General features: G+C 40.0%; 4 protein-coding genes and 1 long non-coding RNA gene across 27 annotated transcripts; 4 read left to right on the top strand and 1 right to left on the bottom strand.

The window, feature by feature from the left end:
* Window positions 1-21,067: 21,067 nt before the first annotated feature.
* grhl3 (grainyhead-like transcription factor 3) lies at window positions 21,068-31,174 on the top strand. Its single transcript, XM_039787090.1, has 15 exons — window positions 21,068-21,235; window positions 22,836-23,010; window positions 23,121-23,179; window positions 23,905-24,178; window positions 24,302-24,541; window positions 25,153-25,264; window positions 25,458-25,552; window positions 26,142-26,300; window positions 26,421-26,490; window positions 26,597-26,721; window positions 27,511-27,536; window positions 27,657-27,742; window positions 27,864-27,949; window positions 28,163-28,227; window positions 30,107-31,174. Exons 1-15 carry the CDS (start codon window positions 21,219-21,221, stop codon window positions 30,222-30,224), a joined length of 1,707 nt encoding a protein of 568 aa, XP_039643024.1. The 5' UTR covers window positions 21,068-21,218; the 3' UTR covers window positions 30,225-31,174.
* Window positions 31,175-31,557: 383 nt separating this feature from the next.
* cldn23l (claudin 23-like) lies at window positions 31,558-36,213 on the top strand. Of its 6 annotated transcripts, none has more exons than XM_039785158.1 (4): window positions 31,558-31,902; window positions 32,082-32,138; window positions 33,981-34,029; window positions 34,169-36,213. In XM_039785158.1, exon 4 carries the CDS (start codon window positions 34,488-34,490, stop codon window positions 35,244-35,246), a length of 759 nt encoding a protein of 252 aa, XP_039641092.1. In that variant the 5' UTR covers window positions 31,558-31,902; window positions 32,082-32,138; window positions 33,981-34,029; window positions 34,169-34,487; the 3' UTR covers window positions 35,247-36,213. The 6 variants fall into 6 exon arrangements, with proteins under 6 accessions (XP_039641092.1, XP_039641091.1, XP_039641088.1 ...); XM_039785157.1 differs by having other exon boundaries at window positions 33,977-34,029; XM_039785154.1 differs by having other exon boundaries at window positions 32,082-32,361.
* A 1,000-nt stretch (window positions 36,214-37,213) lies between these two features.
* cnksr1 (connector enhancer of kinase suppressor of Ras 1) lies at window positions 37,214-67,090 on the bottom strand. Of its 11 annotated transcripts, none has more exons than XM_039785135.1 (21): window positions 66,954-67,090; window positions 65,473-65,630; window positions 62,278-62,513; window positions 61,804-61,888; window positions 53,212-53,253; window positions 52,987-53,106; window positions 49,066-49,125; window positions 46,063-46,131; window positions 45,738-45,863; window positions 44,411-44,526; window positions 42,775-42,920; window positions 42,176-42,351; window positions 42,045-42,078; window positions 41,575-41,750; window positions 41,286-41,359; window positions 40,778-40,849; window positions 40,034-40,104; window positions 39,307-39,383; window positions 39,134-39,221; window positions 38,663-38,847; window positions 37,214-38,372 (listed from the first exon to the last, which is right to left on the bottom strand). In XM_039785135.1, exons 1-21 carry the CDS (start codon window positions 67,003-67,005, stop codon window positions 37,938-37,940), a joined length of 2,598 nt encoding a protein of 865 aa, XP_039641069.1. In that variant the 5' UTR covers window positions 67,006-67,090; the 3' UTR covers window positions 37,214-37,937. The 11 variants fall into 11 exon arrangements, with proteins under 11 accessions (XP_039641069.1, XP_039641070.1, XP_039641071.1 ...); XM_039785136.1 differs by having other exon boundaries at window positions 38,663-38,844; XM_039785137.1 differs by having other exon boundaries at window positions 39,313-39,383.
* Window positions 50,065-51,220, top strand: LOC120548726. The gene is made up of 2 exons (XR_005637265.1): window positions 50,065-50,167; window positions 51,098-51,220. It is a non-coding gene; the product is annotated as an uncharacterized LOC120548726 (long non-coding RNA).
* Window positions 66,972-120,463, top strand: rps6ka1 (ribosomal protein S6 kinase a, polypeptide 1). 8 transcript variants are annotated; one of them, XM_039785147.1, is made up of 23 exons: window positions 66,972-67,141; window positions 80,087-80,131; window positions 107,288-107,341; window positions 110,651-110,767; window positions 110,884-110,965; window positions 112,023-112,103; window positions 112,424-112,503; window positions 112,666-112,772; window positions 114,349-114,386; window positions 114,930-115,072; window positions 115,219-115,289; window positions 115,422-115,510; window positions 115,620-115,684; window positions 115,833-115,935; window positions 116,275-116,405; window positions 116,793-116,918; window positions 117,064-117,153; window positions 117,250-117,408; window positions 117,703-117,864; window positions 117,953-118,029; window positions 118,119-118,236; window positions 118,340-118,477; window positions 118,580-120,463. In XM_039785147.1, exons 1-23 carry the CDS (start codon window positions 67,004-67,006, stop codon window positions 118,700-118,702), a joined length of 2,337 nt encoding a protein of 778 aa, XP_039641081.1. In that variant the 5' UTR covers window positions 66,972-67,003; the 3' UTR covers window positions 118,703-120,463. The 8 variants fall into 8 exon arrangements, with proteins under 8 accessions (XP_039641081.1, XP_039641080.1, XP_039641083.1 ...); XM_039785146.1 differs by having other exon boundaries at window positions 66,972-67,147; XM_039785151.1 differs by lacking the exon at window positions 66,972-67,141 and adding an exon at window positions 72,842-73,481.
* The last annotated feature ends 7,907 nt before the right edge of the window (window positions 120,464-128,370 follow it).

Raw genomic sequence — 128,370 nt, 5'->3', positions numbered from 1 at the left:
ACAGCACACTGCAGTACGTCAGCAACAGTGTTTCTATAACAGGAGCTGTGGATAAAACAAAGGTAGGTCAATAAAGGGTGTTAGCTACTTAGAGTGCAGAGTTGTTTTTTTTCTTCATATTTTTAAAGCAGATTTTTTTTATGTATCACTGCTTTATAATAGGCAAGATTTAACTTAAACTGGCTGAAGCTTGCATCAAAAAAATGTGTTACATGTGTATTGCTGTATTTCAGTCTCAAATGTTAACTTGATAACGTGAACTTGATATAAGGCAAAATTATCTCCTGATTTTTAACACAAACTCTGAAATAACATTCACTCGTCACATTTCATTTGCTAACCAGCAGAGGGAGTTAAACACCACAGCTGGGAGGATACCATCAGCTTGTCCCATTGTGCTCAAATCAAAGCCAAAATTCTAATTCTCCGTTGTCATTTGATGTTTGTTTGGCATTTAAATTCCACTCTTTGCCTGCAATGATCTGACACTGTGAATACCTGAATGCTTCACATAAAAGTGATATGAGAAATAAATTATGTATTTTTGGCAAACTGTCCTGTTTTGCATGTTCTTCAAAATAATTGCTGTTAGATCTTGCTTGTAAAATATACAGTATACAAATGTGTAATTCATAAATGCCTTAGGGAGCTGGCTTAATTATATAAAAGCATACGTTTGTAGATTAAGGCAAGGCAGGGCAAGTTTATTTGTATAGCATCTTTAAAAACAAGGCAATCCAAAGTGCTTTCCAAGACATTAAATACATTACATTACAAGATATACAAAAATAAAAAAGACACACGTAAATGGTATTTTAAAAGAGTTAAATAAAGATAAGATACAAATAAAGTAAGATAGAGTAAGATAGATTACGGTATAATACAAATGACAGTGCAGCTATAGTGCAGTGCAAGATATGAATAAACAAATAAAAATGTATTTCATGAAAGGCAGTGGAAAACCAAAAAGTCTTAAACTCTGGTCTTAACGTTTGTTCAAGGTACGTGTTGCATAACAACTGAATGCTGCTTCTCCGTGTCTAGTTTTGACGGGGCCGTGAACAGGTGCTTCTTCCTCAGGGTGTTAACAGGTACGTGGAGGTATGCATGTGAATGTCTTATTCCACTGCATTAACTTATATGGAGTACAATCATGCTATTCAACACATCTCTTGTTGCTTTGACACAAAATGCATACAGTTAACACAAATTGTAAATGCTTGAACTTCTTTTACACACAAGCTCAACCAAGACCAAAACAATGGATTTTTACTGCCAAATTTACAAATGCTTTCACACTGTATGTCAGAACAGATAACAGCATGTTCTAAACCTAACTTATAGGCTAACGTCACAGAGAGCAGCTGTTCATATTCTAAATTGAAACACAAATGTATCCCCATGCATTTTATTCCATTGCTACTGAGAAACAGCTGATTGAAGTTATGCAAATAGATCAATCACAGCTGATTGACATCTAGGAAACTCACTCAGGTGTTGAGGTTCATTCAATCGCATGACCATATGGTACATACAGGTTTTTCCAATTGCTAAAACACAATTTTGCAAACTAGGCTGGTTTTATCAAAATACTTAGCACAATTCACAAAACCACATCCCCAAACTGCAAAATACCTCATATATCCTGCAAAATGAAGCACTGCAACTAAAACTACATATAGCATTAAATTATTAAAATCAAACTGTTGCACCAAATGACACACACTTCATTCATATTACCAGATGTTTGTCTAACCAACTACACACTGTTGGGCATAATGAAAAGCACTCTCATCTTTAGTATGCGTTGCCCTAATACTATAATAGTTTAAATTGTTGAAAATTCATCAAATTGTTCACATGCACAGAAATATTTGCAGATATTTTTTTATTTTATTTATTTATTTTTTTCACTAAACAAGTCAGTGTAGCATATGCACAGCAGATATAGTTACATTGGAATGGAACAAAAATATGCTCACAAAAAACAGTAAACTGAAAAAGAAAATTGCAGAAATGTTGGAAAAAGAAAAAGGTGCTCACCTGTGGTCTTTTCATTCTTTTCTTCCTGATTGAAGTGGTAACAATTAACCATTGAGGTGTTTGGCCAGGTGGCACATATGTTGGCCAATTGCCGTAGCTCATGTAGTGTCATTTAGAATGGCAGTGTTTTGAAATGGCAAACATGACTTTAAGTCAGATTGTTGTGTCTTATGCAGAGAACCGTGTTCAGTGCATTAAAAAAAAAGTGCCATTTTGAATTGCAAAATGTGTGTAAAGCAGAAAATGTGTTTAGACTTTTGGAGACTTGAGAAGAGGTTTTGCTCTCTGTGTGTCAGTTTAAATAATTGTGCTAGGCATGTCATTTTAGTGTGTTAGCACTTGGAAAAAACTGTAAAAGAGGACCTATTTGAACAATATAGATGAACACAAAATGCCTGCACGAGGGAGAGGAAGATGAGTAGCAGGACACTTCTGTCTCTGTCTTCTTTTTTCATAAACTCTACATTCTATAAAGCTACTCTGAGATGGGTCATTCATTTTTTTGTATTGAATTTCTGCAGCAAAAGAAACAAAATGCATGTATTTACTAAAACGAAAATGTAGAGAGGCTTCAAGAGAAACTGCAGTGCAAAACACAATCTATGATAATCTATACAATAACTATTGTCTATTGTATAAGGGCAGACCTGACACATGTAAAATAATGCAATTTTTGTAATTCCATCTGATGTTAGTGTTTTGTATGACATTGTGCTATGATTGACTAAATGCTCCTGTTGGACGAGAACATCTGTTAGTGTTCTGGAAGAATTATTTGATTTTGAGACATGTTTGCATTGTTTTGGTAGACAAAGTGTATTGTGTTAGTGGATTATTGTATTTTGGTGTTTAGTTTACAATGTGAGATTTTGAACATGAAATTAACTGTTTTGCCAAATGTGTGTTGTAGGCGTGTTGGTGTGTTAAGAGTTTAGGAAATTTTTATGAAATTGTCATTGCAAAAAGAAACTGGAAGCTGAGGCAAAGCAAATGAAATGTAGCGAAAAATCTAAATACAAGATGTTGAATGTGGAAAAAACAAAACAACAGAACTGCAGTCAGGCTAAATGTGCGCATGTACAACTCATCATTAACAACGCATCATCAGCATACTGATGCGTTGTAATTCCAATGTCACTTTCGTATCATTATTATTGTTTATTACCAATAAAAACATGTTTATGATGGATTCAATGTAATGTAATGCAATGCAATGATTCATTACTTTAGATTACAATTACAAACATCAAAAGCCCATTAGAAAGCTTCTTATATGTTTTTTCTAATACAACTGACAGACAAACATCATCAGAGAAACATCAATTTGCAACATTTAATTTGCTTTTATGTCATTAAATATGCAAATGCTCCACAAATAATCTATTTTTAATCACACTGCATGATACAAACAGTTGAATGTTGGTAGATTTTTAATCATAAGTTGCAGGAGTCTTGTTATTGTCTTGAGTTCCTGCTGGGTCTGAAGTCTTGGCAAGTAAAGGTGTGTCCCTTCTTTAGTGCATAATGTCCTCCTGCATAGTGGACAGACCTGTTCACTGCCACCTGTGTTTGTGTGTGTGTGTGTGTGTGTGTGTGTGTGTGTGTGTGTGTGTGTGTGTGTGTGTGTGTGTGTGTGTGTCCTGTAAGACAGTTTTGACGGCCCTGAGGAGGATGAATGAATGGATTAAGTAGGCTGGTGTGTGGATGGATGTGTAGATAAAAGAGTGGAAGGACCAAACACAGCAATCAAAATATGCCCTCTTGTATGCCTCAATGGTAGATGATATGACATGATAAGTGCTCGCTCAATGTAAAAGAAAATGTGATAAAGTGCCTTCCAAGTTGCACTTCCAATGGAGAAAAGGTGATGGAATGCACTCATGGGTGCACTTCCAGTGGAGAAAATGATTCATGCCTTACATGCTAGAAAACATTCTGTGTACTTGTGCCCTTTTTTTCCACCCCTCTCCCAGATAATCTTAGTCCACAACATTCTTTAAATGTTGTGTCCATCATGTACAATTTTACAATTGTATAGAAATAACTAATTGGCTTTCAGAATAGTAACTGATTATTCCATACCTTCCTCCCCCAGAAAACGACCGTATAGGTCGATTGTGCAAGCACCACTTGTGGCTGGAGTAATTATCGCGGGAGCAAACGAGGAAGTGAGGTGATAATGTATAAGAGCACCAAAATCCGCGTGAGGAGGCAGGTTGAGGTGGTTGACGAACACAGGACTTTCACTCAGGAGACCGGGGTTTGTGTCCCATGTGATACCAAAGGTCAAAGGTCAATTTTTAAAATAGGCTAACTGACTTTTACGGATCTAATTCCGATATAGCAGTTTTACGTGACCCACTTTAAGCCAATCCCTGATGTTTTCCTAAACCTAACTAAGTATTCTTGTTGCCTAAATTTAGCTAGTTTAGTTTCACAACGTTAACTACGTGTTTAAAACTTTGCCTGTTACCTTAATTAGAACAGTCATGTGATTAAAACTGCCACTGCGGTCTCGTGTTACAGTCACGTTACGGTCATGTCCAGTTTTACGGTGTTGGAGGGCTTGTTGCACTATTCTTTTGTCAATCAACTGAATGATTAATTAACTAATTGTTTCACCCTGCTAATGTTTTTGTTATTATTATCAATTAATCCACCTATTATTATCTTGACTAATCAATTTATCATTTAGTCTACAAAATGTCAGCTAACGTCCATCACAGTTTCCCAGAGCCCATGATATAATCTTTATGTTTTGTTTTATTTTAAAGTGACTATATGTAACTTTTTAATGTTTCTAAAGCTCTGTCATTTTTCATACAATGATCGTAAATGACCTGTAACAGCAAACGAGACTAACAGTGAAAAAAATGCTATTTTTATATAGTTTTTATTAAGGCCTCTGCCCGGGTCCGATTTTTCCCGCACAGTCACAGAATGATTTGCGGCAGGTAGACTACGATCTATTTCATTCATAAAATGACCATCTACTACATCAGGAGCCAACATTAAATTACGTCCTCCTTCTATTTAGCACAGAAGTTTTGTTCCTTTTAGTGCTTGTTTGTGTTGGCCTACTATTTTCTTTGCCCTTGTCCCCCTGTAACGTAAAGTACTTGTGTATTTTTTTTTTTTTTTTAAGTTGTTTGTCAATGTGCTAAATTTAAACTCTTAATGCTTTGGCTCGTGACACAGTGACAGTGATACCCAGTTTAGCTCACGATACATCCAGAGCAGGCTAAGTTACCGTATGCAACACTTGAAATGCAGCGATGCATCTGTAACTTATTCTCTTATTGTAAATTAATGATTTTCTGGTTGAGCAAAACATTAATTGCGACTGTATGACCTCCCGTTAATGCTAACTCAGTAATTCAGTGGGCAATACAGTACCGTAATGAAAAGACCTTTACAATAGCAGGTGTGGTAAAAACAGAACTGTTTTTGTCCAAAGCGGCCACTAGAATCAACACGAACTGAATGTTACATATAGCCATTTTAAGTAACATAATTGACATATTAATAATTAAACAAAATTGAGAACTTGTTGAACTTTTACACTTCTGGCACCAAGTTGCCAAGTGCTTCTGTATTCTTTAATTTACAAGAGACAAGGAGCTTATTCAGCTAAAGCTTCCTATCATTTACATTTCTCACCTTCAACTCCTTTTGTCGACCCACCAAAAGGAAAATTATTCTCGACACCCTACTGTAAAAGAAGATATATTTTATAATCTGTTTAATATCAACAATCTATCGATCTATCTTGGTTTCTGTCTCCAGTTACTTGTGATGCGTGGGCGCCGTCCACCATCTCTAGAGGAATGCATGAACGTTAGTGACAAGCATTGGAGTGTGTGTTTTATAACTGCCAGGCCTGTTTTAAAAACCAAACAGACCAGCACCTATTTGTAATGACTAAAGAATGCATGCTTGTTAGATAGGAACAGGGATTGAAAGGGGATGTATTTATTACTATACCGCACCATGCAACAAGAAGTGATTTCTCTGTGAGGATATAACTTGTGGAATGTTAACACGTTATAAAGTTCAGTGGAAGAGCAGGCTTTTCCTAAGTCCTCTGCAAGTCTGAACTAGTCAGGAACATATCTAGTAATGACTCCTAAGTGACAATGACACCATAATAAATAAAGGCTGGAGTAAATATGTGAGTATAATTGAGCACAGCTTGTGACTGTTGGTGTAATACTGATTGCGTTAAACTCTGGTTTCGATGACATTGTGCGCTATTACCCATCAGCCAAATAGGATGAAGAAACGTGTAACAATAGACATATTTTAGTCACAATAATAACACGGATATCATGGACAGGTGACAATAGATATCCAACAATGAGAAAAGGTTCCTTTGATGAGTATTTTGAGTTTCTATTGGGCCAAATGCTGGAAAGCAAATTGGATTCATGTAAAATTTCTCCAGAGGACTCACACTTTCTATGCCAAACTGTTCATGTTGGTGACACAGTAATTCCTGAAACACATTTTCTAATGTCAGATTTTATTTACGTGTTAAAATATTTTCATACTACTGAACTATTATCCGCTTTCACACCTTTTTATACATGATCATATAACTATCTATTCCCAGCACTGTTAAACTACAGTGTCCCTTTTAGCTAACTGAATCACACCAAACTGTTTCGATTGTACAAACCCATTGAACAGAATCACAAGAAAGCATGAGTCAAAACATGTGACTATTGAGATAAAAATCAAAACTGCGTCCATCTTACTTCCTGATGGCCCTGTGCATGCCCAGCTTTGTCATTTGTTGTTCTGAGTCATAACTTGCAATTATGTGTGAGAGGAGGATTACAGTGTGCTGATGTCTGTAATTAGGGATTTCTTTTGCATGCACACAGATAAAAGGTCACAAAGGCTGGTCTGCCTTGACCCCATTAAAGAGCATTGCACATGGAGTGTAATTCATGAATAATTATGAAAGAGTATATTGTAGATCATATAATGTCCTTAGATCAGAGGTTCTCAATTTCTTTTCAGCCAAGGACCCCTTACAAGAATATACCGGTGACCCACTTATTCATCTAATTCCTTTGGAATAATTTGACAAAGCCTATTTTTTTACACTTCTATAGTCTCAGATATGAGAAAGAAGTGAACTATATTAGAAAGATATTAGACATGTATTAAACATGTTTGCAGATTGTAGGAGTTATAGATTTGTTAGACTAGAATGTAATCTTTGAGCTATTATAGATATAAAAAAAAATATTATTCATAAAAAAAAAATATAATTATTGTGAATTAATCTTCAAACTTTTCACGGACCCTCTGGAAAAGACCCCGACCCATCTTTGAGAATCCCAGCTTTAGATTGTGGTCACATTATTCAGCCATTCATGTTATCTGTCTGTCAGATGCTATGATAAAGCCCTATTTCAAAATGGAAAGAAAAGAAAATACAACATTGATTAACACACACACACACACAAACACACACACACACACACACACACACACACACACACACACACACACACACACACACACACACACATACACAAAACAGGAAATAGGTCATTATAGCCCCACAATGAATTTATCAGCATTTTAGAAATGAATTCTTCCCATTGACACACACGTTACCAGTATTTGACAGCACTTGGTATTTCCTTGACATCTTCTCTGATTCCATACTTTTCCTAACTATTTTTATATTACATGTATAATTGTAATTCTTTTTCTCCATAGTAGTATTTGTTATTTCTGTCTATCGTGGTTGTGCTTATCCCTCTTAACAGTAAAGCCCTCTGAAGCAAATTTGTGAATCGTGATTTGGGGCTATATAAATAAAATTGACTTACACAATATACTTTTTGCTTACAATAATAGTCACATCATCAATTACACCATCTTGTAATAAATAAAATAAAACAAAATGATAAGTTGTTTAACTAATTTGTAATTTGCGTTTAAAAATAAGTAAATTAATGACTGAATAAACACATGTATTAAGTATTTCTGACAAAGTAAGAATTGACAACATATTTGTGTCATGACACATCCTTGACTCAGGACTTCAGTAGTAGATTCATAATGTATTATGGCAATGCCATTGTGCTTTTTATTTCTGATGGCCCTGCAGACACATATCATTGAGTAACATCTAAACTGACATAATAAACACATAATGATCACAAATGGAAAATTACCGTACTATTATTATAGATTTAATAGTTTTTACTGTAGTTAAACAGTGTGACTTTTCATGGAATTGATCCAAACCCTGAATACCAAGCTTTAGCACATTGACATATAGACAATGTTGTGAGAACCCACATTCAACAGTGCTGATGGTTTGCAGTTTTTTTCTTTTCTCACCCGCAGTTATGAGAAGAGTAATACAACACTTTGTCTCAACTGTTGACCCCGACGCACTGTATAGGTTACACATCTCAGAGTGTCGCAGTGAATTACTGTGTGTGTGCGCGTGGGTGTGTAAAAGATGAGGTGATGATTTCTTTTATTTCCTCTTTGGTTCTCAGCTGTACACTTGTTTGTATTATTATGAGAAATTAGTTTAATTGTTCTCTGATTTAATGCAATTATAATTTTAGTTTTAGTTTTTCTGTTTTTCTGGCATATTTGGCATTATTAGACAGTTAACAGCAGATAAACAACATTAGTGTGTGTGTGTGTGTGTGTGTGTGTGTGTGTGTGTGTGTGTGTGTGTGTGTGTATAGGATTGCTCATTAAGATTGACCTTACAGATGCTGTCTGCATGCTTCCTGAAAGCATTGCAGTGTGACATGAGACACGGGCGACTGCACACAACTTGATCCTTATATCTAAAAAAACCTGCCTTTTTTGGGAGTGAGGGTTTGTGTGTGTGTGTGTGTGTGTGTGTGTGTGTGTGTGTGTGTTTGTTTGTGTCAAAGAGAGAGAGAGAGTGTTCTCGTCTGTCTGAAACCTGAGGAGAGGAGAGGAGAGTAGAGTGAACAAAAGCCTGTGTTTAATTTTCTTTTTTTTCTGTCTGTTGTCTTTGGTTGTTCCTTCATATTTTCAGCGCCCTGCAATCACGGCATCTTGTTAGCTTTGGATTCAGGTTAAACTAGTTGCAGGAGTTGACACCCCCCCCCCCCTCTGCTTTTTGTCTCCTTCTCCTCCTCCTCCTCCCATGTTCTTCAGTCTTCCATTTACACATCTGCCTTGATTTGCGTTTTGTTTTTACGGGGTGACAAACTGCATTTGTCTTGATGGCATGACTTTCTCTCCTGGCCTCCTCTATTCATTCTGTCCTTCCCTTTCTCCTTCCTACCCTCCTCTCATCCCCTCCTTTGCAACGGCAGGTGAATTCTCTTTCAGAAGAGACTAAAGTCATACAATAGCAGGTGCGTGTCTGCCGGATATGACTAAAAAAGATGAACTGAAATACCCTAGTGTAATTAAAACAGTATTTCATTAAAGCTGTTTATCCCTGCACACCTATTCCCATTTACATGTTGTTGATGACTGAACTTTAAGTCAAAAACGTTCACTGATGACTTAAAAATCCATTGCCTTAGACTGAAAGAAATGTAGCTTTTTTGAGTCTGGTAATTCATTCAGTGTTCGGGAACTCACTGTGCACACAACTATACCTTTCTACATCTAAACTTAACATTTTTCACTTTCCATTAAATATTCTACCTATTTTGCTTTTTGACTGGACTTAAGGTATTCAAAGAATGTTGTTTATGTGGCAATTTCATATTTCATATTCTGTTTAAACATAGTCAGAAGTCGGTATAATAACTTCAGTTTACTTGTGCCCTAAACTTTTTCTGACAGATCTCAATTGTTGAGAGTATTTCACCTTTATTCAGTCATTCTGTTGTTGGCACAGTTCTGGCACTAGTTGACGCATCACTCATATAAACATTAATTTCCTTGACACTTTCCAAGAAAGTATATATCCAGTTTGCAGCAATAATTGCTCTACAATTTAAAGGCATAAATAACATGCAAATGTTCCATTAATATGAAATGCTGCTCTGTATCCGATTAAATTTGGTCTATATCCACGACGTTCCACTTCCAGCGTTACTTCGTTGCCGCTGGAAATTCTGCCAGATGTCCCTCTTTTCAGACGGCTTTCCGCTACCTTCCGCTTTCTTTGAGTCGGAATTCTAAACTCCGGTCGATTTATGAAGACTATGGTTAACTGCTCCTCAGATCTCTGCAGGGTAAATCCAGAATGTCGAATGTAGAAATGTAGAATTTATCTCCGATGATCCCATTCGTTTGTTTGCTGCTTTCATGGCTGTACTAACGTTACAGCTGTAGCGCGCTGGGTTTACGTTTTTACAGGTAACCCAGAACTGGCTGTCAAATTTCTGTTTGTGTTTTGGCCTGTGTGTTGTTATCAACTGCCCAGAGTTGATAACAACACACAGGCCAAAACACAAACAGAAATTCCGTCACGGAACGGAAATTTCAAAAGGAGAAAATACTGGCATTAGCATTGTTGTCAGAAAAGATATTATTTCTTTCTTTGTTCCCTTATAATATATTACATATTGGACCTTTAAATCTTTAGCAGCAATATTTTTTGGAGTTAGGGTTTTATATTAATTAAAGATTAAAACAAATAACATTTTAGACTCAAAGATGTGAACTTTTGACTTAAGAATGAACTTCCTGTAATAAGCCCCTATGAGATTAAATAACAGAGAAGCAGGTAATTTATTACAGTGAAAAACAAATTAATTTATCTCTATGGCAACAGACTTGTGGACCAAGTCACCAGTGCGTCAATCTTCCTTGTTCCCTGTTCCACGATGGGGCGCACCCTGCTGCTGCCCTTGAGCAGGGCACGCTGTGATTGTTCCAGAGGATTGAGGAGAAAAAGGAGTGCGTGGTTCCTCTAAAACTCCGACAAGCCGAGACATGTAGACTGAAACTGGGCGCGAGACGAAGAAAGGAAAAGGGAGGGAGAGATAGAGAAATAGATTATGGGGAAGTATCACAGGTGAACATGGACTTTTTTTCTTCCCTCTAGGACTTGCTGAGTGAAAGTCAATGTAAAAATGTATTAAGTTCTTTATTTACTACTTGTTCTCTTTTTGGAAATAATGAAATACGTGGACCAACACTTATAAGCAATATAGATGAAAAGTTGATATTAACAACCACATATTTAGTTTGTCTTGCAAATTACAGCGTTAACAGATTGCACAATAAGTGGAAGGACAGAATCAATAAAAGGCACATAAAAGATGGCTGATGGAATACAGTAATAATACCAGGGCAGTGAACAAGTGTAAAAAGGCATCATAAAAAAAGAGGGAATGTGTGTACAAGGAGGGCATGACTGCAAAAAAATGAGTTTCTGTCTAAGGGTTTCATCCAGGGTGAGGTGGTCTGAACATGTTCCCTGCTTTATTTGGGATGATGAAGCAACAGGCCCTGGAAAGCTCTCCTCCTCCACTATCCCACGGGAATATCACCACTCATCCATAGAGGAAGAGGGACAGAGAAGGACGATGGGTGGATGAGGAAAAGAAGGAGGAGGAGGGAAGGAAAGGGGTGATGGGAGGGTGGAAGAGCGAGAGAGATGTTTATCGTTAGGGAAAGGAAAGGATATGTAGTGAAGTATTTCCTGCTTCAGTTAGGACTAATAATTGATCAAACCTGCACACATGCCTGATTGAGTGACATTTCCCAGAAACACATTCTCACTGCTGCCCTCATCTTCTACGGTTTCCACTTGACTTTGACCCGCAAGCATCCTAACATGTAACAGATTGTATGTACACACACAACTACAGGCACACACCCAAAAAAATCATGCACCCACATTTGACTCGGACAAACAATTGAAACACTAATGAACATTTTGTCTTTTAAGTGCAACAGCGTCCCATTTTGTGGAAAATAAAGAGCAGATTGTTGTGACGCCAGCCGGCAATAACATGTCTCTTTGTGGAGAATATGAGCTGTACTGTATCTGCTGTGAACCCACAGCGCCTGCGTGTAGTATTACTGCCTGCAGGACATTTTTTACCAAAATATCTGGCTCTGCTTTTCTCCAGGGTGTCGATGGCCTGAGGCTATGGGGACAGAGTGAGCTCCCCTGCAGAAATTCATTTAGCATTAAAATTAGTCCGTTTTCACTCACAGTGTTGCTCGAGATGGCAGAGATACAGCTAAAGAATACTTGAGCAGTTTTTTTTTTAGACTTTGAGTTACGGTGAGATGGATGTGTTTTATAGTATGCCTTTCTGTATACAATAATAAACAGTTGTTTCAAATGTTTAGCCCATTGGGGAATGGTCAGCTGTACATTTAAATATGTTTTGATATTTTGTGAAATATGTTTATTTCTTGCCAGGAGTTAGATGAGAAGATTGATACCGCTCTCATATCTTTATGGTAAATATGAAGCTACAGCAAGCAGCTGTTTAACTTAGCTTAGCATAAAGACTGGAAACAGGTTGAGCTGCCCTACATTTTGTACACAACTACTAGACTACTAGACAGTATGGTTATATGTGTCTTCTTTAAAGCATGCTATTAATTGGGAATGTTACATCAATCCAGCCAGAGTGCAGTTATGCACAAGTCTTTGTAGTTGTTTGTTACTGCAAATAAGAATGTCATCCAGAAGTAAAGTTCTATCTACCTCTGGCCTAAGGGGTTCAGAATGAAACCTGATATGCTGATGAGCCCAATATACGCTCTCTGGGTGGGACCACAATCTGTGGACTAAACACCATAAGTGTGTGTGTGTGTGTGTGTGTGTGTGTGTGCGTGCGTGTGTGTGTGTGTGTGTGTGTGTGTGTTTGTAACATATGCATTTAGTTTCACTTTTTTATCTTGATATTGGAACTTCACCACATCCTTTACCTAATTTCAGTAGTTTGGTTCATATGTGTGTGTGTGTGTGTGTGTGTGTGTGTGTGTGCAGTGTGTGTGCGTGTGTGCGTGCGTGTGTGTGTGTGTGTGTGTGTGTGTGTGTTTGTAACATCTTGCCTCTGAATCCTGATCATGGGAGTTGGATCTCACATGCCAACCTGCTGCGGTCTTTATTAAAAATGCAAACACACTCACACAGCTCTCAGATTTCCATTTACCTATTCAAGTATCAAACATCAGATGTTGCCAGTTTAAATGACTAGTTCAATATCAGAGATTATGTTTCTTTAAATATCAGCTCTCCCAGAGTTTTTTGGCAGATGTTTCCTTCTTATCGTTGTTACTTCATTAATTTGTCTGTTAGTTTATATGGCAGAATGGAGAGAGTGTGGCTTGTGTGACAGACAAGACTATCACCACTTTGTGATAGTGATGGTTTGTTTATGCATGTATGATTGGATACTTCTTGTAAGAGAAAGCAAATGTTTGCATACTTGCTTAATAGTAATCATAATTGTAGTCTGTGAGTGCTGCCTACAGCCTACATGTGTCATTCCACAGTGGTTGTTATCTTACTGGCCCTTTTAGTTGTGTTCAGACCAATCCTCTAAAAACAAAAGCACAGTCTGAGACAAAAATAAAAGAGGAATGACAGACTATGTCAACAGACTTTCCACTCTCTTAAACAAACGGTTCTCCACGTTGTGTTTGGATTGGGCCTACATACCAAACTCACTGCAGAAAAAAGGGAGGAATGGACAGCCGGTATTGATGCAGAAGTAATAGAGAATTAATGAAAGTACCCTTTTCAAAGAGGAAATCGTCAAAAGACTCTATACATGTGAACTTTACTTTTATTCCACCTGAGTCTCTCACAGAGTCCTTGGTGAGCATTCAAATAATTTCTCAGAGGCTTGTCATTGCACAGGCATTTCAGACAGAAGCTCCAAAGCTCAAGCTTCATTCATGTTCTGCAGACAAAATGCCATAAGGTATCTTAACAAACATAGAGGCATAACTCAAAGTTAAAATTGTTCTGACATTCTTAGAGTTAATACCTTGATAATCAGTTGATGGCAAATTTATCATCATGCCGTTATAATAAGTGCTACTTTATTTCTATGTCGGACACATACAGTAATTGTTTGTATTCATTTTTCCTTCATGCCGTACTTTTATGTTTGGAAATTTTTTTTTTCACTTTTCATGCACAAGGCACGCATTTGTGTTGAAGACATTGATGAAATTGCACCAACTACGCTCATTATTTTGTTGCCTGAAAAATCCCATTGTAGCTACTCTGTCAACACATTTGCCCTCGAGCAGAGCTCAGAGATATGCATTCATATTGAGCAACGCAACCATTCTCCTCTGCAGCTTCCCCTTGCCCCAGGTGTTTAGTGTCCTCATAGCCGACATGCAAATGCCAAAGTGTTGAAACTTTGAAGTGGCTGTAGAGCTCCAAAACTCTGCCGATAATCCTTCCTGTCCTAATTTTATCTCCTATCCCATCCTTTCCAACATTACCATCAGTCTTCTGCTTATTCATATTCTTGCTGACACCTCCTTACCTCCCAATTCTACCATCTTTCCTCATTCTTACACCCTCCAGCCCTGATCCCTCACTCGGGGCAATGTGGAGTTTCTGGGAGTGGCTGCTGCTGGCTGGTGGGTGGAATATTAAAAAGGAGTGGGGCTGATGAGGTGGGGGGGTGAGAGAGTCTGTCCAGACTCTTGGAGCCTCTCTAGTCCAGGCCAAACAAAGTGACAGCAGGATTCTGCTAAAGAGGTCTCACCATTCACACAGTCACAGCTCTGAGGAGCTCAGAGCTCCTGGCATAGGTCAACATATCATGCAAACACTCAAATCGGTGAACGAGCTGCACACAGAGCTCAGCAGAACACACAGTGTTCTCAAAACAGTGAGCTGATTTAAGGGTCATAAGCATCCTTTGATTTAGCAAACCATAAAGCACTATCTGCACTATCTGCATGGACACCATGCCTTGGCATCAAAACTTGACTGAATAAAAATGATACCAAGTAACATCACAGCAATGAGAACCAAGTGATTAAAGCAGTTGACAGTGATGAAAGAAGTATTTAGATCATTGTACTTCAGTGGCAATATAACAATGTAAAAATGCTCTGTTACAAGCTAAGACCCTGCATCCAAAATCGTACTTACGTAAAATACACAAGTATTATCAGCAAAATGTACTTTAAGTATCAAAAATTAAGTACTCATTATAGAGAATGATGTAAATGATGATGTAATGTTTTAGAACCTTACTATATTTTTTGTATGATGAATTATCTGTATAATAGTCTCGGTTTCAAAGGGGTGAGTTTCAAGGCTTTGAAAGGAAGTCGTTTGAACATCTTGTGACACCTATCCGTCCGTCTTCCATTTCCCCATCGTTTGTTCCGTGTTGCATTGGGCCAGAGATCTCTATGGGACAGTTACACTTTTACACAATTGAAACATGCATTAGCACTTTCTAAACTCTGTTTTTAAAGGTGCTATATAAATAAAGTTATTATTATTATTATTATTATTATTAGCAACATGGGAACGCCTACAGACACCCAACAGAAACTTGACTTGACTTCCCCTGTACAGATATATTTCAGGAAACCAATGTTCTCATATTGTAAGCATGGATTTGTGTTCAGCAAGCTTAGTCACCAAATTACAGTTTCATAACTTCCTTATAGTTTCCTTGTAAGTTTCCTGGAAATAACTATGTGATTTAGAAGTAATTATATAATAATAATAATTAATACAATAAAAATGATTACCTTCATTGAAGGAACTGTGTGTGACTTGTTTCAGCCTTTGCTTTGCCGACAAAAAACATACTGAAAATGTTCAGATACACTGTAGATTTATATTCAGTGTAACCTACAAGACTGCAATAGTTTGACTGTCCTGAGAGCTGCTCAGACCTCTTGGATCCTCAATACGGAAATTCAATTAAGATTTTTGACAGACACGTTAAATTCTTTTAACTACATCGGTTATAACACACATTTGTTTACTAATCTCAATTAAACTTAATATCTGCAGACAGTCCATCCTTACCCAGAATATGAATGTCTTTGTCGATTATAAAAGCAGCTCATAACGACCCATAATAGAACCTTTTCACGACAGACATGTTGACATGTCATAGCAGGAAAAGCACAGGTGTATTCAAAACCATTAATGATGGCTGCATTCCACTTAGGAGAGGTCCTGGTATTGTGCATGCTGACTCACTGATGCTACGTTTACACGTGGCCAGCTATTTTCATAAACGGACATTTCAACCTCTCCGTTTTCAAAAATAACATTGTGCACAGCTGTTAGTTTTCAGAAAAGTGTTTGTTTACACGTACCCGCGTATATATATATATGCCGTCAATGCAGCCAAGAGCGTGCCAAACCTGTAGGTGGCAGTGTAACGAGAAGCTCAAGCCCACGATAGCCAATCAGAATCCCGACAATAGCAACAACAGCAACGAATCACTTCCTCTTTCTCTCTCTCGGCTGCCTAAACTTCCGTTTGTCTCAGTTTACATGCAAACGTGCAAACGAAGATTTCAAAAATCTCCACTCTGGCCGGAGTTTTTAGAAAGACTCGGTTTCAGAGGCGAATTCTCCGTTTGTGTGTAAACGATGGGTACAAACGAAGGGAAATGTCTCCGTTTGTAAAAATAACCATGTACGTGTAAACAGGGTCTGAAACAGCTTACTGGGACACTTGATGGAATTGAGCCATCGTTAAGGTTATCAATTTCAGCTGTGCTTTTCCTACTATGATAAGTCAAAATGTCTGCTGTGAAAAAGGTCCATTAAGTTTCTTGCAAGGCTGCGACCACATGTGACTGTAGTAATTATCGTGAGAGCAAACGAGGAAGTGAGGTGACAAGGTATAAGCCTGGAATTGGAATAAGAAGGTAGGTTGGGGTGGTGCATTAGTCAAACATACAGAATTTTCACTCAAAGACCTGGGTTTGTGTCCCGTGTGAAACCAAAAGTCAACTTTCATTTTTAAATATATCCGACTTTTACAGGACCCATTTTAAGCCAATCCCTGAGGTTTTACTTAGCTTAGTATTTGTGTTGCCTAAACTTAACTATGTCCGGTTTACAGCGTTTACTAGGCGTTTAAAACTGCGTCAGTTATTAAATCATTAAATTAATTTTTATATATAATAATTCATTAACTGTTCTATTTAGTCATTAAATAGAACAGTCACGTGACTACAGTCACATGAAACCGCCACCGTGTGGCAGTAAATAGAATGGTCTTATGTGTTGTTTTAGGTGTCTTTGGAAATCAACCTATAATGTTGTTTAGGTATGAGGATGTGTTGTCGCAGAACGTAGTTGCAGTTATAGTAAACATGTCAGGGCTTTACGGTAACAGGTGCACCACTCACTGGTTTCCCAATGTGAGGAACAGATAGAGAGTGACATGCCCTGGGCTCCTCATATCTCTGTCAACCCTCAGCACACATTCCTCCATGACAATCCAGGCATTAGAGCAGATGGAGAGGTAGAGAAAGAGATGAAGAGATATGTGTAGGAGTTGACGAGAAGAATCAGCTGCAAAAAGATAGAAAATAATCATTTTTTTTCATTAGTTTTTGACTCATTATTTAAGATTTTAAATTTGCATGATCTTTATGTTTAGGGTTTAAGTCATGATAACAATGTTCTCAAGCTGTAAGAGTGGGATAAGATTTAGTGGTCGACGGGGGAAGAAGGAGCAGGAAAAGTAGGTGAAAGGAAGAGTCAACGGAAGACAGTAAAAAGAGAAAGAGAAGTATAGTGGGAGGAGAGAGGTGACGAAAGAGCTTCTTCTCAGCAGCAGTCGTGCGTAGAGCCAGCGCTGGTCTCTGTTAGTATGCGACCATGCATGGATGCGTGCTCACACGCAGACATGCACACACAGACACACACACGCACACACGCACACACACACACACACACACACACACACACACACACACACACACACACACACACACACACACACACACACACACACACACACACCACACACACACACACACACACACACACACAAAGTCAACAGACCAAAGAACCAAGACACTTGTGTCTCGGTTTGCAAGGGGTGAGTTTCAAGGCTTAGAAAGGAAGTCGTTTGAACATCTTGTGACACCATCTTCCGTTTCCCCATCATTCGTTCCGTGTTGGATTGGGCCAGAGATCTCACTTTTATTTGATGAATTGAAACATGAAAAGTTCAACACTGAAAAGAAAATGTTTAGATATATTTGATATTTGACGTACAAGTGCATTAGCACTTTGTAAACTCTGTTTTTAAAGGTGCTATATAAATAAAGTTATTATTATTATTATTATTATTATTATTATTATTATTAGCAACATGGGAATGCCTACAGACACCCAACAGAAACTTGACTTGACTTCCCCTGTACAGATATATTTCAGGAAACCAATGTTCTCATATTGTAGGCATGGGTTTGTGTAATTACAGTTTCATTACTTCCTTATAGTTTCCTTGTAAGTTTCCTGGAAATAACTATGTGATTTAGAAGTAATTATATAATAATTATTATAATAATATTAATAATTAATACAATAAAAATGATTACCTTCATTGAAAGAACTGTTCCATTTAAAACCCAATTTCCATTTATTGTTCAGTTATCATTGGAGACTTTATTTATTTATTTAGATTTTTTTGCATGTTCAGTTGACTGGCTGTGCTCTAGCTAAATATTTTCTATTTCCAACTAACAATACATTTACATTAATTAATTAATTGGAAGTTGACTGAGCGAATAGTGTCTCTGCTTTCCTTATAGATAGTACCAAATTACAGAGTTAATTTTAGAATTTTTTCTTTGGAAATTTTCCAGTGATTATTTTTTTAATTCCCAACTAGATCATAAAATGTCCCATTCATGATTAAATTGATTCTTATGGTTTTAGGGTTATCGTTTGACTAAACATACATTTTAGAACTTGCTGCCCATGTTAACAGTTGAGTATTTAGCAGTTGCTGCTTGTACTTCATTGCAAATTTTAGAGCAGTGTATTTTGTTTCTAAGAACATAGTAACATACAACATCTGGTTGGTTGGTTGGTTGTGTGTATGAGGGCCTTCTGGGATATTTCCTGTGGCTGAAGTGCAGAGATAGAAACAAAGAGACTGAAGTGAGAATAAAAGTGTTTAACATTTAACATGTGTTAATCTCTCAGCACTAATGAGGGACAGATAGAGAACATATAAGAAAGATGGTGTGAGAGAGAAAGAAACCACAGGCAAACTGTTCACACCCTCAACGAGTGGGTGAAAAGTGAAAGAGAGGTTCACTCAGGTTGATGTTAATACATCCATTCTCTTTCACCTCTTTTCTTTTTACTTATTCTCCTTCAGTTTTTACACTTATATTTGGTAAAGCATATATGTACAAAATGAGGTAGGTAAATAAGTACATTCAAGTCAACCACATTTGGAAAGTGCAGTAGACAATGATGGAGCTTGAATTACTTTAATTAATTTGAATTGTGTAGATGCACTTTAAGGACATATACTGTGGAGTAATGAATGTGTGCCATATACAGAAAGTATTGCTTCTTTCTCTTACTCTTCCTATTTGATGGCAACGTGCCCTTGTGCTTTGTGTTTATGTGTGTGTTATATTTATGAGGGTGTGTGTGAGTGTGTGGGCAGGCTGCACAGCACGCACCTTTGTGTGTTACCATGCCAGATTCCCTCAGGTGCCAGCCGCATGAAGTGCTCACACACACACACACATACACACACAAATGAACAGCGACATGCAAATATACAAACGCACATTACTATGTGTGTGTGTGTGTGTGTGTGTGTTTGTGTAAGTGTGCATGTGTGGGTGGAAGATAATATCCATGACTGACATGAAGACCTTACAAGCGTCGCTGCTTTTGGATTCTGTGATAGCAGGAGTTGTGAGCTTTGGCTTTACCTCCTGGTGGTGGTGGAGGTGTGTGTGTGTATGTGTGTGTGTGTGTGTGTGTGTGTTTGAGTGTGTGCATGCATGCATGCGTGCGTGCCTGTGTGCGTAACGTGCGTGCATGTGTTTACTGTGAAGTCATTGTGAAAGTGAACATTTCATCGTATAGTCATGTAGACTTAAAATCTCTCTCCACTCATTTCCAAAGCTTGTTTTGTGAATTAAACATGGTATATTAAATACATAATGTACTTTCAACTCCACTACTTTTTTACACCAAAACATCATCATTATATAAAATTACTGTTATAGAACCATATAAACACCATATTAAGTAGTTAAAATTTGCTCCAGCTGGACCAATTGCAAGATTAAATTGCTACTTACTGTACATATACATGCATCAATAACAATAACAACCCAATAATATAGTATACATGATAATAAATAAATCTCTGATCATACCTCTACTTTTGTGAATGCAGGATTTTAAATTGTGATATTGCTTTTGCTTTTACTCAAGCATATGTTTCAGCATCAGTAAATTAGAAGTAAAACACAGTTAAAGGGGTTTTAATTAGACTGGGTAATTATTTGCATAATTCTACATTTAAGAAATAACTCAATACAATAGGTGTTCATTTTTTTTTCTCCGTTTGAATTCTAAATGCACAGCATCTTGATTTCTTGTAACTTTTCCACCTTAATTTGGTTGGAAAACATTTAAACATATATTAAACAGGCTTCCCTTAAGCCCACCTCTCTAAACTATCCATTTTTGTATCTTTGATCCCCAGAAAAGAAAGAAACCAAAACCTGTGTATGACATGGAAATAAAGGGGGGCAGAGAGTGAAAAATGATACTGAAAAAGTATTAACATGTTAAAGCTTAGTGCTAGGTCATTACCAAAGTTTTCACACCTCTGGGATCCCCAATCTCACTCTTTTATTGGGTATGATAATGAGATTCGAAACACTCCTGCCTTTGATTGTCTTGCAAAGTGCTCTCTTGGCTGCACACACTCATGCACATGTATAGCCAGTTTCTCTCCAGCCAGGGAAGAGTTAATGATCCTACACCTGTCCTATCAGACACCTGTTTCACTCCTCTCAGCCAATCAGAGAGGAGAGGGAAACTCTCTGCTTGGATGAAATAAATCTTGAGTTCAGAGGGAATCACAACACTTGACTCATCTGTGTGTCACTGCTCTTCTCTGCTACACTGATAGACTTACCGACTCAGAGAGAGAGGAGCTTCACAAACAGCAAAGAGTTGAAATTAAAGGAACCTATTCCGGCTGACTTGGACTGAAGACATGACCAAAGAGACTGAGTAAGTTTTGTGAGGATATCATTTTCACATTGTTGCTTAATATGTGGGCTTTATTGGGATTTTCATTTTCCAAAGATAAAACATTTTCATATAGACTTTGTGTAATGCAGAAAAACAGGGGTTTCTGTCCCCCCCCCCTTATTCATATTTGCAATGAGACCCCCATGTGAAAGATCCCTGTTTTAAGAAACGGGTATTTTGCAGTAGAAATTGATATGGATAGTTTGAACACACACACACACACAAACGCGCACACACACACAGTTGGGTCTGTGGTTGTAGTGGGTCTGTTTCGGCTTGTGTTGTCACTAACCAAGGGACCACAGAGCACAAAAGGAGAACGGGAAATAAGAATCTCCTCTTGAGGTGTTGGACACAGACAGAGGGCAATGACAACATGTAATGCATTGAATTACATAATGGCGAAACTCTAGACATGAGCCCCCCCAACCCCTCCTCTGTGTCTGTGTAAAAATATCTGCACTCGGCTGGTTTTAGGGGGAAATGAAGAGTAACTAATGGAGTTTACTGAGGCTGCTGGGTGTGAGAGGGAGAGACTGGTGCATCTTAGAGCAGGTGTATGAGGTCACTTTTAGTATTTGTAATGTACAGTTGCTGAAATATCAAGGATAGAGACCTAAATTAAAGTTATAATCTGGCGTCAAAACAAAATGTACAGCATTCCATGCTCCAATACAATATTTCTAGTTTTCCAGGTGCGGTGTAAAAATGCTATATTGAGCACTCTTCCGTTAATCCTTGTGAGAAATAACTGGATTTCTCTTTAAGCTATGGTTGTGTTGTGGTGTTGAACACCTGTGGTCTTTCCCTCCTGTCAGCACATTTAATTAGCTGTTTATCTAGAGTAAACTGCAGCTATTTGTTCATTAGCTACTTCAGACAAACTCCAAAGGGGGATTATCCTGGTAGGCAGGATATTTACAATCCAATGTTACTGCGAGTCTTTACAAACAAATCCAATCCTCTGAATCCCCCCTCACCCCCTTTTTATTTTTTGTGATATGGAAAGCCAGAGCTCACCCGTTGTGGGTGTAAGAAAACAGTGTCATCATTTTTTAGGTCTATGTAAATAAGAGAGTTCATACAGGATTCAAGAATGTATTTTTTTTGTCTTTTCACAAATCCAGAAACCACAAAACACTATAGGTGTGTGTGTGTGTGTCTGTGTGTGTGTGTGTGTGTGTGTGTGTGTGTGTGTGTGTGTGTGTGTGTGTGTGTGTGTTGGGGAAGTGGTGCAGGGGGTGTTTGTGGGTGGCCCTTGGCTTATTAAACCTTTATGACACCACTGCTTTTTAGGGATGTTACTCAGCTCCGTGGTTTTGCAATCGAAACCCTCAATGCTCAGGGGCAAGTATGTGCAGTGCCCCGAGGCTGCTGCTGTTAAACTCCAGCTTACTCTCACTCTGTCAAACCCTATGTGTCAAATAAGCATTTCAATTACTTGAATGCATTTTTTTCCCTTTGGACCAATAGGTAATTCCACATTTTTACAGTTTTTTTCTGTGTACAGTATATTTTGATTTGTCAGTCAAGCAGTCAATCTAATCAATTACTCTTAACTCCTTTCATCTCTGTGCAGGACTCTGGGACTGGTCTTTCAAAGCGAGAACTTCAACTATAACCGTAACAATAACTACGTCATGGACTCCTGGCCTTACCTGGAGAGCCCTGCCCCCGAGCAGAACCACTCCAAAACCAGACTCCATCCAGGAGACGACCTGGCAGCCTTAACCATGCTTTATGAACAGTGCAAGGTAAATAATGTAGAATCGAGAAAACTTAACTCTATGTTAACCCCAAGATTAATTCTAACGTTCTCACTTTGACCACTTTTTAAATATTTAATTTATTTTTATTTTTCCAGAGCCAGAAAGAGCAGAAGAGTACCTGCAACCGCACTGGCAACATCTGCAAAACAGAGAGGTAAGACAAAAGTTCACCAAACAGTTGCTGTAAAATCAGTCTTTAGCATATGTTTCATGATTAAATGAACGCTCATTTCGAGGAGTAGCTGCATGATTACTCTATCATTTCCATCCTCTGTAACTGAATAAAACGCATTAGAGAGAGTGTTAAAACAGAAAGAGAAAGGCAGGGCTTTGGGAGACCATAAACAGGTGAGTGAGTAATCCCCAAGTCAAACATAGTCAGGGGGATTATTGTCTACCTCTCCAGTCCTTCCATCCATCTATCCTCTCTCTATCATCATCTCTGCCTCGCTTAAAGAATTTCACAACAGGCAGACAGACGGTTGTTACACCCCCTGTCCTCACTGAGCTCTCCATTCCCTCCTTGTTAGGAGGGTGAGAAATGGCCATTGTTGGGGCGCAGTGTTGTCCCCTCAAACATTTTGAACAGAGAAACTCAAACACAAGATGGATTAACAGACAAATAGTACCCACCCAGACTCAAACCGTGTCTTTCTGCGAGTTCACCTTGCAGTAGCTCTGTGTGTGTTGAGTGAATTTGGACACAAGATGTGTTATACGTTTGCAAAGGCTGCCTGCAAGCGTCTGTAATGCATAATACAGTCAATCACTTTAAAGTTGTTTGTTTCCTTGCTCTCGTGGTACTTGGGTGGAATTTTATAGTCATGCTTTCATGTTTGTAATTAATTGTCTACTTCCTCTTTTTCCCAACCCTGCCAGGACTCCAACCAGCACCAATGAGCTTGTTTCATTGGAGGCATCCAACGTCATGAAGATCCTTTCTGATAGTGTTCCCTTAAGCCACCCCCAAGATGTCTTGGGATCCAAGCAGCTTGCCTCCATGCCCGGCTCTGTTCCCACCACCTCAGACACTTACGCCACCCTGACCAGTGTTGTGGCGGACACTTACGACAAGCAGGAGCTCAATATCATCTTTGATTCCCTGCTGCAGAAGTGGCCAGAGACTGGTGCTTTCCCCGACCACAGCCCTGAGGTAGGTTTAGCGTCAATATTGAAAAAGTTGACCCCTGTTTCCTGTGTCTTCTATTTGTCATTTCCCTCTCCAGGCCTCTCCCTCGTTCCTTTTTATTAACAAATGTCCTTTTGTGAATTTCAGACTCTTCCCTACAGTAGTGCCTTCCCTGAAAACCAGTCCAGCCCGATCTACTCGGGCTCCTACACCGGCTCCCCATCAGAGAGATTCAGGAGTGAGTTCCAGTTTTCCCTTGGAGCTCCTCTGGCTTCTTCTTACAAGTCCAGTGAGCTGCCCATGGTCTACCTGAACAAGGGCCAGTTTTACCCCATCACTCTCCAGGGAGTGGACAGCAGTGCTTGCCTCACTGCCACTAAAGTCAAGGTTAGTCATGGTTAAGTTGTTTTGTTTGGTTTTTAACATAAAAAAAATGGTGACTATTGTTCTTAGTGGCATCCGTCCCTTCAGGCTTTTTTCATGGGGCCCATGATTACATAAATTCTTTGCGTGCCACCAAGCCAACCCTTCCTAAATATCTGTCCCTCCCTTGGAGGCAGCTCCTCTGTGACTAATTCCCTGCTGACACCCTGTGCACTAGGGTGGTACCATTAAAAACAACAGTGTCCTGCCCTGTATAATTTATTCCTACGGTGGTGTGATGAGGCCAGAGTGCAACGGAGCTCAGCTCAGCTCCCAAGCGGAGTGTAAAAAAGAGGAGTGGAGGGGAGAGGGGGAGGTGTTGTGTGGTTTTAAAACATAGGCGACAAACCTTTTCTTTGTCAAGCGAATTAGAGGATAAGAATATACACAAATGCACACCCGCTCACTGCAAATAACTTTTGACAATGTGGGGAGAAAAGGGGGATTTGGAGTGATAAATGAAACATGAAGGCTTTTAAAGTATCTTGTAAATGTAGGCAGTTGATAGAATTACATAGCTTGACAAACTTACCTAATTACCTGTTGTTTTTGTCACCCTTCTTTCTCCTATTCAGACAGTTGTGATGGCTGTGTTTGAGAATGACAAAAGCCCAGAAATGCAGCTCCGCTTTTGGAATCACTGGCACGCACGTCAGCCAACCGCCAAGCAGAGGGTCATTGACATTGGTATGTTCATCACACTTGAAAATACAAAGTCACTGTACACCTGTAAACACACATACACCATGTGAAAGATTTCCTCACTTGTTACATAAAAAAATCACCCCACCAATTTTTACTTAATGAGACACCTGAAAAGGTTTTATTTATTTTTAGAAAAGAAGATTAAAAATGTTTTTATATGTTTTGTCTTTTATAGCGGACTACAAAGAAGTGTTCAGCGGCATTAGCAACATAGAGGAGGTGGCCTTCAATGCTCTCTCCTTTGTTTGGAACCCCAATGAAGAGGCCAAGGTAAACACACGTACACAGAAACATGCATACATGCTTTTATATAACCTGTCTCCGTTAGGCCAGTTCTTTGGAAGAGTGAAGGAACAGAACAGGTGGAAGATTTAGAAGAAAAGAGAGGAAAGGTAGTAAAGGGTGGCAGAGAAGAGAAGGAGTGGCTGAGGAGGGAGGGGAGGAATCCCAGAAATGTGTTTGGCCCTGAGGCTCCTGTCACCACAGCAGGCGAGAGCCACGACAGCTTATTGGAGCTTCTCTGTGGCCCAAAGTAGCTTGGGCGGGGCCACCAAACCTGTTACAGGTGGAGAGAAGCAGTAAGAAGGGAAATTATCAAAAGAATGTGTGGATAGAGAGGTAAAAAAACAAAACAAAAAAAACCTTTGCTTTAATAATTAAAAACAAGGAAAAATAGAAAAACAGTTAAATATATTAGGGGTCTCGTTTTCATGATGGAAAAGACCCTAGATTCTCCCTTTTTTTCCCCCTTGGTATACATCATGTCTCACACACATGCAATTAAGGGTTGACATGGAGAAGGATGGAAGTGGTCAGAAAACATGACACCAACTTAAAATACCTACTCCTATTCCCACAGGTGTACATTGGCATCAACTCCCTGAGCACAGACTTCTCCGCTCAGAAGGGAGTGAAAGGCCTGCCTCTCAACCTCCAGATCGACACTTACGACTTCAGCTCAGGAACCAACCAGCTCCTACACAGAGCCGCTTGCCAGGTCAAGATTTTCTGCGATAAGGTACGTCGCCTGTGTCATTTCACTTCATTTGCCTTTTCTTACGCAAAAAAACAAACAAAACAGATCTGGGATTTGTGGAGTCAAAGTCATTATTGTAATCATGTGATTGTGTGTCCTCAGGGTGCAGAGAGGAAGATGCGTGATGAGGAGAGGAAGAAAAGCAAAAGGAGGGAAAAGACCAATGCTAACAGTGAGTGTCGCAGACAGCCCATCTTAAAGATAATGTCATTCTCCATATACACACATATATACATGTCTTAGAGAGTGTATTCTAACTTCCTGCTTTTGTTTTTCAGCCAACAAGTCTTTAGTGAGCAGCTCAATGGGCAGTGAATGTACCTTCTTCCAAACCCTGGATGACCACATCACCCAGCCAGTTCTCTTCATTCCAGAAACACACCTCTCAAGCTTACAGCGCATGGTAGGTCCCCCTTTAACTTTTTCCTGTCCTCTCCTTGTTTCCTGTCTTCAGTGACTCATGTTCCCGACCCCTGTATCCCTGCAGGCAGTCGCACAGGCACGCGAGATACAGGAACAAACTGTGGGAAAGTATTTAGTGGGAAAAGTGGGCTGAGAAGGGGAGGGCATGGTGTCAGTGAAAGTGAGGCGAAACACAGACTTGAGATTGGATGAGCTTATTGGAGTCGAAACCGGGCACAAGTACAAACCGCTACAGCTGCTGACACTGAGATTAAGCTACGGGTGTTTACACACAAAAACACACACACACACACACACACACACACTTGCAAAAACAGTGAGGCGGGAGTGCTGTTCAGACAGGCCAGTTTTCCCACACTGTGAGACTGTATATACTACACTATAGGGATATGTATTAGAGTGTGTGTGTAGAGGGAAACCTATAGATTTAATTTAGATACAACTTCGCTGATTTACAGTGAGTAAATCTGAAGAAAAATATAAACCAGCTTTTACAAAATAACGTAATGATGCAATGCCCCGCAGTCTGTTTTGAATGGCTATGGCATCTTTGATTGGCCAGTACGATAAAGCGTGCAGTAGGATGGTCCTATCTCTGTCTCTCCATCAGTGTCCACGCTTATGTGGTTCTGTTTGAGGTTATGGGAAATGCAGTCTTAAATAATGATAACATTCACACAGACAATGATGGGAAAGGTGACTTTAAGCAATGCTTTTATCATTGCAGTGGTGTCTAATCAGATCTGTGGTCTCCTCTTTGTCTCTCTAGGCCACTCCCATGGACGAGATCGAAAGGTAAGCATAGTAAACACAAGGCGACGTCAACAGTTGTCCATCACAACCATTTTTTTCTCTCTCGAATAAACACATAGTAGCTTTTTAAGTCTAATGTGAATGTCTGTTCTGTTTTTCTAGGAGTTCTAGGAAGAGATTATATCCAGAGAGAGACCAGATTAGCTCTCCTACCAACAAAAAAGCCTGCAGAGAAGACCCACAAAGAGGTACATAGAAAACTAAAAGTCTAATATAAAGAATATAAAAAAGATGACATAAATAATGAGCCAATGAGCTTTCCTTGTCTTTTATGCTAAATGTTTTATTCCTTTTCTCGCTTTCCAATAGTTCTGCTGTACGTAAGGACATGCGCCGAAGAGGTGTTTGATGCGCTCATGCTCAGCACGCCAACGCTGTCAGGCCTACGGGAAGCTGTAAGTAACAAACTCTGACTTCAAACACATTCCAAAATGATCTGACCTGATTTCTGAGGTGGCGATAAACCTCCACCTTGTTTTTGTTGTTGCCTTCCAACAAACACACGTCATGCTCACATCGTACTCACTTTACCGTACGCTATCTCAAGTATCTTTTTTTCCAGCGTGAGATCATGCTAACTGTCGTCTCATATTCCTTTCCTTCCTCAGGTGTCAGAAAAGTACGGTATTCAAAAAGACAGTATTGGAAAAATCTACAAAAAATGCAAGAGAGGGTGAGTATCTTGTTGTTTCTTTGTTATGTTTTAGATGGATTAAAGAATTTAATTTGACACGGATGATGTGCATAAATCCAGGGCTTAGTTTGTGGTTTTAATCTCCTCTTCCTATAAGGAAGCTCACGTCGACAGACTGGGTAGGTAAGTTAGTTGGCTCGGCCTCCTGGAATGTGTTAATTGCAGCTTCTCCAAAAGAGAGACAGATGACTAGGGGAGGCTGAAAAGATTTCAAAAGTCCCGCAGATGAGTCATGGGCGGGTGATTGTTGTACTTTGTATATATGTTTTTCATAACCTCATCGGAACATCAGGAAGTTTTTCGGTGTTGAAAGAAATATCTGGTTTGATCAAGTTGAGGGCTTCCAAAGGTTGTCCATCAAGTTGTGATCTTATTTAGTTTTTTTTTTACACGTGTCACATTTCTATCAGCTAAACATTGAGATGGATGGAAGAGTTTGTAAGAGCTGCACTTCTCCTGCTCAGAATTTGGGCACTTTGGATTAATTCGAAAAAAGGACTTCAATGTTTTAAATTTCCTCAAAAGTTATGAGGAAAAAAGGTGGCACTCCAGTGGTAATGAAAAGGACACCCCCTTTCTTGATGACTGATGATTCACAAAGATCTACTTAAAATCATTATCATCGCTAGGGCACGTCTCATTAGCGGAATTCCCGAATAATGCATTGACTGTATCTCACGTAGTCAGTAGCTGTCAAACTGATAATAGTATGGGTCACCTCCTGTAAAATAACAGAGGAGATCAGAAGGCAGTTCTTAGAACAGAGACTGAAGCACCTTTGGGTGATTTTCCTGCTGATTCCTGCTTGCTGCTGGCAACTATCACTTCAGGGGGAGCAGCTAAGCTAACAGGTTGGGTTACATTCTGCCCACAATTCCCTCCCTCCTCTTTTGCTCTTGTCTTCAATCAACCCTGTCCCTGCAGGCAGAATGCATGAGCCACTGTTTAGTTCAGGCATTAAAGCCTTACAGACTTAAAGGATAGTGTTAGTGTTGGGGAGAATGCAGAGAGTGACCTGATTTAATACCCCTACTGGTACAGGAGATATAGCGCCACTGTGTTTTTCGCCCAAGAAGCTTCCTCCCAACAAATGACATGATGCGTTCAACCAACACAAGAATGCTGGCGACCTGCTGCTTATGTCACACTTGAGATAAGAGTAGGGTTAGGGTTAGATGACACATTTTTGAGCCAGCTTGCACGTCCTAGTTTTAAAGAAGAATATGTTTTTATTTACAGTACAGGCCAAAAGTTTGGACACACCTTCTCATTCAATGCGTTTCCTTTTTATTTTCATGACTATTTACATTGTAGATTCTCACTAAAGGCATCAAAACTATGAATGAACACATATGGAATTATGTACTTAACAAAAAAGTGTGAAATAACTGAAAATATGTCTTATATTTTAGATTCTTCAAAGTAGCCACCCTTTGCTTTTTTATTAATAAGGGAAAAAATTCCACTAATTAACCCTGACAAAGCACACCTGTGAAGTGAAAACCATTTCAGGTGAATACCTCATGAAGCTCATTGAGAGAACATCAAGGGTTTGCAGCGCTATCAAAAAAAGCAAAGGGTGGCTACTTTGAGGAATCTAAAATATAAGACATGTTTTCAGTTATTTCACACTTTTTTGTTAAGGACATAATTCCATATGTGTTCATTCATAGTTTTGATGCCTTCAGTGAGAATCTACAATGTAAACAGTCATGAAAATAAAGAAAAACATTGAATGAGAAGGTGTGTCCAAACTTTTGGCCTGTACTATATATATATGATTTGGCCCACTTTCTGTGCACCACTGATAGATTTTCCTCAAGATCGCTGACCTTTTTTTTTTAAATCTTTTCTTCAGGATCTTCGTCAACATGGATGACAACATCATCGAACACTACACCAACCAGTTGGCCTTCCTCATTGAGATGTCCGAGGTCGTCGGCGGTCAGTTCCAGGTCACCCTCATTGAAGTATGAGAGCCAGCATCCAGTCAGCCTGCTCCATTGAAGGATGTAACAAATTACAGCTGCCAGTTGAAACCATCTCTAATAGCACTGCTCAGTCAAAGACTATGTAAGCTGTGGACTGCCGAAACCAATAAGAGAACTGGCCTGAAGAGACCTCAATTTTTTTCTCCAATTTCAGTTGAAAATGAAAACTGTTTCTCTGTGTTGTAAATACCACTCGCCCCATGATTTTGTTATTTGAATTTAATATTGTAACGTAAGAGCAATTATGATGAACATCCTGTACATATATAATGTAAATAGATTTTAATACAACAGTGTTTTATAAACTAGCCATGTGCATGTCGCAATCCATTTTCCGCAAATTGCTATGTATTTCAATGCGTTTTTTTGGAACGCTGTACATAATTTGTGTACAGTGTATTTTCAGCATTTTCAGAGGTTGCTATTCTTGCTGCTTTTAATGGAACCATCATTTCTTCTACAAAAGCGAATGGTGTGTTTTTTTTTCACCCACAACCTACTACTGATATTTTATACCTACCATAAGTATCGTCCTTAGGTTCCTGTAACTTTCACGAGTAAAATGGCCCGATGCCGGGTTAAATTCAGAACCTAAAGTCAGACATTTCCACCCATAAAACCACACAATAGTTGGTATTGGCCATTATTTAGTCCAAAGTTGTGGACATTTCCTGCCTGTATGGAGTAACCACAGAATTTTCCTGGAAACAGTTCAACCCCCCCCCCAAACCCTGAGGACTGCCAGAGGACTTTCATAGTATGCGTGTGTATGTGTGTATGTAAAAGGTTGTAGGATCTCCCCCCCCTTCAGTACGTTATGCGTCATTTCAAAACAAGCATGTATCCCTGTAATATTTCATTATTATACCATGGTAATTCTGGTTGTATTAATCACGTCTTGCCTTTTTGTAAGAAAATAAAGTAAATGCATAATAGGTCTTGTGGCTGTCTCATTATTACACATACAGATCTGATTGAAAAGCTAGCCATTCGCAGCAAGGATCAATTATCACTGGAACAAACAAACTATAAAGATTAGAGATGCTTCCTGTGCGCATTCAAAATTACAATAGTCTTTTAATGTGGAGTTTGGAAATATAGAAACAGTCAACAACAAACTATCAGATCAAACAAAAGTATGAATCCCGTCTGTGTGAGAGAGGCTTGGTCTCATTTTGTTTTATGTATGGCTAAGTGTGTGCTAAGGAAGGGGGTCATATGAACACACAAACAGAAAACAAATTGCGTTCTCGGGTTTTTTTCGCAGCTCTGTGTGCTCCAAAAATAGGCAGCACACAAGTGTTGGCATATTCAGAAACGCTTTCCCTATTTGGTGACACCGGCAGGGAAAAGCAGGGAGGCACTCCTGTCCTCAATATAATACAGACATCCTTCAGCAAGTGAGAGACACACAGAAGAAGAGACAGAGAGACAGACAGCCAGGGAGGCAGCAAAGCAAGCAGACAAAATCAGGTACAGACACAAGGACAAACAGAGGCAGAGACGGGTGGGGAGACTGCTGAAGCAAGGATAAATGAGAAGGAAGAGAGAGCACGAATAATGAAGAGGTGGTTGCACCATCTGCTGCCTGAGAGAGAAACATGTTAGCCATTCAGATTGGAGCAGCGATCTGCAGTGAGATATCAACAGCCCCTCTTGAATGGTAAGTAACTGTGTATGTGGACTGCGCCTCTGTGTGTGTGTGTGTGTGTGTGTGTGTGTGTTTGCATTTGCTCAAAATGTGCCTGCATTAAAGAAAGTGTTTGGGTTATTAATAACCCGACAGTATGTTCATCATTTTCCATTCATGACAAGCCTGTTCAATGTTGTGCCTCTCTGCAGATGTTTTCATACCGTCCCTCTACGTGCCATCTCTGCAATCAAAACAAATCAAATCTGGTGAAGTCACTGCATTTCAATGACCATTTAGGAAAATAATTATTCTACGTAGTGATAACAGAGAAGCTGTATGTCCTGGCAGCTGGGTCAGGTGTTCCATCCTTATCTTTGTCATCTTCTCTCTCTCCCGTCAAGTCAATAAAATCAAGTAGCAGAACAGGAAATAATATTTGAATTACATTGCTGTCATATAACTCTAGACACAGATGACAGTTGACGACAGGTGTGTGTTTCTTTTCTTTTCTATTCTATTTAATTCTTTGTGTCTATTCCGATATACTGTATTCTGTTATTGTGTATCCCGGTATAGTTCAGTAAATCTTTCCTGTCTAGATTAATACTTGCTGGATTGTATTTGATCTTTTCAAAATTAGATTTCCCCTTGATTACCTTCAAGGGGATTGGTCAGTCTAAATGTCATCAACCCTCCAGTGGCATTTGCCATTTGTAATTAGATTGAATTAACAAATATAATTCATGTAGGCTGAACATCCTTACCATGGTGCAGCAAAACAAAAACAAGCTGATATTTGGCTTACACCTTTTCCACCCCTATCCATACACAGAACCTATGTTCTGTTAACAACATAGGTTTGTAAATTTGTTACTTATTTATTGTATGCCTTGCCAATATGTTACAGATATGCTTTTAGAGAACTTTAAGGAGTTCATACATTAAATCCAGCACAGGTTTTGTGCCAATACTGTTTTTACAAATGTGTTACTCCTACTTACTGTTTTTTGGTTACAAAGAAGTGACTTTAGTTGCCTTTTTTATGTAGAGATGACACAATCCTTCAGTGTCAAATATCCTAGTCATTACAACTCAGCAGTTTGTAAATCTGCCCTTCAGTGGGTAAAAGGTAATACACATTACATTATCCAAGGCAGAACTTCATATATATTAGACAGGGGTAATTCTACCATGTGAAGCTATTTAATTTGAGTTTTTAGTTTTAACTTCTTCATTTTAATGTAATGCAAGTAGTACATTTTATGTTTTAGAGAAACTCAGACACAGTTCATTATTGGTCTTAAATGTCATCATCATATTTATTATTTATTCAAGAAGAAAGTTGGCTAAAAAAAAAAATCTGAAATGTCTGATATACCTGCTGAGGAAAATGAAAAAAGGTTGGTTTAATTACTGTTGTGTGGCTGCTTGTGTTTGTGAGTTGTGTGTGTGTGTGTGTGTGTGTGTGTGTGTGTGTGTGTGTGTGTGTGTGCGTGCGTGTGTGTGCGTGTGTGTGTGCGTGCATGTGTGTGCGTGTGTGTTTGTCTGCATTAGTCACACACGCCTTCAAGTTGTTTTGTGGGCATTGTTTGTTTGTTTGTTTCTTTCTTTCTTTCCTATCTGACTGAGACACTGTAGATGTACTCACCCTGCGTTCAGACACTGGCCTGACATAATTACTAACCCGAATGAATTCTTCCAAGGTCACAGCTGACCATCAATTGTCAGGCTTTGAGAAAACAACACCACACACACACACACACACACACACACGCACACACCTTTGTGTACTCAAGGCAATCAGGTCTAACTAGGTCTTGTGATGAATAAATCCACACACATACACACTGTCATGTTGAGATTGGCCAGGTTATCGTATCCTAGCAACAGAGACAGACGGGCTGGCCGTTCAGTCTTTTCCTGTCCAGCGCTGGAGCAGTGAAGCCAAATCCCCTTCTGTTTTCTCCGGCTGCTGGAGCGCTCGTCTCTGCACCACTTCATACCTCTGTTATTTCTCATATCTCTATCTACGTTTATCTCCTCCATCACTTTGACCTGACGTGCACTACGCCACTCTGTGACTGAATCTTTCTCTTTCATTAAGACAGTCACAATAAAGACTCTGCAGCTGAAAGAGGGGAGATTTCCGACGAATAGGTAATGGATGAACTTTCATTTTATTACGGCAGTTGAACTTGTATTGTTCTGATCATTGTACTGACTCTCTTTGCATTTTGCTAAAGCTGAATTATACCTTGATGTGAAGGAAAGTTTTACATTCTCTGTTTGTTTACAGACTATCGGCAGTGTCTGGTCAGAGAAGACATTTGTGACTTGATTTCATTCTATGTGAACACTGAGAAACAACAGAAGAGATTGTATCTTCATCATCATCACAATGGAGTTGTCTTATCCTTTTTGAACAGAGCCACACTGTTCTGAGTCCCACGACACTGACATTTGACATTTACAAGCAGCTATCTTTCTTTTGGAAAATACTCTCAGTTACTGTAAAAGCACATTGAGGACAGGTACTGTGCAGCTGGTATGTTTTATTTGGACTAATTAGTTATAGATCTTAAGAGTTTCCGTAAATAGCCAGGGTTGCACCTCTTATGATGCACACTCCATCCTCCATGGTGATGGGGATCGTCTTTGCCCCTTTGGGATTGGTCCTTGTCTTCACTGCCGCCATCACTCCTCAGTGGAGAGAGGGACAGACACGTCTGGGGATGGCGGGCTCGGGGTCACTTCTTCGGTTAGGAGTGAAAGGTCAAGGGATGGGGGTCAAGTCCGGGTCAGTGGAGGCGCTGCTCCTTCTACGCTCTGATGGACTATGGGAGAGCTGCCTGCAGGTGGAGCACTCGGAGCTGAAGCAGTGCTGGCCTGTGGCAGGTCCATATCAGAGAGACCCGAGGGTTCGCCTGGCACAAGGTTTGATCCTGACCTCGTTGTTCCTGTGCAGCACCGGCATTGTTCTGGCGTGTATCGGGGTCCGGTGTTGGACAGACATCCCTCTGAGAGGTGTAGCAGCTACAGGTGGACTCCTGGTGGTGATGGCCGGGCTGCTAAGCCTGACTGCACTCGGGGTGTATACCCACAACCTTGCAAGACTGGGGATGGCAGATCCAAGTCAGGGGATCAATAACCCCAGATTCCCCCAACTCAGCCTGCGTCCAGCCGGCTCGCTCTACTTTGGGTGGCTGGGTGCATGTTTACAGGTGCTGGGAGGCAGTGCTCTGCTGTTCAGCTTCAAACGACCAAGATACCCGACCTGCCCGTCCTGCCCAGGGCTACCTGTCTGCCCTGCCTGCCGTTCATGTCCTGAGATCAGCAACAAGTCAGACACGGATGTATATGAAGTCAGCTGTTAGAATGTAAACCTAACACTTAAAATACTTAGACAACATGGGTAAAGACAAACAAATCTGGACCCTTAAGGACATATTAAAGTCACTTCCAACTCATCAGCTAATTAATCTGCCAACTAATAAAAATAAGTCAATTCATAAATGACTTTGAACCACAGGACATTACCACTACCTGATTAATTGACTCAAATGTCAGGTATGAACATGATGGATGTAACTACCTCTTGACGTAGACAGAAACATAATTTTGGGGTGTAGAATACAAAGTGATGAATCAAACGACGAGAGTACGATTGCTACAGAAGTTCATCATGTTTGAAAAGAGCTCAAGTTCCTGCTGCCTTTAACTGCAACATGTAGTGAAACATGGCTGAAGTATCTCTTTGTGCTGCCTTTTACATTGTAGCCACGCCTTTGTACTGTTAGCAAGAAATGTGACACTGTTTTGTGTCAGAACAAAACTGTGAAATTTAAAATATTTGTGATAAATTATAAGTTGCTTAGATAATGGTAAGGCTTTGAATATAAGAACAATTTGTTCTTACATGAAAAAAAAACAGGAAAATCATGTTTTCTTAGCAAATACGTTCTTTGGAATGGAGACAACAATCTTGACTAATTTCTCCGAAAGTAATTGCAATCTGCTTTTAATATTTCTCGATTCAGTCATTGCAAGCAAGTGAAAGACCAATTTTTGATGTAAGATTACTGTAAACACATTATAAATAAGCTGCCAATTTTTTAGCCTGCCAGGGTAAATCTTTGTATAATACCTTTACTAAGGAGCCTTCATCTAATGAATGTGATTTTACTGACTTGATAACAATGAGGAGACAAAAAGGTTTAAGTGAGGAGGCTGTACCACAGGGTGTTGTTTGTTCTTCGTAAATTATTTGTTGGTGTTAACTTGTTACAGTGTGTTCATACTTGGTGGTGCATTCTGCATTTAATAAAACATTTCAACAGTGTATCACTGTGTGCTGCATCCTAGTACTACTGTTTTACGTGCCATTGGGAGTAAAAGCAGGCTTACATTTCAATAGAAAAAGCTTTTTTTTAAAGATCCTGTCTCCCCACAAGACTGAGAAGCAATGAGATCATCTCAGCCAACACACAGCAGACTATGTCACTTCATTGAATTATCAGAAAGTGCCCTGTTGTGACCAGATCATGACCTGATGAGGATGGCATTCAGTGAGCGACTAACAGTAAATCACATATCTAATTAAGCCCAGGAGGTCAATATAGTGAAGTTGGCACCAATCTGAGTCACTAATGTACCATGGTTGACAAAACAAAGAACAGTAAATCTAGGCAATTAGTGGAGTCTTGCATCACTTGAAATTCTGTGTTTTTTTGTGCGTGATTCTCCTCATACCTGCACTGATAAATATACTCTGTGCTGTAAAACTATACATTTTATTCAGAAAGTATTTTGGCACTTTTTCACATTTTGTTTTGATGAAGCCTTATGCTAAGATCTTTTAAAGTCATCAATATTCTATAATGACAAAGCAAAAACAGGATTTATATTTTTATTTTTTTGCAAATGTATTTAAAAGACACTTGACATTTAGCTTAGGTGCCTCCTGTTTCTCTTGACCATCTTTGGGTGTTTCTATCCCTTGTTTGGAGTCCACCTGTGGTAAATGCAATTGATTGGACATGATTTGGAAGGGCACACACACCTGTCTGTATAAGGTCTCACAGTTGGCAATGCATGTCAGAGCAAATAACCAAGCCACACGAAGAGCAAGATGCAAAGAAAAGCTTGTGTGGACATTTTATAATCTTGAGTCTAAAGCGCATGTATAGAAAAACACACAAATAAAATAAAAAAACAACAATAAAAAAACAATTAAAAAAAACAAATAATTTGATATCTGTTTTCAAGGTTTCCCTATTCCCTATTAGTCATTTCCCAATTCAGTCATCCTGACCTTTAACCACAACAGGAACTTCACAACACATTTCAGTGATCATCACGCTCCCTTTTTATTAAGCTGATCAATGTTACAGTACAGTGAAAGGGTCTCAGCATTTGAGAGGTCTTCACTTGTCTTGCTGCATTCATGGCAGCCTTGGGAAATAAAGGGACACAGAGCCAGAACTGTCATACAGCTCTATATGTGGTTAATTACGCAGTGTTCTCCACAGGGGCAAGAAGGATAAAACATGTACAAATAAAGGACATCACCTTGACAAACAAGGGGCTACAACAATGTTTCTGAAGCACATTTTCAGTGCAAAATATTTCAAATGTATACCTTGTATTAAGGTAATGTCAATAAACAAATACATACAGTATTTATAGTAAACTGTATTTACATATCACATTACAAGAGGCATGACTTATATTACAAATTCTCAGTGAATTCTAAGAAAAGTTCTACTTTCTATTATTAGAAGAACGAGACAACCTTAGAATCGCATAAATGCAGACTGAACTGTGATAGACACTTGGCAAATTGTTCGTTTCTCTGTTGTAAACTTGTCATATTTGTTTGTTGTGACCAAATCTAGGTCTAAATCTGCACTGATGCCTTTCACTGACATATTTGATTAAAGTGCTGATTATATGGCAGTTTGATCTAATCCTTTCTGTTGAATGTCAGCAGAGGACATGGTGAAATGCACCACCGACGCCTCCATTTGCATGATCCTAGTAAACAGAGCAACTGTTTCACCGTTCTCTTAAATGTAGAAGTAGTTCTCGACGGCTTCTCCGGTCTCCGCCATTTCACTCAGCTGTTTATTTATTGAATCCTGGAGCGACCCCAGAGAGAGTTCTAACAATGGACTGTTGCCCGGAGAACCCGGTGGGATCTCCAGGAGAACATCAGACGGCTCCGCGTCCACTAACTGCTCCCCGTCGCTAAGGCTCAGTCTGTATGCGCCTTCTGTCTCTGAGGTGGCTGTTTTCTTGGCGACAGTTTCCAAGGCAACCTCCTTAGCGGGCTTGTCCTGCACCGCCACGTCGTCCACTCCTTTAGATGTCTTGAGTGTCGCCAGTTTCTCTATTTCTTGAACTAGCTCCTCGTTTTGCTTCTTCCACTGACGATACTTTGAAGCTGACAGATCGGAGTCCTCTAAGATCTTGTTGATCTGCAGCAGCTCCAACTCTTTGGCCTGTAGAGAGAAAAGGGTTTCAATGACCATGCAGATATACTCAAATATGAAACTCCCTGATTCTGACTGTCTGAGAAGAACAAACGTGCTGTACAAGACAGTTATTTAATATTAGTTAATACTTATTTCCTTGTCCTCAAAAGAAAGAAAATCACAAGTCACACACTCACCGTGATTTCCGTGATGAGTCACACACTGGCCAGTGCTGAATTAATAGTACCTGTATGGTAACTACTTGATGTTTAGGTGGTTGACCTGTGTCAGTGTGTCATCAGGACTTTTCTGCTTACCTTAAGGGTGCTCTGCAGGGCCCGGAGCGTGTGCGCCTTCTCATTGATGATGGGGTTCTTGTTGCGTCGAATGAACGATTTCCTGAAGTGGTCGTGTGTAAACGGCTGATCGTGGCCAATCAGAGAGACCCCTCCTTCCTTTATGTTGTTTAACATCATGCCCATCTCATCCACCGGTCCTCCTTCTCACAGGGATGCAGACACAGACAGGGAAGAGCAAATGAAGATGGAGGGAGATATGTGAAAAAAAGATAGAATTAAATGCATAAAAAGAGCAGTGGGGGTTTGGCTGACAACATCATTTGTTAAAACATCCATAGGGTGCACTCAAGAAAACAACATGTCACGATGAAAATGAATTCCACACTATCAGAGGGACGCCGTCTTCACAGCTTAAAGAGATAACTCATTCAGAGAGAGAAAATAAGAAAGCAGCAAAGAGCTGAGACAGTTAGCCTATACAGTACATACCTGTTGCTTTGCTGCCCCCTGTCACAGTATTCGATATTGGCACCCTTGTCTTCCCCTTGGGGCGAGGCAGAGTGTGGGACTGCACTTTCTGAGGCACACAATGAGACACATAATAATCTGAATGGTACTCCAAATGGTGTGTGTCGTGTGTTTATGCACGTGTAAACTCTTACTCTTACTGTGGCAACCTTATTTCTTCTGCGGGGTGAAGGTGATCTCTCGCTTTCTGACTCAGTCTCACTGTAACATTCTGTTCACAAATAAACACAGGTGTTAAATTAATGATATCACCATTATACATCATATAAACAGGTGCTAAATTAATGATATCACCATTATACATCATATAAATGCAGGTGTTAAATTAATGATATCACCATTATACATCATATCACAGTATACTAAAAGATCAGGTATACAGATACCATTTCTGATCCTTTTTAATTGGCTGGCTGGACTAAAATCACATAATAAACGGCAGGTAACCATAGCAACAGTAATTATGCTTTGTTCTATGTTGCCAGTTAACTCTGCCTGGTGTAATTATCATAACCATGAATTAATAAGACTGCAATGTTTAAAAAGATGACTTTGATATATATTTTCCTCGCTTATAAATGGCCATGGTATGAGTGATGTTGAACTTAACGGACTCGGAGGAGGAAACACTACAATCTTTATCCATCATTTTGGCGCCAGCACCAGGACACCTCATGATGCATCAGTTTTATTTATGAAACCTAAAATCGCAAGTCAAATAAAATAGAATATATATGCACCAAAAATATTGCAAGACATTTGGGGTGAGTGAAACCACTAAATGCATTTTTAATCGCATAACTTTTAATGGGTAAATTACAAAAATACAAGTTAAACAATAGAAGGAGAATGTTTGCCCACCTTCTTCGTTATCTGGGCCTGTGTGGAACTTCTTGTGCTTCTGTATGGCTGGGATCAGACAGTTAATCCACCTGGAGAAAAGAGACATGATGTATCAACACAGACAAAGCAAATGCAATTTCTGTTTCAGTAATGTTTAAGATTATGCTACCACAGCTTTAAATTTTAACAAAAGTGATCATTACTTCAAACAGTACTAAAACAGGATCAGTGGTGTAGTCTACGTGATATATATGCAGGTATATGCAGTATACCCACTAAGAAAGCTCCTGGATTTCCATATACCCACTTAAAAATGCTCAATGACACGCAACGACATACTTTCCATTATATTTTTGACATATTTAGAATTGTCATCTGTGTTGTTGTTTTTTTTTGCATAGGCTAAATAATTTCCCTGGTGGAGGGCCATTCTGGCCCATATATATATATATACACAGTACAGTATACCCACTGCAATACATTAGACGACACCACTGAACAGGATCCTGGAAAAGCCAACTGTAGGGGGCAGTGCAGACCAGCACGTGTTAAAGTATGTAACACCTCTCACTCTGTTTGCAAATTATGAATGAATCTACTGTTATGCAGATGCATTTTAGAGCTGAACATTTATGAAAGAAATGTGGGACAGGAGGCTAAACTTGCATTATCAAACAGACTTGGCTCATCTGCTCATCTGGAAAAAGAAAGAAAGAGAAGAGAGACAGCCTGAACACGGCCTTAGATTGTAATCAAACTTACTTGCTCATGTCACTGACATTTTCTGCCGCAAAGAAGAAGTTGTGAAATCGCGGGTGGCACATTTTAAACACGCTTGTAGGGAGAGAACAAAGAGAGAGGGAGGCATAAACATGAGAGGAATTAAAATAAAAGTCAAGACGACGTGAACAAATTTGTGAACAAATTCTCATTCCTCATCTCTTTTGAGATTCTATGAATTCAGATTCAGATACAACAGGCGCTTTTTCTTTCAGTTGATTTTGAAAATAGAGAAAATAGGTTTTTTATTTCTCTGCATCACGTACGTGACCACAGATTGTTGCATAAAGCCAAAACAGATCATCCACTGTGCACGGGGACAATAAAGTTTATTGTTTCAAACTACCCAGCGGCGTCTAAAAGATTAAAATACTTTTTGATTACTGCATCGTATCTTTCATAATATCAACAAACTACAGATCCTCACATATTCCTGTATAAACTGTTAAAAAACCTGTGAATATGATCAATTTATTGAGTTCATACTTACTATTTTCTCTTGTGCTCTCCAGCGCTCTCTATGTTGTAGCTGGCTATATTGACGAAACCCTCTGCCTTCTCATCCTGCAGAAAGAAATCACATACAAACACACAATTCAATTATGTTATAAGACTGGCTCAAGGAAAATAAGCTAAATCAATTTTAAAATAGTCATTACTATTGACTAAACCATAATACAATGAAAGAACAGCATTAACATTATCTTTGTGTGTTTCAACGGTACTTGTCATTTATTTGGTTCTGGAGAGAGTAACTATTGCCGTAGTGTTATTCCCACCTGTGGGCTGGTGTACCAATAAAGGGAAGGCCCCTTTAGGACGAACCAGAAGCGCTGCCACTTCTGGGCAAGGAAGACACTGCTCTCCTTTCTCTTCTTCCACAGCCAACCGTCGAAGTCGGGTCGACCCAGCTCGCGGCAGGACACACGGCGCCGACTCATAGCTGTCGACATTCCTGAGAGGAAGAAAGGATGGGAAGGAGAAGAAGAAGAGCAAGAAACGATGGAGATCAACAAACACATTTTCTACTAACATTGGACATGCGATCCCCCTATTCTTCTCTTAAACTAGGGCTTCATTTGCTTTTGTTTTAATATTGATTTGGTCCGAACCCCTATGGACCCTATCGTCAATTTTATACGACCTGGTTTTGGTACTGAGTTTGACTTGACGAAGATGCTCTTGACTACAAGCTTTGCAGTGGAGTGTTTTGCTTGTATTCATGTAGTATTACAGTATAAGCGTTTACCTTTTGTAGAGCTCTTCTGTGTCTCCTTATTGCCCTGAAAAGAGAAGCCAATAAAGTTTATTCTGTGTTAAATTCAAATGGAGTTTGAATGTGTTCAAAATGTTTAATATGTCTGGCAGTTTCTCTCTCACCCTGTGTCCCACCATTTCAGGGCAGGAAGTTATGCTAGCTGTGTCCTGGTCCACTCCCTGAGGTGAAGGACTTCTGAATGACCCAAATCCAAAGGGAGAAAGACTTCTGGGTGACGGAGACAGGTCGTGTCTTAGTCCGGGGGAGAGTCTTGAACTTTCCAAACTCTCAAACTCCCCTGAGAAACACACATGAATCTGATTACCCGCATAAACCAGAAGTGAAAATTCTAGTATTTGTTTTGACAGTTAAGTGACAGTACAACTATTCAACACACCATCATAATTCACATTAATTTGAGTCACCAGTCAATGATCTACATGTAATACTCTTTTATACAGTCTACACTGCTTACAGTAAGATCTCAGGGTGATAGGTCTATTTCAAATTGCCTTATTGTAGCCAATGTATTTAAGGCTTTTTCTCCCTGCAGATGGTGTATGATGGATTTCCTTCTTTACATTATATATCTCTTTAACAAAGAACACCTGTCTCTGCAAAACCCTCTCTGCATTATGTTTCGTCCAATATCCTGCTTCAACAACTGAAAAAAGATGCTCTCTTGGTGCCGAAGGCCCGAGCTCCCACCTGTGTTTCTTACCTGAGGCTGACAGTAGTGATAGCCCCCCCCGTTGGCTTTGATATGAAGTGAGAGATGGACTCCCTTCCAGCTCCCTATCAGAGGACAACTCTGATTCCTCTTGTCCCATAGGCTGCTGATGTACCTCTTCACTGTGAATGGCTTTCCTGCAGTGGGAAACACATAGAAACAGATCAAAACAACTCACTGATGGTGCATTCGGGTGCTTCTGAGAGGCTGTAATGTCTGAGATTTGAGATTCAGCTGTACTGGTGAGTTAAAACAGTATAAATTACCTTTATTGTCTTTTAAAAAGCTGAAATATGACTATATGCTGCTTGCCAGTGGTCTAAAGTGTGTACTTGTTTTTCTTTCCTTTAGACTGGAGTTAGTAATGTGTCACAATGTGACAGGATTATTTACAACCTTAATGCACCATCCCCGCCTACTCCCTCCATTTGTCTGAGTTCGCCTGCTCTCCATCAGCTCTCACTGACTCTTTTTGCCTCTCCATCACTCTTTTTCCTCCCTTCTCCCAATTTTTTTCTTTTTTTCCCTTCCCTTGATTGTATCTTTCTTCATCTCTCCAAAACTCCCTCATCTATACATTTTTTTGCTCATCTCTTCCAATTCTCTCATTTCCAGTCAGCTGTAGGTTGTGGGGTCGTGGTGGAATTTATGACATTTGCAGTGTGTCCTCATCGCAAACCTACCGGGTCCTGGCAGATTAAAAAGGTTAAAAGGGTTTGTGGAAGGTTCAGCTCTATTGAGTAAATCCTTAGTAGTTTAGTGAAACAAACTTATGGCCAAACTGCTATGAGATGTAGAGTCATAACACTTCTAAAAAAGATTGCTTTGCATTGGTTATACTACAAATTAAAACACTGTATTTGAGAAGAGAGACTCAGGTACGGTGAGATGATTTGCTTCAAAGGAATTCTTTCATTCACTTTTCATTTAGCACATTCTGATCATGTATGGTTTTTACAATTAAAAGGTACCCTTTGGAGTTTTCTTCTAAACACATACAATTCTGTTTACATTCAACACTTCTCAAACAAAAGGTTTTGTATGTATCCCTGAAGCCTATCAAAAATGCTGAGTGCATTTCCTTCCTCATAAAACATTTGACATTTTATTGTTTGCTAGCAGTCTTCTTTCCTCCATTTTGCTGGTGCATTGCTACATTTCTTGGCACATTACTGCCACCTGTTGGTCACTAGAATAGAGTGAAACCATTGGAAGGAATGTGTATCGTCTCACCCGTATGCGTGTGCACAAAATATAAAGCATTGCTCCATAATGCTACTACGTGATAAATTCCTCAAGGTACCTTTACTTGACACACATTTCATATTTTAAGTATGGTGCATTAATGTATTTTGGTCGCTTGAATCATTCAGCTCTATGCAATGGCTTTCTTTGGCTGAGCACCTAAAAAGACAACTAATGACAGCTCATTTCAAATAGAGCTAATTTAGAATAAGAGATAATTAATGCTCTCACCTAATAGACAGGGAAGAGGAGATTATCATAAAGGGAAGGTTCAGGTTTGTAAAAAACAAATTAAAATCCAATACCCACAAGGACCTGTGCTCCTAGAATGATTTAAAGGGATAGCTAATTAATAGAGGGGAAAGCTTAAGCATGCTCTCACCTAAAAGACAGGGACCTGACAGAGGCTGCTACCCTCTCAAATATGGAGTGTCTCGGATTCCCCTCCTCGTCCTCTTCCTCCTCCTCGGACCTCTCTTCTTTCTCCTCTTCCTCCTTCTGAAAAGAAATCAACTATGTGAATGTGCATACTAAACTGTGTGTGTATTTAGGGGTTAGGGGAGCTTCATATGCTCTTTCTGTGGCTTAGGAGATGAGACAACAACACACAAACACACACATACACACACAGTCTGTGAAGCTCTTGCTAAAAGCAATGCAGAGCTGATTAACATCATTTTATGTGCATTTTCTCACCCTACGGCTGCAGCTAGATCTGAGATTAACATGGTAATAGTCACAAGGGGGTGTGAAATGTGAAATGTGTGTGCGCTCGTCTCAGATTCAGTATGTAATTCAGTGTGTAGTTCAAAGACAAACAACAGTCGCCATAGTGACTACTGAGACTAAGTGTTTATGGAAACGGATCCCAGGAGATGTTAAAAGGAAATTGAAAAGGGGATTCTCATGACAGGGAAGCTTAGGGTTCCTCTGACATAAACTATGCAAATAATCCAGTTTCTGAAGCATGATTTGACGTTTCAGCCCCGGGTGTAACTATGCTAAATGTGAACTAAGTGGTAGAACATTTTAATTGTATGCAACAATAACACAGTTGACTTGGTGTTTCTTCTAATGGCTTCACAAACAATTACACATTTTCCAAACACATTTTTCAAGCCCACATGCTTCTAAAGCATAGTATGAGTAACAAGAATAATATTATTCCTAAGACATGTTGAAGCCCCTGTGTGGTAATTGTGAGTAATTGTGCATGCTGGAATACTGTGATGATATGCAGTTTTTCCTAATGTCCTGTCAAAATGGGGGTTGGAGGTGAAGATAATGTGTGTGACACATGGATGAGACAGCAAATGATGTAATGATGCACACAAATGTTCATTACATTTCATGAGATTATAAAGTGATGGATAGAGCAAACACATACTGAAAATTCAGCTATTCTTCCAATCAATCTTTTTAGATTATTTTTGTGCAAAATATTTTGTTTTTGCTAGAATCTCCTTTTGAAAATCTAGTTTTGAAGATCATGGACTAAAGTGTTGGTAAAGGGGAAATGTATGACTATCATTATGGTCATTATCCATTCATATATCCATACCACATTTGCTGGTTTGCAACTGAGCACAGTTTCCTTTGTAAACCAGAAAGGTATACAGCGTGTCCAGACTTTTCATTTTCTACTTGAGAAGTTGGTATAGTTGATGGAGTGATGAGGTGAGTGGAAGAGGACTTTAGAGATCCCTGACCTGTGTGGAGGAGAGCTGGACTGGGTTTCTGCGTCGCACTGACTCAGGAATCTTCTTCAGGACCAAAGTCACTCCGCTGGGATTCTCCTGCAGCTTTTTTACAAGGTTAGCTCTGCTCCAGCCCACCTGATGCAGCCAAACAGATGATTATTTCTCATTGAAGGTTATTGTTTCAGACACGGAAACACTTTGCAGGAACAGTAACTGTACGGAGGTTTATCTCAGTTACTTTGGAGCTAAGACATAAAGCCTAAGACTGAGAGGAGCCCACATATACAGTGCTATGGAGCAGTGCAACACATACTGTATATTTTGTAACACTCACCACTATCTGGTCGTTGACTTGAATCACTTCATCACCAGCCAATATCTTTACATAGGCATCATTTGAAGGCTGCAAAAAAAGAAGAGACAACACAAATAAGAACTCCTAAAAACAACTTTTGGTCATTTTTGCTTTACTTTACTTTTTTGTGCTCTTATCCACTGTGACATGCAATAAATGACCTGGTAGAGATTTAGTGGTTTTTGCAGTACTGTACATTTTGACATGTTTTGTGTTTTTATTTTTTTAGCTATATGGGCTTGTTTATCAACTCCTGTTAAATACAGTATATTATGGCAATTTTGACAAATATAATTTTTTGTCATATCACATAACATATTTGTGACTACTGACAACATACTGTAGAGCTATATAGCACATTTCCAAAAATGAACAATAACTGTAATAGTTCTGTCAGGTCCATTAAGTCAAGAACACACATGACAATAAAAATAATTTAGGAAATTTTTATTGACTTAATTTTAATTGCATTTCAGTTAATAAATTCTGAATTAAATTTTTGGCGGTATGGCTCTGTTCAGGGAGTCCTCTGACCTTTCATAAACACCATGAAATAGCAGAGAGTCAGAGGACAGCAGCAGCATTAGGGAATGCTCACACAGTTTAGGACTGTGTGAGCTGAAATACTCCCCCACATGAACAGAGCAGCAACGACGACATAGAAGCAAATGCCACGTTATACACGACAAGGAGGAGCAGGGGAGGTGGCGGGCGGCAGAGAAGCGAGCAGCAAGCAGGTAGGAGCAAAGTGAATCTGTTTTAAATAGGGCGCCCTGTTTGAGTGTAGCCATTAAGCAGCGAGGGGTGTTGACCAGCTGATGCGCTAATCCAGATCAGCTGATGCAGCTCCGCTGGAGCAGATCAGCTGATGAGACCGTGTTGTTGGCCAATAGCGTTAGCAGCGACTTGACTACCTGGCCTGCCAGAACTGACGCTGACGCTCAATTTATTCTTGTGATCTGGCAGTTAATCACAACTTGCAAACTTTTGAAGCTAGAAATAATTTAAGACCCTGAAATAAAATCCTCTATCACTGTATGTAACTTTATATCAACATCAATGTATATATATACTGTACATATTATGGCATGCCATTTAGGAAATTATTATATATATATACATATGTGAAGTTTGAATATATGGAATGAACCTTGAATATATTGAATGATATATATATATATATATATATGTATGTATGTATATATATATATATAATCATAAAGTAAATGTTCTGGAAATTTGATTAATTGTTTAAGAGATTTGATGGTAAGAGAATAAAATAAGTGGGAATAACAGACAAATGTCTTTTCAAAAATGTCGAAAATCTTGCAATTATCTAATACAACTACAAGTATTAAAAGGAATAGCTAACTTGGTATGGCAAATAATGAATAAAACGTAAATTGTCTTGCGGTATCATCATATCACCCACGCCTAATGTTGTCCTGAGGAAATCCAAAGAGGAACCAGTGAAATGGAACATTGACTTTGTGGACACCTTGCAGTAATAGTACCCCAGGGTGATTTTATAATTGTATGGGTACTTTCTCTGTGAGCCTGTGAGGCTGAGGCGGAACAAATATCATGCACACAGGCTGTACTGTGTGTGTGTGTGTGTGTGTGTGTGTGTGTGTGTGTGTGTGTGTGTGTGTGTGTGTGTTTTGTGGCCAGTGGTCACGTCTCTTCTTAGCAGTTAGTGATGTAACTGCAGTAGCAGGGGAGTCAAGAGTACTTTGCTGTTGACATAATGGAACAAAAACATCTCCATCTATCTGTCCCACAGGACAGCTGCCCTTGCTCTAATTTCACAAGCCCTCCTTACCCTGGCTGACACTCCTCCATCTTTCCATCGCTCAGAGCTTATTTTACAAGCCCACTTTTATCCAACAGATCTTCGGCTTTCTCATAAAATCATGTATCTCTCTTCCTCCTATGGGATTATTTTACTGCGTTCATCCAGTATAACAATCAGTTACTATAAGTGCGACTATCAAATCACTCAGAAGTAACTAGTCTGATAGTCCCATCAAATTATCTCCAATTTAAAGGTGAAGCTGTAACCTTATTAAGAGTAAAATCGACGAATAACTCGTAAATTATAAATATAACACATGGGACAACTAATTGTGACTAATGCACGTACATAAATATTGTAAGCCATGATGGGTCATCTACTGTAAGATGTTTCTTTGTTTACATTCAGTTTGCAGTCAGCAGCATTTGGCCCAAGTAGCCTCAAGAATATATTTTTAAATACAGTGTATTTGCAGCACAAGAGCTCAGATTGGTTTCCATTTCAAAGCAGTAAAAAGATAAGCCAACAGCTAAAAATAATGTGTCACACAAAAGTACTTCAAAGGGGATTTCTGCCTTTTCCAGAGCTCATGCTTCCTTAATAAATTAATCCAAATCAAACTTTTATACTTCATACTACGTGTGCAGAGCAGAATTCATAGTTGAAAAAAACATGATTGTAATAAAATGTTATTGTCACAAACATAGAAGACAGTTGATGTAAAACTGATCATTCTTCTATTTTAGTTTGAAAATATATTTCCAGTTCCTTCTAGAGGAGAAATCCTGACAGACAAGTGCAATAGCAGATCCAAACGTTTCAATAGAAGACGTGGAAACGAGTGTTTAAGTGTTATCTCCTGCAGAAATATGTGACAGACCTGAACCACAGAGTCACAGCGTGTTACCTCTTACACTCGTCAGCGCACTTTTTAACAAGACAAAGCCGGTTCAGAAATGAAACAATGTGAGACTCTTTTGGATGTAACCCCACCAGCTTTTTTTTCACGGGGCTCTTGCAAAGAGACAAACTGTAGTTGAAGTTAACCTCATGGTCTGGAGTTCAAAAGGAGTAAAGGTTTGAGTCACGTTGCTCCTAAGAGGATTGGTTAAGAGCACAGAGATGGTTAACCCTGTGTGGATTTGTGGGCTGAGTCATCAGTGATCAAATAAACAAGAGAGTCTGACCTCAGCAGCAGTTCCCGTCACATAGTGGTTAATGGAGCCGGTGGACGTTATCTCAATCCCCTAAGAGAAAAAGAAAGAAGAAGAAAGAGATACATTTCAGACTGATAACCTACAAATTTGCAATATACAGAAAGCTAATTTTACACATCATCAAAATGATTCACCATAATGGACATGTAAACATTGCTCTATCATGTCACTGTCATCGATGGAGTCTGCGGGGAGATATTGATGTCTGTCTCCAGATGTATTGATGGTTCAGCCTGTAATTACCGCTCAGCCGGCCTTGATAGATTATTTTGAGTCATAATGGACGTGGGGAGAGCCAACTAATCACACCCCAGAAAGCCCAGATCACATAATCAATACGTATTACATGGCAAAAGAAACATGAATGGATTCAAACTTTGAACTGAAAAGAGCACAGCAAAAAGAGCCTGATAAGAAACCATTTCCTCCCATTACTCATAATTACAACATATTATATTTAATTATTATATATATAATATATCAACTTATTTGTTAAAAATATCCAGGTCCTTTCAGCTGTAGCTATACAATTCAACACAATACAATGAAGAAGTATATAATACAATTCTACATATACAATTCAAATGTAAACCTCAAAATGTTATGAAGTTATAACATCTTACACAAAGCTGACCCTGTGGTTCAGCATACCCCCCCCCCCATTTAGCATTCATAGGAGTATCTAAACATGTATAAATAGTTTAAAGCAGATATAATGTGAGCAGGTCAAGGGAGGACATTTTGTGTTTGCATGTTTTTAATTGTGTTTTGCAGTGCTCTTATTTTTACTAGTCTTTTGCATGGTTTGTTTTATTGTGTTGCTGTTGCATGCTTTTATTTTGTAGTGTTGATTGTGTACAGAGATGCTGACTTAACCTTGCCCCACACCCAGTGCCAATTAGCACTGATGCGACTCACCTGGGAATGAAGGAAACAGACAATAAAAAAAAATTAAAAAAAAGAGGCGTGTGATTGAGCAACACAGAAGAGAGACAGAAGACAGGAGTAAATGGCAACATATGGTGGTATAAGAGAACGACAGGACTGGGGAGCAAAGCCTCCTGCGGTTTAGGTGAGTGTGATAGAAGACAATAGCCGCTTTTTCCGACCGGAGAGATTTTTGCAGTTCCTAGAACATAACGTTCCTACAACCCTTTTTTTCTCGTGTTCCGACTGGACCAATTTGAGGATTTTTAAGTTCCTCTGACCGCAGTTCCTGTAACTCTTTCAGCTCCTACTTCAGGGCAGGGTCTTTTCGCTGTTCCCTTTTCAGCATAGGAACCTAGGTCAACGAGGGTCGGGTTTCCGATACAGACAGACCAACAACGGGACAATTTTTGCCATCTTATTCATCACTAAATTCAGTTCTGAGAACGTTTTAGGCGAGAAATGAACTATTTATATTTCAAATATAGGTGTTCTTGCAAAAATTTATGCAGAATTGACAATTTGCTTCAAAGTTTTCAGAGTTGAGAAGCGCCATGAAGTGAGGCGACAGCCAGCAGGCGCCTGCCCTGGCCGCTAGGTCGTCGCTGCTCAGAGACCCCGCTGTAAGCTGGAGGTCTCTCAGACCGCTCTCGTTAATAAGAGGCTTGTATTTCGCCGTTGACTGTTCGTTTGTTTAAATATCACAACACATCCATCATAAGATCAACAGGAACCTGTGGTCTTTTCGCTGGCACAGACAGACAGACAGACAGACAGACAGACAGACAGACAGACAGACAGACAGACAGACAGAGGCTATATACATTAGATTTAGTATTTAGTTCATACTTTTTTGGGTGTATTTGTTTTCTGATTTTAACGCTATAAAGACCGTTGCCGTGCTTGCATCACTCCCTTACCCCTCCTATAGTCCCTATGGCCACTTGGCCAGTGTGAATGCAAATAGAAAAACGGTTTTGGGGTAGAGTAATTAGTAGATCTGCTTAGAAGTGGACTTTTCCTATAACTATGTTCCTATAACTACTTGTGTCTAATGTGTGATCCTACCTCCCAGGGCATACCTCTGGGCGCACTGACGGATTCCATGGGGAAATTCCAGTTCCCGCTACCACAACCGTCCCCTCTCAGGCCTTGGGTTTTTATTATTTTTATCTAAATAAATGTCTAAAGTTTTAAACCTTGGGTTAGTGTGTTTTTGCTCTGCTCACCTCTGATTTTAAGAACTTTGCTTTTGTTTTAATTTAGAAATAATTTTAAAGAGGTCCTAGGCCTCATCAAAATCCTAGGTGGCATTGTCGGCCCTACATTTTTTTTTTTTTAATGAGCAATTTTGGCAGAGCGCCACCTACTGTACCGGACGTAGAGTTACTCCCCTTTCAATCTTCCCATTCTTCCCGGCTCATGTATATGGGAAGAACTGGCATAACCCGGTAATTCACTTAATACCCGGTTACTGCTGTGCATGTAAACACACAACAGACCTCGTTTTTTCAATCAATTTCTCTGTCAGTTGAGGTTAATTAGGTTTTGTTGCTAGTTCTTAAGCACATTTGTTGAAATAATCCTGTTCTACTGTGGAAAAATTGGGAAATTACTCCCAACTGTTTAGCTAAAACCAACTCCTTTTACACACCTGCAGCCACCTAGAGACGCACAATTATGCGTCAATGGACTTCAGTGTCAGGGTGACGGAAGTGAAACTAGAAAATCCGCTTCTAAGAAAATACAGAGATTAGGATGGCCGAGTGAGCGAGCACAAAAACAATTGGACTGCTACTATCTAACACAAGACACTTTTACCTAATGGGCTGAGTACACAAGGAGGGAAGGGAATTGGACAAATGTATACTTTAGAAATAAACGAAAAGGACAATTTATTATGTGGATAACAAGCAAAGAAGATAGCTATAATTGTTGTACTGAATGTATCGACTGAAGGATAATGGATTAAGAGAAGAAAAGAGGCAGAAACAAAGTTATGTATAAACAACTAGACATTGTAGAAGCTTTTGGAGGAGTAAAAAGAATAGAACAGGGTACAGGAATAACCTTGAGTTAGATGAAGGAAGTGATGAGTGGAACCAAATGATGGAAAACTGCAGGCAGTGATGAAAGCAGAAAATGAATACTGAAAATGAAAGAGTGAGAGAAAATAAGAGGCAATAGAATGGTGAGAGAGGTTTTATAATGATGGTAATAATGAAATGGTAAGATGCTGCACAGAGGAGACAAACAGAAAAAAATCGATCCAGGGGTGACCAGGAAAGTAAAGAAAAAGCAGAACTCTTACTGGAAGAAGAGTTTAAAAATGAGCTGATGGAATAAAAGTAATGTAATTAACACTAAATCTTAGTGTTGGTTTACGGTTTCTAAAACATTTTTATGTTAATCTTAGTGGCAGATCAGCAGCCAGTGGCCCAGAATTGTACACGGATGGAGATAATAGTGAGCCAACGATTTATTATAATTTTCATTATCGAATAATCTCATTAATATTTTCTTGCTTAATGAAAAAAGTAAAAAATAAATTGCCCAAATTGTTTTAATTTCCCTAAGGTAATGTCTGACTAACAGTCCAAAACATATTAACATAAACATTCACTGTCAGATAAGAGTCTTTCCAGTTGAAAGGTTGAGACTAGGTAATATTCAACAATGTTTCTTGAGCAATAAATCAATTGATTACCCAAATAGTTCGGTTGGACAACTGGTCCCCAGACCGTATTTGGAAAACCTCAGATTTTAAATTCTGTAGGATTTGTGTCAAACAGTTAAATCTACATATAGCATGGTAACTTTCTTATATTTGGTGCAGTTAATGTATGCTAAATGTGCTAGCATTTAATATAGAAATAGAATTTGCATCTAGCATAAACACATACTTTTCTTTGGTTCTACATTTGATAAAGACAAAGGGAGTTATTAAGAACAAGAAGGCTTTACCAGCTGATCACCAGGTGACACAGGCACTAGGTCGAAACTCTCAAGCTGAGCAGTGTGGCTAAGAAGCACATCAGGGCTGGAATTTAGGATCTCATCACACACAGACACCAAGTGACGGCACTAGAGAATGAAACAAACCACCATTTACTATCAAGAATATCTCAATCAATCCTTAAAAAATAAAATGACTTGTAATAAAGTAGGCAACAATATACAAATACTTACGACCGATATGATGTCCTTTTCCTTTTCATAGACAGTGGTATCCTGTTGGATGAGTGAAACAACATAACATGAGTTCCATCTAAGCAGTGTACCACAATGACACCATAGCAGCCTTTATAATGCTATAATTGATTTGTGGAAATGGGACAATCTGACTCAAAACGCCTGTCCTATTTCCTCTTCACAGCATGAGTCGGGAAGTGAAAGACCAAAGGTATCCAGAGACAAGAGAGGCATCACTCCAGAGCTTTTACTGGTATTTTATCCCAGCAGAATATACTCTTGTATAAATGGGGGGAAAGAAACAAAAAACAAACATAAAACATAACACTTATTCAATGAAATTTGCAGTTCAGCAAGTGGGCAATCGATTTTGGTGGTGTGTAATGTCCACTTAACCCGAGGGCTCACACTAATCCCCCACAAGCACACGTGCGTGTACACCACAGGAAGTCAGTGGTCAATGTCACAACTGCTTAATCTCTGGTAGGGAGGAAGGTGTTGATAATGCTCCAACAGGCATTACTCTGACTTTGCCCGGGAGCTGGAAAAATGAAGGGCAGTCTTTGAATTGAGGGGATAAAGAGATGTTAAAATAGAAGAGGGTAGATGTTTACACGGCGTATGTGGTAGAATTTCCAGTTTACAAAATCATGCGGTGTAAATTGAGACAGTTGTACCCCAGGCCTCATTCGGGTTAAAGCCCAACATGTTCTTTAGAGTTGAGGGAGACTGAGCAGCTGTATGATGGCAAAAGGCTTGGACCTGTGTGTCTATGTCTCCCAAGTCCCCAAAATTAACGTCCACACACACAGGGAAGACATAGTTAAATAAACACACACACCTAAGGATAGGCTCTACTGCAGTATGGTCAGGCTGGCACTGTTTTCAGTCTGTGCTGAGGTGTTTGGGTTCATGATTTAGGTAAGCATATGTGTTTACGACGCCCACAATATCTTTTTTTACATTGAAGGTTCAGCTAAACTTAACACAGCATGAGTTTTAAATACTCCTTCAGGAAGATCCAGATTTCATTAAAGGCTTCTGTGTAAATTATCTTTTTCAGTTATCCAGAGTCAAGCTGCTCCTGAGTTTTAACAACGAGAATATTCATTGACGATAGGCCGATGCCGATACCATTACTCCCTAAGCTAATTTGCAACGCCATGACGATGTGATGAGTTACATAAAGTACTGTTAGGGGAAACTAATCTCTGTGAAATGTAACAAGGGATCAACAGTGAACAGGGTTGGATTTCTGGGCTGATTAAGGCTGTGACAGGGGAGGGGTACGACAGGGAGAGATTGTGGATGGGGTTGTGGGGGTGTGTGTGGTTATTCCCTTGGGTATTTACATGTGGATACTTTAGAGATGCAGAACTTGCAATATATTGATTTACACCACAACAAACCACTAAAGGTTGTGTAAACACCTAAAGATGTTCAGATCTTTCTCTCAATCTCCATTTGAGCAAAGTAGTCTTGTCATGGGACGCTAGCTATATGCAACAGTGACTTAGTTAGTTAGTTAGTTAGTTAGTTAGTTAGTTAGATAGCTATAGTAGTTAGGGCTTCATTCACAGCATAAACAGAAATACAAATTAATTAAGGACAGCTATTAAAAAACAGAACATCATTGTTACAGTACAACATTCTAAATTACGGAGGAGCTGGAAATGTAACCTTACTCAGAGCCAGCTGCTAATGTTACCAACAACATATTATGGATGCAAACATACAATGCATCTGGAAAAGGATTTAGGGTTAATTTTAGCCTCTAAGAGGAGTTTATGCCACATAATACCATAAGAAACAAAGTGCAACAAGGCAGTCACAAGAAAGGGTTTGAAATGGTGTGCAGCCATGCTAGCAGCTCTGTGAGGCTGCAGCGTTGAGCTAAATGCTAACATTAGCATCCTAACATGCTCACTATGACTATGCTAAATGTAAACATTGTGGTGGCACTAAAGTCAGAGGATCATCAATGTCAGAGGAATTATTTCTCTGGGGACTGTGAAGGTCCATAGAAAATCTCATGGCAATCCTTCCAATAGTTGGTGAGATATTTCATATTTAATTTTCATGCATTCACTGTTAATGGTGTTACAAATGCTGAAACTGTGGTTTAAACTCAGGACAGAAACATATGACTTGATCCACCTGTAGCCTAATTGTGATCCAGGGTATTAGTGGTAGTAATGGTAATAGCAACTCAGGTTTAAATCTGGTTGCCACCTCCTACCACACACCATCACTTCTGCTTTCGCTTTATTAGTAACACCTCTTTCTTTCCAGCATCTCAACGTTGCTTTTTAGACAAAAGGTTAAAATACAGCAATATCCAAGTAGTACTTGGAGCCATGCCACTAGAGGCTTTCCCACAACATTAGCTTACAACCTGTTTCTGCATTTCCTTGTAACAGGAAATGACACAATGTGTGTGAGGTGGGTGTCAGGTACACTTCTGCCCTGAAACATATGCTTACAACCACAAATACATGCAAATCACTTTCTGATTTAATTGATGTTACTTAACAAAAGTCAAGAGTGCCCAAAAACATCTAAAAGTATTTAAAAATATTTATTGTCTATCCATCAATTTTAAAGTGCATATACAGTTACAATTTATTTGCACACATATGGATAAAAAGCATATAAGACCTATGACATATGAGGCCTTTGCATTTAGGTCACATTGTGTTATATTGCTGAGGCAGAGACCCAAGAGGAGAGGAGATGAAGACATGAAAAGAGGAGCTCCCAGCATGTTTATCACGCTCCCTTCTATTAATTTCTCCTCTCAGTAAGGGACCGTTCGGTATTTATGGAATGTACCACTGGAGGAAAATAGGGGAAGGTCATGTCTTTTTATTCTTTGTTGAGGGGAGGATCACCCAACATTTTTTAGTCTAGGGGGTCACCCAACTTTTGTATTCATGAAAACGGAAAAATTTCAAAGTGGCTTGTTTGGTGCATATTTTTCCATGTAGCTCTCAGTCTCGGCCCCCCATCGCCAGCAGATTGGTCTGACTCATACGCGGAGTTTGCTTGGGGGAAGGGGGTAAGCCTCTCCCCGGAACACGTAGCTCCTTTGGCGCCATTTTGATGCTACCAAGCCATCACCTCCCGTTAGCATAAAATAGCAAAAATAGGCTAACGATTGTGTCATAACCACGCAACTTTCTGTCGGCTAGTAGAGGAATTACCGTATAGTACAGGAGAAGCTCGCAGGCAGTTTTGACTTACCTTTGCTGTTTAAGTTTAATTACTAATGTTAACTAGCATTTTAGTTAGCAATAATTAGCCTGTGCCTATGTTAACTCCTTACATATACCTACGCTCTCCGTCTCTGCAAGATTGGGAATGATTGAGATTTCTCTTGGCACAGCTACCAGAAGACTTACAACTTTCAGACAGGTTGCTCACGTCACATCTACGTCTTGAGGAAGCCTAGTGACGAGTCCATAGCAACCAGTTCATGTGTTGTTTGTTATTACCCAGAGTGCTTTGTTGAATGGTCTCAATGTTTTATTTTTATTTCATGTGAATACTATTTTACTAGAGTAACTTTAGTATTTGAAATAATGCAGTAATCAGGAAGTGTGCATTTAGTTTCCATGCTTATTGTCTTACCACAACAATGTTAGTGAGAAAATCTACTGAAATGGCCACCATAATAGTGGAGTGTGATGTGTAAGATGAGAATGCAGAGGTTAAGTCACGTCATCTCATGGCTGTAAAAAAACAAAGGGCATCTGTACATCTTTACCTAAGCGCAAACCAGTACAGAAGGCATCAATAAATTGTTGGGGAGGGTCATGCCTCTTATCCCAATCGTTTTGGAGGGTCATAGACAATCTACTGCTGGTGAAGGGAGGGTCAAGTCTATTTTGACTAAAGATCCCCAAATTCCTCCCGTGGCCCCTTAAATAAATAATGAACAGTCCCTAAGATATTACCTAAAATAAATCGCTTGAAAAAAATTTAAAAGCTATGGTTTTAAAATGGACCCCTCAGGTTTTGCAACACAAGATGTAAAAAACCGTCCCATCAGACAGTACAGTTTCTGTAGAGATAAACCATTTTCAGTTATCCATCAACTAAAGCAGAACAAATGGTCCAAGATCATATAATATTCAAACCAATGCATTTTTGGCCTTTTAGTGACCCAAACAAGACCATGAAAATATGCCACCTATAACTGCCAATTCCTACAGTATCATACAGTGGAAAAAAATTATAATTTCATTATATGGACCTTTTTGAGCAGCTCTGTGCCCAAACAACAGCTCAAACAAAGACTGACATTCAAGATTGACCTTTTAATCCACTTCATTGTAGCAACGGTAGTTACATATTAGCCACAATTTTACTGCTGACTGTCAATAAATGGCAGATAATCCCAAGCAGAATGTGCTGCAATAAGATTCCAGTTATCATAATAGAAATACTGAGGAGAAAAAGATAGCTGCATTGTCATAAAAGGTGAAAACATTTAATTTCTTTGCCTTCTGCTGCACTGTAACATGCATCTACTTCACTTAATAAGAAAGGTCTCGTGTTGTGTTGTGTTGTGTTGTGAAATGTGGCTTGATCAGGCGGTAAACTAACTTTACAGCAGTGTTCTGTGCCTGAAAGCTGTTATATCTCTCTATAGTTGTCCAGGAAACAAAGACAAGCTATTATGTGGGTGTAACACTCTGAAAAAAAGCGGAAAACAAGAATGCATGCAAATGCAAAACACAGGCATGCATGTACACACATGTACCAAAAGGCTGAAACTATCTACACAAAGGTGCAATAACAGACGGATGATTCGACACAATTGAACAGATTCAAGTCTTTTTTTGTTATAAATCAAAAGCCGTGTCAAGTCAAGCCCCAGCATGTTGTGTTTACATAGTTGGACTTGCACCAGTGGATATTTAATATGTGCCAACAGGTCACATACTTGCTATAAAAAGACTGGCAGACATCACTAGGTTAAATCTCTTTTACACCTGCTCCTTATCTTTCCATCAAAATCTTACAACCCTGTCCATGTTCTTTTCTTTGCCTTTTACCACTCCTCAACATTGGAGTTCTCTTAAGATAAAGTCAATATCACTTACTTCTGACAGGTCACATAGGTGAGGCCTCTTTTAATTTGCACGGTTCATTTTTTAGTACAGTCCCCTTGAAATTCTCTGCCTTCTATATTCATGCCTCTCATTATTTCCTCCATCTTAAGCTTTAAACAAGTCCTCCAACAGCAGAGAGGTTGATTATTGCTTATAAAGCAACAATAGATCATTTTGTTATTATATTATGATATCTTTCTGATCAAAGAAAATCATTAAATCAGTGGTTCCCAACCTTTTTGGTCTAAGGTACCCCCATAGCCCTGTTGGATGAACTTGCATACCCTGTCTTCGATTCTCAATTGTATGTTCCAATTGCATAACACTTTATTTTGTATAAAATTGTATAAAAGTGGACATTGTTCATTTTACAATGGAACTGTCAATGTTAAGGTCGGTTTTGGTCAGCAATCATACTGATACTAGCCTATTAGGCTACTACTACTCAGTGTTGGAACCATTTATTCATTAACGTTACTTTTAGCTAATTATTATAACCGTTTCGTCATTATGTTTAGCTAATCAATGAACTGTTAAGTCATTATGTTTGGCTACCTGTTTAAACTACTGTGCTCGCTTGCTGACTAGTTTTCACACTCTCTTACATAATTGCAACATGTAGCGTTCAGCTGACTTAATGTTAATATGTGGATATATTCTTTTAACCAAATCATAATTTCTGTTTTCTCAAATTAGTTGAGCTACTCTCATATCTTTTCACGTACCCCCTGGCAACTGCAGAAAAGTACCCCTGACTGAGAATCACTGCAATACAAAACCAAAATGTCACCTTTTAAACTAAGAAACAGTCACAGATTTGTCTCAGTAGCTCCCAGTCCTTCAAATGTAAGTTTAACAAAATCACTTGTAGTATTGTATATTTTCAGGTAAAGGTTCTTATGTCAAAGACACTTTCAAAAGTTAGATTTTGCAACACAAATGTTCTCCTTTTCTTTTCATAGAATCACCATTAAACTCACATACCTTCATGTAATGCTTCGAAATTCTTTTTTTTTGCTCTCATATCCAAGTTCACGGAGCCTTCTTTTTTTCTCCCTGTCTCTCTCTCCTGGACTTTGCTTGCTGCTCGGCTGGTTCAAAGCAGACTGAGGGTGTGTTCTGCGAAACTCTGACTTGACAACTCCACTGTTGGATCCAAAAAACACCAGCTGACTACTGACCTTGATCAGCCTCAGGGTGCGAGAACACACACAGACACACAGCAAATAAGAGTCCTTTCTTTGGTGTGAAAGATGTGGTGTAGCTTCTATGGAAGCAGTTCCCCAGAAAAGGACGTCATAATGTAGCCACGGCCTCCTGACAAAACGTCAAAAACCGTTAACAAGTGGGGCATGACACCAGCCTCCATTTGCCAGGAGCACATTTTAAGAAGCCGTGACCATGCTAGTTTGTAAATGATGTGTACACTGCTGATAGATTAAGGACCCACACATGATACAGTTGTATAGTACACGCTTCTGCAAAGCCTGTAGCTGCAGGTTTATAATGCTTTGATGACAGCAGAACTGACATGATATGATATGTCATTTTCTCTTGTCTGTTAAACAAGTGTGAGGGCTTCTCAGCTTTCCAAAATTGACCTTTTACTGTAGCTCACCTGCCACGGTAAGTACACAGCACCTGCCAAAACAGGTAATACACATGTTTTATATTTTAGATATGAAATTACCCAATCTGTTTCCAGTGTGATTTTTGAATGTAACTAGCTACTGTCAGGTCATTTAAAACTTGTATGAATTTACATGACCCTGAAGTCAGTGGACAGAATGTTCTCGGTACAATACTTCTTTGTGGACAATCATTTTTACCTTTTTAAAACAACTGCACACAACTGCACACACGTGTGCACCAAAGTTCAAAAACAGGAATTGAGCAAACAATAGCCAGACATTACCAAACGATGATCAGCCTCTGAGAGGGACCGACGACAAAAGCAACGGAGGGTTTCAACTTATTAATCACTCTCTAAGTGCTAAGCCGACAATTGATGAATGAAAACAACAATCGGTAGGCCCAAATCTGATTCACTCAGTAGTGACAAAAACATCCGATCAGGGTCAACAAGCTCCATAACTCTCTAAATTCATACTTCCTTCCTTCTCCTGTATAATAATAAAGGGGCTGTAACTGTACACCAACACAAAGACTGCAACTCTTATTTATCACATGCTAAATCTAGTTCAGACCAACCTTGTATGGTGAGTCTACTGTAGATCTCAAATGATCTCTCACATTACAGTATTATCAATCCCTTAAAGTCTACACAATGATTTTCAACTTTAAATTATAACCAACAAGCAAAAAAATACACTTAACAGTGTGTATACATGTAGGCTTGTGCCATTTTAAGCAGTCTAGCAAAGTGCAAAAGCGGCAAAGGAAGCATCACCTTGTGGGGAATTATCCAATCAAAGAGGTGAGAACTGTACCTGTCGTGCTGGGCAGGCGTCCAAAGCTGGCTATAGAGGGCTATATATAAACTCCTCTAAATACCCACAGCTTCTCTGCCCCTTTGACTGCCTCCTTTAACTCTTTCTAATTATCTCTCATTCTGTTGCTATCTCTTCAGCTCCCTCTTCTTTTTGTCTTCTTCTCTGCTTTACTTCTGTCTTCTGCCCTTTATCTCTAATGTCGCTACAGCGTTCTTCCGAGTTAATAGTCTCTCTCTGCCTGTCGCTCTCTGCTGTTCATTCAGCGACGGGCACTCCACTAGGAGTCAGAAGTCAATTAACAGTCGGTGCAATCCCTCTTTCAGTCTCCTCCTTCTTTCTCTGCCTTCTCCTTTACCCTGACCCTCGCTCCCTCCCTCCACTCCTCCCTCCCCTAGGCACTCCAACAAATCCAGGCCTGTCCCTTCTACTACCTGTAAACACTTTTTACCCTTATCCAGTTATGAATATTCCTTCTCTTCCCATTTCTTTCACACATGTCATACTACCCTGAAGGAGTAAACACAAACAGAATCCAGCCCTCCTCTTTGGTACTCATTTTACCCTAAGCTTCTTCAAGGTACAGCTGCCTCCAAATATGCCAGGAATGTAAAGATAAAGAATTCATTACTCAAGCTAAGCCGAGGAGCAGGGAGTCAGTTTGTGCTTCTGTTTTTCTTGCTGCTTTTTAGGGGTTGATTTTAAAAAGAAATCACACAACAGGTTGCAGTTCCTCTTTGGAAGTTTAGTGTGCTTGACAATACCATTAGAAACACGGTTATGTATGTGTTGTTCCTCATAAGATAAAACACCTCATGTTTTAATGAACAGTAAAGTATAATAAACCAGCCATTCAGTTTGCATAAAGAGAGACACATTTTTTAAATGTTGCTGCAAAAATCAGCCATTTGATGGACAAATGGACAAATATAACACATACATGTTTTATAAGTATACAATATAATTATGAGTAACACATGATGTGTATGCACTTAACTGCTTAAAACCATAAATGGACCAACCTTGTGGACAATGTCTCCTAGCTCTCTGCAGTAGGTGAATATGTTCTTGCTGGCAGTGTATCCACTGAGCTGGGAAAACTGATACCTGGCAAAAAAGGGATTATATTTCAAATAAGTCTGGTTAGAGACTGGACAAGTGCAATGATTTAATTTCACACTGGTAATTAAAAGGAACAAAGACAAATTAAGGATCTTAGAAAGTCACACAAAGAGAGAAAGCAAACACAGAGGGATACACATTTAAGGAATAGATATCAGGTTTCTTAACAGGGGACAACAGGTAAACAGCCCGTTAATGCATACACCAAAAAATATCATCCTTTTTACATAAAACCTACAGCAACAAAATCTGCAGCCACTACTATTTGTATAAGAGATAGCAGAGAACATTTTCTGAGTAAAAAATAACTGCAGAATAAAATAGAATTTCGAGTACTGTATATATAACGGTTAGATAACTTCCTCTTTACAGACCTGTTGAGCAAAGAGAAGAGTCCTTTGGCAGAGGCGATGAGCTCCACTACAGTCTGCAGAACGCCAGCAGGCAGCTTGCTGGCGCTGTGTCCATCGTAGCTGTTGAGGCGCCAGCGGCCCTGGATGCCCATCTGGAGGGTGTGGGCAACGGCACGCAGCTTCTCTGTCAAACTGCGCAGGTTCTCACCACCTATACCATAAGTCTGGAAAACCCACACACACACACCAAACACACACTAAAGTGATGGGTTAAAGGGCTATTCGACTCCTGAAAAACTCCACAATGTTATACATAATCTGTGATGTTTAATGCATTACTTCCCCTCTTCCAACACTTCACAGAATGCAGGGGTCCAGTGTTTAGGATTCATTTCATATACTGTGATTGCAACATACCCGGTTTGTTCTGGTTGGGGACCTATATTGTGTCGTGTCAATCCCCCTCTCTCTCTCTCTCCCCTCATTTCCTATCACATCTCTACTGTCCATTTAATAAAGTCATAGAATGTCCCAAAACTGCTTAAAAAACACTTCACAGAATGTGATTTCGACATAACTGTGGGTTCTGCAACCGGGTAGGGACTGAAATGTATATTAAATTAAAAGCAAGAGAGCACTTTTTTCTTGTTACTACAGCGTGGAAACTGAATGAAATACTGTGTTTCACGATGTAAAGCATTCTGGACCACTGTTGGTGCTGTTTCCTCTTCTGTGATGATTTTATTCTTTTTTGAGGAATTTAAAAATTGTGCGTGTTGAAATAAGTAATTGCTGGTCTGATCAAAGTTCAAAGTTCGACATTTACTACCAGTGCTGATAGGTGAAAAAGTTTCTGCTATCGAGCTATATTACAAGTGACATGGAGGTAGACATTCGGCTAAAATCCTCTATCACAGTATATGTAATTTTATATCAGCATGTCATATATGTATGTATGTATATACATATATATACATATATACATACATACATACAGTACCAGTCAAAAGTTTGGGGTCACTTAGAAATTTCCATTCCACTCCATTCCAGACAGAATACCAGCTGAGATCAGTTGCATTGTTTTTTTTAATCAGCAGTTTTCAGATTACATTATGTGCTTACATAATTGCAAAAGGGTTCTTGACTGTCAGATGTGTTTACAGCAGTGTATTCTAATCATTTTACAGATGTATGACTGAGACGGAAATAAAAAACCTCCATTCTAGCCTCTGTAACTGTCAGTAAGGGCTAGAATCACCCTGACACTTGTAACAAAAACTTGAGAGCGTTACCTTTCCAATGATATCAGGCACACCCCAGAGTGTCAAAGTATATGGGAGCTGTACCACTTTTAATTTGGGTATGACGTTTAGACCAAAAAGCATGGATTTCAACCCTTTTGCAATCATGTAAGAAACTAAGCAGAAAACACACAGTAATGTCTGTTCAGCCAAAATCTGATAAATCAAGGTAAGACAAATACAACATTGCCACAAAACAATTCATATGCAACACTGCCCACAGCAGCCTAATACACCCAGAGATATTAGGAGGAAATATACCACATTATAAACAGTAGGTATATACCCTATAATGTTATCATGAAGTGGATTCTTTGGCTCAATTTTCAAAAAACGGCTACAGTTTTGTCGCGTTATAGTGAGAGGGGGTTCTAATATTTTGTCCACCACATTTATATTGATGAGGGTAGGCACAATCTCAGTATAATATACAGTATAATACAATATGAATTAACCAAAGCTATAATATCACATTACATATAATGTAAATAGAAAAACACTGAGCTTCTCTCTCATACTGAACGCCTGTCATCACAGTTTTCTGCCTAGCGGTGGGAGACGTGACTCTTCACAACCTCTGCAGAAGAAGCAGGTTATTGGTGTGACCCACTCAACATTGATCAAGAGGTTTGGACCTGTCAGGCTTTATTGTTCCACATCAACCAGCCGGAACAATCGACCGTCATCGAGTGCCTATGAATGTTTCATGGCCTCGCCAACATTATTAATGTAGTTGTTAATTATGTAACTGTGAACTTGAATGTGTTCGGTCTGTTCCATGTGAGCGTCTGATGGTTGTTATTATGAATGAGCACACTGTTAGCACTTCACAGAGCATCAACACAGAGAGGAGGCTGAGAGGCATACGCACACAAGCTTTAAACAGTAGCCTACATCTGTCTATATGGGTTTTTAATCTTGTCTTAAGTTAAATAATTTCACACAAGTGCACTTATGTGAAGCTTTTGCTACGGGGAGACTTTATTCACACACTCATTCATACAGACTTTAGGTTAAATCGTTAATGACCATCAGTATTAGAGTTACATCAACAATTCGACAACAAGCAGTTTGAGCAGCCTACAGCTTTAGCCTCGGCCTAAGTTCACAGGGTGTTACAGCACCAGAGCTGTAACCTTGCCTGATACTTTCCTGCTCAATTAGTCCTTCCAATGCAACAAAACAAAAACCAAGCTGGAAACCCCATCCAACCACACACACACACACACACACACACACACACATACCAACATGACTATTTAAGTGTCCTTAAACTCCCTCTCAAAACTGGACAGGGAGGAAAATTAATTAGGCAGCAGAAGAAGAAAAAAGATAGAGAATCAAAGAGGAGGCGGAGGTGTCTTTTTAGCCGACTACAAACTTTCCCAAAAATTTGCATGTAAAGTATTCAGCGCAAGCTTTTTTAATTCTAAATCTGCTTTGGTTGCAGTTGAAGTATGAGAAGTCCTTTGATGTTAGCTAGAACAATAAAGTAACAATTTTACTATGATATGCTCGACTAGGGGGATTTGTGGGGGGAAAGTCAAGCACTGAACTCAAACTTGCTGCATGTTGCTAAAGGCGCTGAGTGCACGAAACAGGACTTTTATGGCAATAAGACCAGTTGTGTATTCTGGCTGGATTTGCAAAAGATTATCCAACCACTCCTGGTTCCACTGTGCAAACAAGAGCATGATCTAAAAACAGTGTGATGGTAAAAAAAAACACACACATATGTGCTCTAATATCAGAACATACACGACACCAAAGCAAGACAAGAAGAGCACTGCTCAGTAAATATCCAGAGGAACAGCTCTCCTCGCGCACAACACACAAGGCACACAGCCTTGGATACACAGAGCACTGCTATGGACACATACTGTACACAAACACATGATTCCGCTTTGTCCCTTACCAGAGAGCAGAGTTTCTCCACAGCCTCCAGTATGAGCTCCTGGTGTCCAATCTTATTTACTCCCAACTTTTCCAGGTCCTGAGAGGTCAGCTGGAGCAGATCGAGACCCGATAAATGCCACTCTGAGACCGGGTACTGATGCAGGGGGGCATCCAGGCCTGGAAACAGGACACAAAAGCACATACACTTAGGGGTTTACAACATGCAGTGGCACAAGTATAAATGGAAACCCCATAGTCATAAAGTCACATGTGTGTACAGGCAGAGACATGCAGAGGGAGCATGGACTAACAGAGGCAGAAGATCAGTAGCTGCTGGTATCCTGAGTTAAAATGTGTCTGTGAAACAAGTCATTTATAGAATTTACTTGCAAAATAGTTAATAAATGATATGATGATATTATGATATGAATGTATTTTCTCTTAACTGTGTAAGTTTTTGATATGATGGCAACTTCAAAATAAAAGCCCAAGTGTGCTTTATACAATGTCATAAAAGTGTTATTACATGAATAGCTAGTGGTGGAGGGAGTATTCAAATAATTTACTTAATTAAAAAAAAGCAATACTACACTATACAGATACAGACCATTTTACTTAAGTACAAGTATTAGCAACATAATGTACTTAGTAGTAAAGTAAAGTATCAGAAATAAAACTTATTATGCAGAATGCCCCCTGTCAGTTTATTATTATATTACTGGATCATTATTATTGATGTAGAAATATGTAAGTGTTGCTTCAATGTTGTAGTTGGTCCAAGGGGTATGGTCTACTGTTATTTGATACTACTACTGATATTTTATTCTGTAACAATGGATCTTATATTATACACTGATCATGTGTTTTGCATGTAAAATCTTAATCTGCAATTATGTAAAAACTGAATCTGTAATTATAGCTGTTGAATAAATGTAACGGATAAAAAGTACAATATTTATGCAAAGTGTAGCATAAAATTAAAACCTAAAAAACGGTACTTTAATTAAATAAATGTAGGCCTATTTACTTTCTAGTAGCCTACTGGTAATTGCTCACCTTTACTGTAGGCCGATATTTTTGTACCAGTAATAATTATGCATTAATTTCACCCTGTAAAACAAAATAACTGAGCATTACTTCATGCGCTTTACAGTGGAGTGTGGGGTATACTCTCTGAATATGAATATGGGCTACAGAAGAACTCATTCAGCCCACAGAAGAACTCATTCAGCCCAGTGAACGCACCATGCCCTAGAAGAAAACAGACAACCATGTACACTGTTTCTGATAAAAACCACCTGAGTTGTTGACAGCGGTCAGAACAACACTGTTGTGGCTTCTCTCTCTCAGCAGAGGCCACTTCCTCATTCCACCTCCACCTTTCACTTCCAAGAGGATTTGCGTGAGGATTCTATTTCTGACTTTACCGTGCGAGCCAAAGTACCAGTGAGGCGATCAAGGAGTGAAAAAAATAGAAACAATCCGCAATATGTTCCTCACCTTTGAGCCACTCGCCGACTCTCTCCTCGCTCCACGACGTTATAGGCTCCATGCTCGGAGTCCTGCTACAGTCGCTCGTTCAGATTCAAGCCGTCCTGGCTGACTTCTACCTCTATGGGTTGCCTGAAGAAGGAAAAGTTGATCCTGATTCGGAGTCGGACGATGACGAATGGCACTCCCCCTCACAGGTACAGGTAAGAGTCCCCCTGCTGTTAGCCAATAGTGCGGAACTGTCAGGCTCAAAGGAGAAAAGACCCCTCCCTCCCAATCCCCAACCCCTCCTTACCTGGAGGAATAGTGCGTGTGTGAAATGTGCTGCAGCTTTAAGGCTTCATAACTTCCCTCATAGTTTTACTTTCATGCACAATCGCGTCATGCGCACGGAAAAGGCGTATAGGGCCTATGGTAATTTCACAGCAGTGTGTGGACTGTGGAGGCAAGTGGTGGACATAATAACAGCAACACCTATACCTGTATAGTGTAGTGCAGTACAATAACCCTGTAATAATGCTACTTGTGTAGGACCTTTCATTAACCCTGTGGTCATTCTTAAGTGTGAGGCTGCATTTGATTGCATTATAATGCAACTTATTTATAGGACAAAAAAAGATATTATATGTAAAGATATTAAAACATAGGACACAATTATGATCCCCTACAAGAAAAATACACACAATTTCTGATGCAACTTTTTAGTTCCCCTTCAATTGCATGATTGTCACAAGACTTAAGGGGATAAATAACTTGTTTTCCAGACCATAATCCTCTTTTCCTAGTCCACTGGCTAGGCTGTTCTCCTGGGAATTGTCCGGAAATGTTTCCTATTTTATCCTTTGAACTGTGTTGACATCTGGGCTCTAATATTTAAAAAAACACTAGTGCCTGAACCTATCAATATTTTATTAATGTCGAATGTTTTGCCAACATGAGAACATTTCTGCTTGCTGAATTATATAAAGTATCAATGATTATATCAAAAGCATATTACTGAAGGAATTTATTCATGAATAATTTACCCATAAAACACACACACACACACACACACACACACACACACACACACACACACACACACACACACACACACACACACACACACACACACACACACACACACACACACAGAATAAGCCAAGCAATCACTGGCTTTGTGGTTCAAAGTTGTTATTATGTTGAATGATCACTTCCATAAAATTTTATATTATGCTTTTAATCTTTTAACAACAGTGTCCACCTAATGTGTGTAGTTAATCAAAATGCTACTTTTCAACACTTTTGAAGCAGTGTTTTCTCCATTCATGCTTATCACATCAAGTCTAGCATCCTTAAGGATTTCTGTAAATGTCAGCTACACTGGGAAATGATTGTTAGTTCCTCATAGAATAAATCATACAACATCCCAAAAAATCTGCAGTTGAATGTTTCCATTCAAGTAAAGGGCAACGCCTGATGAAAAGGCTGTAGTCACGAAAGAGCTGCCCTCCGATATCTGGCACCCCCTGCTGTTATTCTCTTTGAACCAAGAGAACGGGACAGAGGAAGGGGAAAAGTCACATTTATATTTGAGCCAGAAAAAAAGGCACACATTCTGTTTGATACTGTATATGCTTTACATCATTCACCAACAGTCATGGATAAGTGTATTTCAATGTAAAAATCTAAACAGAAAAGAAATGTATACTGAATTGTGGAAAAGGGTTTTGGTCATTTTGATTGATTTTCTGTTGAGTCAAGATGCACTCTGCTGAAAGGAAAATAACTGAGCTTGAATGTAAGACATCGGTCCACTAGTCTGACAAATAAAGGCTGGTCTTTTAATGAAAAACCAACAGTTTTTCTAAATTTCTAGCCCATTCTACCCCATCACTACAGCGTGCTCGTGTCCAGTTTACTACAGTGGTTTTATTCCAGTGATAGCAGCACATTTGTGGACATTATTTATATAAGTTTAGGCTGCTCTTTTTCTCTCTTATTTTCCAGCCTGAACAACAACAAAAAACAGTCTGCTCATGTACATATTAATTTTGAATGTTCCAAAACATTTACAATGGCTTGTTCCATCTCTCATCTGAAATTCAATAAGACAATTATGTGTTACTGTAGCTTGTTTGTGCTGAACTTGGTCTTAGAGCTGGTTCTCTTTTTAGACCTTGGCCCACCTTTTTGCCAAGCCCAAATACCAGAGATACAAATTCAAGTCTCAACTTGCTGTTTTTGCGTGACAGCACACCCACAGTCATAAGATGTAGTCAGCATGCTCTGTTATGCATCGGGAGCTGTTACTAGAAGAACAGCGTGTTGACAACAAAAGGAAACAAGATTGTAATTAACAACCAACAATGGAGAATTGTGTAGAACTAGCCTCTCTCCCTTTCTCTTTGTTTCCATTACCGGTCAATATTCCCCTCCCAGTCCATCTGCAACCACACAGCCATTTATGGCACAAATGATATTTCCACTGATGTTTGAAGCACAATAACGCTATCTCTTCATCATCTCTGTATAGCACAGAGACAACTTTGAACCATTATAATGCCACCTACTACTATCAGCAGAGAATGGATAATTACCCTTGCTCCACCATTGAGCAGCTAATTAAATTGTTCTATGCTGCAGCCGTTGATTCTTGCACTGCAGACATGAGCTAGGCTAAGAAGGACTTATTATAAAAGGTCTAAAAGCACTGGTGCAGAAACCTGACACACCCAGAGTATTACATTTATACTGAAATGAAGTGCAGTAAGATTACATTTACTGTATTGAGTATTATTGTAACTAAAATACCATTCCCATCAGTCTTTAAATGCTGTATTTAGATGGGGTATATTTAGTGTTGTGCTTCAATGCTGGGACGCATTTGTCTTTAAGTGGAGTCAATTGCCTAAGTAGCATCAACAAATGAACCCCTTGGATTAACTAAACATTTTGCTTGGTGCATGAACTCTATTTTAATCTCTTTTATGCAATTCAGCCTTACTCATCATTATAATGGAGGATAGGAAAGGGAAAGTAATACAGAATATAAACAGAAATAATTGTGAAAAACTTATTTCATAATTCAAGGTAATTCCAACATACACACAAATACAAATACAGATACACTGTGATCTCTCTTTAAAATCGGTGCGTACTTCAAAGTCATTACCATAAAGATGGTCCCACAGGTGACAGACATTCAAGGAGTATACCTTTTATGTAAATTAACTTTCTTTCACCCAATTAAGTAAGTGCAGTGAGTAAGGAAACCCTACTATTACTAGCGTGTATCACAGTTGAAAAGCAGAAAACAAATAGTGGAATAAAATCAGAAGAAGAAATAAAGGAAATACAGACAAAGCAAACACAAAATTTACAGAACATAAATAAAGAAACAAAGCTGCACATTAGATCAAAAATATATACACGTATATGGCAGTGTGACAAAGGCTAAATAAAGTAAAAGAAAAAAAATGAATCAGAGAAAAGCAGCAGTAATAAATGAACAGATGAACTTCGAGATGCTGGCTCAGAACTAGCTGCCACTTCACAACAGGAATATGCATGTATTTCCATTTTAATTGCACTGTGTAGTGCTACATACACACACATTGTATGATGCACTGTTTCTCCTTCTGCGTACTACACATCGCTCTCCGTCTCCTCCACATCTGTGATTTCATCTCAAACTGAAAATGAGGTTAAACAGCAGTGTCAAATTTCTGCATCAGTGTGCAGTCTAGTTTGGGCACCAAATCTGCCATCTATTCAGTCACAGCTCCGAACGCTTCGCTTCTGCGTCAATAGACCAACAATTCAGGGTGGAGTTTTGCTCCTTGCACATGAATGGCAAGCTGGACTGAATCATATTACCCATGATGCTTCTTGTCTAGCTGAAGGTGGGGGGTAGGGTATCCCTGGAGTCTCTGATTCTGGACAGGAGACACCTCTGAGTCATCGCTGTCACCTGTGATGTCACAAGACAAGAGATTCCCTGCAGTCAGAATAGCAATGTACTTCACATCGACCAACAGACACAACATGTCAATCAAGATCAATGGACTTTCTGATAGGTTGTCTGTTTCTGTCTGGCCACTAAACCCTCACCTTACAATGTATTGATTTTGGGAAAGCATCATTGTTAAAAAGAGCTCACCCTCCCCACTCCCAGGCCTCTTGGGAAGACTTTTCACCCTTCTGGATCATCTTCTTTTGTCCATTCCCATGAATTGTCTTTAATACACCCTTCACTTTCACCAAAGGATCAAACTGTACATGTGAAATACTTGATATCATACAGGAGGAGCTGTAAATAGTAAGTAATGTGAGTGGCAGAGGAAAGAGGATGATATGATATAAAAAACAGCAATGGTCGCACTGCGGCACTAAATACCATCAATATAGCATTATTAGGTGTCATGAGCGTGCCCTTAGCAGCTGCTTATCCATCATCAAGATAAATTGGTTAATGTAAGCTTTGGGAGGGCAGTGACTTTGAATATTACATACAATGTGAGTGTGATTGATAACCCTTCTCCTCTGTGTTGTAATCTTACCTTCAGACCCCCTTTGGTGGTATGGATTTGTCAGAAAATAAATTAGCTCTCTATTGACTCCCTTCTGCTTCCCTGGTGTGTGGAAATGTGGTGGAAAAGGTGCCAACAAACAGGTTTTAATATATTAATATCTGTTGCATCACTTCAGAATAATGGATCATGTAAGCATGCTATATGTGCAGAAATATTAGCAAATCATCTACAGAAACTAATGTATGAATAGATTAAGACTGCAGTAAACCTTCAGGCATGAATGAATGAATGTGACAGTTTTTTTCTGTAGTGAAAAGACAAGGTGTTGCATGTTAACAGCTTGGAAGTCCAAAAGCCGCAGATGTGTCAAGAACATTATATGCAATTACATAAGATAGGACATGTTTAGATCTAACCTGTCACAAAGCTCAGACTGGTATATGCAGGTTGACATGATTTAAATGGCTTCATAAATGTTGCAGCCGCATTTTTGCATATTTGTAAACTACATACCCATCAAAAGACCACTTCATACCAATTCATTTTTTTTCCCCCATGAAATGCCATGCCTTCATGATCTTAAATTTGAATAAAAAATGTGTCCGATCCATCCACAGCGAGGCTGTTTGATGCTCTTCAGTTGCCAATAGTAACCAAAGCTAGCCAAGAGCAAAATCCACTCGGCAGTGAATGAAGCATAAATGTTTTGCAGGGGGGATGTGATGTATTATATCACTGAAGATTTCAAGGACCATTACAAGAGTTGTTGTCAATGAAAAGCGTGCTTCATCAATGTAATGTCCGGACAGAATCAAACAGCAATAGTCACGACCCAAATTCCAGCCTCTTCGAGTCTTTACATTGCATTCATTGTGTAATCTATGTTATGTAACTCTTTGCAACATACTGGTGTGTTGTTTTTAGACCTAGAGGAAGTTGTGATGTGGGACTAAAGGCAATGTGCACTAAAATATTCTCATAGAATTCAAAACATATTGTAGTTTAGTAAAAAAGCTGACATGAAAAGTCAGTTGCACACTCTGCTTTGCCCTGCAAATCCATCTTTTGTCAGTTCACAGTAGACCTACACATTCAGCCACATAGCTCTCTTTGGCTGCCATTCATTTCCATTCATTAACTGATTGAGAGGTTTTCCTTTGAACGCAGAGGATCTCCATTACTCCTATGATGCACCTGCTGCACCACAAGCATCAAAGAAAGCATGCCGTTCATAAATAGCAGGCTCTAGTCTGCATTACGTATTTGCAGTTCATCTCTCCGCCAGATGATGGCACGGTCAGCCCTGGGCGGAACAAGTAAAAAAGGGGGCTGGATAAAATCCTGCAGGAGTCCTCCAATAACAGCTCGAGCTGGAGCCTGCTCAGTACTACAGAGCCACAGTGAGGTGTCTCCGCGCGTCGCACACGGTTGGGAACCGGGAGAAATCACAAGTAGGCTACACAGGGAGGAAGCCGATGAGATCTGATACGGCGTCGATTGCAAAGACAGCACGGACTCAGGCTTATTCTTTCAGGTGGCATTAACTCCCAGCCCTGTAAAAGGATCCCACTGTTGGGCTCTCCTCAGCTCTCCCGCTTGCCAAACCCAAATCACGACAAGACACTGTGCGTACCTAAAAGGACAAGAGGGTTTGTTTGGTGTTTATGGGAGTTTCAGCTGGATTATCACTTTCAACAAATACACACAAGTGGACAGCCGCCGCCGCCGGAGTCAAATCAGGGGATTACAATTGTTTGTAAAAGCTCTTGGTTGTGCTTGCAGCGTCTTCTTCCCTGAGCAGCAGAGAGCAAAGTGCTGATAAATCTACTCCACCTGGACTTTTGGACCTGAGTAAGGAGCTTCTCGGTAAAGTGCACTTGACACAAGCGGCACCGACAAGATCTAGGGAGACCGAATTCGTACTTGAGCAGCTGAGAGGGAAACTAAAAATCCTGAGAACATGCCTCTTGCTCAGATCGCGGAGCCATGGCCCACTATGGAACTATTGCAGCTGGAAACGGAGGTAATGAGAGGTGAAATATGTCGACGCTATTTTGCATGCATTGTTTGACCAGACTTTGTTTGGTTAAGGTAAAATGGCGCACAAGGTGTGAACACACATTAGACCTCAATTTAAAGTTATGTTAAACTATAGCCTACATGCAAAGCTGGCGGCGAGTAGACCTAATACATAATTCATAATGTAGGTCCAGTGTAAATAAAGTGTGCATTTTTAATCGTGGCAAGTCAACATTTGATGGATAGATTCTAGACCGCTCTTTGGAGACAATCATGCAGGGCTATGTTATGATTGGCAGTCTTAACCAATAGGGACGTGTTTCATTATGACCTGTTCATGTGAGAGTTTTTAATTCGTCCCAAAGGTAGCTTTCAGAGCTCAATTTAGAATTAATTCACTTTCTCGTATTCCTGAAGCTCAGCACCAGAGAGAAGACTGGTCTGTAATCTGAAGGAAATGTACTGTCTCATCCTCACTGTCTGTCACTGCTCTCACAAGTGGTTTCCAGGGAATTCTCTAGTGTAAAGTCTACTCACAAATCACATGGTATCACATAAAAGGTAGAGACAAACTCTTCTTGGCTCATGTATAACATTCAAGTAAGTAGTACATTTATAATTCCATAATGTACAATTTAAAGTTTGAGTTCTGTAATGTATGCTGCCGAATTAGTCTATTATTTCCTTTTTCTTATTCTTGCTAATGTTTTACAGTTTAATCTACACCCACACTTGTGCCGCCAGTGTCATGCTATACAGTATCAGTGTGTGTTTTCTCTGCAGTTTTAATTGAAGTGTCTTGTTGGAAGTGTCTGAATACTAGCAGGTCGAGGATGAAACTGTTGAGCATGCACTCTTATAAAGATTTTATGTTTTACAATTAGAGAGAGAGAGAGAGAATCCAGACCCCCATTATTCTGATGTAGCATCATTATTCATGTACTCTTCAATTGCCTCTTGAACAGACTGTTTGCTTACTGAATATGCAACTATCACATTATGGTAATGATGAGTAGACATGGGGTGCGTGGAAGCAACCGGTGTCACATTAGGCTACACTGGTTTTAAAAAAAATCACTTTCTGTTTTCCCTGTTTGCAATATGATATCTGTAGTCATCTAGCTAAAATCGTTTTTAAAATTAGTCAGACAATTAATAGCTCTGTACACCATATTACACCGTGTCCTCAATCAGCTTTACGAATGATCAGTATGATTATTATTTGCCAGAAATTTTGTCAAAAATTATTCTCACGAACTGATTTTGCTAATTAAACTTGAGGCCTAACTCATGAAAGACAAGGTAATGAGTCTTGACTAATTAAGCTATGCAATTAATTAGAAAAGTACTACCACTATTGAGGAAGTAGACATTATTTATTGTGCACTTGCAGATACAGTTAATTGTAGAGCAGACAAATGTTAACGGTGCAGCGGTGCTTATGATGAATGGAAGACCATTTCCAACCATCTGCTAATATTGCAGAAAGAAGCACTTTTTTTTTAAACAGTGACTTAGTTTGTCCCGCAGACTCCACTATTTACAGAATTCTGCAGCACATGAGTTGGCTGAGTAGCATATCATCACAGCTGAACAGATGGTGGTGCTGAGCCTGTGAAGAGTGCTAAGTTTAATACTGTAAAAAAAATACCCTGCTTTTCTTGCGTGTAATACGGTAGTCACAAGTCGCTCATAACCAGATTTGTGAGAACATTGCTAAAAATACAGTATATATATATATATATATATATATATATATATATATATATATATATATATATATATATATATATATATATATATATATATATATATATATATATATATATATATATATATATATATATAGTAAGGAGAAATTATTTTTGTTCTCTCATGTCTGCATCGGTCCCCTGAAATCCAGTATCTGTAATTGATTTGATCGCACCAGTCACTCCGGGCCAGTCAGAGTGGGATCTGTGCCATTTATCTCTGTCACCACCAACCTACCAGCCAGCTGCACACTTTGGTTCCTGATGGCAGAGTGAGACCGCTCAGGGTTCAGATTGATTGATTGAGCAGAAAGAGCGAGTGAAACTGGAGGCCATGCCAGTGAACATGTTGGAAGAGTCAAACAGGAGGCATGGCAAAGGGTCTGCTTGTCATAGACAGATGGGACCGACACAGAGAGACACATTTTTTGGCTAATTTGGAAAATAAACGATGGAAGGATATCATAAAGACACAATTCTCATCTGCGCAAATCACACAAAGTGACTTGCTATGATATGGCAGCAGATGAGAAGTCTGCTCCCATCCCTCATTATGTGTGAGTGAGTGTTTGTGTTTGGAAGGTGTCATGAATGGAAATCAGATTTACTGGCTTTTCTGCTGACAGACCAACAAACAGACAGACAAACCGAGCCGAAAACATGACCTCCTTGGCGGAGGTAACAATAGCGCAGCTATATCATTATGCTTACTATAGCTTAAAGTGGGGGAACTCTAATATAAGTCGAAGAGGTCTAATTTCCACAGTGTCAGAGGGCCAGGAGCGGTGGATTAAAGAATGTAAAATTTAGGTTCTTAAAACTCAAGAATTATGTTTACTTAAAGCACAAACATGTCTGTATTTATGGAAGAAGTGACTTTTTTGTTTTGTAACTAAGCCCTTAGTTCCTTGCTGCTTTTTTTTGCTTTTAGTTAAAAATGTTGATTTATTTTTATTATGAAGACACATTTAGCTGGTTTAGTTTTGTGGTTCCAACCTGTGTTTTGTTCAAAATGGTTTGTTTTGTGGCCACTCTTCACAATGGCTATTGTTTCATTTCAGTTTTCTTTTCTCAATCTTTGTACTCATTCTTAAATGCATTATTTTCACCGCCAGCCTCACTTTTCTTTGCTTCAAACTGAACTGGCCATTTACTTTAACATCCTAAACTCCTATCTGAGAGAGAGAGAGAGAGAGAGAGAGAGAGAGAGAGAGAGAGAGAGAGAGAGAGAGAAAAAAAAAAAAAAAAAAAAAAAAAAAAAAAAAAAAAAAAAAAAAAAAAAAAAAAAAAAAAAAAAAAAAAAAAAAAAAAAAAAAAAAAAAAAAAAAAAAAAAAAAAAAAAAAAAAAAAAAAAAAAAAAAGAGAGAGAGAGAGAGAGAGAGATCTCCAATTCTTACGTAACGGGCCATGTAGAGGAGAAAGTAGGGTTAACGTACGGAATGTGTGCCCTGTTTGCAAGCCAGGTGTGGTCAGCAGAGGCACACTTGAGTATGTTGAGTAAGTGTGTGCATGCTGAAGTTAAGTTCACATTCTTGCTTTGCCTAGTGTGTGCATTTATGTGCTTATGCTTATCTGCAGCTAATCTGGGTGTGACCTGTTGAACACCTGAGCAGGGCTGGGTGGGCATGTGATAACAAACTCTTTTGCTTGATAGGTGTTCTGAGAAAGTGAGTCCTTATTTCTTTTGACTTTCAGAGTTGAAAAGTTAACCTGTCAGTGTAGCTAAGACTGTATGGTGGCCTATGTTAGAGAGAAGCCTTTTAGCAAACATTAAGAAGAGGCTGGAAATAGCTATTTCCATTGTCTGGCATTGACCAAAAGAGGACATTAGTAATGTGACCTGCTGTCAATACTCACTGACAGGTGAGATTACAAGAAATTTAGTCAGATAGGATTACAGGAACAGACAAAAGAATGGTTACTGTATTTCTTAGTTGCCTAGTTACAGGGCAGTGCTGCACTAATTGCGATGTTAAAGTGCAGATTTATCTATCAAACACACACAGCATGAGTGCTCTGAGCTTGTTTACTTTGCCTTATCATATAGGAGTCCTGTGAGAAATTAAAAGTTCTGGCTCTGGCAGGCTTAATAGGTTAGTCGGCTACATGCGGCCTGTAAATATCTTCAGTGAACTTGTGTGCATCTTGTATCGTTTTACCTATATGTTTACTTGCACAGTATAATTCATGCACTGCCTTGCAATTTTTTCTAAATCTTGTTTGTTTATTAAAGTTTTTGTGAGTGCGCTCTCATTGAGGAAGCCCAGGGGAGGGAAAGCACCATTAACTGGGCCACTTGGATCAGCCATGCAAAGCTAATGAGGTTGAAATGTGTTGAGCAGCAACGTGCAACATTAGGGGAGGCATTGTTGAACACACACACACACACACACACACACACACACACACACACACACACACACACACACACACACACACACACACACACACACACACACACACACACACACACACACACACACACACACACAGAGACAGACAGTTTCACTCACTCACTTAGGATTCCCACCACTGGTCTTCACCATACGGCTTAAACAAAGCCCACCACACACATCTAACTGATGGCATATGGGATAAAAGGAAGGAAAAGTGAGAAGATTTCACTTTGAGATTAGATTTGTCTACAAAGCCCATCTTAACAAATAACACACACTGCACTTCCTCTTGGTTTCCTTTTTGAGATTACGACTCCTAAAACACATCTGTGTTTGACTTCGAACTGCACTTGGCCGCTTAATGGTTTCCATTTCTCCTGCCACCACACATTACAGCTTTTATGACTGGCACAATTAAATTGCCTCCCTTGAGATGATGATTAAAGTCCAACCAGATGAACTTTTGGTCTGTAAAAAGTCCCGGGTTGTAGCACCAATCCATCTTATAACTGTTGGTTGTTGCTAGAAAGCAGGAAATAAGGAAGTATATCCAGTTGCCAAACGCATCCAATTTCTCAGCACAGAATGTATTGTGAGGCTTTACAGCGACGTAAATTAATTCCAGAGTCTGTGTTCTTTCTGTTCAGAAGTTGTTGTTTTTTCTTCAGTATCCAAGAGCTTAGCAAAGCTTTCTTGTCCCTGCCTGTGCTTCCTTTTACGTCTCGCACTGTATACCCTTTCTGTTTAGTGTTTCATTGTTAAGGCCACTGCTTGTCATTGTTATTGTATTTTGTGCAGTATAAAGGAAGAGGGAAGAGTTTTTTTTTTCATGCAGAAAGTTTCTACAACTCAGTAAAAAAAAAAAAAAAAAAAAAAAAAAAAGGGGGGGGGTGGGGAAGGTTTTTTCGTTGGAAGGGGTCATTTATTATCATAGATTTATTTTCAGATGTGTCAGAGGGATACCACATCATTAAAAGCCCAATCCACCCATTTAACATGTTATGGTCAATGTACTGTCCACAGGGAGTAGTCAGCCTGTGAAAACAATTGTATTGTAGGTTTCTGTGGCTCTGGAGGAACTTTGTCAAGTCTGAGAAAATTACACTCTTTTGTAACCTTGGCTTCGGCTTGATTACTACATATTTTTACCAGAAAATGTTTGCATTACATACTGGAGGATTGACGTTTGAAAGGCATGGGCATTTAGAACAGGAAGGGACTGATGAAAGACTCTACTAAGTTGCATTATGGGAAGTGTAGGATCCTGTGTTTTTGGAGCTTGACCCACACCAGGGACTAAAGGTTGATTTGATTTTGACATTTCTCTATTGTTTCTAAAGTTCTAGAAAACATATATTTTGTAAGAATGAAAGATATGAGACACTTATTATTGTATTACTAGTCCCACTAACGGCAGACAGTGATAAACTGTTTCCTTGCAACAGGTTACGTTGTTCATCATCTTGAAAGTGAGCCCTCTGAATTTGGGTTTCAATTTTTTAAATAAAAACTGGGGGGGAAAATATTAGGACCCATCAAATTATATGCAAATCATCTAATTTAACACCATGTCTGATAATATATATTATTTTATTACTCATAATTTGACACACTCAACCAATAACTGCATTCGACTTCCAATATCTGGACAGATGGATCTAGGACTTGCTTCTCTGCACCTCACCTGAGTTAGAAAGTCAAAAATAAAACTTTCCGATTGTCCAAAATATGATGATCTGGGATCCTGAATGTATAAATGCTACGAGTCAGTTAGACAACCTATCTTACTGAGGTTGTATTTTTTGTTCCTGTGTAGACTTTACAAGGGCAATGACAAGTGATCCTAATGGCCCCTGCTTTTTAAAAATTATATCATGTGTCTCATATAATAACCTCTAACCTCCTTCTTATCATTCTCCTTTCTACCTTTGTGTGCAACAGAATGATACACACATCTAATCCTATAATCTGACTGAAATTATAGATAGATGTTCAAAGTTAGCCACCCACTTCTGCTGTATGTTGATTTTCCAAATAGCCTTCAGCGAGCCATTGTTTTGCAAATAACAATGATTACCCTTTTCTGCCAGACTTACCTACTGGGGAACGGATGAAGGATGTGCATTTGTGTGTCAGCCCTAGATTGTTAGGTTTGCCGGCTGAGGAGCAAAGTGCTGGATACAGTGGACTGTTGCCACCCACACAGTCTTGCAAATATTCTCTCTCTCTCCCTCTCTTACTGTGTCTGGTTTTACACACACACACACTCACTCACTCACTCACACACACACACACACACACACACACACACACACACACACACACACACACACACACACACACACACACACACACACACACACACACACACACACACACACACACACACACACAGACACTCACAGTATAATATATGCACTCACTATCACACTAACTGTTTCTCACATCTGCTTTCTTGACAGAATGGGCAGAGCATTGCTGAGGATGGAGTCACGCCTGCTGTCAAGGTACATGGCATCTCTGGAACACACACTCACAAATATAGAGACACAAATGTGACTCACTATTCATGCAACCTAACATCCAATACATTAGAGTGAGTATTTGGACACAGCATAAAATTCTTTGGCTTTTGTTTGTGCTTTTTGTTTCTGTAAAGGCGAGCAGCAGAAGGCAAAATTCCATCAAAGGGCAAATTCTTGTGTAAAGCTTAAGTTGAGCCATTTCCATCTCTATTAAAGGAGAAAAAGAAAGCTGCCATGCTCTCACTCCGTGTCTGCGCAAATGTGTGACTCTGCATTGATGTATTCATTTAGCAATTGCATTGACAGCCCTCACAGGGCATTAGCTAGCCAGAGTTTAATGTGTTGAATACTGTCTGCGTGGGGCTGATTGAGCGACAGTCAAGCTACTTTGTGTATAGAGATGTGTCTGGGTTAATATAATAGGGCCATAGTGTTAAACATTCTGCATGTCCTCATGTGTTCTGTTAGCATATTATACAGAGGCAAATACACGCAAGCTTTTACGTACAGAAACACACACACACACACTGAGAAGCATCGAGTCAGCCCTTTCCTGCCTCCTGGCTGGCCTCTACGCTTTATTGTCCCGCTCTGAAACGTGATCCTGTTTCCTCCTGTAGACTATTACTCTCCAGCCATGTAGCAGAGGACAGAGAAATGTTCCTTCTCGCTTAGCCTCTTTCTTTTTTTCTGTCCTTGCTCTCGAGGGGTATAGAGTCTGAAGAGCAATTTCGTCTTTTCTTTCAGTTCAGAACAATGTGCTGTGACTAAGGGAGAGCTGAGTGTGCTGGATGAGAGTGGGGTTTCAATCAAAGGAGCCAGCACACAGGTCAAAGCCATTGATGTCTGATGGCAAGGGAAAAAAGACACAGGCTTCTTAGGAAATTGGGCAATATCATTATCATGATATCAATATGGATATATATTTTTTTAATATCGATACATACATGATATGCCAAATGTATGCAAAATCGCATATCAAATAATCAAAACCAAAATCTTCTATAACTTATTTTAGTTTTTATTACAACTTGCTCCGAATCATTAACACAACCACTGATCTTATCTAACTGATACAGTTCAGTAATTCCCATTGAGATCTCATTTTCGAGAGAGACCTGAGTACATAGGAACAATTCTAAATGTACAGTATCAATTGTGATTGTTACAAAAATATGATAAAATAATAAGTCAATTAAAACAATTTTAGAAAGTCACAGCTAAATCCAATCAGGATTTTGACTAGATTTCTGATATGACCCATTGTAACCAGATTATTAAACTCCGAAGTACACTGCATTTATTCCAAATGTATGGTGCATAGTCTTTTCCAGATCAGTGATAGTTCTAGGAACCTGCAGCACTAACCAATCCTGTGAGCGGATGTGATGTGTTCCAACTCTTCAGCCAAAGAGTGATGTAAAATATAAGGGCAGTTTTTGGAAAAAACCTTTTTATAAATCCTCAAAAAAAAAATACTGGTTTCTTCTAATAGGAAGAGACGGCCCGGGCTTCAACATGATGCCAGAGATGTCTGTGTCACTACAGTTAGCTGCTTGTCATGGCACAATAAATGTGACTGAAAAATTATGCTGAAAAAACAAACTGGATTGGTCACATCATGGCAGATACCCGATCCACATAATAAGGTCAGTATAGGTGCTGATACAAGCGTATTGGATTGGTACATCCCTAATCATATCATCAGAATGTGACTCTGCTGAAAGTCTATTTATATTTAATTATTGCTCAGGCCTGGGTAGTGCTGTAATTATGTGCATAACATGTTGTGCTAATTGATTGGGGAGTATTTCAGTAATCTGATCAGTTATGTAATCTTGTTAATTAGGACGACCTCCAAATGGGTTTAGGGATTGTCTGCCTGTGATTTTACAGGAGAGGTAGCTCATTGATCTCAAACAAAAGGATCGATGGTGTGAGATGGCATAATATGATGTTGGATTTTGATGTGCATATGGTGAAAATAAGTCCGTATAAAAAAAAATATGTCACACTGAGGCATCAGATCATGGCTGTTGTGGATGGGGGTAGACCTTGTCCCTAGACCATTCTGGCACCGATGCGGGCAAGGCAGTTGTAACCAGGCGCTACGGCGATCGATGCCGAGCTGCTGTTTAAATGCTGGGAATTTGATAATGGCTGCTGTTATCTACTCCAGCCATGGGAGTTACCTGGCTCCAGCAGACCTAATGGGGAGGACGGAGGGTGAGAGAGGGGGAGGGGATAAAGGTAACGATTGAGACTGAGGAGGGGGACAGTGTCTGCCCTTGCTGGCTGAACTAAAGTTTAAACCTGAAATACGCTTTAATACAGTAAAGGGATTGTCCCTAGAATATGGTAGGACTTTGTTTGTGTGTATGTGTGTACGTGTGTGGTATTGAGGGCGGTAAAGTTGAGTCAGTCCTCTGCCCCTGGAGAAGACCTCGACACCACTAATGAGCAATCTTCTCTGTCCTGACACCTCTCTGGCTTTCACATGCTGTAAAAATGGGTGAATACACAAGAGCATATTACTCTGCTAATAGCGGCGCTTTTGTCTCTCTCATGCTTTTTCTGAGCCATTAACCTGAAGCAGAAGGTAAGGTACCTTGGCAGGCTACTGTTCAGTGTTTTAAAGGAACACGCCGACTTATTGGGAATTTAGCTTATTCACCGTAACCCCCAGAGTAAGAAAAGTCGATACATACCCTTCTCATCTCCGTGCGTGCTGTAACGCTGTCTGACGGCTCCAGCATTAGCTTAGCCCAGCACAGATCCTGCAGGTAACTGGTTCCAACTAGCCTACTGCTCCGAATTGTGACAAAATTATGACAACATGTTCCTATTTACATGTTGTGATTTGTAGAGTCACAGCGTGTACAAAAAACAACGTAACATGAGACACAGCCATCTTCTAACCGTAAACAAACCGGGAACTATATTCTCAGACAGGTTTGCTGCGAGCAGATCACCCCGCCAAAGTACTATATTCTTCCGCCTGTTTTTGTACACGCCGTGACTCTACAAATCACAACATGTAAATAGGAACATGTTGGTGTTATTTTGTCACTTATTCGGAGCAGTAGGATTACCGGAACCATTCACCTGCCTGTTCTGTGATGGGCTGATGCCGCTGGAGCCGTCCGACTGCTTTACAGCACGTACGGAGATGAGAAGGGTATGTATCGTCTAACTCTGGGGGTTACGGTGAATAAGCTAAATTCCCAATAAGTCGGTGTGTTCCTTTAACCCAGTGACTGTCTTTTTTTTTATTTTATTTATTTATTTATTTATTTTTTTCTTCCTATAACCTTTATTGTTGTCTGTTTTAGGACAGGGGAAGTGAGGTAAGTTATATTGTGTTGAGTAGGGCTGTAACTGATTAGTCTGTCATTTTTTTTCATCAATTAATTTAGTCCAATGTTTTCTATCCTGAGGGTTTTTACCCCTACAAGAGATTGTCAATTCAATCTAACATCTTTTTAAACTTTTCTCTCATCTTTGCTTCTTCCTTGTGAAATACTGTATAGTTTCACACCTTGAAACTTATAAAAATGATTCGGATAAAACAATCTGAGAGGGGAAAGTAACTCTTGGGTTGCAAGGACATATTGCTTCATAAGAAGGGATCACAAAACAAAAAGTTTGGAAACCAAAGTTTCAGAGAGCATGTTTTCTCTGAACTGCTTGTTTTGTCAAAACCCAAAGAAATTCAATTTACAATGAAATAGAACGAATAAAACTAGTACACTCTCAGCACTGGAAGTGAAAAGACTATAACAGCCATCTCTGGTTTTATTGCACATTTCTTTGGCTTTTTTTTTGCAGCTCTCATCCTTTTTAGTGCAGTTTTAAAAGACCTAAAAAAAACTTTAAAAAGAACTTAGATTCTGGTGTGACAGAACAGTAGCTGTTAACAGCAAATGACCTTTGGTGTATTGATGGGACGATCAGACAGCAGAGCACAGTCACCTGAGAGGGTACTCATCTGGTCTGTCTCGTCGCAGGGGGATGATATTACCCAGCAATTTACTCCCTGGCAATAAGCCAGGCTTACGGTGATCTGCTCCCCCAAGTGTGGAAATGGACCTATTTCTAGCAACAAATCGCATCAACCTCATCGCCCTGGAGAATACCTGGGAGAATTATTTGTTCAAAAAGCTGAAACAATGGATATGACAGCCCCAGTTTTCAAGTAAGAAGTGCTACAGGAAGTAAAAAGAGTGTGAGATTTCAGCTGTTGATTTCACGGGACTGTAAAAGTGAAAATTCGTCAGCCTGACAAGCAAAAGTGACCTTACATGAGGTTATGAATCGGGCCAAAAGCCATTTTTGGACCCCTTGCAACGATTTTGTATGATCTGGTTGCTGCTGCTGTTTTACAGGTGGGCTTATAAAAAACAGCTACATCTGCATTCATTTTCATAATCTTGCACCTTGTATTGCAATTATTTTACGAAAGGCGCTATATAAATAAATAAGTTTACGTTTAATTAATGTGTTTCTCAAGCAAAACCAACAATTTTCTGGTTTCAGCTTCTTTAATGTGAAAATTTGCTGCTTTACATCATACTGCACACCATCAATTGGAAAAAAGGTTGCTCATTCAAGGAAGGGCATCATTTACATCCGTAGAGCTGATAAAAGGAAGAGGCCCGCTAAAAGAAAGTCAGAGGAGGCAGAGAGACATTATTCCTCGTCCACTGCATCTCCAGATCAACAAATCTGACTGACAAACCACAGACCTGATGAGGCCGGCAGGAGGTAATTTATTCAGCCTTGCTGTAATTTACCTAACCAAATACATTACACTACACTTTACTAATAGACAGTCTGAATGAATAACAATAGTTTTTCAAATATTGTTTATTGAGTTTTGCTTTGTTAGTGAAGCTGAGTCACTTGGGGTGTGTGTGTGTGTGTGTGTGTGTGTGTGTGTGTGTGTGTGTGTGTGTGTGTGTGTGTGTGTGTGGGTGTGTGGGTGTGTGGGTGTGGGTGTGTGTCTCTCAGAGACAACCAGACACTTGGAGGAAAAGAAACCTCCTTAGTCTTGATTCTTTAAACATTTTACCCTCATAAACTGAGAATTCACCAGGACTGTGTGGGTGTGCTTGGATCCGATATCATTGACAATGGAGTGGGAGTATCGGCAAACAACCCACCAACTGTCATCAGATTTTGATTCAAATTTTGCCAAATCCTGTTCGGCTGTGACATCCCCTTTTTCTAACTTAGCCCTGCCCACTTCAAACCAGTGACGCACAAATAAACAAATACAGAAATCTCACATGTAAAACAACTGAAACATTTCAAACTTTGGGAGAGAATTGTGTGCCCATATTGGCCCTTAGCAATTATAGTAAAATTGATTGAGAAAATACATTTTCTGGGCAAATTCAAATGACATTTACCTTTTTTTTGTTTTTTCAAACTTCACCCAATCGTGCATCATAAATCTCAGTTGATATTAAATTCACTTGATTAACAGTCCCTATTAAAGGCCAATTCTGGCGCAAAATGAACCTAGGGGTTGATAACCCATTCGACTGATCGAGTTGACTGTTCTCTGGGATATGTTTTGATGGTAATCGAATGTGTCTCTAGCTTGAAACAAGCTAGCGCGTACCGCTGATTAGCTTAACACTAGGCTTTCGAGCACTGGTAGAGTAAAAATAAATCGCTATTTTATACAACTAACATGGCTCAGAATAGCACCACACTTCCACGGTAGCATAATGAGGGACCCTACATGTAAACTTAAGCATTGAGAACTCTGTAAACGTACAGACAGTTTATTAAAAAGAGAGTTTATAAACACATTACCTTCGGGTATACAGGTAGGCACCATCTTGGGAAAACAGTCATGACCAGTCGAACCACGAATGCCATGCAAACAGTAACCAGTAACCTAGATCTAGCAGGGCGTTCGTGGTTCGACTAGTCATGACTGTTTTCCCAAGATGGCGCCTGCCTGTATACATTTTATTATTATTGTTATAAATTACATTATTGCCAGACCTCAAGATAAAATACTTCAGCAGTGTGAGAATAGGTTGTAGATAGATTGTACACCCTGTGACTATACAAATCACAACATGTAAACAGGAACATGTTGGCGTTATTTTGATACTTATTCGGAGCAGTAGGCTAGTTGGAACCGGTTACCTCCAAGATCTGTGCTAGGCTTAGCTAGCGCTGGGGGCGTCACACAGAGTTACAGCACGCACGGAGATGAGAAGGGTATGTATCGACTTGTCTAACTCTGGGGGTTACAGTGAATAAGCTAAAGTCCCAATAAGTCAGCGTGTTCCTTTTTTAAGCTTTTTTGTCTTTTAAGTGGCCTTGTTTAGGATGCATGATTGGGTTATGTATAAAACGTAATATATAATTTTTAGGTCTTTTAAAATACTCGTTCTGCTTATGAAGATACAATTGAAAGCTTCAGAACAGCTAAATGGACCATTGGAGTGAGTAGGGCTCCAAGAACTATCATTTGCATTGTCAATCTATGTTTATTTTCTTGTTAATCATCTATAGAATGTCCAAAAATTGTGAAGCAAAACCCTTGTAATTTCCCAAATTAAATCAAAATGCTTGTTTCACGAACACAGTAACAAATCTTTAGTTGAACATCACTAAAAATGCCCCCACATGCTACGTTTATTAAATGTTGACAGAAAGTCAGTATGCGGTCAATAATAGTATGCAGTTTTGCTTTTTTTCTATGTGTGTCTTATTTCTGCTGCTGTGATTCCCACTTCAGTATGAGCTCCCACCTACCAAACCTGAGGGCAAAAAGCAGAACGAGGTAATGCCTTTAACATTGGTGTCTGACATTTTTTGCACTCCCTAATGCAGATAATGACTTTTTACTGCGGTTAGGTGCTGAGCGAGTGGTATTTGTGCTTTACGGACCGAGTGAAGAGAGGACACAGCGGAGGGGGAGACAGGAGTGAGGGAATTGTCAAGAGCATGAGAGGAGAGGGAATGGATGGGGGAGCAAACGGCAAAGGAGGACTGCAGTAGAAGTGTACAGAGAGAGGAGAGTGATTGGTAGAACACTCCTGCACACTTCCCCCGTCAGTCCGTCAGTGCACACAAACACAGTCAAACAGTTCAGAGCTTTGTGACTGAAGAAAGACTTGACATGCCAGGAAACCAAAAAGGTGGTGGTAGCAAAATAATTCAGCACTTCAGACACCTACTCTGGATCTCTTGGGAAAAATGTGTGTGAAGCAGATGCACTCATGTTGCTCTCTGTGAATTGTGATCCAATATACCTCTTGCTAATCTGTACTGTATACATCCTCAGATCACGAACCGCAGGCTTCCACATGGCAGTTCATCTTTGCCTTTCTGTTCATGTGTGTTAATCAGGAGGCCTTGGTGTTGAGTGTTTCCAGAACTGATTAAATATTTACCAGTTACAGTGGCGAGAGTGTGAAGGCAGGGATTGTAGCTAACATGATGAGCTTTTTGACCTCTGGGCTACCGTAGCGCGCTGCAGGGCTGGCGAGTCATTCTGCCTCGCGGCATCCGTTTGTGCAACCATAAGCCCCTCTGTGTGCACATGCATGTTGTTGGCATAGCAACTGCCCTTGCTTTCTTGTACAAACATGACCTTGCATTTGATTCATGTGGCATTACCCACCTTCCCCCACCTTCTGTCTAAATACACACACATACATATTCGAGGAAAAGCACTCAGCCCTCCTCCAATTCCTTACATTATCAGACTGTGTATAATCTTTAAATTCTGGACAGAGTTAAGATTCTATACAGAAGACTGTCAGGGTGATTTAACACACTGGTGTACAATCTGTTTGCTGCAGTGATCGGTTGTGTATCCTGCACCTCTTGTTGAAGGTTTTGAGTGTTTCATGGTCATTTGGCACATGTGATTTTACGTCCTCCTTTTCAGATGAGTTTAGAGATGATGCTTTGGTGTTACAAATAATATGTTCAATCTGTCCAAAAAGGAGCGGGATGAAGCCAAAGCTTGTTAATTTTCCCACCCGTCATTCAACTTGAAAAAACATTAACTTTCTGTCCAGTTGGATGTGAAGATTGATACCACTCTTATATCTGTACACTGAATATGAAGCCACAGCCAGCATAGGGTTAGCTTAGCTTAGCATGAAAGCTGGAAACAGGGACAAACAGCTAGCCCATTCAATAAATACCTCACCGTAAAACCACAACTTTGCTTTTACGCTTTGTTTTTTGTGTCGATTGTGGCAGGTTATGTTATCTTTTGACAGAACCAGGCTAGCCGTTTCCCCTTTTCCAGTCTTTATGCTAAACTAAGCTCACTGACGGCTAGCTTTTTATTTGTGGTATCTCTCTCTCTCTCTCTCTCTCTCTCTCTCTCTCTCTCTCTCTCTCTCTCTCAGCAAGAAAGGCAATAAGCTTATTTCCCAGAATGTCTTCTTAAAGGGACGTCTCCTCATGCAGAGTTTACTTCCTGCTTGTCTCCTCTCTCTGTGTATCTGTTATGGAGAGCAGTCTCCTTAGTAGGCATACTGCAAGTATTGCTCCTTGAGGGCTTTCAATCTGGTAAATTCACTGAACTCTCCTGAAATGGCCAGAGGGCAGATGAAAGAAAAGCAGAATTGTTTCTTTTCTACCTTCTTAGTTGCTTTTGTCTTACTCTATTCCTCCAGCTGCCTCCTTTTCTCTTGGCTCGCATCCCTGCAGGGCCTGTTTGCATTTTACCTCTTGATGAGATGCATCCTATCATTTTTAAATCGCTCCACTTCCTTGACCCCTTTGGGTTTTGCTGAATAATAGTATGATTTATGTGAAGGCTGTGCATAGGGTGGTTTTACTGTGGAGGTGTGCTTTTGCCCCGAGCTCCTACTGAAGCACATATTCACACATGTTGTGTTGCATCAAATCTTCCGTGTTTTTGTCTGCCTATGTGGAGGGCCAGATAGCTGAAGATTGCAGAATGGGACACATGCATCACTTTTCTGGTGTTTAATAAATAACCTGACACTATCTGAATGTGGTAATACTCCTCAACCATCTGCTGCTCCTGTTTGCCAAGTTCCAACGAATGCTGATAATTGTTTGCAAATACTATGATGATATCACCAGACCTGTGATCTTGGATTGGTTTACTTCAAAATAGAGCTGGGCAATATATCGATATTATATTGATACGTAATGTCATAATATGGCATAAGTGTTGTCTTTTCCTGGTTTTAAAGGCTGCATTACAGTAAAGTGATGTCATTTTCTGACCTTACCAGACTGTTGTAACTGTTCTATTATTTGCCTTTACCCCCTTAGTCATTATATCCACATTACTGATGATGATTTATCAAAAATCTCATTGTGTAAATATTTTGTGAAAGCACCATTAGTCAACACTACAATATCGTTGCGGTATCGATATCGAGGTATTTGGTCAAAAATATTGTGATATTTGATTTTCTCCATATCGCCCAGCTCTACTTCAAAATATCTATATTTAAGTTCAGAGTTTAAATATTTGGTCTGCAAATATGACTTCATTCATTCTCAACATCTCCTTTTCAATCCCCTTCCTCATCCATGTACAAGTGACTCAACCGCTAATCATTTTAGTTGTCCAGTAAGTGATCATGAATAAAAGATATGGGTCTGCACAAGGTAGCTCTGAGGTGTGAATGTGCATAACTGAATAACCTTGCAACAGGATATTGCTGAAAAAGGGCACGCATGCCCAGAGGATCTTTTCAAGCATATTAAAGGTTAAATAAAAACAATAAAACTTTATGGAAGGAATGATGATCAGGACAGAGGACGGCTGTTGAGCTGTACTTCCAGCTCAATCCTGTGCTGTGTTGTGTCTTGCCGTCCTGCTCTGCACAGCATCATCAAACATTTTCAGAGCTGGAAATTGTCAAACCCTTCTTAGAAAAACCAACCACCATCTTGCAAAAGAGTGAGAAATCTTGCCAAGGGTGTAATGCATTATACCGGCATCTGCTTGGCTGTGATCCCCAGTGAGCACAGGCCTGTATTAACAAGGTTTGGACATGCCTTGGAGCTCGATGGAGCTAAACACTTCACATTCCACTGCAGGGTTAGAGGGAGGGGCTAATGTGAGAGAGGGGGTTGAATGTTAAGAGAATAGAGCTGTGACTGACTATATCACGTTGGGCTTCAGGATGTAGCCTAACATGCACTTAATGTATTATAGTCTAGACAGTGCATACACTATGGGTGTTGTGTGTGTGTCTGTGGCAGTGTGTATGTGTCACTAGGTGCATGTGTTTCCTAAACTCAGTTGAAAAAAAGTGCATGGATTCAAATATGCCATGTCCTCAGTTCATTCTTCCAGTTGCCAAAATAAACCCTAAAATGTTGCAGCTGTCTGGATCTTTTAGTTTATAGGTGTGTGTGTGTGTGTGTGTGTGTGTGTGTGTGTGTGTGTGTGTGTGTGTGTGTGTGTGTGTGTGTGTGTGTGTGTGTGTGTGTGTGTGTGTGTGTGTGTGTGTGTGTGTGTGTGTGTGTGTGTGTGTGTGTGTGTGTGTGTGTGTGTGTGTGTGTGTGTGTGTGTGTGTGTGTACACATTTTCCCCAAAAATGTGACTTTGATTGAACAGGCTGCAGCAGCTGGGAAAATAAAAATGTCAACTTTTACATTTTAATAGGGGTAAGTGCGGATGTCAGCAGCACTGTGGCACAGACTCAGAGGGGACTTTGGTTGTGCCCGTGACAGATTTGGTTCCAACACACACACACACACACAATGTACGAATGTTTGTTTCTGTTTCATCATTTCTCACTCCTAGATTCATTATACGGTCTTCCTGTTCTAACATGACTCAGACAGTTACCAATCCTCTGAAATGACTGTTGAGCAGCATTATGTGCTGGAGTTGACAGTGTGTTGCTCTTTGCAGTCCCCTTATGACCCACTATTTTTTTCTTTGTCTCCCACTATTTTTTTCTTTGTCTCCTTTTCCTCTTTTTGTAGCATGCATTATTCCCCTTCATATCTCGGCACCTATTTTCATTTCCTGGGTGTGTGATTAGCTAGTTGGCTATCACAGTAATGAGCAGAGCGCTCATAAAAGTTACACCCATGGGCGAGCTTGCACAGCCTAATTGAAATCCCAATTGTTGGTCTTAAATGTTTTAAGAATATGGCAGTTGTGGTTTCAAAGTAAGTAAGTCTGTTATTTTGACGAAATGTCGGGAGGATTATGAAATTAGATTTAGAGATTAAAGTCACTGCTTTGATCAAAGTAAAGAGAGAGGGATAGAGAGATCTTATTTATTATTTAGATGGTGTAGTAAGTATTGTATCACCAATCCCAGACTCTTATGAGCAGGATATATAAAACTTTGACGATTTAAGAATAAGTGTGTGGATGCATTCAATAGTTAATATGCTTTCAAAGGATTTAATCGGAATAATAAAACCCTGCTCACATGGTGTTCCTGCTGTGTTCCACCCCGATTGTAAAGCTGTACGTGTGCACAAGCATGGTGCCCATGCCAACAATTAACCAGCATCACTGCTCATCATCTACCAGTGCACATACAATAAACAATTATACTGCAATTAGACCAGTCAGAAAAAACTGTGCACATTAAGCACCTCAAAATAAGATTGGTCCTATCAGAGGGACTGATAGAGCTCCTCTTTCTCCACCCTTTACCTCTTTTGTTGGTCATTTTGCAGAGCCTTGTAAATCAGCCTTTTTGTCACAATATGAACAAAGGTGCTGGAGACTACCAACTCCAATAGACTCCAATGTTACTTGAAGCTACGGGAGTTTTTGTGTCGGGTCAGGCTGGATTAAGAAAGTGAAAGAGCACTAGTAGTATTTTTTTGCCACTAGAAGAGGGTTGGATGACTAGCCTTTGCCTCACAAAACAAATTATAGTGATGCCTCTAAACAGCTGTTAGACCAGAGATTACTTTGAGATTCGAAACCTCATATTGTGTTCTTCTCTGCTTCTTTTTTGGAACGGAAAATCAATACGGTCCCTAAAGACTCTCTGTCATTTTGCATTGGCAAGGTCCCAGAACGGTACTAAGCAGCCAGTATTTTATTACTTAGTGCACAGCTATATAATAAGTGTTTTCAAAAGAATAAAATTGTTAAAAAATAAGACCAACAAACGAAAAACAACAAGCAATACATTTAAAAATAAGAAAAGAAATACAAATAAAAACAGTAAAACAAAACTTCAAAACAAACAAAGGGACAAAGGTCATTTTAAATAGGTGAGTCTTCAGCTGTTTTTTAAAAGCTTTATTACATTCCATAAAGAACCGTAGAGAGAGAATGTCCTCATTGTACTGTATCGCATTCAGGTCAGCAGGGAGTCGATACACAGGTCATTTTCTGTTCTTGAGGCCACTATGTGTAAATATTTGATACGATTATAACATCTTTAAATTTATACTTTTTTCTGATGATTTAAAGTTTTGGATTGAAGGAAAAACAAATTGGTGTAGTCTGTGTGGCTTTTAGTTCATTAATGTGCAGCAACATGTATTTTGGTCCGCAGTTTTGGTCCCTGTTCATTGATTTGTCCAAAGCAATTGACACTGTTGACCATAGCATACTAGTTCAGAGACTGGATGTGAGAGGTATGTCTGAGCACTCTGTGGGCTGGTTTATCAACTACCTCGCTGATAGGACTCAAGCTACACAAGTTGAAGGCCTAACGTCAAAATATGTATCCATCTGTAAAGGGGTTCCCCATGGCTCCATTCTGGGGCCACTTTTATTCACTATTTATATAAACTGTCTGGGGGAAAATGTCCAACATGCATTTTTCCATTTTTATGCAGATGATATTGTTATTTATTGTTGTGCAGCTACCATTAAGAAGGCGTATGAATGCTTGCAAACTGCTTTCGACAGAGTGCAAGCACAGCTTTATCAATTACAGCTTGTGCTTAATGCTGAGAAGACCAAAGTAATGGTCTTTTCAAACTCAAGGAAAAAGGAGTTAGACCTGAATATTGTTACTGATCAGGGTAAAACAATTGAGGTAGTTTCATCTTATAAATATTTAGGATTTTTAATTGATGATCACCTTTCTTTTAAGCTTCATATACAGAACCTAGTAAAAAAAAGTTGAAATTGAAGATAGGTTTTTTTCTTTAGGAACAAATCTTGTTTTACTTTTTTCTGCTAGAAAAAGGCTAGTTGATGCCACATTTCTCTCTATTATTGATTATGGTGATCTGTTGTACGTAAATGCCCCATCAAAGTGTCTTCAGATGTTGGATGCTGTGTATCATGGAGCTTTAAGGTTCATTTCAAATTGCAGACCCCTCACTCATCACTGTACACTTTACTCCACAGTGAATTTGCCCTCTCTGTCAAATCGCCGGCTTACTCACCTTTTATATGTTCATATACAAAGCCATTTTAGGCAGGCTCCCATGTTACATATCTGAATTTCTTTCTTTTACACAGAGTACTTATGGTTTACGGTCCCAGAACACTATTTCATTGAATGTACCTCAAGCCCGGACAGAGATGTTTAAAAAGGCATTCATGTTTGCTGCACCTTCTACTTGGAATGACCTACAGAAAACACTCAAACTACAGTGTCTAATTTAAAGGTTATGTTAAAACCATAGAGTGTGTAGTGCAGTGTGATAACAGTTTTATTTTAAAGGTCCCATGACATGGTGCTCTTTGAATGCTTTTATATAGACCTTAGTGGTCCCCTAATACTATACCTGAAGTCTCTTTCCCGAAATTCAGCCTTGGTGCAGAATTATAGCCACTAGAGCCAGTCCCACAATGAGCTTTACTTAGTATGTACCATTTCTGTATCTGTAGCTATTGAGGAGGAGAGGGGGGGGGGCAAGGTGGAGGGTGGGGGTGTGGCCTTGACCAACTGCCACTTTGCTCGTTTGAAAGCCATGATGTCTCTCTCTCATGGATGGGCCAAATTCTCTGGGCAGGCAAAGCAGAGAAAGGGGAGGCATACCTTGCTCCTTATGACCTCATAAGGAGAAGATTCCAGATGGGCCCATCTGAGCTTTCATTTTCTCAGAGGCAGAGCAGGATATCCAGGGCTCGGGTTACACCTGTCGCCATTTCTAGCCACTGGGGGACCATAGGCAGGTTGGGGGAACTCATTAATGTTAAAAAAAAACTCATAAAGTTTCATGCCATGGGACCTTTAAGGGCTTTGATGTTTACCTGTTTAAGTTTTGGGTTGTCTTGTTGAAGCATCTCTGAAGTAAACCAAAAAAATAAACCCACATCTTTCTTTAAAGAAGGTAGATTCTTTCAAGAGTTGTGACAAAATCAGCATTTAAACTAATTTGATGATCTTGAGACCCTAATGAGAAGTGGATAGATACAAGAAAGAGGCACTAACAAAGAGGGAAATTACTGTGATAGCAGGTCATAATCACACTTGTGTGTCACACTTTCTGCTTGAGAGGAGAGCAAATAAACTGCATCTGTTGGCATATTAATTACATATATTTAGTTAGAAACATGAGCACTAGAACACACTCTAATAGTGATTTAGAGTGAAAAGCTGTGATGATAATCTTGGTAGGATAAGAATGTTAGTTATTAAAGCTGATAGTGATACCACAAAACAGCCGAGTTCAGCTCATGAATGTTATAAGATCAGTTGATAAGACTGCTGTCTCTGTGTATCGACGACCGTTTATACTTGTCAGCGATTTTCTGCAAATGTCTGTGCTGCACAAGAGAGCCTCATCCTCAAAGTGTAACTGTCTGAGTCATGTTAGAACAGGAAGACTGTATAATGAATCTAGGAGTGAGAAATGATGAAACAGAAAAAAACATTCGTACAGTGTGTGTGTGTGTGTGTGTGTGTGTGTGTGTGTGTGTGTGTGTGTGTGTGTGTGTGTGTGTGTGTGACTATACTTGTGGGGTCCCAACAGCTTTGTGGGGCCAAAATGCTGGACCCCACAAGTTTAAAGGGCTGTTTGAGGGTTAAGACTTGGTTTTAGGGTTAGAATTAGGTTATGGTTAGGGTAAGGGTTAAGGTTAGGCATTTAGTTGTGATGGTTAAGGTTAGGGTAAGGGGCTAGGGAATGCATTATGTCAATGACTGGTCCCCACAAAGATAGTCCCACAAACCTGTGTGTGTGCGTGCCATAGCTGCTTACTGTATGTAGCAACTGTAAGTCGCTTTGGATAAAAGCATCAGCTAAATGACGTGTGTGTGTGTGTGTGTGTGTGTGTGTTAATAAAAGCAGCTTGAGGCAGAGCCAGGATTCGAAGTGTCCCCTCTTTCAAAACGAGCAACCTTTTACGATAAAAGACGGATAGGTTGAGGCCATTCCTATCTAATTTATGCATTAAGTGCTTCTTTTGTTTGTTAATTGCAAGAAGAGTTTCTCTTTCCTTGAACATCAGCAACTTGTATAACCTTGTAATCATGTATACCACTGCTGTGTTGGTGACAATAGAATTGATGTAGGCTCGCCCGTGAAATTTCAACCAACCAAATGTGACTTTTCTCTGAAAACATTGCCATTGCAGAGGGATGTGTTGCACAGAGAGGTTCTGTTTATCTCAAGTGTATTGCCTCTCCTGAAGTTTATTACAGTCCTCCTTGCAGCATCTGTGCGGCAGCAGAAAACATTTAACTGTGGAAAAGCCTCTGAAGTCATTGGCATTGGATTGATCTGGTCTGAATTGTGATTTAGTGGCTACATGATTGTCCACTCAGTCATGAAGACTATATTTGTATTTTGTTTACTGAAAGGCGGTGGAAGCCCTTTAATAGAAACCCAGATGTTTTTCCATTAGTTTTGAGAGATTATCAAGTGTTGATGAAGAATGTGTGTTCATTAGCACTTCAGAATTAAAAATGTATTCCTTCATATTTGCATGAATGTTGCTAAACAAAACCTTGTTTGTACAGCGTGAAAAAATGCGATTTTCACTTTGCATGAAGAATCCTAACAAAGTTGTTTATAACATTTGAACTGTATTCTATAGTCTATAGTAGAAAATAAATGTTTTGTTCCTGTATGTCGTGTATACATGTTCCTGTTCCTTTGTTGATACATATTTGGTTGCTGTACTATTTTATAAATGTTTTGTAGATTTCTTCTCCTATTCTGTATGATTTTAAATACATTTTTTGTCTGTCCTTAAACAAAACAATGTCACTCCTTTTGGTAATATTTGTGTTTATGTGTATTAAAAAGACATGAAAGGATTAGTCGTTGGACATCAAATTAATCTGCACCTATTTTCATAATGGATGAATAGCATGAGTAAAAAATTCCTTTTCTTTGCCTTAATGATAGAGGTAAAGTGAATTTATTTGGGTTTTGGACTGTTGGTTGAATAAAACAGGAAATTTGAAGACTTCACCTTGGGCTCTTGGAAGTTGTGATTGGCATTTTTCACTATTTGACACAAACAAAATTATTAATGAAGAAAATAATCAACAGAATAATCTTAAACTTAGTTGCAGCCATATATTTATCTCTTTATTTATTTATTTATAGCTTTGTAGATTATGAAATTACTGTAACATAACTGCTTGTTTTTTTTATATGGCAATAGCAGCCCCTTGTCATTTCAATTACATCATGTCTACGATCTGATCATGGAGACTTGACGTTATGAGGCTACCGACATGGGTGTCGACACTTGCCCTCAATATGTCCACCATTGGTGTCTCTTTTCTTTTCCATACTCTCAATCGGTTTTGGCATTATTTTCCCCGTCTGTCTCTCATCTACTTACATCACACATGATAATGGGATTGTTTTTGTCAGTTTTTAAGGTAGTAATGCCTGGCTCATTTGATTATTTTGCGAGCAGGCTCACGAGGAACAACCAGACCTGCCAGTTATTGCCTATAATTTGTGTTTGATCAGACGATAAAACAAGTGGAAACAGCCTCTGGATTTTGTCTGGTGTTCCAGCAGCACTGTAGATCAGGACAGGGAGGGAACCCTGATGACACACACACACACACACACACACACACACACACACACACACACACACACACACACACACACACACACACACACACACACACACACACACACACACACACACACACACACACACACACACACACACACACACCTACCTACCTCCTAAATGAGAAAAGGCACTGAGGCTTGAAGATGCCCTCTTACATGGTCTCCTTCTCACTGCCCCTTAATAATTTTACTCTGTACATTCCAGTACAGCATCCTCTTCTTCTCTTCCTCTCCCCTCTTATCTTCCATCATACTGCTCAGCACTGCTCCTTATAGTCTAATACATCATCATGTCTTGTAGTCCAGATAAAGCCTGGTTATTTAACGATTTGTTGAGCAGGTGTCCTTGGCTGTCCTGCCCCGTTCCATCCTGTTGGCTTTTGTTCTTGCAAAGTTTTTGAGCCAAACTTTTCTGTCTGTCTGTGAAGTGTAGTCACTCAAAGGCGAGGACAGCCTTAAATCAACTCAGCCTTTTGTTGCATCCTGAATGTTATTTTTTTCAGCAAGGTCAAACGTTTAGCAAAAAAGATGTTTGACACAGTGATTCCTGATTGAATGGCGTTCAGCGAATCAATGGCTTTCAGTGAATAGTCTGATATGCGTTTGGTTCATCAGTTATGCATAAACAACTCTTGATGTTCCTACTCCTACATGGCAAGTTAGTCAGTTAACAAGAGTGTGGAATGGAAAATCAGCTTCATTACGCAACACGGACAGACTTTGCTCTGACACACAATCTTCTGGTTACAATAAAAAACAATATTACCTATGCTTATCCACATTTTGCACACGCAAGCAAAAGGTGCACACACACCATCATTCACGTCTTATCAAGTGTGTGAGTGTGAGTCATAGAGTTGTGTTTATGCAGCAAGTTATTTGAGCCTCTCTGGGACGGTTTTAACGCAAATTAAATTGGCTCCTTATTCTTTGCAGTAGCTAATAGACCTTGTTGTGATTGCCTCTGCAGGCCGTGTGTGTGTGTGTGTGTGTGTGTGTGTGTGTGTGTGTGTGTGTGTGTGTGTGTGTGTGTGTGTGTGTGTGTGTGTGCGCGCGCGCAGTTGTGCTTGGAGGAAGTAAATCAGTGATGGTTAGTGATGTTTCAGTGCAGTTTGTAGTGTGTTTGTGGGGGTTGGTAGCGATTGATAAAAGCACCTGTCAAGTGGGTATCCTGTTGTCTGAGTTTATCATCAACAGAAACTGATGTTAATGGCAGCAGCATTTTAGGTGGCTTGGTGTGCTGGTTGACACACACACACACACACACACACACACACACACACACACACACACACACACACACACACACACACACACACACACACACACACACACACACACACACAGGGGGATGGTTTACAGCCCAATTACCAAGCCTGCCTCTGTGCTAGAAGTGGGCTCTAAATCTTTGGATTCTATTGTACACAATATAACCTCTGTTCCTCCCTCCTCTTGCCCATCAGCTATATAGTTCACCTAACTGCTCTCTGTTCTCATGGGATGCTGTTGAACTATCTTATCTCTCCATCAAGAGTTTTTCAGAACATTTCAAAAGATTAATTCTGCTACAAGTGATCATTAAAGGAAGATTTGGGTTTTTCAAGTCATCTTTTTTTTATAGTTTTGGTCATAATTCCGGTAAATTATAACATTGGCTAGGAACACGAGCAGTGAGACAATCCCACTGGCTTAAACAAGCCAACAGTTTAATTTATTAATCCCAACCATTGTTCCATTGACTGTTTTATGCAGCTGCAACCTGATCTCACAGAATTCCGTGAAATGAACACAGCCCCTTAACTTAAGGAAAAGAGCGGGACAACGGAACGGTTGGGTTAAGGAAAACCACAACGAACGGTTGACTTTAGAAAAACAATGACGGGAAACAATAACCGGACATGGGACAACAACGGGACGGGACGGTTGGGTTTAGGAAAACAACAACGGACGGTTGAGTTTAGAAAAACAATAACGGGACACTGGACAACAATGGGACGGTTGAGTTTAGGAAAAGAAGAACGGGACGCTTTAGTTTAGTAAAACAACAAAGCGACAGTTCGGTTAAGGAAATGTAACACGCGGGACACGATCCCCGGTCTCCTGGGTGAAAGTCTGTGTTTGACCCAACCAACCTCCCTGCGCGGATTTTCGGCCTTTCATACTACTCACTACCGTAGTCTCTCTTAATGCTTATCATCTTCTCATTGACTTTACTTTGGCATTGTTTTCCGTGGTGGCCACACAGAATTTTCACACATTCTGTGCCACCACCACGTAATGCGCTATTAACAGTTTGTGCTCATTTCGCCGAATTCTGTGAGACCAGGCTGGTTTTATATCCAAACTGTTCTTGTGGCTTCAATACTGATGTTTGGATTTTATTTTTATTTAACAAGTAAAGACCAATGTGATTTTTGAATATCCTCTATCTCCTCCAAAGAAAATCTTACTCTCCCAAAATGCAGATTGAGTAACTAATTGGGGGATGATGTACTGATTACCTCATCTACTGATTAACTACTTGATTTCAAAATCAGCATCTTGATGTTGGTCGCATGATGGGGAGTGATGAGGGAAGATGCAACACAAATAGTTCATACAATTATACATTAATCAGATTTTTTCACTAGAAGTTTGTCTAACCTGAGGATTTGTTAAAAACCTGCGTGATTGTCCGATCATGATTCCTTTTTCTGTTGGAACGACATATTCCCTGTAGAGCCCGACCTGATATAAGCAAGTTTAGAAACGAGGACGGCATTACATATATACCAGAGAGCACTGACAACTTTATTTTTCATTGCTCCAGTCAATATGTATCTGGGTCACACAAGTGTCTAAAAAAGAAATTTAGAGGATCCTTATTAAAAATGTTTACGTATCTGTTTACCCAGATCTCCACACTTAACTCGGTGAGTACAATATCCTTGTACCAGTTGGATTGATGAATCAAATTAAAAAAATAAGACCTATCTTGAAACCAGTATTTATTTATTTTTTAGAATGTTTCACAGTGCCATATTCTGTGTGTAAACGTGTGTTAGGCCAGACTCATGAAAATATATGAATGAAAAACTCCTAGGACACAATCAAAGAAGGTTTTTGTGAATGGATGCTGCTGGACTGTGTGCGCCATTAAGCATGTCAGTCCACAAATCGGTGTGTTTGATCATCCCAGAACAGACTAAAAACCTACTACACTTGAACCAGCTGCCCCTCAGACTTTTGATACATCCATTTATTCACTTCATCCCCTCCTCCGTCCATTCATGGCTGCTATGGGCCTAGTTGTCATGGTTACTGTGTCCTTGCCGTCGCTGAGTCCTCATTGTGACTTGTGCCGCCAGGAGGAAAAAGGTTTATGATAACGCATATACACACAAAACACAATCATGAGGGATTTTCATTCATACATCAGTTTGGCTTAAAACACACACACACACACACACACACACACACACACACACACACACACACACACACACACACACACACACACACACACACACACACACACACACACACACACACACACACACACACACACACACACACACACACTCTAGTACAGTAGTGATTACACAGGGCTACTCTGTCAGAGAATCAGCCCTGTGTGTGTGTGTGTGTTTTATAGAGAAGTCTGTGTATTCTGAAAGGTCTCTGATATTAGAGTCACAAGCTACATTGCCAACCTTTAAAGGCCATCACAATATAAAGTGACTGTAGACTTATGTATTCTCATGCAGCATGGATGGTTTGGAGAGGAATCTGGCATCAGATTGCATGTTGAAGTAGAGTAAGTAGAGTATTTCACAAAAAGGCACAAAAGTGCTCTTTTTGTAAAAATGGAGGCTGGCAAATGTTACCTGGAATCATCATCCAAAATGTTTCCTGTGTTTATGGCCTTGCTTCTCATACAACTCTCGTTTTACAAAGAGGATGCTGGGATATGGAGACAGACACAGTTGCCATAGTTTCACGCTTCTCCCTCTCAGGGTCGATTTAGGGAAAATGTTCCAACCAGTTCCAATCATCCTTTATAGTTCTCATTAATGTGGATGGTGTTTATTATCTCTGCTCTGCCCTTCTTGATTTAATAAAACCTCTTCTGCATTTGTTTTTATATTTCCATTGGATGGTTTTATCTTTCCAGGTTATTGCATTTGTTTTCTGTCTGCTTTTGTTTTTTCTCCTTTGTTTCCTCTCTCTCATTCGTTTCTCTTTCTCAGCAGTTTTAAGTGTTTTCCCCCCCAGGAGCATTATACCCTTTGACCTTTGTTGCCATGGCAGCAGTGTCATATGCAGTACAGGAAATGCAAAATTACATTAACACCATATTTTGGTTACAAATGAGTTGATAAAAACACAGATCTGTCTACCCCCCACATTTGACATTTATTTTTTGGCATCTCTGTGTAATACTGACCTGAATGTCAACTTCTTCAATTAATTTACTCTTCAGGAAGACTTTTATTTACACTGATTTAGCATAGTCTGACATTGCTAAGGGCAGGGTTCCATGTTTTCACCAGCCAAATGCTAGACAAGTCGTCTTCGTTCACTCTTTTAATTCTAAACTCAATTAAGCCCCAACCTCAAGCTTCTTTTGTCTTTCTGCATTGTATTACATTGCATTTTGTTTTTATTAGTTGAAGCATTGTCCAGCCACAGCCGGCAGCTGTTTTTTAATAAAAAGCTTTGATTAATCCCGTTTAAGTTACATGCCTAGCACCAGACATCAGACAGACAAAGTTAACTACTAGCTGGTGAACATAGTGGAGCATTTAGCAGCTAAAGAGCCAAATATTTCCCTCTGGAGTCAGTGGAGACCAATAACCGAGCCAGCAAGAGAGTGGATATTGGACTTAGATTCATCAGGTGGCCAGAAACCCAACTCAAAATGAATGTTAATGTTTCTCTGAGCAAAAACTAACACAATGTGCTTTTTTTAATAAATTAAGAGGAGGACCATCCATAAGTTCCATCATTTTCTCAATTAAAATCCGTCCTACACCCTAAAATCCATCCGTCTGTCACAAAAACTACTTTTACAGTACTGAATATACTGCGACATTCTGGCCTAACATGGCGTACATTATTGTGAAGTGTTACAAACAGGAAGGGTTAGTTGCTACTTATCTGGCCTCAATGGAGAAGAATGAAGGTGTGGCTGCCTGGGTGGCACTGCCCGGTTAGTTAAATATTTCCCACAAAAGTTTTCATCTCAAGAGTTGCAGGCAGTGGAGTAGTTCATATATTAAAAAGAGTTGGGTGTGTTGTCGTCTTGTCAATCAAGGCCCAAGGTTATGAATAGTGTTTAAGACCGGTTCAGGAAGGATGCCTACGCCAGTGTTTTGATTTATGCCTGTGTGTGTTTTGAGTGTATGTCTTTTGGCAAGATGTTAGGTTGATATTTAAGGAAAGATGAGAACCACTAGAGGGAGGAAGCAGGAAGTATTGACTGGGATATGAAGCTGCTATTTTAGGCTGCTCTGGCTGGTGTGGAGAGTTTGAACTATAGAGTGGGAACAGTTACATGCTGTAAGAGAAATTAAAAATGAATGATGAAAAAGAAAATTGCTCATTCAATGTCATTGTTTGTGTGGTTATGGCTTGTACTGTGTGTGTGTGTGTATATACAGGTGTTGCTCTGTATTCTATGCATGGTGAACACATTTTCACTGCAGTCAGCCAGCTTAGCTTTAACTCCGATGACCTCATTGTTTATATTACTACCACCCACTCTTTCTTCTCTTCCTCTGTCTCATCTATCGCTCCCACTTATCTCTCTCTATCCCTCTCTTTTGTTCTCTCATACTCCCTCCTGCCATTTCTGTCCCTCTTTATTTTATTTATTGACCATCTGTGGATATTCCACAAGGCCATTACAGGCCTCATGTCATCTGGCCCAGCGCTGAACTGCCTATCATCTTACTGCTATCCTTGCTGGGGATATTAATAGTACAGATGCCAACACAGGATTTCCTGTAGCATTTGTGCTAATCCTGTAACATCCACCTTTTAACTTGTCTATGGCCTTTGATATAAAACGAGCATCTGTGCCAGTCGAGACTACTTGCTCACTAAACATTTGCCGGTGTCATTCAATGATGCCATTTGGTGCAGTGTATTGCGAGGCTGGGTCAGTGTTTGTAGTAGTTTCTGTGGGGTTTTTTTGTGATCAAGTGGATTTTGATGATTCTGGTTGTTTGTACAACTTTATGTTGTATGTAAGGATGGGAATTAACCCCAGTGTTACCCTCCACCAAGTAGTCAAGGATCAAAACATATAACAGTTAACAGTGACAGACATCCTTTGACTAGTCATAAACCACTCACCAAACCAGATGACCCTTTCATTATTTTTCTTCTATATCTACAGTACATATCTCTGTTTTTCTGTTATGATGTAGTGTGCTAAAGGGAGAACTGATTCCACAAAAACTGTCATCATCTCATGTCATGAATGTCAAGTATTGCTCATACTTATGACACACACAATCTGTTTCTTAGTCTACTATTTAAAAATAATGTACTCTAGATGAAGATCGTCTCTCATCTTTCTGCAGGAGAACAGCACTGGCAAAGACAGAGATACTTGCGTTGTAAGTAGGGAAGGATTATGACTATAAGTCTTTGCCGGGCTGCTAGTTCTTTGTTCTTAGCCAGCCTGAACCTGAACTTTATATTTTGTTTCCATGTATCTCTTTTTTATGATGTTCTTTAAATCTGTTCTCATCCTGCCTGCCTAAGCTAAGCTAATATTTAAGCACCGTGATTGAATGTCTGAGGATTGCACTGGGACTGGGTGAATGTCCATCAGCAGCACCGCATCTTCCCACTGCTTCCTTCCCTCCATCCACCTCTCCCCTTTTTTGTACCAGCCTGTCAGTCTTGGCTGTGACAGCAGGTGTTGCTAGAGTGCAAACCGAGTAAGTGAGAGAATGAATGGGACAGGGGAAAAGACAGAATGGTGAGCAAATGGAAAGGCTGTTGGGCGAAGTGGAAAGAAGGTGTGTCGTAGGAACGTCATGTTCATAAGAGGACAAAAAAAAGATAATGAATAGGAAAGAAACTGAATGAGTCAGCCCTGCCCTCCAAAATATAGCTGCCCCTCTCTGGTGCCTTCCTTCTGAGTTGATAAAGGGGGAGAGAGGACAGAGTCGGACTGCTCAAAACACAAAGACACAACTGTAACAATCACGCTAACCCCAAACTAGATATTCCTACTTTTGTTCATAAAGCTAGCTGTTTCTGCCTTTACCTAACTGACAAAGATTATTGACCAACTGTTATTCTCTATCATGTTGTAGACAAAAGAAGCAATGTGAAAACATCATTTTGGGTTTTGAGAAATTGTGATGTGAATTTTTGACATTTTACATATACATCAAAAGACTAATCGATTAATCAATATATTTGGCAGATTAATTGATTAATGAAGAAAAATCATTAGTTGTAGCCCTAAAGGATTAGTGTGATGATGATACATTAATTTTTCATCATTAAATTAAGCTAATAGTTAAAACTTATAAATGTTTTATAAGGGGTGTTTTTATTAGAAAGTGATACCTAAAATATTTTTGACATGCAGCCTACAATATTTTAGTCCTAGTCAAGGTAGTACTGCAGAGTACCCGTGTGTGTGTGTGTGTGTGTGTGTGTCTGTGTGTGTGTGTCTGTGTGTTTGTGTGCTTAGGCAGACAAGGTCTAGTGCAGGATATTTGTTTTCATAGTAATGAGACTGAACCATGGTTGGTTGGTTGGTTGGATGTTTAGACTACTCCGTCTCCCACTCTAGACTTGCTCACTTTTTCTCCTTCTTTTTCTCCGTTCCAAAAGTCAGACCTGTCATCAATTTGAAAACGTGCAGGTGCTGCTCCATTTTCCAGGAAAGAGGAGAGGCTACATTGAGACAAATACTCCCAAGTGTCTGTGTTTTACAACTCGCTCACTGCCTGTATGTGCTTCTTCCTACCTATGTGCCATTTGCTGCTGTGATTGGACAGTTTCTAAGCAGCAGGCAAGCCTCTGTCACCTCCCATAGCTCCCCCTCGACCCTACTTTTCGCCTCCCTTGCTGCAATTATTGTCAGTTCCAGCACTAAGATTTTGGAGACATGAGCTAACAATGTGAACATGCCCTTACTTGGCTAAAGCTCCTCTCTCATGGCACTCTCTTTGGCGTGCTGGCCTGGCTGTAGACTTGCACTGGCCCCTTGTGTTTGTCAAAGACCATTACACCACTTCCGTCTCTGACACAAGGTACGTTTGCTTTCTAGCTGTCAGAAAGAAACAAGTTACTGAACGTGCAAGTGCTGACTCTAATTATATCCGATGCCTTTAGTTTAGCCAGGTGAGACTCCAAAGGAAAATACAAAATTCAAACAGTATTGTAATTTTCTTAAAAATCTCTCAGATTCTTGACAAGCATGCATTAGCATGCTATCAATTTTCTCCCATCTCTTAGAACCCTGTGGTTGCCAACAGGGGCTTTTGTAATCCTACTGAGTGATTAATTATGCAAAGTGATTCTCTGTTTTGTTCAACCTCGCTTCAAAGTGTGTAAAGCAGTTGAGTAGACTTGCTCTGTACTCCTTCGACAGTGTCTTTTCTCTCTTGTCTCTTCCTTTGTCACCCCACCACTCCCTGCGTCTACTCTTTTTTTTCTCCCAATCAGAAAATGCTTCCTAAGAGCCACTTCCTGCAGCTCTGGAACTATTTTCTCCCAATCTATCCTCAGCAAGTCAGTCTGCTGCTCATATCCATTTCTATAACTTCACTTCCGTGTGTGTGTGTGTGTGTGTGTGTGTGTGTGTGTGTGTGTGTGTGTGTGTGTGTGTGTGTGTGTGTGTGTGTGTGTGTGTGTGTGTGTGTGTGTGTGTGTGTGTGTGTGTGTGTGTGTGTGTGTGTGTGTGTGTGTGTGTGTGTGTGTGTGTATTGCATACAGAAAGTGTTGGTTAACTCTGACACAGAGGCTGTGTATTTGTAAGACCGTGAGAGAGATTCACTGACACTAGTGACATGGAAATATCTGGACATGTGGAGGCTCCTATTCCGCACCAAAACTCGCACACAAGAGGCAAGTGGCCATGTTATACATGTTTGTTTGTCTGTCATTAACCTCCAGTCGATGTGAAGTGAGCGTTTCTGTGAGTGTAGGTGGCGCCAGGGTGATGGTTGTGTTGGGGCTGGGGACTTGCCTGAAGCCTCAGGCAGCTGTGTGGTATTTTAGGAGGAGAGGTAGGGGTTTCCTTTGTTGAGGGTGGATGTGATGATGAGCTGCCATCTTCTCAGCTTGAAGTGCAAGGAAACGCAGGAAGACGTGTTTATCTTCCACCTCCTCTCACCCTTAAGCACCTCATAAATGGTTAATTTTGCTGGTTCGTTGAAACTCAAACTTTGTGTGCAATTGATTTTCAGCGCAGTGCTAATGCAGGATCACACTTTCTGTTTCAGCATGCTACAGCATGTGTTCAGCCTGTGCATTGTTGCACTAAACAGTCAACAACACAATTTAAATTGAAACCGTTCAGCATCTTGATGTGCCAAGGCCATTAAATTCACCAATAAGTGCACTATTTTTTACATGGTCTAGAGACCATGTGCACTATGTTCAAATGACCCCATTAAATTAGAATCCGAAAGTAGTTTATTGCCACAGTAGTGGAACTACATGGAATTTGCCTTGGTGAAAGGCCGAAACAGAAGACACCCAAATGAGTGTCTGCACACGCTCATTTCTGAATACTTTACATTCTAGATATTGCCAGCACCTTCATGCGTGATCAGTCACATAAGATGATCAAAATGTCTCTGAGCAGCAGTTATACTGGGAAACCGAGGTCCCCGCTGTTAGCAGAAACATGTTTAAATCATTGAGAAGGAAGGATGCCAGATCAGTTCACGAAAAGAGGAAGTGAGAACTAGGAGGGAAGAGAAGTTTCCTGTCAATAGTGTGGCAACCAACCTGTCCTTTTCTTACCCTTTCTATGTGTGAGTGTGTTTTGTGACCTGTGTGTTTTGTTGCACCTGCAAGGATACTTATCCATTCATGTCCAGTACATCTGTATTATCTGTATTTCCTTTGTATTACAATTTACTTAATGCAAGTACAGTATGTTCTCTGTAACCGATGTTAACTTCCAACACAACCATCCTCCCCTCCCAGAACGAGTCTCATATCACCTGGATAGAGAGGGACTTTGCCAATATTAAAGTCCAGGTAAGCTCTGACCACTTCTACTCTACAACTGCTTTATATCCGAGCAATCTGCAGCTCCCCCTTTGCAAACCCACTCAGGCTGTTGCTTACAGTAACATCTCTGCATTTTATCCACTTCAGGATCACACACTTTTGCACTTTTGTCTCTCTGCCCTCTGGAACTTCAATTCACCAATTGCAAGATTGTTCAAATTTCCGAGTATTGACTACAATGCTGTGTAATTGGACGTTTGTGAAACGTAGTCAGCTGACAGCTCGCTACTGTTTGGTCAAGAGAGAAGTTGACTCATGCGCTGTATTAACATGGGTGTGTTACAGCCTATTCTCTCTTGTTGAAGAGGTATTTACTGCACAATGAGCAATAAAGTGAGGGATGGAGGAAAGAAAGAGTGAGAGGGTACTTAAGGACCGGAGAGAGCTGTTCTAAGAGACAGGATAAGCAGGAATAGACTGTTATGAGAGGAAAGAGAGGAACATGCCTTTCCACGGACAGGAAAATCTCTATCATCTGCAGGCCTTAGCACTGAGAGGGCACACCTCATCCTCTCTCTGCCCTCCTCTGCCCGTCCTCTCTCCCTCAAAACAGTGTTAACATAGAAACGCATGTATTGACATGTTCAATTGAGGCAGCAGAAAAAAACTTTTTTGTCATTATTTCCACCTCTCTTTTTCCTTTTTTCCCCCAATTTCAATCCATCTCTCTCTCTTTATCTTTGTTTCTCTCTCTCTCTCTCTCTCTCTCTCTCTCTCTCTCTCTCTCTCTCTCTCTCTCTCTCTCTCTCTCTCTCGATTCAGTTTCAATTCAAAGGGGCTTTATTGGCATGGGAAACAGACATTTACATTGCAGGTCAAAGTGTAAAATAAAAACAAATAATACAGTAAGTAAAGATGAACTAGAGTGAAGTGTAAACAGAGCTGTGTTGTAATCAAATTATATAAATGGAAATGGTTTAACTAGTTTAACTTAAGATCACTCTGAGTTGAACACAGTGTCTCTCTCTCTTAGCCGTGTGTGTGTGTGTGTGTGTGTGTGTGTGTGTGTGTGTGTGTGTGTGCGTGCGCGTGCGTGCGCGTGCGTGTGTGTGTGTGCGTGTGTGACTTGTTGGGTGCAGGACTGTGAGAATAGGAGCAGGCTCTTCCTTCCTGCCCGCTTTGGTTCCAGTTCACTTCAGCTGCAGTCAGTCACTGAGGACACACAGGGCTAATCACAACAACACCGAGAGCAACGGAGAGGGGGGGATAGCAGAGATAATGGAAGAGAAGATGAAGAGTTAATAAAAATTTCTAGCAGAAGGCCCCTGCAGAGAGGATAGATAAAGGGACAAGGCTGAGAGTTTTTTTTTCCCATATTTACTTGATGTCCACAGAACTAATTCTGACATGAGTGCTCAAATGAGTCTTGTGGTGAGATGAGGTGAAGTTTAAGATGATTTATGTGTGGTAGTACAGTGTTTACTTAATTATGGACATGGGTAGGATGATGAAGCAGAAGTTTTTGCAATGCTGAGATGGAAAAGGATAAGAGAAAGTTCACCCTGAGCCGCTTGCTGACCCTCTACCTGTCCAAAAAAAACAAAGCCTTGGCTGGCAGCCCTGCGCACGCTAACAACTGCAGATCAACCGCTGCAACTGGCAACAGCAATGACACTTTACCTGCGCCGAGGAACCACTGGACGGTAACGTGATACCTCTTTATGTTGGCATTTTGATTAACTCTGAGTAGTCTCCAGAGAGCGGTTGGTGGCGCTATGTTGTCGTTAAGCACAGTTGTTTTTGAATGAACAAGCAGAGAGAATTGGGATTTCATAAACGCTGCAAATTGCAGAAGAGGCTCGCTGTTATCTGTGGTTGTTTAGAAACCAGGTGCAGCTGAGAGCCTGCATGTTCAACTCTGGTTTCCTGTTGTCAAATAAAGTCCCAGGCTAGTGGCATGTGCTGTTGGCTGTGTATAGATCTGAAACTTCATTACTACTTCTTCTTTTGTTTGTTTTTTGTGCATTATAGATACATTATTTAGTTTAGGGTGGCAACTAATAATTATTTTCAGTATTAAATAATCAGACGTGTATTTTTTTTTTTCCAGTGAATTAATCAATTCTATCTTTAAAATGTCTGAAAACGGCCTATGCCTATCACAAGTTCCCAGAACCCAAAATGATGTTTCTCATCGCTCATTTTGTCCGATCAACAGTCCAAAACAAAAATATATTCTATTAACAATCATATGAAAAATAGAGAAAAGCAGCAAATGTTCACAGAGAAGCTGGACCCAGAGAATGTTTGCCATTTATTGGTTGTTAAATCAAAAGTTGTTGTCAATTGAGTTACTGTCAACTAATTGAGTAGCTGTAATCGTTTAGCAGTAATTTAATAAAATATCAAAACCAATGACAAATGCCCATCAGAAGTTTCACTTAAACAGCAAGCAGCAGCATAGCAAATATGTGGTATTTTTACTTGATAAATGCTCTACACGACTACTGACTACAATGTTTTGAGTACAATGTTTTGTCTATTATTTGCCGTGCATAATGAAGGTGTGCATTGTATCTGGTGGCGTCTGCAGAGGACAATTTCAAGGGATAAAGTGTGTGGAACAGGCAGGATGTCCTACTTTCTAGTCCCACATTTTAAAATGCAAGTACGCTGTGAACCTCCCGTTTAGATGAAAAAAAAAACTGCTCCCTGCAGGTAACTAGCACTGTGCCTTGTCGTAGTCACAGAATGTGAAACTGCGAAGCCGGTCTCTAGAAAGGGACTTGTTGTTGATGTGCTGATGCTTTTCTGAAGGGTGTTGATGAGTTGTGGGTGAGGTTGACACCAGGTCAGCAGTTTGTTCATGTGGTGGAGTTGTCAGCAGGTGCCAGCTCTCCACCCTGTAAAGAACCCAAGAAGTTGTCTTAAAAGTCTTTTGTGGTTGTACGACTTAACATAACAAAAACGAACCACTGGAGGCATTTTACATTGCATTGGTTGAAATGTGCACTGATGGTTTACTGTCAACTTGCTTGATGTTGCACCATCATTTCTAGAAACTACTTAAAAACCACATTCATTGGCGAGAACCACTGGGTTTTATCACTCATTCACCACGCACGCATCTAACTTTGACTGCACTTCCTCTTTTTGAAGCGTATTTTGATATGGTTTCATTTAATGACAGATGACACTCCTGTGAAACTAATTTTACTTTTTGCACAGCAAAAAATCAGACATTTTCTGCCCTTCACACAATCCTTACAAACACACTGTGCTCATTGTTTACTGACTGGTTTATTATACTTTTGCCCTCTGCTTTGCACTCTTCAGGAAGATGGAGATATCAAGGAGATCAACATTACCCATGTGGTCAAGGAGGGCTCAGAGAAGGCTGATGCGTCTCAGTTTGAACTGCTCAAAGTGTTGGGACAGGGATCCTTTGGCAAGGTAACCACTGTCTCTGTTGCTTCCTTTGTCTAACATTGCTCTTTGCTCTCTCAGACTCTCAATCCCTGATCTGATATAACAGGGTTTGTGGTGTTTTTTTGTCGGGCTTATTTCAGGTGTTCCTGGTGCGAAAGGTGACCCATCCCGATGCCAACCAGCTCTATGCCATGAAGGTCCTCAAGAAGGCCACACTCAAAGGTACAGTACTGTGATGTGCTTGAATAGTGTCATCACAGTAGGACATTTTTAAAGGCTGGCCGAAAAAGTTTGAATTTCCTGACCCCAGCTGTTAACTTTGTAAAGCTCTTGTAGAGCACACCACCAGGTGCATGAGAGTTGCTCTCAGCTGATCTGACACATCCTGTTGTAAAGGGGATGCTCCCTCATGTTATTATTTACTGTTGTGCTGAAAGTCTATAGTCAGGAAATTAATCTACAAGTTTGATAATCAGTCGCTTGTACCAGCTTCTCAAATGTGAGGACTTCACTGTTCTGTGTAAATGAAATACTTTTGAGCAGTCAGTCAATTTTTGTTATTTTTCAGTTGTATCTTAGGCTCCAGGAAATTATGATGAGTAAGTTTAACTATTTTCTGACATTGATGATGAAAAAAGTAATTTGTTGCAACCCTGTATTCATTGCTTCTTTAGAGCTGCACCTTTCTTAGTTCCAAGTTAATGTGGGGTTGTTTCGAAAAGCTTTCTGTTTGGTTTTTGTGGTGATTTAATTCTATGTTTTGAAGTGGCAGTACCCTCAGTTTCATATAAAAGGGTGTATCTTTTCCTGTAACTCATACATACAGTCGAAGTATGTAAGCAAACAATAGTAAGACGACCACAGCTTGCAGGTTTTTTTTCTAACTTTTGCAAATGGGTGGTCTTGTTCTCTTGAGAAAATCAGGGCTTCCGATTTGTTCACACAGTCCCCCAAAATGATGTGGTTACTTCTAAGTGTGCAGATGTACAGATTTAATTTTCATCCTCAAATTCTGTTTGTGTTGACATGAGCATTAAGCATGTTTTAGTATAGTAATATACTACTGGTTTCACTTTACTCACTATTCAGTCAGAGCACACTGAAGCTCTGCATGGCCCGACAGCTTCTACGATTTATAAATCAGCAAAATAATGATCCTTTATTGTGCAGCCAACTGGAAACCCCATCTTTTTAGGCTGACTGAGCTTTGTCAGCCTACTTTTCAATATTGAAGTTTTATACATGCACACTAAACTCTGGGCTATACTTTGTCCTTCAGTGAGAGACCGTGTGAGAACCAAGATGGAGAGAGACATCCTGGCAGATGTCAACCACCCATTTGTTGTCAAACTGCACTATGGTGAGTCAGCCTGAAGATTTATTTATTAACCTTTACTTCCCAAACTTAGAAACAAGTTTTATTGGATCTACTGATATCATTCCTGTATATTATTACTTTGAATTACAGAAACTTTCCACAGTCATGTTTCCTGATTTGTGTGTGTGTGTGTGTGTGTGTGTGTGTGTGTGTGTGTGTGTGTGTGTGTGTGTGTGTGTGTGTGTGTGTGTGTGTGTGTGTGTGTGTGTGTGTTGTGTGTGTGTGTGTGTGTGTGTGTGTGTGTGTGTGTGTGTGTGTGTGTGTGTGTGTGTGTGTGTGTGCGTGTGTGCGTGCGTGTGTAGCATTCCAGACTGAAGGGAAGTTGTACTTGATCCTGGACTTTCTCAGAGGAGGCGATCTCTTCACTCGACTCTCCAAAGAGGTGGGAGTGATTTGTTGGATTTATTGCTTTGCTGGCCAAAAAGTCAAGTCATTTATCTCACTTGATGACAAATATGTATCTTTTTCTCCATTGTCTCGCTCTTGTGTTGTTATTCTGTCTCATTGTTTCATTCCTTCTGTTTCTGTGTCTCATGCCTCCCAGGTTATGTTCACAGAGGAGGATGTGAAGTTTTATCTAGCAGAGCTGGCATTAGGACTGGACCACCTCCATGGCCTGGGCATCATTTACAGGGACCTCAAACCTGAAAAGTAAGAGCACAAAACATAAATGGACAAATGTATATTTGATGAACCATGCTAAAAGCACCTGGATACAAGCTAGAGTCCTGTGTTGGACAAACGTATTAATGACCTTTCACTTAATTATTTTTGAGACTGCGCTGGCCATAAGTAAGAAAATTCCTCAAACTTGGCTCAGTTTTACATTTGTAAAGCCAAATCTCATTTTATAAATCCTCAACTGTGAAACAACACAAAGACGGATGTACATTGCTGGGATAAAGCCTCCTTCCCTTTCTGCTATCTCAGCTATCTATTTCTCAAGTGCACTGCTGCTGCATCCGGGGCTTAGCTACTCTGGCTATCACCAGACCAAGCTCAATCTTTTAAGATTGAACATTAGTCTGGGGAGTCGGCTCTGTATTTTCTACTGCACAAGAGGCGTGTTCAATGGGCATAGTTCAAATGACTCTGTACGCAATTGGATAGTCCTTCAACCAATCAGACCAACGATCCGGGTGATGTAGCAGCGACAGCGGTATCAACGGGTTGCTGCGCTTCGGTGGCCGCTATGTTGAATGTAAACAAGAAGCTGCTTGGTCGCTTCTCTATCGTCATCGTGTTAAACCCACCAATAGCGCGCCAGGTGGATAAGCCAGTTTGTGATTGGTCCCTGCAAAATCGTAACTGAAGCACGATCGATAAACTTACAGATTTCCAGCCAGAGCTGCAGGGCGAAATCAAATCACCGGCAGATCGAGCTGGGTTTACCCAGTCTAGGGCTTAGCGCCACCCAAGGCAGTTTTGATTGGTTTAAAGAAAATAGAAACAAGCCAGAGTGTTTTTTCCCCCCTATCCCAGAATAGATAATTAGTGTAGCCAGACCATGCGCCGGTGTTGACACAGCGCTGTGGAAATAGGTCTGGCAATACTACACAAAAACATGCATACATTCTTGTAGTCTTAATGAAAAAGCTGTTATCCCTGCTGCAGTGCTCATGGATGAGGCTTTTATTTGGGGTGATCTAATAAATCATACAATAGCCAAGAACCTGGACAAACAGCGATGCGGTTTTTATTCAGTGTTTGGAATTAAAACAAAACCTTTTTGTCATATGAGGAGTCATTTTACTGCATTGCACTGTAAAGGTACCCAGTGGAGTTTTTAATTTGCACTTTAAACATTTATAATTATCATTCCTCACCAAAATGCATTGTGTGTCCCTTAGGCCCAACAAACATTATGAATGCAAACCTGCCTCATTAAACATTTGCAAAGCCTTTTGAAGTTTTGAACCCTGCGTTGTTTACATAAGCTTTCCATCTTCTCCTTTTTCATTGGTGCTTGACTTTTTATTGTACATTACTGCCATCAATTATTGATATGCATTCCTCAAATCTTTCTGCAGTTTCCCCATGTTTGGGGCATGCACCTTCCATACAGTGCTGCTAGTTATCAAAAGTCAAGTACCTTTTAAGTTGTAAAGGTTATTATTATATTACAGACTCCACCAAAATGTGCAGTGTGTGATAAGTGTCTTAATGAGTAAAAAAAAAAAAAAAAAGACATTCATTATTCTAACATTTGACTATGTTTTCTTTGTAGCATTCTCCTGGATGAGGAGGGACATATCAAACTTACAGGTGAGTCTCCTGCTCAGTCCTCTCCTGCTCTGTCCTCTTTCTGTCGGACACACACACACACACACACACACACACACACACACACACACACACACACACACACACACACACACTCTCCTCTACCTTGTTGACCTTCATTACTCACAGTGGGGTGACAGCCTTATCTAGCTGACTCCAGATATCTGCATATGGGCCTGTACATGTTCCTTAGTTAATTATTACACTTTATCTTTCTCTATCGTCATCCATTATCACCGCCATTTATTTACCCCGGGTCCTGCCACCATTGAACCAAAGGTGACCATAGGAGATTATAAAGAGGCAATATAACAAGTCACACTAAGAGACAAATGCTGTGAAAAAGTGTTCATTATATTTCATTAACTTCAACATATTTACAGTTAAACATTTTTTTAAAGTGCTGTCAGTCATATTAGATTATATGTAAATCATTCAGAATAACAGCCTGCACACTACAGTAGGGTGATACACTCTGATGCTGTGTAGTAATGTGCTGAATGTGTCTTGTGATGCGTTTTCCAGATTTTGGTTTGTGTAAAGAAGCCATTGATCATGAGAAGAAAGCGTATTCCTTCTGCGGTACTGTGGAGTACATGGCACCGGAGGTTGTGAACAGGCAGGGACACGACCACAGTGCCGACTGGTGGTCATTTGGAGTACTAATGGTAAGCAGGTGCATTTATAATAATTTCAAGCCATAATGTAAATAATTTTGTTTCTATATTATACAGAGCCATTTAACATAAATATTCTACTGCGTTTATGTATGCACATATACATGTAGATTACATTTGTATGTTCTGACTCCCAGTTTGAGATGTTGACTGGAGCGCTGCCATTTCAAGGGAAGGACCGCAAAGAAACTATGAACCTGATTCTGAAGTGAGTATTTTTAAGGTTGAAGAGCAACCCAACACAGAAGCCAGTTGTCACACATAGTGATTCTATTTGAAATGCCTCTTTTCATATCTGGTGAAATAATTTGAGTTGCGTGCCGTCTGTTTCTCCCCGCAGGGCGCGTCTGGGAATGCCTCAGTTCCTGAGTGCGGAGGCCCAGTCTATGCTCAGGGCTTTATTCAAGAGGAACCCTGCCAACAGACTGGGTTAGTAGCAACTCATGAGTGTTACTTTCATAAGTGGCAACATATGCACTCTAGCTCTGTTTCTTCATTCATGTGTCATTGGTTGAGATGTTGAGATGTTTCTTTACAGGATCTGGTGCTGATGGTGCAGAAGAGCTCAAACGGCATGGTTTCTTCTCCACCATAGACTGGAATGTGAGTGTCTGACGGTCAAGGATAATTTGAGATGTGCACAGAAAAAAACACACTTGAGAGGATTTTTAATTTAGAATAACCATACATCTTTGTGGGAGGAAAACCTTCAACTATATGGTGTGATTAGAAGTCCTTTATTCCTTTTTAGAAACTCTTCAGAAGAGAATTAAAACCTCCGTTCAGACCAGCGGTGGCGCGTCCAGACGACACCTTCTACTTTGACTCTGAGTTCACCTCCCGCACCCCTAAAGGTCAGAGATCAAAGCTGCATGTTGCCTATTATTTGACTCCATGTCTTTTCCCTCCCTGAAAGCAGTTTAGTGGAAGCATTATGGTTATAGGTTTTCCTTTTCAGCTTAAAAAACTAAATCAACACAGGATGTTTTGTTTTTGTTTAAAGGAGACCCAATTGTGATTTCAGCACTATTAAGATGCAATAACATTTTATTATAGCAGTGCTCATAAAAAATACAAAAGCTTGAAAGCATGGTTTATTTCAATGGCATATTTGAACATGGACATCTCAAATATTACTTTCAAAGCATACATCTCCCTTTATTCAATACTTGACTTTCCTCATTATCTTCCAGACTCCCCTGGCGTGCCCCCCAGTGCCGGAGCTCACCAGCTCTTCCGAGGCTTCAGCTTTATTGCGTCGACTCTGTTGGAGAAGGAAGGTTCAGTGGAGCCAGCCAAGGCCCCTCCACACCCAGTAGTCCAGGTCAGAATAAGTTGCTTCACCATGTTTTTCTTCATTTATACAACACACCCTTAAATCTTCTGATTTCTTTACTTTTACTGTGTTGGATTCATCACACAAAGTAGCTATTTAAATAAAGAAGGGGGGACAAGACATATGTGCAAGGTGTGTGTAAGGCAGACAGAGAGAAGAAGGGAATGAAGTGGCTTAACAGAGGAACATGGCTTCAGATCCTGTTTCATGCCTGACAGGAGCAATAATTAACGGTGTGGTAGATTGGGAGAGACAGTTTTACAACGAGAGAGACGGAGAATCCGCTCCTTCCGGAAAACCACCGACATCTCTCTACCTCATCAGCTCTCTCAGTCCGCCACACCTCTGCTTACCCCCGCTCTTCTTCCTCTGCAGCAATTACACGGGAAGAACCTGCTGTTCAGCGACGGCTACATATTGAAGGAAGACATCGGCATGGGCTCCTTCTCTGTCTGTAAACGATGTATCCACAAAGCCACCAACACAGAATACGCTGTCAAGGTATGAACACACACACACATACAGTATATTAAGAAAAAGTCACACACCAGAAGCTGCAGCCACAATGAAACATCGAAAAAACGGTCACGGCTGTATCTTATTAACATTTATAACTACAATGTTATCAATATATTGTGATTGACAGATGATTGATAAGACCAGTACAGACCCCTCTGAGGAGATTGAGATTCTGCTTAGATATGGACAGCACCCCAACATCATCACACTGAAGGATGTGAGTATAAAAACACACACTATTAATTTCCTTGGGCGTTAAGTGTGCCGAAACGTCACCGTTGGTGATATGATAACGTGTGTGTTTCTGTCTCAGGTGTACGACAACGGTAAGCAGGTGTTCATGGTGACGGAGCTGATGCGTGGAGGAGAGCTGCTGGATCGGATCCTCAAACAGAAGTTCTTTTCGGAGAGAGAGGCCAGCGCTGTGCTTCACACCATCACCAAGACTGTAGAGTACCTGCACTCCCAGGGGGTGAGGCAGACTAAAAAAGTATTAATAGTGCCAGTGTCTTCTGGGGACAAATAAAAACTGCATGAAAATCCGCTGAAACCAATCTTCCCCTTTTTAAAAAAAAAAAAAAAAAAAAAAAAAAAAAGAAGAAGAATCTAACTGTTAAAATCAGTAAAAACACAACCTGATGAGCCTTATTATTATCTTATCATACAGTATTCTGTTTTCTGTTGCTTTACTTGGTCGTGCTACAGTTACCTGCATTAATCCTCTGTACTGTCCATTTACTCCCTTCTATTTTCTGTTATCCTCCAGGTGGTGCACAGAGACCTGAAGCCCAGCAACATCCTCTATGTTGACGAGTCGGGGAATCCAGAGTCTATCAGGATCTGTGACTTTGGCTTCGCTAAGCAATTGCGTGCCAACAACGGCCTGCTGATGACCCCGTGCTACACTGCTAACTTTGTAGCTCCTGAGGTGAGCAGAGTCACTTTCCACTCTCATACCTTGAATGATGTTGAATTGAAACTTTACAGTGTTGGAAATTAAATGTGTGTCATTATAGGTGTTGAAGCGTCAGGGCTATGATGAAGGATGTGACATCTGGAGTCTGGGAGTCTTGCTGTACACCATGATGGCCGGGTAAATGCCAACACTTTTTCTTGAACAGATTTGTCTTTCTCACTGCTCATCATACTCACTCTGTCATCTTTCTCCTTTACTTCCACCAGTTTTACTCCATTTGCCAACGGACCTGAGGACACCCCAAATGAGATCCTGAACAGGATAGGCAACGGTCACTTCAGTCTGACTGGAGGCAACTGGGACACTGTGTCCGAGGCGGCCAAGGTAGAGCTACAAAGTTGACTCACAGCTCCTTTGCTCATGTTCCTCAGAGCTAACTCCAGTCTCCTTCTGTCACAATTTCATATTAAATGTGTGCTCCTTCTAGGACCTTGTGTCCAAGATGCTTCATGTGGACCCCCATCAGAGACTGACTGCTAAGCAGGTCCTCAAACATCCCTGGATTGTTCAACGAGACAAACTACCCAACAGTCAGCTCCCACACCAGGACCCCAAACTGGTCAAGGTAACGGATCTTAAAATGACTTAATGGCTTTCATTTTTTATACCCACATTTTTGATAATTTGCTATATGAGCTGCAATCACCATGCTGCTGTTTATATACAGGGTGCGATGGCAGCCACCTACTCTGCCCTGAAGAACTCCCAACCAACTCCAGAGCTCAAGCCCATTGAGAGTTCCTTCCTAGCTCAGAGGCGCGTTAAAAAGCTTCCCTCCACCTCCTTGTAGAGACTCAAATCCACCAATCGGGCTCACTGGAGACTGACCAAAACTGCACCTCCTGACTCCAACCACCCAGTTAGCACGGGGACTCAAGTGTCCACCCGCCTCTACCAGCCAAGGAACACTGACTGTGATCAGTTGTCCTGCTCTTGCTATCATCCTCCTTGTACGGGCTCGTCAGCTGCTGTTCGCCAGTCTCCTTGGACTAGCAAAAGATCGTGAAGATAGATGGGGGTGATGAGGGCAAAAAAGAAATTTCTGCAGGTTTCTGGCAGATGTATTGTGTGTGTGTGTGTGTGTCTGTGTGTGTGTGTCTGTGTGTGTGTGTCTGTGTGTGTGTGTGTGTGTCTGTGTGTGTGTCCACAGAGTCGACTCAGCCATGTTTTCAATTGTGACAATGAAAGTTTTTTCCTCATCATTGCTGTGATTGGTTTTTGGTTGGCTTGCTGCACGCCTGTCTGTCTGCCTGTTATGTTGCAGACAGCACAAAACCATGTTACTGTCAAACTGCTGTTAAATGTTTTTGAAAGAGCATTGTTAACATGAATATTAAACATTTCTGCCATAAATGCCTCTTTGGCTTTGGTACAGCCAGAATATGTGGATTCTGGGAAATGTCAAATGCTGATGTCTTGGTTAATGTCAATCTATTTTGTGTGTGTGTGTGTGTGTGTGTGTGTGTGTGTGTGTGTGTGTGTGTGTGTGTGTGTGTGTGTGTGTGTGTGTGTGTGTGTGTGTGCGTGCGTGTGTTGCATGACTTGCAGTGTGTGCGTGTACTGTCTTGTACTGGCGGGATGCAGGGTCATGTGCATGGTCCGGTGATGTGATGATGTCATGTGGCTTCCTTGTTTTTCTATGCTCCCTTTTCTCTGCTTGGTCAACCTGCTGGCAACCATTTGAGATGTCTATTAATTTTATTACTACAAAAACTAGTAAATAGGTGGCTTTCTGTGAAAGAAAACTTGCCCAAGGAACAATGTGGCATGTTAGAATTCTATATATTTGCTTTGTTTTCTTGTTTTTTCAAAAGATTTTCTCCACTGTGTTTCTTGGATAATGCATATTGAATGCTGTTTCCTGTGTTGGCTGCTTTCGTTGTTAATTGTTTTTTTCGTTTTGTCCAAAGAAAGTGGTGATTAAAAAATAGTGAAAGACATGCTGAGCACATCACAGCCTGTGGACTTAATGCCGTACAGGTCTCTCCTTCTGTTTTGGGATGTAAAAGGGAGGAAAAGCTGACTGTATCTTTATTTGAGCACTCCCAACACAGCCTCTCTTCCCCCCTTAAAAACCGTCAAATCACTGGTTGCTAATATCACATAGACCCTCAGCAGTTGTGTGTTGAACTCTTTCATGCATGATTTTTGAATCATTCTGTTGATTATAGAACATGTTTTCATTTTATTGACGCTCAATCCAAGACATCCTTAAGAAGAGTAAATGTGTCTCATTGTAAGTAGCTTCACCGGATAGATCCTGCTTTCAGCTCGGTGCCTGGACCTACAGGTGAGGCAGAATGTCTTACATGAACACATGATGAACAAACCAAACAGCCTCTGCATGTGTAGAAGGGAAGACCTGTGTGTATGGCTAAAAAAATCTATGAACCAGCTGTCTTACCTCAAAAGGGATCAAAGTTGTATTCTAATTCTTGTTTGGTGGCAAAACTCTCCCTTGTTTGACTAAATTTATGGCAAGATGTTATTGTATGATAACATTGAAGAATTTTATATCTTACAAATATTAAAATTCAGTTGCTACGACAAACTGTCTCTTTTGTTCTGTTTGTGCTTTAAAGTGGTTTAGTATTACACTTCAATAAAGTTAGGTCACTCACAATTCCAAGCAGCCAGCTTCCCAGCAGAGGCTAAGATTTAGTAATTCAGAAATACAATTCTGGATTAATGCATGACGTAAAACGTCTTGTTGCTGCTATTATTTATTATTATTCTGCAACGGTGTTTATTTAATTATGCTTCGCATAAGAGGGTGCTATTTGGAGATATCCCCATGCTCACGATGTAAAGTGCCCTGAGAGTGGGAAAACAACAACGGCACCCTGTGCTGGAATAAACATGGAATTACAAATGCAACCGGCTGCTTTATATACATGGGGTAGGTGGATATATACCGCATATACTGTAGATACATCATACTGAGATCTATATTTTACGTTGATTATACGTACATGTTAAACTGCATTTGAAGGTGCAGGAGGTAAGCCTTATAAAACTAACTTTCTGTCATATTTGCTGAAACTGACCCTATGTTCGAGTAGAACTACTCTACATGAAGCAGGTCTCTGGCCCCACCTACAGCCTGTAGTGTGATTTGCAAAAATCCACCGCTCCCTGTTCAGATGCACCAATCAGGGCCAGGGGGGGGTGTCTAACTGCGTGTCAATCACTGCTCATGCACACACATTCATTCTCCCTTGTGGGCGGAGGGGCTTAGGAGACTGTTTTGGACTTTAGCGGAAAGGGGGACTGAGAAGTTGTCAATGGCTAAGTCCTGGATCTTCACAATCCTACCTACGGCACCTTTTAAACTATGAAGTGTATCCTTTACAGGTACAGGATGTTTAGTGTTACAGGGTTATTGCATGGGAATTGTTACTGACGTGTGACTGATGTTAAGTGTCCATCAGAGTAATGATCTGTGGAAAGAAACTGTTCTTGTGTCTGTTTTCTCTTTGCATACAGTGCTCTGTAGCACCTACCAGATGGGAGAAGTTGGAATAGGTTATGTTCAGGTTGTCATGGGTCTGCAGTGATGTTTCCTGCCTGTTTCCTGACTGAACATGTATAAGTCCTAAATGTAGGGCATTACATGCTATTATACGTTATAATCTTATCTTATATTAAATGTTACAACCTATTATTAACCTGTTTATCTGACACCTCAGCTTCTGCCTTCTTGTGGGCCCACAGCTTGGTGTGTTTCCACAGCTGGTCACTGGAGGGAGATGAAGTGCAAGCTTGTTTTGATGTAAAATCCTGGCTCGCCTAGTTAAATGCTTTTCAGTCAAAGCACTCAGTACTGACCCTGACTGATACCGCTGACTTTACTCTTTATATAACTACTGCATTACCAGTGTGGTAACATACAGATGGAATAAAACATCTACATATTTACTCTGTAAATGATGGTTTCACATAACTATTACACAATCTGTCATGTTAAATGCAAACTGATTTATGTTTATACATGCACATTGGAGACCGCTTACAATATCTGTATGTAAATGACTTTTTGCTTCAGCGCCTCTCTATCTCTCTTCTTGCCTTTAGCATTTTAATGTCCTCTTATTTATCTCATCCTCCTCGTGCTCTTTCTTTCCTCCAGTATGCAAACACTATAACACTGTGAACCATTGCAGCGAACTCTGCTTTACAGTATTAATTTGTAGTATCACCACATACTTCTGCCTCTGTATGCACAGCAGCACTCACTTACGTAACAGTCACACAGTAACTGCTGGTCCTGCTTTGGGGCTGCTGGTCTTTCTCACTCGCCTGTATTCTTCTGACAAGATTTATTGTACACGATCGTGTCCAAGAGAAATGTTGTCTTAAATGATTTATATACTGACACGCATGCATAGGCCCATTGAGTTTTGCTCTCTGTATTTTGACGTCACTGTATACCAGTAATTCAAACTAATAAATTAATGACTTCCTGCTCTTTGCACACACGCACGCATACTCACATAGACTCAATGACTCAGCCTGCAGCAGCAGCAGCACTAAGATACTGATATTGATTACAGAACAGCGGAAAACTAGCATCAACAACATCATCTGTCTCCTGTCTCGGAAGAGAAGAAAGAAGTGCAGTTTTTATCTAGGGCCCGTCTCCTCACTTTACTGCAGTTGTCAGCTGAAGCTGCTCTGCTCAAATGGAAGCTACATTTTCTTGTGTTTTTGTAAGAAGGGTGGGAGTGTGTGTGTATATGAACGAGTGGATGCAGATCCTTGTCTGATCTGAGCTGTAACATGATACTGCCCAGGGCTGAATATCTGAATAGAAGGTTTTTTCTCTGGCTGATCTGAGTTATATAGTTGTGATGTGCTGCTCATATCATCCCCTGTGGTTCTGTGAAATTGCATATGCAAGCACAAAAACCTAAGATTGACACTTAATCTCACTTTTCCTCTCTCTATTTCAAATTTTCAAGGGTAAAGTATCATTTGTATGGTAACACAAAACTTCATTCTAACCCTGCACACAAACACAATGCTAGGTTGTTGTTTTTTTCTTGTGTACCTGTCACCTAGTTACTAGATGCATGTGATATATGACCTGGTGCATGCAATGTATATAATAACAGCTGCAGCAGCAGTGATAAAGGTTACCCAACATTGCTGCTATAAAGTCCCAGAAAAGTGACAAAACGTGCAACTACATTTGTTCTTTTTATTATCCTCTAAATCAAGCAGTCTATAAAGTATTTACATTGATGTTAGACACACACACACACACACACACACACACACACACACACACACACACACACACACACACACACACACACACACACACTCTGATGCTAAAGGCGAACAGATGAGGGAAACTCTAAATACTGAATCAGTCATTTTAACCAAAAGCAAGGTAAAGGAACACAGATGTTCTCACTCCTCCACGTGCGCACACACTACACACACAGATTAAAGTAATCTGGAACAGAGTGTGGGGTATGATTAAGCTCAGGCTTTCATCCCAATTTTAGCAATAAAGAGACAGGAGAGAGGAATAGAAGGAAAAGGAGTGGAAGATAATTGTATTTTGAAAGGATTCGATTTTTAGACACGTGTGTGTGTTTGTGTGTGTGTGTGTGTGTGTGTCTGTGTGTCTGTGTGTGTGCTGCATGCTTGTAAATGTAGAAGAATGTGTCCAAGTACATGTGTTTGCATTTTTGCATTCGCAGGCAGGCCTGCTGCTCAAGATGTTTGCCAATCATGATGGCAATCTGTGTGTGCAGCTCTGTAGGCACTATGTGGGATTAGTTTACAGTAAGTGGTTTTTAACTGTGGGATGTTGCGCAATCATTACAATCTTCCAAAAATGGGCATCATGTTAAAAAAAATAGAAAAAGCATCTTGTCTAAATCTTTACTTACTCAAGCAGGCACATTTATTGCACAACTGTATACATCTAAAGAAAATTGTGCATCACATGCAAGTACACCTAGGCTGCACCACGTTACCCTCAAACATCAGTGGATATTCTAAACCTAGGCTATAACTTGTGTGTCTCTTAAAGTAGTATTCAACATATCCAGTGATTCGTACACTGCTTGATACTATGCAAAATCAAAGCTTCTTCATGAACTTTTTGATATTTTAAAATTGTGTAGATTTAACTCTCTCAACATGCTTTATTATTATTTAAATATATATTTTACTTTGTCTCATGCTGCTCTACAGCAGCACACTCCCCAGATCCTCTTTATGACTCTCATCCTTATTTTCTGGTTTTGTTGAATATTACAGTAGGATAAAGACCTGAAGAACATCTTTAGGGTTTCCTGTATGCACAGTATTCCTTCTATAGCCACATGAAATACAACTTTCCCTTTTACTTTCTTTTGCTTCTCTTCTTTGTATTTCTCTTTCTTTCTCTCTCTTCTCTGTAGAGATCAGTAGATCAGTAAAGCTAAAAGCAGGGGGAGAGCCATCACTGCTGCTGCTAATGCAATGCCAATCCTGAGATAAAAGTGAAGAGCTAAGTGAACACTCAGATTTGCATGTGTGTGAGTGCCAAGCACAAGGTCTGACCTGCTAAAAGCTTTATTGTTTTGATTCATGCTAGCTGAAGGCAGTTATTTAAAACATTACGTTGTGTATATGAGTGTGTGTGTGTGTGTGTGTGTACTGTGTATTTGAGGGAAAATATTCAGTGTCTTACTTCATACTCTTATCACTTCTGCAATGCAGCCACAAAACCTGTCAATATTTGCGATGATGGAGAGGGTAAGCTTAGCTGCAAATGGAGTGGATATTACAGCAAGCAGACAATAAAAGAAGAAAAAAAATCAAGGTATTATATAGCAATGACGTAACTACTTACTATCTGAATTTATGAAGTGGAAACTGGTTATTATTGCTGCGACAATTTAGTTCAGGTTTCAGTTTTTCATGTTGCAGGACTGCTGTAACGATGTGATGACCTTCAGTAGGCCACAGTACGGGTACCAGAGCAACATATTTAGATTCAGGATTACACACATCACAATGACTTTAATTTGGGTTAAGTGCTCTGAAAAAATGGACTCCTGTGATCACAGAACTCTGAGTGTAGAGATTGTGTTTTCACTTCACCCTTTATTTTTTACACTTAAAACTGCTTCAAAAGAACATTTAATTTGGGCACCTTTGCAAAGGCGTTTATGTAATTTGATGCTCACTTCATCTGTTTAAATAATTGGCTTCAAGATGACAAACATACAGCTGGCTACACACAACAACATTTGCAGTGGGAGAATGTTTTTATAAGCCGGTATAATTTTTTGGCACTTAAGTGCACTTTGTGTGTTGTGCCAGAGAATGGTATGAATCCAACGTAACTAATCAAATCAATTTGAATACAATCTTTTTTTCCCTAAGCCACCAGATTTGCTGCAAATACAGTTTCTTAGCAACAGCGAGTCTTCATTGCTTGCCATTTGAGTGCAAAAATATGAGCATAAATGTCCACAGTAACCTACTGTATAGTGTTTTTGTTACTAGAGAAAATCTAAATGTGCATGTTGGGTGCCCTGCTGTTTTTTGTATGTTTTTGGAAATACATATGTCTGTATGCACCAGTGTTACTTATATGTGACTTAAAGGGGAAGATATTGTTTGCGGGAAGGCTGTGAGCTGCAAAATGGGTCAGAAGAGGGAGGGAATGAGTACCGGGAAAGGGCGATAACGCTGAGCAGCAAGGTGATAAAGGGAAGAGAGAAATTGGAGCATCACCCCTCCCTCCTGCTTTTGCCATCTGATGTCGTACAGTGTTGCTAGGGGCAACCATCCGAGCAGAAGAAAGGGAGAAAGAGGGAAATGAAGAGACCAGCTGGTAGGAGGAATGGCAGCAGAGCCAAACAGCATCAGCAAAGAGGAGAGAGACCTGCATGGCTTGCCTCACTCTGCCTCGCTTGACTGAGCAGAGCTGATCGAAGCAGAGCTCCAGATGACGACGATGAAGCAAAACACTCAAGCAGAGGGCACGACAGCCTGCCAGCATCAGCAGCAAACAGGCCGGCTGCCCAATCATCAGCTGACATGCTCATGAGTTCAGCAGCCAATGGGCTGCCAGGAGGCTCCTCCCCAGCACAACCACTCAGATGCAGAGACGGCACTAGCCCGACTCAGATCTCTTATTAATGAATGGAGCAGTTCCCAGGCTCCATCACTGCACATCGCCGCACTCTTTGCTCTGCTGCTCTCTGCTCTGACACAGGAAGGCTAAAAAAACATCAACAGCGACAACAAGGACAGCAGCAGCACAGGAAGAGCAGTGGCCATGAAGAGACGACAAAGAAATGCAGACACCCATGAAGAGTACATGGCTGCAGCTATTAAAAACAAGGACCCACATCCTGATATCCACCCACCGGATTCACCTTCTCCATCATCATCTTCTCACCCTCTTCCTCCATTAGCCATGCCACCTTCTACATCTGCCTCTGCACTCTTGGCACTGGCCTCTCCAGGCACCAGGCGCTCCATTTCAATGGGAGACTTCCGGAGGGTGACAGGGGCTCTGCTAACCGGTTCTGAACCCCCATCCACCTCTGCCACGGCACCCTCTTCCAAGCTCGTCACCCCCAGCTCCAGCATGGAGTTTGAAGCAGCTCGACGGCGCCTTCTGGAGGTGGAGGAGCGTCAACGCGTCATCCGAGAGATGGAGCGACGGCTGGAGGAGCTCAGGGAGGTGTTTGTGCGTTCAGAGCAGGAGGTGGTGGTTCACGGGGAAGTGGTGTCGCGGATATCTAGTGCAGCCCAACAGGGGGAGCTGTACGTGGTGGAGAACAGCCAACGGCTGAAGAAAGGCCTAAGGTTTAAGAAACATCGACCCACCATCGTCTTCTCCTCCATGCTGGGACTCCGCACGTGCCTCCCCTGGCCTGTGAAGTTCAAATAGATCATCAGAGACTTGCATTTCCAACATCGCTTAGGAAATGTGCTTTACATAAACAGTTGGATAGAGCTTCATTCTTTAGCTATCACTCATTGACACGGCTGCTCTCCAGTTTCTCTACTCTTGTATCCTGAGGCTGGTCCTCCAGATCTTTAGAGTGCCTAAATTAATTACAAATGCTAGTAAGAAGCTTGCTGTTCAGTGCATTTCGGGGAAAATTATTTGGCTAGCAAAACAATCAAATCAGTACCAGTGCAATGTGAACAGGATGTCATTGTGTCTTCATTGTTTTCAAAGATGCTTTGCTGCTTGCAGTTTGGTGTGGTGTTGCGTAGGAGAGATTGTGTATTGATATGTAATCGGATGAGTCATTTTTCAGGTGATGTAGTAGAGGAGTGGTTCAGACAAGCCTGCGAGGTAACAAGAGCTTTGTTGTATGTCTCTTGACTTATGCAGCAATCAATGAAAAGCCAATAAGGATTATGTCATGTTAACCTTTTCAAAGAGGAGAAAGGGGTACAAGTGACAGAAAAAGAGACAGGAGAAAGCATGGAACAACCTTCCTCTCCAACATGTCTAGAGAGAAGTGAAGTGCAGTGAAAGAGAATCAGAGGTGAAGCTATGAAAGGGATTGCCGCACTGTTACATAAACCAAGGATGCAATAAAGAAGCGGAAAATAGAAAAGAGTGGAATTCTGATGGCTGAGATATACACAGAAAATATGCCATGGCTTCTCTGTGACCACTCTTCCACTACTGCAAGAGAGCAGCTGAGCAGTTCAAGCTGGGACTATTCCACCTGTGGCCTCTTTTTATCCAGTCACCTAGCAACCACTCATCTCTCAATCCTAAATCCGCTTCCACAAACCTACAGAATGTATCCAGCAGAGCACTGTAACTACAACAATACTAGATAGAGGTCTCCAAAAGGATTTTGGAACTAGTATTTATGCTGCATTTATTTAAAGTAAATTAGAACTGGCTATATAGTCAAACATAGTATTAATTAAAGCAGTTAGCAATTAGCAACCTGCTAATTTATTCTATGATTAGGGGTTGCAGTTAAAGTTAAGCCATGCATGCACTGGCAAGAAATGCTAAGATAGGCCATCACTGTTAGCTGATTGTGTTTTGGTGTTGTGTATGACAATGGCAAGCTATTTAGAGTTGCAGTTTTGTCCTTTGAATGACACAAGTATAGTGTTTGGTGTGCACAATAATAGCTTCACTGGTATCATAATCAGCTTTTTTGTGCATATAGGGAAGTTGGACAATATGTCATCGTTCAGGGTTTGAATGTCAACGGTTTGTTTTGTTAATTTGATAGATGAATCAGTAATTATGTTGTGATCCTTTACATGCACAGCAGTATGTTTGTCCCATATGCAAAGAATGACCTGATTTCTACATATAGATCACACCCCTTTTTTGGCCTAATCCTTCTCATCCCCTGCTTCAGCAGTGTGTGTGTGTGTGTGTGTGTGTGTGTGTGTGTGTGTGTGTGTTGCGTGCGTGCGTGCATGCATGTGTGCGTGCGTGCATGTGTGGAG

Source organism: Perca fluviatilis, chromosome 20 (genome assembly GCF_010015445.1).
Source record: "Perca fluviatilis chromosome 20, GENO_Pfluv_1.0, whole genome shotgun sequence".
NCBI classification, from domain to species: Eukaryota; Metazoa; Chordata; class Actinopteri; order Perciformes; family Percidae; genus Perca; species Perca fluviatilis.
Note: the sequence above shows the minus strand (reverse complement) of the source record. Positions and strands in the feature narration are given on the sequence as shown.

Coding starts and splice junctions, on each gene's coding strand:
- grhl3 (XM_039787090.1), top strand. Junction 24,179..24,301: donor TCCCCGACCACAGCCCTGAG/GTAGGTTTAGCG, acceptor TGTGAATTTCAG/ACTCTTCCCTACAGTAGTGC. Junction 26,491..26,596: donor GGAAAAGACCAATGCTAACA/GTGAGTGTCGCA, acceptor TTTGTTTTTCAG/CCAACAAGTCTTTAGTGAGC.
- cldn23l (XM_039785160.1), top strand. CDS start 34,488: ATGATGCACACTCCATCCTCCATGGTGATGGGGATCGTCTTTGCCCCT.
- rps6ka1 (XM_039785146.1), top strand. CDS start 67,004: ATGCTCGGAGTCCTGCTACAGTCGCTCGTTCAGATTCAAGCCGTCCTG. Junction 115,936..116,274: donor CACCTCCCGCACCCCTAAAG/GTCAGAGATCAA, acceptor ATTATCTTCCAG/ACTCCCCTGGCGTGCCCCCC. Junction 118,237..118,339: donor CTGTGTCCGAGGCGGCCAAG/GTAGAGCTACAA, acceptor TGCTCCTTCTAG/GACCTTGTGTCCAAGATGCT.
- cnksr1 (XM_039785135.1), bottom strand. CDS start 67,005: ATGGAGCCTATAACGTCGTGGAGCGAGGAGAGAGTCGGCGAGTGGCTC. Junction 65,631..66,953: donor AGTCGGCGAGTGGCTCAAAG/GTGAGGAACATA, acceptor TCCTGTTTCCAG/GCCTGGATGCCCCCCTGCAT. Junction 41,751..42,044: donor ACAGAAGAGCTCTACAAAAG/GTAAACGCTTAT, acceptor TCTTCCTCTCAG/GAATGTCGACAGCTATGAGT.